Source organism: Sorex araneus, chromosome 3, assembly GCF_027595985.1.
Source record: "Sorex araneus isolate mSorAra2 chromosome 3, mSorAra2.pri, whole genome shotgun sequence".
NCBI classification, from domain to species: Eukaryota; Metazoa; Chordata; class Mammalia; order Eulipotyphla; family Soricidae; genus Sorex; species Sorex araneus.
In genome coordinates, this window is record NC_073304.1 from 152,634,640 (window position 1) to 152,751,392 (window position 116,753).

The following is a 116,753-nucleotide window of genomic DNA, read 5'->3' on the forward strand; positions in this document are numbered from 1 at the left end:
GGGACACAGCTGCACATGTGTGGATGATCAGTGCAGGGACTTGAAGGGTAAGATGCAAACCTTTTTTTTTTTTTTCATTTTGGTTTTTGGGCTACATTCTGCGGATGCTCAGGGCTTACTCCTGGCTCTGCGCTGAGGAATCACTCCTGACCGGGCTTAAGGGACCACATGGGGTACCAGGGATGGAACCCAGTTCTGCTTTGTGCAAGGCAAGTCTTGCCCACTGTACTGTCTGTCCCTCTGGCCCCTCAGACATGAAGGTTCTTCATGCAGGTCATGTGGTGGCATCCAGGAGGCCACCACACTGCATTTCACCTCTGAATCCATACACTAGAAGGTTAACATGCGACGCTGCTTTTAATTTGTGTGTAAAGTCAGGATGACAGAGTGGGAGGTAAAGCTGTTTAGTTACGGTCCCAGCACTGCTGGTGCTACAGCTCCGGCTCAGCCCTGGGGCGGGCCACTGAGAGAAGCGCGTCTAGGGAGGGTGTGTGAGATGTTACAGGGCCAAGCTGCCAACTGTGAGGCCTGTTTACAGCGCTAAGCCCTGGAGGAGGCGAGATGGGGTGTGGCTCCCCCAGCCTGATGTTGCAGCCGAGGCTCTGGGCTGACTCACGCCCCACTGGGCTCAGAGGTGGGCTGGGTGTCTTCGCCCGCGGTGGGGCTGGGCTCCCCCAGCCCGATGTCCCCATTCACCACGGCCACATTCCGCAGGTAGTGGACATTGAAGCAGTTGGTCTGCTCATCCCCGGGGTGCAGGTCACAGCAGAGGGCGGGGTCCCTCCAGAAGTTCCTCCTGGGACCACAGAGCTCCTCAATGAAGGTGGATTTCTAAGGAAGGGGGAAGAGGGGACCCAGGTGAGGGGACAGGAGGCTGTGGGGGCTCTTGGGCTCTCAGTGTCCCTGTCCCTCAGCTTCAGGCACTCTGAGCTTCCCCAGAGGCTGTGCAAACAGATGCGAATATCAGAACATGCCAGGAATGTGGAGCAGGTGAGCCCAGCACGAGCCCCCGCTGACCTAGAACCCAGAACCTCCTCTGTCCAGGCTTCCCCGTCTCCCTGGCCTGTCCTGTAGCCCGGCTGCCCCCCACACTCCTGGCAGGACTGCACTCGGCCAGGCCTCCAGACCACTGCAGGCCTGCACCCCCGGGGGCTTCCTGCCTCACCTCGTCCTCAGCACAGCAGGCCTGCTCGGCGAACGGCACCTGGCAGCAGCGGTCAGTGATGTTCTGGATCAGCCCGGGGACCTGTTTGCTGGGTGGTGAGAAGTCAGAGGTCAGGACCTCCGAGCTCGTCTAGTAGACCCCAGGAAGGCCCAAGGAAGGGCAGGAAGGCAAGAGCAGGGACACGGGACAGGACTCACTTCTTGCTGAGGACCCTCTGGTTCCCACAGAGATGGTCCATGAGGTTGGGAGTGATGTGGCTGAGGTCGACAGTCAGGATGTCCCGGTCGTAGTTGGGGTACGGGGCCCTTTGAGCAAAGCACTCATCACGGGCCGGGCTCGGTGGGAACTGGCAGCACGAGTGGTGGTGGGTCTTCACAGACTGCTCTCGGTCACAGTAGCTGTCCAGGCTGTCTTCCCACTGTGGGCCAGAGAAGGGGTGTCAGAGGGTGGGGAGCATCGTCTCCTCCTGGCCCTGGCCCAGTGCTCCTGGGGAGAGGCAGGGGGAGTCAGGGCCTGTGGAGAGTACAGGAGAATGCAGCTGTGTGAGGTGCAGAGCTGGCAGGGAGCAGTCCTAGACTGCCCAGGACCACGAGGCCAGGTGCAGGGGTAGTGGGGGGTGGGCAGACAGGACGTCGGCAGGCAGACAGGGTGGACGGCGAGCAGACAGGATGGTCGATGGGCTGCTGGCAGACAGGGTGAACGGTGAGTAGGTGTGTGTGGGTTGATGAGGTGGGGCTGGCAGGATGAGGCTCAAGCTGAACAGACCCGCTGATGGACACACGGATGGATGGACAGGACGGACGAACAGTCACAAGCAGACGAACAGGCAGACATGGGAGGAACACAGCTGGCAGGCGGCGGCGGGCACACGGCGCCCACTTACGGCCTTTCGGGCACAGGTGAGGTTGCCCCCCTGGCGGCAGCAGTGCTGGAACTCGCCCTCCAGCTGGCCCAGGGCATGCAGCCGCTGCAGCATGGGGTCGGTCGTGGGCAGGTGGCGTGGTAGCGCACGAAGGCGTCGGAAACGGCAGATGTTCTTGACATTGTCCAATGTGGGCAGCCCCGGGGGGAAAGGCAGGTCTGGGCCCGAGGAGATGCCCGGCTGCTGGCTGGGGCAGGCGCGGTGCTGGTAGTGGGGCCTGTCGGCTGCCGCCTGGAAGCAGGACAGCCGGGCCTCCCCCTGCCATTGGCAGCACCAGTAGGGCCGAGTCTTGACCGAGCTCTCGGCCTCACAGAACTGGCCCAGTGCGTACTCCCACTAGAGCAAGAGGGTGGTGTCAGATGCTGCCCGGCGCCCCTTGCCAGGTAGGTGTCCTGCACAGGCCCACAGGCCCACAGCCCCACAGCCCCACAGCCCTGGTGCCGAGAGCGCCCCCCGCTGTCAGGGACGGGCACCCACGGGCCCTTACCACAAACTCAGCGCAGTCCAGGCGGTTCATGTGGTTGTTGCAGCGGCAGCAGCGGGAATAGCCCGTCTCCAGCAGGTTGAGGGTCTCCCCCTGGCGCGTGAGGTGGGAGTAGCCGGTCTGTGGCAGGTTCCAGGGCCCATACACCACGTGCTGCCGGGTGGGCAGGCAGATCCGCTCCAAGTTCTCCCGAGAGGGCCGGCCGGGGGGGAAGCCGTCCAGTCGGTAACCCCAGCCTCCGCGGGACCGGCCTTGAGGACAGCGGGAGGGGGCACCCCAGGTCTCGGGCTGTGGATGGCCCTGGTCCATGACGGGCACTGGCCTGGCTAGAGGGGGACAGAACGGAGGAAGGGACATGTGAGGGGCCAGGTGGCCTGAAAGAGCTGGATTAGGGGTGGGTTAAGGGAAAGAGCAGAAAGTGGCTCTGGGGGCTGGAGCGACAGTGCCCAGGGGAGGGGGTTTGCCTGGCATAAGGCTGACCCAGGCTTGATCCCTGGCACCCGATAGGGTCTCCCGAACCTGCCACGAGTGATCCCTGAGCACAGAGCCAGGAGTAAGCCCTGAGCATTGCTGGGTGTGGCCCGAAAACCAAAAAGAAAAAGTAAAAAGAAGTGTGTGCCCACAGCACCAGTTGGCCGGAAGCAGAGAATATGGGGTGCCAGGAGGAAGGTTCGTCTCAGTGGCCTGGGCACTGCTGGGAGTCAGCCTGATCTCCGAGCTGGGACAGACCTGACCCACAGGCGCTGCCCTCACCCGGCCTCCCATGGTCCAACTCACCCTCTTGCTGCGGCTTCTTGGAGGGAAAGTCCATCTCCTTTTGGTCTGGGAATGGCGGCTCTTCTGTGGGTGGCACGGGGGACACATGGTTAGCAGGGGCAGGCCCACAGCCCAGAGGGACTTGGGAGAGGTGGGACAAACATCTGCTGATCAAATCAGGATTGTCCCAGGCTGAAGCAAGGGCACAAGATAAGGCACTGGCTTTGCACAGGGCTGACCAGGGTTTGATCCCAGGCACCCCAGAAGGTCCCCTGAGTGATACCTGAGTGCAGAACCTGAGCACAGCTGGGTATGAGCCAAAACAAAACCGAACCAGCATTGTCCAGAGAGCAAAAGAGCGGTGGGAGAGAGGTCATGGCCGGGGAGGCCCCGGCCCTCGGAATTAACAGTGACTGTGTGATGGGATGATACGTTTCCTCAGCCCAACCGGGGAGCAGGGGAGGGGGTGCTCTTACCCTCCTTCTGCTCCAGGGGCAGCTGCTCTTCTTGTTGGGGGGCGGCTTCCTGAGGGGCAGAAAGATTCTCTGCAAGACAGGAAGCATGGAGGCCGGGGTGAGCCGAGCCAGCAGCAGCCCCGGAGCCAAGGCGAGACCAGCCGCACCCACCTTTCCTGTCCTTGGGGAGCCGGGCGGGGGGCAGCTCCTCCTCCTGCAGTTGGGGGCCTTCCTGTGAGCGGGGCTGCACTACAGAGATGGGTGTAAGTGGGAGGCGGCCTCCCCCGCGCAGGGACGGCCTGGGGGTCCTGGGGTTGTGCAGAGGGGCTCACCTTCAGTCTGTCCCTCAAAGTGAGGCCCATCCTCATAGAATTCCGGGTCAGCCATGGAGGAGAATTGGGTCAAAGGGGGTGCAGGGGGCCCTGCATAGCCAACTAGAGGTGAGAGGGGGGATGTCAGAGTTGATGGTTCTCCGGGGGCCCCCATCCTGGACTCCCCCCATTACTCACCTTCCTGGAGGAGCTGGGGGTGCTCTGGTCCCAGCTGCTTTTCCCTGGGAGGTGGGGTGGCTGAGGGAGGAAGCCAAATCAGGGCTGGATTTGGGGATCCCTCCTGACCCAGCATGTGGGAATGGTGAGTCAGGGTGTAGAAAACAGGTGGGGTGCCAGCAGCCCTGTCTCCCCTGCCTTATGCACCCCCACACACACTGCTCTGGGGTGCCAGCACCCTTCCAATGTCTCACCTGTCTGGCTGGAGGGTCTGTGCACCCTCCCATCACTGTCCCTCCCCTCACTGCCCGCTGGCCCTTGAGTTACCCAGTGGGGGGGGGGTCCCCTTAGCCTCTGCATCCCCGGGATTGGGGCAGTCAGGCGGTAGGAAGAACAGACAGGCCATGAACATTCAGACCAGGCTGGAGGGGACATGGCCAAGCCCCGCCCTGGACAGAGGGTAGTGACAAGTTGCCCGCAGCATAGAAGAGTGTCTGGCAGAGCACAAGCCCTGGGGTCACAGCCCCACCTCCCTTCCCCGAAGTCAAGGCTTCCCAGGTGAGGCCAGCCCGGAGCCCCTCTCCCCTGCTTCAGAGGCCCACAAAGACCATCTCAGTCCAAGGTCCCAGGCAGGGCTTCCCCATCCACCAGGTCACTGCATCCCCACTTAGGGATTTCAGCACTGATGTCCAGGTGCCCCCGGAGCTGTAGAGCGGGAACCCCATGAGTCCCCAGTGACCAGCCACCTGCCACAGCTGGGGCCTTCCCGAGGGCTCCAGCCCAGACTCACCACCTTCAGAGGCCGCAGAAGCCACAGCCAAGCAGGCCACGAGCCAGGCTGCGGAGGAGGTGGGCCCCATGGCAGGAGGCTGGTTGAGGCCCAGACGGGAGACTGGGTTGAGGGTCCAGGTGGCTCCGGGGCTGCTGAGCCACTGGCCGCTCCTCCGTTCCGCCTTTTATCCGGCACCTCCCGCCCCCCCCAGCTTCCTGCGTGACTCAGGCCTGGCTCCTCCCCTGCAGCCACTCCCCCAGTCCTGGGAGAGCAGCGGGGCCTCAGGCATTCCCCACCCTGGAGATGCCCAACAGCGCGCAGGGGCCTCAGTCTCCCTTGTAGGCTGCCTTTGGAGAAGAGAACCTTTGGAGGGAGGGGGGAGGGGCAGCTCCCCTGTAGCCTTCCCTGCCACGTCCCCAAATCTAGGGGACAGAAGAGCAGAGGCAGGCAGAGAACCCCATTCAGCTGCCAACCCCCTTCCCGGTGAGAAATGAAGACACACGCCCAGTAGCTTCAAGTTTATTGTTTGTTTCCGTTTCTTTACAGCTGCATCCTGGCTCTCTCCCACAGCCCCCTGCCAGGAGCAGGCCCAGGGCTGTGGGTGCGGGGGGCAGCTGGGCTGGGAGCCTCTGCTAGCCTTTGCACTCCTGCGTGCAAAACTCAGAAGACATCCTCAGCATTGGGGACCCTGGAGGCCTGCAGCTCCAGCAGCCGCTGCACTGCCGCAGCCAGCTCCCGCTCCCCCAGCCGGCGGTTGTCACGGGTGCGGACGTTCACTGTCCGGTGGGTCTGCTCCTTCGGGCCGACCACTGTGGAGAGAGGCGTGAGGGGCAGGGCCCAAGGTCAGGGCCACCTCTCCCTCGAAAGCTAGCTTGAGCCAATGCTTCGCAGAAACTTGTTTTTGGGGGTGCCAGGGATGGAACTGAGGTTCTCACCCATGACGCAGTGCTGGGCCTCTGCCACCCCTGAGCTCCAACCTGGCCCCAGACACCTAAATCTTTTTTGTTGTTTTTGGGCCACACTAGTGGTGCGCAGGGCTTACTCCTGGTACTGCACTCCTGGCTGTGATGAGACGGGGTGCTGGGATTGAATCGAGGTGAGCCCGCCACATGCAACGCAAATTACCCCACCCACCGTACTGTCTCTCTGGGAACTTCTTTTAGGCCAATGTTCAGGGATTACTCCTGGCTCTGTGCTCAGAAATCACTCCTGGGGTGGGGAAAGTTGAGGACCATAAGGAGCGCCCGGGATCAACCTGGGTGGCTAGTGTACAAGGCCAGCACCACCCCAATGTCCTATCTCCGGCCCAAGACCTCAGTCTTTAGGAAGGACCCAGCTCAGGGAAAGGCTATGTTTAGTTGCCTCTTGCTCCCCAGTTCTGCTCATCCTGAGATAAGGAATGTTCTAGATATTCCCCTCCACACCTTATCACTTCAGGCAGAGACAAGGGGGTCAGCTAGACACAGATAAACAGACTGAAGAACAGATGGAAAAGCTCTGAGAAAGGGCTGCAGGAAAGGAAACCCCCATGCAAACACTAGGGGGTAGAGGTCAAGAAACTGACAATCAGGTCACCTGCTTTGAGCCCTTAAAATAAAACCTTTGCCAAGGCTGGGCTGAATTTTCTGTGAAGCCCTCAGGGATGGCTCAGAAGTTCCACATACATCACCCTCATTAACCCTTCCATCCCTTTCTCGCCCCTGGTTGGAGCCATAGCACAGCAGGGAGGGTGTTTGTCTTGCACGCGGCTGACCCAGGTTCCATTCCCAGCATCCCATATGGTCCCCTGAGCACCACCAGGAGTAATTCCTGAGTGCAGAGCCAGGAGTAACCCCTGTGCATCGCTGGGTGTGACCCAAAAAGCCTAAATAAATAAATAAACCCTTTCTCTCCCCTTCCCTGGACTCTTAAGGAAGTGGAGTGGGAATAAAACTGTTCTGCGGGTCAGCATGGTGAAGCGGGTGGCAACCCAGCTGACCCAGACGGTGTCCTGATTCCTGGCTCCTGCCCAGCCCAGGTATGAGCCCCAATCATCCCAAATATGCAGGTGACTTAACTGAGTGGGTGTGACAAAGAAGGCGCAGGGAGGGTGGGTGGGGTGTGGGCTCTGAGGGTCCCTGTCACTCACCAAACTGAAAATTGTACTGGGCCAGCTGGGCCCGGCGCACCCGCCGGCTGAGGGTCAGGCCCGGGTCAGCATCCAGGTCACCGACCAGCCCCGCTGCTTTCAGGCTCTGTTGGACCTGGGCCCAAGGTCAGGTGACAGGAACTGAGTGACAGAAGCTGAGACATCAGGAGTTTCCCCACTTCCCCACCTTTCCCCAAACTCTCCCCCAACCCGCTGACCTTGCCTACTCTAGCCACTGTGCTTCCCTGCCCCTCTCCACGACCAGCCACATACTCCCTCGGCACAGGTCCCCCTGGGTGCCCAGCCCCGGGGTCCACGTCTGGCCTCTACACTTCTGCACAGGGCAGAGGCTGTTCCCAGCACAAAGGCCCAGTCTGGGGGTCCCTGCTGTGCCTCCCCTGCCTCACCTCTCTGCCATATTCCTCCTGCTCGGGGCCCACAGGAATGACCGCTACCTGCAGGGGGGACAGCCAGAGAGGCCTATGGGGCAGAGAAGGAGCAACGAGGTGAGTGCTCGCGCAGAGGCCCACACTGGTGGCCAGAGGCAAGAGGGTCGGGCTGGGCTCACCATCTGCCTGCGCAGCTCTCGGCCAGCACGGCCAGCATCCTCTCCACAGAGCCCAGCACTGCGCGGTGGATGAGGACCGGATGCTCCAGTGCCCCTGTTTGCCTTTTGTGGGTAGACAGAGGGTCAAACTGGCACTGGGCTCATGTCTGGGAAGGGGCTATCCAGGGCCGGGGAAGGGCAGGGGAGTGGGATCGGAGGCTGTACCCCTTATACTGCAGGTCAAATCTCAGGGGCAGCTGGAAGTCCAGTTGGATCGTCCCGCATTGGTGAGGCCGGCCAAGGGCGTCGTGGAGGTGTACATCGATCTGGAAAGGAAGGAGGGGACCGGACATGCTGCCTCGTCAGCTGGACCTCAGCTCCTGGTCTCCACCTGGCATCCCACTCTGGGAAGCGCAGCACCTGCCCTCTGCGACGAACACTCACGCTCCACCCAGCTCACCCCGGCGTTCCTCAAGTGCAGACACAGCCCTTTCCTCCCCACATCCTTCCTGGCTGTGCCATCAGCCAATCCGGGCCCACCATCACCGCACCCACTGGCCGTGCACCAGCCAGGTGTGGTCCAACCCTCCCCAGAACAAACAAACCGGACCCTACACATGGCTGGCATCCAAACCAACTTCTGGAGCAGCCTTTCCAGAGACAGCCCGTCCTCCGCTCTCCTCCCCTGCAGGGAGTGGCTCCAGCCCCCAGTCACACAGCCTGACGCAAGGCAGCCCTGCTTCCCCCCTCCATGGTGAGCCAGGGCAGAACCGCACCATCAGGAGCCAGGGAGACAGTGCAACTGTAGGGCAACCCTGCACCACTGGGCCAGGCACTGCCGGAGGGGGCCTCGGGTCACCCGAGCACCCCCTGAGGTCGCCCCTCAATTCCTTCAACTCTGTCAGCTCTTCACTAAACTACTCCTAATGGAATATTCGCCCTCCTGTGGCCCACCACTCACCTTGGGCCCATAGAAGGCCCCATCCCCGGGGTTGAGGGTCCAGGGTTCCCTGAACTCCTCCAGGGCCTGCTGAAGGACCTGTGCAGGGAGAAGATGGCTGATCTCCTGGGGGCTACGGGGCCCACCAAGGGTCCCTCCCCAACACCCTATACTGCCCACCTGCTCTGCCTGCTCCCACAAGCCGGGGTCCCCTAGGAAATTGGCCGGCCGGGTGGACAGTGCCAGATGGAAGGAGAAGCCCAGGACAGTGTAGACGGAACGGAGAAAATCCAGACACCCTCGGATCTCTGCTTCAAGCTGCAGGGAGAGTGGGGGGCTGAGTACCAGCGTGGCTCTTGGGGGACACCCTCTTGGGGGCTGAGTGCCAGTGCAACTCTGGGGTGCCTCAGAGTTGGGGAGTACTCAGGGGAGGCCGCAGTCCTGGGGAGCACCTGCTTGGGAGCACAGAAGATGTGGGCATCATCCTGCTGGAAGCAGCGAAGCCGAGTCAGGCCCCCCAGGCCACCCGAAGCCTCTGCCCGGTGCAGGACCCCGAAGTCCGCCAGCCGCAGGGGCAGGTCCCGCCAGGATCTGGGCCGGTGGGCGAACATCAGGCTGAGGTTGGGGTGCGAGGGGTCAGGGCTGCAGGAAGGCTGCCCAGGCCTGTCACTCCAGCTCCGTAGGGTCAGACTGGGAACCAGCAGCCGGGTTCCCATGCCGTGTGGTACCCAACGGAGCAGAGTGAGTCAGTCCCGCAGTTCCCACTCCCTGCACTCCATCAGGCAGCCCCCAGCCCCCATGCCGCTATGCCGCTCACCAGTGTGCTGGGCAGTTCATGGGCTTGAGGGCCAGAGTGTCTGGGAGGGCGCCCTGCGTGCTGGGGGGCTGCAGGGCAAACATGTCCTGCTGGTAATGTTCCCAGTGTCCCGACACTTCCCAGAGCTTCGTAGAGAAGAGCATGGGGGTCTTCACCTCCGAGAAGCCACGGCGGGCATACTCAGTCTGCAAAGGGGACACAGGGATGTGCAGGGTGGCTGGGGAGGAAGTGAGGGGCCAGGTACAACCTCCTGATGCCCCCCTGGAACCACATTTTCATGCAGGTGACCAGTGCTTCGGAAGATATATTGAGGGTTCTGAGTCTCCCCTCCCCTCTGCTCCTTCTAGCCAGGCCCCAGCCCTCATACCCGGATGAAGGCCACCAGCGCATTGTACACTCTGGTCCCTCGGGGTAGAAAGAAGCAGCTGCCGGGGCTGAGCTCATGGAAGAAGAAGAGCTCCTGTTCCTGGGGGAATGGCATGGTTACCCCATGGTCACCCCAGCCCCGCCCAGCCCCGCCCAACCCCACCTGCCCCGCCTCTACCTTTCCTATGCGCCGGTGGTCCCGAAGCTGAGCCTTCTCCCTCTCTCCCTCCCAGGCCTTCAGCGCCTCGGCGGTGGGGAAGGAAATCCCTGACACTCTCTGCAGGGGCGCAGGGGCACCTGAGGACCGCCACAGAGACGCGGAGTTCTGTGCCAGAAACAGGGACTCAGGCAGGAGGCCGTGGGGGGTCCCCACTTTCAGGGCTCAGCCCAGCCTGAGTCTCTTCTGCTCCAACTGAGTTGGCCATGCCCGCCCCACCCCACAGCTCCCCTCAGAAACCAGGGCACCGTGAGCTCTGGGGAGTGTCAGTTCTCCCCCGCCCACCGCCCTGTCTCTGCAGGCAGCAGGCAGTGGCCCCCCACCTCACCCCCAGCTCTCCTCACGCTTTCTCCTGTGTTCATTTCACCGCACATGAGGACTCACAGACCCAACAGGAATAACAGCCTTTCCAGGGAAGTTCTAAATGCAGGGCTGTGAGCTGGCCCAGGGGTGACTGAGTACTGCTGGTCACTCCCTGGAACTACACGATCCCCTGAGTCCCATCAGGAGTAACCCCTGAGCTCAGAAGTGGGAGAAAGCCCTGAGTACAGCTGGGTGTGGCCTAACGCCCTGCCCACAATGTACAGAGTGACAGATTATATGAAAATATATGAGCCTTTTGGGTTTACGGGTGGTGGAGAATGGGCACTGGTGAAGGGATGGGTTATTGAACTTTGTATGGGGGAAGCATGAGCACAAAAATGTATGGATCTGTAACTGTACCCTCACGATGACTCTCTAATTAAAAATAAACTAATAAAAAAAAAAAGCAAAAAAAAAGAAAATATATGAGCCAGATTGACAGAATGTCTGAAAAATATTGAGCCAGAAATATTTCTGAGTCAGACAATTGGACAGGTTCCATTTAAAGATGGGAAATGGGGGCCGGAGCGATAGCACAGCGGGTAGGGCGTTTGCCTTGCACGCGGCCGACCCGGGTTCGATCCCCGGCATCCCATATGGTCCCCCAAGCACCGCCGGGAGTAATTCCTGAGTGCAGAGCCAGGAGTAACCCCTGAGCATCGCTGGGTGTGACCCAAAAAGCAAAAAAAAAAATAAAAAAAAAAATAAAGATGGGAAATGGGCCGGAGCGATAGCACAGCGGGTAGGGCGTTCGCCTTGCACGCGGCCGACCCGGGTTCAATCCCCGGCATCCCATATGGTCCCCCAAGCACCGCCAGGAGTAATTCCTGAGTGCAAAGCCAGGAGTAACCCCTGAGCATCGCTGGGTGTGACCCCCCCCCCAAAAAAAAAAAAAGCAAAAATAAATAAATAAATAAAGATGGGAAATGGGCATGATGGATGGAAGCCCTGGGCCTGCCTGGCCTGCCCCTCCCTCGCCCACCTTCCCCAACCCGAATGGCAGGCTGTGGGGCTGATTCTTCTGCGCCAGGTGGCTTCCAGGCTCTGACAGCACAGTGGAAGTTTCTGGAAGGTGGCAACTATCCTTTCCCTCCTTAGCTACACAGAAAGAGGAAAGGCGGGGACAGAGGGTCACCACTGACCGCAAGCAGTCTCAGACCTCCGATCTGCGCAGTGTGCCGAAGGTTAGGGCCCTGACAAAGATCAACCAGCGTCCCGCACCTGGAGGGAGAGAGGATGAGTAAGCCCCAAGTCTGAGTCCTGACAAAGATCAACCAACACGGGCCAGAGCAATAGCACGGTGGGGAGGGCACTTGCCTTGCATGCAGCTGAGCTGGTTTGATCCCTGGCATCCCATATGGTCTCCCAGTCCCCACTTACTCCTGTCCCCAAGCACTACCAGGTTTGGTGCCCAAAAGAGAAAAAATTGAGGCTGGAGCAATAGCACAGTGGGGAGTGCGTTTGCCTTGCAGGAGGTCAATCCAGATTTGATCCCCAGCACGAATAGACTCTGCCCACCAGCAGTGATTTCTGAGCACGGAGCCCAGGTGTGGCCCCAAAACCAAAACCAAACCCCCCAAAATCACCCCAGTACCTCATGGCGTGGTGTGTGTATGGCGGGGGAGGAAGGGGTGTGTATGGGGGAGGAAGGTGTGTGTGTGTGTGTGTATGTGTGTATGTGTGTTTTCCCCTCCCGATCCCTCATTCTCTCACCCATAAACTGTCGCTGTTGGGCCCGTCACCTTCTCCTCGATCAGCTGGAGCTTGAAAGGGTTATCCTGGAATAAGGAAGTGTGCAGATGAGCCTTTGGCCCACAAAGGTGTCCTGGAAGGACGCCCTGGCCCCTCCGCCTCCAGGGCTCTCAGGGGCCTGTGCCCCACACACCTTGAAGAGCTGCTGGAGTTGAGCCCGGGTGGCTTCAAGTCTCCGGAAGGGAAGGGCTGCCGCCACCAGCTCCTGGCAGATCCGCTCCAAATCCGGAAGCTCCGAGCCCCGGACTGTCCTGGAGAGACAACAACTGGTTTCCTTGCATGCTCTAAGCAGCCAACTCAAGCCACACACTGCTGCCTATGGGGCTACTCCTGGTGCAGTGCTCAAGGATCACTCCTGACAGTGCTCAGGAGACCATTTGGGGTGCTTGGGGTCAGCTGTGTGCAAGGCCCACGCCTTAACCCCGTACTATCTGGCCTCTTACACATTCTGACCCTACACTCACTTAGGGGAATCCTTTCACAACACATGGAAATCTATCACCATTTGTAACACTTTAGATTTGATTTTAAATTAGTTGATTTCTCAGCTCACAAAAAGCTGAGAAATGAATGTTAGACACCCACTGACACACACACCTGAAAGAGACCACCCGGTCTCACAGCACTCACCGCTCCGCCGCCAGGAAAAAGTCGTGATAAAAGCCGCAGTCTGTGCTCGGGCCTTGGCACAGGGCAGCCCCCAGCAGGCGCTCTGCCGCTGCTCCCAGGACATGGGCACTGGAGCGCCAGAACACCTGGACAGGACGCAAAGCTAAGCCCGTGCCCTGGGACAGACCAAGCCCAGCCTCCCAAGAGACCGCCGAGCTCATCCCCCAGGACAGAGCAAGTCCACAATCTTCTCCTTTAGCCCAGGGGCTGACTTCTGCTCAGAGCAGCTCACGAGGCTTAACTAGGAACGATAAGCACCAACTGGGTAACTGAGTCCAGGGGGAGCAGGCCAGAAAGGACCAGCAGGGAGAGGGGCCAGGGAGAGGACTCAAAGGGATGACGCATGCATTTTGCGGAGTTCGTGCCCAGGCACCTTATAGTCCTCTGAGCACCCCAGGGAGTGGCCCAGAAAGGAAACAAACAATGGGGCTGGAGCCATAGTACAGGGGGAGAGCACATGCCTTGCATGAGGCTGACCAGGGTTTGATTCCTGGCACCCTATATGGACCCCAAGCCTCACCAAGGGATCCCTTAGCGCAGGGCCTGGAGTAAGTGGGGGGCTCAAAACCAAGTCTTCTCTTCAAGAGAAAGAGCGGTGGGAAGACTAGAACAGTGAGTGGAGCTCTGTGGCACCTCAAATGATCCCCTGAGCCTGCCAAGAATGATCCCTGAGAGCAGAGTCAGGAATAAGCCCTCAGCATTGCTAGGTGTGGCTCAAAAACAAACAAAAAAAGGAAAATGGAGGCTGGAGCTATAGCATAGCGGGTAGGGCTTTGCCTTGCACGCAGTCGACGGGGGTTCAATTCCCAGCATCCCATATGGTCCCCTGAGCACTGCCAGGGGTAGTTCCTGAGTGCAGAGCCAGGAGTGACCCCTGTGCATCTCCAGGTGTCACCCAAAAAGCAAAAAGAAAAAAAAAAAAAAAAAAAGGAAAATGGTAGTTTCAGAAACCAGATCACATTAGTATCCACTAGTCCTGATGGACAAAGAGTCTCTGCACCCTCCCTACCCCCTATGTCCCCACAATGTCTTCTGTCCAGTCATTTCCGGTTAGCATGTTCTCCCCAGAGCTTAGTCACATGAATTCTGCAAAGGCTAAGAGCCTGTCCTCACTGCTGTCTATGGCCTTGCTGAGTCTGTAGAGACCACAGACGTGGTCCTCCAGTATCTGCCCTTCCTGACTTCTCAGCCTTCCAGCTCCAGCCAAGCTAGAGCAGACTGCAAGGTCCCCGCCAGTTGAGTACCATACTTTTCTTTGGGTTGGGGGCCACACGCAGCTGTGCTCAGGGCTTACTACTGGCTCTGAGCTCAGGAATGACAGCGGTGCCTAGGGGACTATAGGTGGTACGGGGGATGGAACCAGGGTGAGCTGGTGCAAGGCCAGTGTCCTCCCAGGTGTGCTATGGCTCCAGCTCCAACTTCACCCTGCACTTCTCTGCTTCATACCCTATTGTACCTGATGACACACAGGTGTGCACACATCTTTTCAAAGTCCTGTTTCTGTGTTAGGGGACAGGAGCTAAGAAGTGAAGGGCCGAGTTGAATGGACACTGTTCTCCACAGACTGACTCAGACACTCCCAACAGGGAAAGGCAGGGTTTCTTTTTGACCACATCCCTGTCAACTCTGGCTGTTTGCAGACTTTTTCAATACGCCATTCTCACTGGTGTGTGATGATACCTATTTGGACTGGCATTTCCTTGGTAACTAACAGGTGACAATGAGTAACTTTTCATATCGACTATCTAGGGACACCACTGTGTCCCCAACAAAGGAGCGTTTGTTCATCTCTCCGTTCTGGAATGGGGTTATTGGTGATTTGGTGTTGAGCTCTGAGTGCCTTGTGTATTCTAGCTACTGGCCTTCTGACAGATGGCACTGCACCCATTAGCTACAGTGCTCACACCCCTCCTGGCTGCAGTGCTGCCAGAAATCACTGTGCCTGGGGGATCACGACAGCAGGGCGGCCCAGGCTGCACCCAGCACATGAGGGATGCCAGGGATGTCCCACATGCTTCCAAGTGACGAGGCCTCAGCCTCAGGCTCCTGTCAGAAGTCTTTTATTTTTGTTTTTATTTTGAGTCACACCTGCGATTCTTAGGGGTTATTTCTGGCTCTGTGCTCAGGTATCACTTCTGATGGGAACCATATGGGGGTTGAGGACTGTACCTGGGTTGTCAAGCTCTCTACCTGCTGTTCTATCGCTCCAGATCCAGAGTTTTTTTCCTCCTATACCTTTTGGTACTCAGGGTTACTCCTGGCTCTGTGCTCAGGGAATGCTGAATCATGCAGAGCTCTCCACTGCACCATATCCCTGGCCCCCAGCCCATCTTCTTTTGCTGCTCCTATACAGCTCTTTTGACAGCTTCAGAGTAAACTACTCTTCATTTACTTTTGGTAACACCCAGCAGTGTTCCGGAGTTACTTCCAGCTCTGCTGGGATGTTACTCCTGGCAGTGCTCAGGGCATCACGCCAGGGACTGAATGTGGGAGCCTGTGCTCAGACAGCATCCAGCCTTATGCTACATTTGTTTATGGGTCACATTTGGCTCTGCACTCAGGGATCACTCCTGACTCTGCTCAGGGGACCATATGGGGTGCCAGGACTGAACCTGTGTTGGCTGTACATAAGGCAAGCGCCCTCCCCTCTGTGCTATTGCTCCAGCTGACAGTCTTCCCACAGGACAACAGGAACAAGTGTTCCAACTTTGTCTTACTTTTCCTCCACAACAGTCTATTGAGATGCAAATGCTCTTCTAGCATTGGGTCACCAATGACCCGGAGGTGATACAAGGGCTCCACTTTTCTGAATCGTAATGGATGACACCTCATCCCCCAGGATGACATACAGGATGCAAAGTGGAGAGGTCAGGCCCGTGCTGAGCTGTGGGGGCTGCGTTAGAATGTACCAGGAATGATAGCTTATGACGTGCAGGGGGGACCAAAATGATCTAGTCTCCTGTTCTTTTTTTTTGGTTTTTGGGTCACACCTGGCGATGTACAGGGGTTACTCCTGGCTCTGCACTCAGGAATTACTCCTGGCGGTGCTCAGGGGACCATATGGGATGCTGAGATTTGAACCCGGGTCGGCCGCGTGCAAGGCAAACGCCCTACCCGCTACGCCATCACTCCAGCCCCTAGTCTCCTGTTTTCAACTCACTTTTATTAGGATGCCATTTAACTGACCAAAATGAGTAAGAACTTCCACTAAGTTCCCTGCTTGGCCAGAAGCAGGTGAAGCAGTCTCACAGCTGCAAAGGGCCAAGCACCCGCCTCAGGTCAGCCACCGGCGGGCACTCCCAGCTCAGGAGACACTTACTGCTTTCCCCTCTGCGGAATCGAAGGTCAGAAACCTGAGGTGACAGTCTGTCTCCAGGGGCCGCTGCAGGTCGTAAGGCTCTCCGTCCACTTCTGCAGCCACAGCGGAGTCAGCTAGCTCCGAGCTTCGGGGATGGGCGAGAACAAGCACAGGCCCGGGTCACGCCCGGGGGCAGCGCAGGACCCAACCTTGGCGAGCGCATAACTGCCCCGGGAAAAGTGTCGCCCGGGCAACCGCACGCGGCGTTTCCTTTCCCGATGAACGCGGGGACGCGCAGCGGCTCTGAATCCCGGCCCAGCAGCGCTCCCGGGCGCCCCGCCCCGCTCGCCGCCGCGCACCTGATCCGCCGCGCCACGTGGTAGGGGGTCGTGCGCCAGGCCTCGGCGGTCACCCGCTGCCCGTCGTGCAGTGCCACCTGCAGGGTGCGCGGCTCCGTCCGCGCCAGGCCCGCGAGCCGCTCGGCCTGCGCGGCCCAGAGCGCCTCGAAAAGACCGGAGCGCTCCGCCAGCCAGTGCGGGGCGGTGGGCACGGCTGCCTGCGGGGAGAGTGCAAGGGCTCGGGGACGGCGGCCACGCTGACCCCCGGCCGCCAGGCCGCGAAACCCGCGCTTTCGGGGGCTGGCCTCGGGGCGGGGGGGGGGCACCTCACGCACCGTGTGAAGCCCGCAGGCATGTAACCTTGGAAGCCGCAGACGCCGCCACCGCGGGCACAGCCCCATGTTCCCGCAGACCAGCACGCTGAGAATAGCCGGTGCGCCGGCAGCAGCTCCTCATTGGCTACCGCCCAGCAGGACTCCGTTCCTATTGGTCGGCCCGGCTGTATCTCTAGCCTGGCACCACCTCCAAGAACTCCGAAGAGTCGGATCCCCGACTGCAATTGCTACAGTGCGAGTGGTTCCGGCTGGCGGAAACAGTAAAGTGTTACACACCTTCAGCTTGGCTGCGTGCGGCTCCGTGCGGGAGTCAGATAATGAGGCAGGAAGAATCTTTAGAGTAGAAGAAAAACAAAGCGGAAAGGGTAAATTAGGCACTTTCCTAGATTTTTCTTTTGTATTAGGGATTGTGGGCCGGGAAGGGAACTCTCCCTCAATTCTGGTTTGGAAATTGTGCAGCCCCAGTGGTAACTAATACGGAGATACCTCCAAAAACTAAAAATGGAAATTCTGGGAACTGAGCGACAGGCTAGCGGGGAGGGCGCTTGCTTTGCACGCTGCCAACCCTGGTCGATCGTCGGCATCCGACATGGTCCTCTGAGCACCGCCAGGAGTGATCCCTGAGTGTATAGCGAGAGTAAGTCCTGAGCATCGCCAGGTATGCCCCCAAAACAACACAAAACATTTAAATTCTGAGCTCTGTACAAAAACATTTTATGCTTGCTTGACTACAAAAGATTTTTTTTTTTACACTTTACTGGCCAGACTTTGGAAGCAAGCTTAGTAACTCCTACACCTGGCATTTACTATGTAATTTTGGACAGATTGCATCATTTCTTTCAAAACTTTCAATTTTTCCATCTATCTACAAAATGAGAATAACTAGTATCATCCCCGTTGTTGGGCCTATTTTAAGTAACAGGCTGCTGTGGGGACACTAACAGGCTCTTAGAAGAAGAAATGAATATAATAGCATCAGGAGCAAAGACACCTGCAAAAAAGTTCTTCTGGAGTCTTTTCATATGCATGGTGCTTCAGTGGGACCCAGAGATCTCAGAAATTTACAGGTGAGAGTGAAGGCCAGAGAAGTAAGTCCATACTGAACCCACACACATTTCGACCACACCAGAGTCTGAGAGTTCAAAGTTCCTCGTTGCTGGGGAGATGGCCCAAAGGCAGGATTCAGCAAACTGGAGGCCTGGATACAATCCCCAGACAGCATGTGTGGTCCTTGGCCAAGTATTTCTGGTACTGCCCAAAATGCAGACAAAAAGTATATTCATAATTCACTTCCATCACTGCAGAAAGTGGTACTGACCCTCAAATGTTTTATTCCCTTCTTCCTACCTGTGCTTTTTGCTGTCTTTCCTTCCTTCTTTAAGAGCTGTTTCCTCTATCCCTTCTCTCCCTAGGAACCAGCATTAGGTATATAGGTTTGGTTGCCTATGGGTCACACCCAGAGGTACTTGGGAGCTATCTCCAGCTCTGTGTCCGGTTGGGATTGCTCCTGGTGGTGCTCAGAAAGCCAGCAGTGCCAGGTCAAAGGCACGTGCTTGGCATTGTGTGCTCTCTCCAGCACCAGAATCTCATTTAGTTTACACAGTACATATCAGAACCTGGGCAGAAGGGCAGAGAGAATGGACTAAGTGCTGAACACAGCTTGTGCATGTGGGAGGCCTGGGTGTGACCCCTGCCACCACCTGGTCCCAAGTAACAGCAGAATTGACCACAGATCTGTGAGTAGCCCCCCAAACAAAACCAAAATGAAGGGGCTGGAGAGATAGTACGGGAGGTAGGGTGCTTTCCTTGCACGCATCCGACCTAGGTTCAATCCCCAGTATCCCATATGGTCTCCTGAGCCCTGCCAGGAGTGATCCCCGAGTACAGGGCCAGAAGTAGCCCAAGAAAACAAAAAGAAAAAAGAAAAGGAAAAGAAAACCTAGTTGGATTTGGAGTAAAGTGGAACAGGAATGGATTTGAGGGCAGCTCTAGGCCCCAGCACACACCTGTAGCCCAAATGGGATGGAATCAGAATGGACGAGGAAAAGCTGCTAGAGAAGCTGTTCAGTGCAGGTTTCCCCTGGGCTGGAGGGTCAGTTGGGATGCAGCAGTTGGTCACTGTCTCAGGAGCCATTCTGGACCTTGCCTCAGCTTCCTGGTGTGTCAGACATCCCAGAATACACAAGGAAACAGACAAGCTATGGAATAAGAAGATGGTGGTGGGAGGAAGATAGTGAACTTTTTTTTTTTTACTTTTGCATTTTGGGTCACACCTGGCGATGCTTAGGGGTCACTCCTCGCTCTACACTCAGGAATCACCCCAGGTGGTGCTCGGGGGACCATATGGGATGCTGGAAATCGAACTCGGGTCAGCTGTGTGCAAGGCAAACGCCCTACCCGCTGTGCTATCACTCCAGCCCCAGAGAGTGAACTTTTTTTTCTTTCCATTTAAAAAAAAATATATGGAATGACAGTGGGAAACAGTTACAAAGTTGTTCATGATTGGATTTCAGTCATACAATGTTCCAACACAGGTCCCTTCAGTAGTGCACATCTAGTGCCACCAGTGTCCCCAGTTTACTGCCTCTAAAGCAGACACTTTTCCTTTTTCTTTTTGATTTTTGGCTTTTGGGGTCACAGTCGGTGATGCACAGGAGTTACTCCTGGCTCTACACTCAGTAATTACTCCTGTAGTGCACATGGACCAGATGGGATTGGGGATCAAATCCGTCAGCTGCATACAAGGCAAAACACTCTTAGGCACAAAACGCAACAGGGTACACTTTTCTTCTCTCTCTCCGCCCCCCCTTTGCACCGTGGTTTGCAACACTGTTATCAAAAGGGGATAAGGCAATTGCCTTGAGCCCCACGACCAGGGCTAGGATCCCCAGTATCCCATATGATCCCCCAGGCTCCTGAGGAGTAATTCCTGAGTGCAGAGCCAGGAGCAACTCCTGAGCATAGCTGGGTGTGACTGAAAAAATGAAAAAAATAAAATAAAATAGCATTCAGAAAATGTGAAGCAGGCTGCAGCCTGCACCAGAAAGGATAAAGGAGTGTTATAGGCAGAAAATGGCAGGTGCTCAGGGGATTAGGAATGTACTAATCACTGTACTGACTCCACGAGTTCTTTCATCGCTCCACCTGGTGCTCTTCTCCCAGGCTGGCAGGCCCTGCGTAGGCAGAGCAGCTGCAGGACTCACCCTTAGACATGTGCTGACATCAGCGCTGGTGGCCATCACCGGGCCACAGTGCTGACCTGTGGTGACCACATCTCATGCTTCATTTGCCTGCTTCGGAAAATCTCTCTCGCTCTTCTTTTCCACAGACTACCACCAACAGCCTGTGTGCTGAGTGTGCCGGCACCACCTCAGTTAAGTTCAACAACAACCCTAGCAAGGTGTGCTTTCTTACGCTCAGTTGAAGATGAGTGAAGTCAAACTCAAAGTGTGCTGTGCTGTGCGTGCCAGGGGCGGCCGACGGCTCAGGCTGTATCATCCAGGCATTTTCTTCTCTCCCAGACACCCTCAGTGTCTTTACAGCAAGAGGCCTTAACTACAGGGCGGAAAGAACAGGAACAGTAAGTCAAGAAAAAAGGTGTCTCACCTAGTATTCTCTACCTTGGCTTAAGTTAAAAAACAAGCGTTAGGGCCAGAGTGACAGCACAGCAGGTAGGGCGCTTGCCTTGTACATGGTGACCTGGTTCAATCCTCGAACCCCATATGATTCTCAGGAGCCCTGCCAGGCGTGATCTTGGAATGCAGAGCCTGGACTAAACCCCAGCACTGCTGGGTATGGCCCAAAAACCAAAAATAAAATTTTAGGAAATTCTGTTTTACTTCATTATCAGGATACCCTAAACTAAGTAAAGCTTTGAGAAAATACTTTTTAGCCATATGCAAGTGCTCAGGGTCTATTTCCAGATGATTATCTGAATAGTTTTTGTTTGGAGCCACACCCCCAGTGCTCAGGGCTTACTCCTGGTTCTTAACTCAGAGATCACTCCTGGCTAGCTGTGAGGACCACACATGGTGCTGGGGTAACTACGGGTGGTGGTGTTCAGGCAAACGTCCTACCTGCTGTACTCTCTCTGGCCCACGAGAATGTTTCTTTTATTATTATTTTTTGCTTTTTGGGTCACACCCAGCAATGCACAGGTGTTACTCCTGGATCTGCACTCAGGAATTACTCCTGGCGGTGCTAAGGGGACCATATGGGATGCTGGGAATCGAACCTGGGTCGGCCGCGTGCAAGGCAAATGCCCTACCCGCTGTGCTATCGCTCCAGCCCCGAGAATGTTTGTTTTTTAATCTCAAGCTACATGTAAGAATCCCGTGGGCTGGAATGTGGCTTGTGCCTTGTATATAAAAGGTCCTGGGTTTGATATGTGGCATCCTCCCCCACATAAAAATATTAAAGAGAAAAACAATAAATGAGAAAGACACTCCTTCTGCTGGCAAGTAGCTTTATGGGCAAAGCGACAGATTTTGCATGTAGGCCCTTAGGTATGGTCCCAGGCACTGCATGGTTCCCTCAAGCACCAAACATTGTAACCCTGGACTTATGTCACTCCGCCCTCAGGAATCACTCCTGAAGTGCTCCGGGGACTAAATGAAATGCCGGGGATTATACCTGGGTCAGCTGCATCCACCACCCCCCTTTTTTTAAATTTAAGAAGTATTTGGGATCAGAGTGATAAATAGTACAGCAGGTAGGACATTTGCCTTCCATGCGGCTGACCAGGGTTCAATCCCTGGCATCCCATTGGTCCCTGGAGCACCACCAGGAGTAGTGTGGAGCCAGGAATAGCCCGAGCATAGCCGGTATGACCCAAAAGAAAAAAAAAACATACATGAATGTAGAGTCTCATAAGATAAAAGAAATGATGCATCTCGGGGCTGGAGCAATAGCACAGCGGGTAGGGCATTTGCCTTGCACACAGCCGACCCGGGTTCGATTCTCATCATCCCATGTGGTCCCCTGAGCACTGCCAGGAGTAATTCCTGAGTACAGAGTCAGGAGTAACCCCTGTACATCGCCAGGTGTGAACCCCCCCAAAAAATTATGCATTTCAATGAGAAAACCTGGGAAGTGGACCATTATAGAACGGAGTGATCCAATATATGTCTTTTTTATGTTTTTTTTTTTTTTTTGCTTTTTGGGTCACACCTGGCGATGCACAGGGGTTACTCCTGGCTCTGCACTCAGGAACCACCCCTGGCGGTGCTCAGGGGACCATATGGGATGCTGGGATTCGAACCCGGGTTGGCCGCGTGCAAGGCAAACGCCCTACCCGCTGTGCTATCACTCCAGCCCCTATATGTCTTTTTTAAAAACAAAAAATGCCCTCAAGGGGCTGGAGCAATAGTACAGCGGGTAGGGCGTTTGCCTTGCACGCAGCTGACCCAGGTTCGATTCCCAGCATCCCATATGGTCCCCCAAGTACTGCCAGGAGTAATTCCTGAGTGCAGAGCCAGGAGTAACCCCTGTGCATCGCTGGGTGTGACCCAAGAAGGAAAAAATTATGCCCTCAAGATCTAGGATGAGGCCAAGCTCTAATTTTGCTCCTAGAGGCCACAATGGGAGAAAGCCCAGCAAATTTGCTGTTAGATGTAGGAACACTTCCTAGCAAATGCACAGGCTAAATCAACTTTACTGTGAAAACAAAGCCTTAGGCTCACCTAAATCTTGAAGTACGCTCCCCTTCAGGAAGGATTCCAAGTCGTGAGCTGTCAAAGTAGGCTCTCCACCCAGCTCTGAGAACCTGGTGTGGTCAGGTTAGGGTCAGATGCAGGGCTATCTCAGACAAGGAAGAGGCGAAGGGACGGCAGTTGAGGCTGATGCTGAAGAGCCATGTTCTTGCAAACTACTGGGTGCCATGCATGGAGGGTGTTCACAGTGGGGCACAGGACCCAGTAGTCAAGCTTCTAAACAAAACCTTTGCTAACCTCGATTGCCCCTGCATCACTGGCTGCCCAGGTACTATGGGGTTCTCATTGTTCTCAAGGGCGCAGGAATGACTGCACAAGGCAGCTGATTTTCTGTTCACTCCAATGGGAAGACCTAAGAATGTAGGCCGCTTCGAGTTCTCTCTTCCAGGAAGAATGCAAGTAATTGTGTTTGAAATCAGGGCCACCCAGCAGCACTGGGGCAGAGGCAAAGAGCAGGAACCTGAGCTAGGGCGGGTAGGTGAGTGTCACACTCGGGGCAGCAGAGCTACCACTCATGCCTTCTCCCTGACCCCAGGACTAAGAAAATTTTTGAAAAGACTGCAGTGGAAATAAGGAAGTGAAGTGCTCTAACACTTAACTTGCTATGAACCCAACAGAGCCGGGCTGGAACGGCTTAGCCCGCACCCTCCTGACTCAAAGGCTGCAGGCTGTTCACCATCTGGGCCCCTTCCACCCACATCTCAATGTTGGGCTCTTGCCTTAAGAACAAAAGAATGGAAGAAAATACATGATGTCTACAATACTCATTTCTTCATAAATCTACTTTCTGACACCGGTCACCTCAAAAAAAATTTTTTTTGGTTTTTTTGGGTCACACCTGGCGATGCACAGGGGTTACTCCTGGCTCTGCACTCAGGAATTACTCCTGGCGGTGCTCAGGGGACCATATGGGATGCTGGGATTCGAACCTGGGTTGGCCGCGTGCAAGGCAAACGCCCTACCCACTATGCTATCACTCCAGCCCCTCAATTTTTTTTTTAAAAGTTTTATTTTTATTGTGGCAATGTTGGCTTTTTTTTTTTCTTTTTTGAATCACACCCGGCGATGCACCGGGGTTACTCCTGGCTCTGCACTCAGGAATTACTCCTGGCGGTGCTCAGGGGACCATATGGGATGCTGGGATTCGAACCTGGGTTGGCCGTGTGCAAGGCAAACGCCCTACCTGCTGTGCTATCGCTCCAGCCCCCTCACCTCAAATTTTTAACTAAGGTTTTTTCTCTTTTCACTCTCTTTGGATGGGGGCAGGGAAAAGAGGCTGTTAACTTGAGTACTTCAAGGTGGGTCTCCCTCTCCCAGGCTTGTCTACTCTGAGGTTTGTCTGTACAGTCCTGAATTATTACTCAGTCATTGTGAAGAGCAGCTGACTGAACCTGCCCTGTTACTCATAGACAAGTATGACCAACACCCCAACACCCCAAAACCTAATCAGGCATTGAGCTATTGTTTCTGCATCCCTGAGGGGGTAACTCATATAAAAGATTAGCTGAAATCACACGCTGGGGAGTCTACACACAGGAAGGCTGATGAGGAGGCTGGAAGCTGATGCTTTCTGTGGAGGCAGTGAGAAGCCAAGGCAAGACCTGGGTGGGGAAACCAAGAAGCACTGAGAGATGGTCAGATCCCAGTCAGCAGAGAACTCACTCCCACTGGGCGTGTTCAGGTGTCTGGTGACACGTGTGTGTCTCCACGTACTCTTCACGTACTCAAGGCTATTTAGAGCATTCTACTTGGCCAGTGACCTAGGCGTGGCCAACATGCAGTGACTGTCTCTTGTCCCTCTACAGTCCACATTCCTTTTATTAAATCTCACAGGAATGAGGCAGGAGACCAGGTTAGGCAGTGTCTGAAAAATCACCAATGTCCAGCGAGAAGGCAGATATGGGTAGAGAACTGCGCCAAGAGATCCCTGGCAGCGCGACCACCCCAGTTCAACTCTTATTTTCAACAGTCCTTTGCTTGCAATGGAAGCACTCTTGGGAGCCATAAGATTATAAACGCACCTGGTACAATCCGCTCCAGGAACATCAGAACATTACCCGCTGGCAGTCCTTTCAGATCTATGTTAGACAAAGCATCAAAGAGGTTCGGCTGCCTTTAGTGCGAGTGCAGGAATCAGGAGCCGGCTGGACAAGATCAATGGGAAAGTGGAAAAGGGAACCGCACAACAAAGGCAACCAGACTTTATTGAACTGGAAAACAGAAAGCAATACTAGGGACAAAGATTTAAAAGGGAAAAAAGTGAGGGGAATAACTGGAGGGGAAAATGCAAGTAGACTCCCTTGAGGACAAGACGGGTGGCCTGTGGGACCCTCCATGTGCCTCAGAGACGTGCAGGCGCAGAAGGCCTTCCCCCGACTTTGATCAAACCCCAGTATAATCAGATCTTCAGAGAGAGCAAGCCAGGCTTTCCTTTCTGATCTCTGGAGCTGGTTTTGCCTTCAGTCCTGGAGTCACAGAGGATTTTAGGCGGACAACACGGAGGGTTTCCAAATCCAGGCTTGCTCCGAGTACATCAGCTCTGCGAAGTGGTGTCTCCTATTCGCACTCACCAGAAATATCAGAGGCCCTTGGTCCAAGCCCCACATCTCAAAGAAAAATATCAAATCTTTAGAACTTGTTATTTTATTAAATGATATTAATACACATTTCAAAAGGATTTCACTGTTCATCCCCCCTGGAGCCAGGACTTACTTTGCATACTGAACACATGAGAATATATTAACCAGACAGATCTAATTTTTATCTTAACAGTTACCCCACTCATGTGAAAAAATAGGGGGGCTTAAAAAGGAGGGAAAGAGAGAGAGAGAGAGAGAGAGAAAAAAGCCGGGCTGGAGAAGTATTGTACAGCAGCTTCAAAATAGTATCAGCTGAAGCTTAATTCGGCATGAACCAATAACTCCAGGAATGAGTTTCTCTGCAATGAGGAAGCAGTACAGATTGGCATCAGCTAGACAGGTCTGCTGTACCATGAAGATCATATACAGTATCCTGGGACCAGGAATCAAAGTCCAGCCAGCAGCCCATTTTAACCTTCCTAGAACAGAACCAGATTCTGTTAACTGACAACTTTGGGGAAGGGGGGGGAGGCAGAAGGAGAGAGAATTCATATTTCTGTGCGGCAGAAACTCAAGGTTGGTTCTGATACTATGTCACTGGGGAGAGTGCCAGGGCATGCACGCCTACCACTCCTCCAGTCTTTGATGTCACAGTGAGCACTGGCATCCCGAGCACCCACTTCTCACAGCCTGCACTCGTGAATCATGTCCTTGCTAAGACACATTGTGTGATGCTTTCTTTAAAAAATAGCTTGTTTATTGTTTTAAACTCAGGTTGAAATACAAAAGTCATTGAGTGAGTTTTAAATCACAGACACGGAAAGAATAAAACCCCCTTTGTTTCATGTTATGAAGACCAGAATTCTTTTTTTGTTGTACTATATCACATATGTACATTGTCATCTGACTTACTGCAGACAGGTATCCTAGAAGTTAATAGCTGAGAGTCACACACAAATCCTCACTTCCACTCTGAACAAACACACTAAGGACTCTGTGGCTTAAAAAATAAAATCTTCCACACGCCAAAAAAAACAAAAACAAACAAAAAAACCCCAAAACCCACCCCCCAACCCCCATCCAACTCATTAAAGCTCATCCATCTTTTAAACTACACAAGTTCTTCCTTTCATGCTTTTGAGGATAATTACCCTGTCCGACACTCAGGAAGCCACTTTCCTCGTATCCCCACATTTTCTGACAAATTCAAATGGTCAGAGAGCTTTTTCAAGTAAACACTACTTTCAGCTTAAACAAAAGCAGCAGAAAGAATTCACATTCTTTTATTCTAGAGTAGAAAATATCCCACTTGATTTCTGGGGGGCAAAAATCTATCAATTTTCAGTAGAATAGAATTCTCACCGCCCTCCCTCCCACTCTCCCCTGAACAAATGTCTTCGGACTCAGCATTGCTTGATCATCTCTTTTGTTACACCATATATCCTACCTCGTTATATATAAGGTCGTGGCAACACACATTTTCATGGAGAGAATTGTAAGGCTCGACAAACTCAAAGTAGCAACATCTGGCTTAAGATCAGAAACGCATTAGGGAGATGAATCCATGAACAAGTGCAGCATTCTACCACGGAACACACGGAAAGCCGCAGAAATAACATAGAATAAACACACAGAAGCCCTCAGCTACTGAGTGCACACCTGGTTCTGGGTGCTCTTTTTCTGAAAATCCGAGTTTATTCTGAGACAGAAGTCATCTTGTTACTACCTCGCCCCCACCTCCAACTGTAGTTTCCCACTGGAGGAACCTAGAACCAGCCTGAACTTCCTAGAGTAGTAATCTAACGAGAAAAAATCAAACTTGCTAGGACACCCCAGTAAATGCAGCATGTACTGTTTATTCATCAGATGTTATTAACAGGATGCGGCTTGGGGTTCACTATCAAACAGAAAGTAGTAAAACGTTTGCTCTTCTGTGTCCCTAGGTACAGATATAAACAAAGTGCAGTGGTTTCCTTCCCAGTACTGTGGGAGAAGAAAAGCACTTTTCTTGAGTAAAATGACTACAGGCAGAACCATCATTTCCTGCTGGGAGTGGACAATGAGAAAGGTGGATGGATTTGTAGTCACCTCCAGTCTGTCCCCAGTTGGATGTAATTAACCCCTACTTATCACCAAGGTACATCTGCACATGGAGAACATTCAGAGCTGCTGAACCTCATCCTCATCCTTGAAAGATCAGGAATACAGGTAAATATAGGGCGTGGAGCGGGAGAAGAAAGATGAAAGAGGGCCACGGGCTCCCCGCTGGGCTGAGACTGTTCCTGGCTCACTGGGGAGGGCCAGCTCAAACATCTCCCAGGGAGATGGAATCCAGGGAGGGAATTTCAGTGCACCTTTGTGACAATCATCAGTTCCAATGATTTTCACCAAAGTCTAAGGGAAACAGAGAGACACTCACACAGGAAGAAGCCATCTCGTATGCGAGGGCCAGGCTGGTGGGTCAGCCACAATCGGTCCCTCCCTCTAACTACTGCTGCTGCCACTTCCAGAACCCTCAGTTCACCACAGAGGAACTTCCACACCAGCACAGACCGAGACTTCATCTCCCAGAGTCTTACCGCTGGATGGTACTTTAGAAGTGGGTGGTTGAAAAAAAAAAAAGCTGAGGAGAAAGGACTCGATTTTGACAGGACTTTAAAGTGAAACAAAACAACGCAAAACAGACCCAAGTCTCCCGCATTTTTCCCTGGCCATACCTCCTGTCCCGGCAGACATGCAGGGAAGGGACCCGCTGCTGGCAGAGAAAATGGACAGGCGGTGCCCATCCATTTACTGCTTGAGCCAAGCCCCAAAGAACACCCCAACATCGAACGCATTATTTTCTGCACTGGTGGACGTTTTATTTCAAATGTCACTCTTCCACAGATGGATAAAAGATGTCATTCTCCTCCTGCCCCAGACCCTGGCTGCGCAAAGAGGCTTTGGTTGTGTCTCTTTGCTGGCTCCCCCAACACCCCCATTTTAAACACAGAAACCACTTCAGTATGGTAGGTAAGTGCGGCAGGAGGGGGGGAGTCCCGGACGAGAGTGAAATGTAAGCTCGATGACGTTTGCGTTAGGAGGGAGGTCCTTATGTCATTAACAAAAAATAAAGACGGGAAAACAAAAGCAACAAGAAACCGAACTCCTACTTGCAATGCTCTCTAGACTGTTCAAAATGCCTTTCCCTTCATTTCTGTCAGTACCTGGGAGGGAAGAACGGGCGTTTTGGTGCAAAGAACGGCGGGCCCCTGGCAAAGGGGGGTCGGGGTCTCTTTAGACTGTGGAACGGGTCTCTGCTGACGAAAGGCTCCCGGGGCCGGAAGTCAGGCCGGGGGTTCCGCAAGATCATGCCGCTGCGGCTTAGGGTGTCTCTGTGGGCGGGGCCCAAGGGGGCACTGCTGCTGGTAGTGCCCGCACCCAAGTGCTCCAGGGAGTGGGCGGGCAGGCTCAGGGCCTCACGCACGCGGCCCAGTCCAGGGCCGTTGAGGTCCCGCTGGGTGGGGGCCCCGTGGTCCCTGGGGCCAGCAAGCACCCCAAAATGCTCAGCTAGGGCCCCCTGCAGGAGGGCACTATGGTCCTTGGGGAAGAGCGCCGCCACCGTCCCCGCCACACTGTGCTCCGCCAGAGGTGGGGCCGGGAAGGAGACGACCCCAGAGTGGTCGACAGGGGGCGGAGGGGGCGGCGGTGTGGCAAAGGGGACCCCACTGCCCCCCGCTGCACCATGGTCCCCGGGTGGGGGAGGGGGAGGCGGGGTAGGGAAGGGGACCCCGCTGTGGTCTCCGGGAGGTGGGGGAGCGGCGGCGTGCCCCAGGGCAGCCTCCTTGGTGAAGGGGTTCGCCAGGTCCACCGAGGGCATGTGAGCGGGCGCCTCCCGGGAGAAGATGCCCCCGTGGTCCTTGGGCGGGGCGGCCGCGGTGGGCGCAGGGCCCACAGACTCCCTCTGGAACGGCTCCAGGGGGGCCGGGGCCAGGTGGCGTTCGAAGGTGGAGTTGAAGCTGTTGGTGCGGAAGCTGCCCACGCTCTCCTGGAAGGGGGGTGCCCGCTCCTTGTAGGGTGTGGGCTTGAATCCGGCCAGGCCTCCTGCACCCCCACCCCCGAGAGACGCCAACTCAGAGGCACTTGAGGGGCCATTGTCAAAGGCGCTCCCTGAGGAGCCGAGGTCAAACCAGCCCCCGCGAGCCGCCTCGCGCCCGTGCCCCCTGCTGCCCTTGCCGGGCACGCGGATGGACTCCACGGTCTGGATGGGCTCCCCCGACATCCTCCGGGCCGCGGCGTTGTGGTAGCCCAGGGTCTCGATGGGGGCCCCCTTCTCCTCTGTGCTGTCGGGCAGGTCCAGGCATGACGACGACACGCGTGTCTCGATGCGGTAGTGCTCCTCGGGCGCCGGCGGCTCGGGCTGCGCCAGGCCCCCCAGGGCCCCATCTGCTGCGCAGCCCTTGCCTGGGGTCTGGCCGAAATGCTTCTCCTCCGAGGGCTTGCGGGAGGCGTTTTTGAGCATGTTTTTAAACTCAATGGCGGACGTGGTGGAAATGGTTGTGGCCAAGACCTTCTCCACGCCCGAGGCGTTCTGTGGAGAGAAAAGGGAACGGTGGGGGCTGGGGTGCGGAGAGTCGGGGTACTGCTTCTGGGGCAGGCTCAGGTGCCCAGCGGAGGGCTGTGACAAGCTACTATGGTTGGAGTCTGGGGCGAAAAACGAATCATTCTTACTCGGGGACGGTGACCGCTCGGTCCCCGTTTCAGTCCCCTGGAGGCTGAAGGCGCCAAAGAGCCCAGGCGGAGAGGTCAGAAGGTCACAGCTGTCGCTGGAGTCGAGGAGGGCCCGCACGGCTGGGGGGAAGGCCGTCTTCACCCCGAATTCCTGTGCCCTGTGGCTGTAACTGGACAGGATGGGCTGGTAGTCGGCTGCCTCCGGAAGCTTGCTGGACTTCAGGATGGACTTGGCCGGTTTCTTCTCAAGGTTCATCATGGCTGAGGGTGGAGGTCCTGAGTACTCAAAGTCTCGGTAATCCTCGTCTTCCTGGAAAGAAGTGTCTGGAAAGAACTTCTCCTGTGAGGAGTCCATCAGCGGGGCAGGTCTCTCTAGCCCGTCTGAAGGCGGCTTGTAGGGAGACTCGCCGCCCAGGCCGAAGGTGCGGAAGGGGGCTGCAGGGTTGGGACGCTCTCGGGGGAAACTCTCCTCTCGGCCGGGGGGCGGCGAGCGCGTGCTGCTGGGCGTGGAGGAGCCGGGGCTGATGAGTTTGGAAAGCAGGGACATGGTGTCCACGCTGCTGGACGTGGGCTTGTCCATCATCTCATCCTGTGTTGGGGTCCCGCTCCGCTCGTCCCGCACAGGAGTCCCATCGATGTTGTCCACGGCAGTGCTGGCGGGGCCGCGTGGGAAGTCTGCGGGGTTGTTCTCTGCGGGGGTGCTGGACCCCAAACTGCTTAGGATGGGGATGTTCAAGTTCAGGCCACTGAAGCCCGGGTTCCCTTTGAGGAAGTTGTGGATCTTCATTTCCAGGCTCGGGGACGTGGACTCCGACTCTAGCTTTGGCTTTGGGATGTCTGAAGATTGGCACACAGAGCCCGCTGGGGCTGGGGGCGCTGCAGCACTGGGCGTGGAATGGGGCCCCGTGAAGCCCAGGGAGTTGGACGGGAGCTTGAAGGGGGTGCCCAGGAGCCCCGGGCCCGGCCCAATGGAAGCCTTGCTGGCTGACGTGGAAGAGACTTCAGAAGTGGAAGAGTTGGGAGAATAGCTGAAGCTTTTGGGCATGAAGGCCTGGGTGCTGGACGGCAGGTTTCTTCCTTTGATGTTGGAGATGGTGGTGCTGGCAGGGGAAGCCAATGTGCTCTGGGGTGCGGCTTCACTGGCCGGAACAGGGTTCCCAGTCACACTCTGCAGCAGAGATGACAGGCCTGGAGAAACAAAGATTAGAGGGGTTTAAAGAGAAACTCCCTTCCTCAGTGAGAAACAAAACAACACCAGTTAGGCTAATGGGATCTTCTCTCTCATTTCAGTGGGAACCAGAGAGACAGATTTTAAACACGGCAAACCAGGCCAAACAAACAATGGCTAGATATCATAGAAAACACTGGGGCTATTTATCATCAGAAATAAAGAAAATCACCTAAAACGTTTCCAGTACAGTCAAAGAACAAGTCCAACACGGAACAATAATGGGCAACAGGAAGGGGAGATTTCCGCGTCAGAGTCACTCACCGTTCAACAAGACAAGACAAGTGAAGAAAGGAAGCAGAAATCATTTTTAAAATAACATTTTAGGCCAGTATGTTTTTTTTTTTTTTTGGCTATTTGGGTCACACCTGGCAATGCACAGGGGTTACTCCTGGCTCTGCACTCAGGAATTACTCCTGGCGGTGCTTGGGGGACCATGTGGGATGCTGGGAATCGAACCCGGGTTGGCCTCACGCAAGGCAAACGCCCTACCCGCCATATTATTGTTCCAGCCCAAAGCCAGTATTTCTTAATGGTAGCTGTGTGGAACTGATTCCCCAAGCGCACACAGACACTATGCCCGAGCCTGTGTGCGGCTATTCCCAGGAAGCTTGCAGAGGCCATGTGCAGAGTTCTCTGAATAAAGAACTCTTCTCTGTTGTGCCAGACTGGAGTTAGCTTTGGGGAAACAATTCCTCTAGCTATCACTCTTGGTTGTAAAAAGTAACAATAACTACACAAACATACACCACAAATAATCACAAAACGAGACCAGCAAGAGCACAGCCCTTATAGAATCACAGTCCCCATCCCCATCACGATTTAGCTGGCTTGACCCTGACACAATTGAACCTACTGAGAGACAACATTTTCTCACAAGCACTGAAAAATAACTGGAGAACAGAGGTAGTTCACCAAACTGCTCCTATAGAAAACTTTTAGAAAAATATTTGACAAAGAGATAATGGAATATCCCATCAATTCAATAATATTTTGGAAACTTTCTATCATTTCTGTGGTCATAAAATTTCCCTGGAATTTGTAGTTTTAAATCACACACTAAAAATGCTTCTCTGTAATGATAAAGTGAAAAAAATATTCCATGTCATTTAGCGAATATTTCCTCAAAATTTCAACTTTAATCTACATTTGTTAATAAGACTGAGATCTGGAGAACTTTTAAGGTCATCCCATTCTTGTAAGATTTTCTTTATTTTTTATTTTTATTTCTTTGCTTTTTGGATCACACTCAGCAATGCTCAAGGGTTACTCCTGGCTCTGTGCTCAGGAATTACTCCTGGCGGTGCTTACTCCTGGGGACCATATGGGATGCTGGGGACTGCCGGCCTTGTGCAAGGCAAATGCCCTACCTGCTGTACTATCGATCCGACCTCTAAGATTTTCTTTAATGAATTTATTTAGGGGACTTCAGGACCACATAGGGCAGGACTGGGGGGGCTGCTCGCACCAGCACTCAGTGGCATGTGGGTTTTTTATTGTTACCAATGTCACTGTAATACTGTTTCATTATCCTCTCAGTGAAAAACCTTTTTTTTCTGGTGCTGAGGTTCAAACCTAAGGCCCCCTACTTGTAAGCATGCATCCACAGTTATATCCCTGGCCTCCCAAATCTCTTTTCATTTCCAAATAGCTTCCTGGCTTTATAGTTTTTTCTTTCAATAGCTTGATCAAACCATTACTAGTACTGCTTTTAAAAATCATTTAAGTCCTGGTCCAAAGAGAGTACAGGTGGTAACCTGGGTTCAATCCCTGGCTGGTTCTGCATGAGATCCCCCACGCCCCACCAGGAGTGATCTCTGGGAAGGCCAGAATAGGTGTTGAGCGCCGCTGGGTGTGGCCCAAAAACCAAAGTCAAAGCCAAAGAAACAAACAAAAAATCAAAAGCAGAAAGCAAGTACACGGGTAAGCGTCTGCTTTGCATGTGTGTAGTGGGATTGCTTGGAGCACATAGACTAGAGACTAGAGACCAGCGTGGGACAATGAACTTTGTATGACCTGCACTGGGGGCTTGGGAGAGTCCTGTGCAGAGGGACTCTTGAAAGAGGGGCCTTGAAGGCAAAACCTACCAGCAAGATAAGCAGGACACATCCTGCACGTACATACTTCTCGTGCTCTAAGTAACCTTGGGAATAATTTGACTTGGTATTTTCAATGAGAACATCTTGAGACAAACACAAAATATGTCTAACTCATGAGAGCATCCTTTGACTTGGCTACGTGCCTGGGCCAAGGTATGTAAATAATATAAAACTGCTTGCTTGAGAATAAACGGGGCCTTCAGCCTCGATAGCTGCTGGTCAATGCATCATCTCTGAGTCGGTGGTCTTCATGCCGGAGCTGGACTCCGGCACATGTGGTCAATCCAGGATTAATCTCAGGCACCGTTTATGGTTCTCCAGCACTGCCAGGAGTGATCTCTGAGCAGTCATGATCCCTGAGCACAGAGCCAAATGGAGAGCCTCTGGGTGCACCCGCCCTCCTGCCCCCCCTCCACCCCCCCAACACCCCCCCCACACACTCCAACACACAACCCTACCCCCCCACCTCAACACACACACACACACACACACACACACACACACACACACACCCCGGCTCTCCTGTCCCCCCACCCCCCCACTCCAACACACAACCCTACACCCACCCACCTCAACACACACACACACAAAAAAGTCCTTAAGCACTGTATGTGACAAAGCTGTACGGTTAAAAATGTATTTGGGGCCACACCTGGCAACTCCTGGAGGCTCTTCCTGGCACAGTGCTCGAGGGTTATTCCAGCAGTTCTCAGGCACTGTGGAGTACCGGGGAGTGAACCCAGCATGGCTTCACAAGAAAAGCAAGTAAGTGTTCCAGTCCTTTAAGTCATCTCCCTGAATTTGAAATTTCAGTTATTTTAACTTGTTGATGTCTGGGACCATCCCCAGTAGTACTCATGGTCTACTTACTTCTGGGTCTGTGCTCAGGAGACATGCTGCTGGGATTGAACCTAACCTTCCACACGCAAAGCAGGCACTCAGCTCACTGAGCTGTCTCTCTGGTCGTATCATACAATCTTTTTTTTTTTTTTTTTGTAGGGGTGTCATAGGTGGTGGTACTCATGCTTTAACTCCTGGCTGTGCATTCAAGGATCACTCTTGTGGGCTAAGGGGACCACATGGGATGCAGAGGATCGAACTTGGGTTGGCCGCAAGCAAGGCAAAAAGCGGTAGCAACCGTGCTATCACTCTGGCCCCCAACCACATGGTTTTTAAAAGATATTTCAGCACATCTTTCAGACACTGTGGGGTAAGTTCTTCAAAAAGACCATCGAGTTAATACAGCTATTATTGAGATTTCTGATATAAGGTCGAACAGTTTCTCACTATAAAATGTTACTTTTCTTCAACCTTTTCCTTTCAATAAGCCAAGCCTGGGGCCAGAATGATAGTACAGTATGTAGGCTATTTGCCTTGCACACATCTGATCCACACTTAATCCCCAGCACCCCATTGATCCCCAGCGCTCCGCCAAGAGTGATCCCTGAGCACAGAGTCACCATCGGGTATGATCCGAAAACAAAACAAAAAGCCCAAATAAACCAAGCCAAACTTTGTCCCTGGGGACTCCTTTGTGCTGAAAATATATAAATAAAGGTTCTAATTCTGTCACCCTTTAGAGGTTTTGAGGAAACAGTCATTTCAGTTGCTGGATAAAGTTCTTTGGAGGATTCCATTCCTAAGTTAATGAAATGTGATAAAATATGCCATGCTACTCTTTTCTTAGATTGTTTGAATACGCCTAGTTCTGCTTGAGAGTTAGTGGATGAAGAAGTCCTGATGATACTGTTACAGCAATTTGCTGAAATGAACTTTGTCATGATGTACTTCCTGTGTATGCTCGCTGAGCACTGCACCCAGAGTTGTAAGGCCCAGACTTCTCCACTGAGAGAGTCCAGGGTAAGGTACAGGATGAAGTGCAAACACAGGGAGGCTTTTGTTCTGTTTTGGGTCCAAGGGACTGAATCCAGGGTCTCACAGACGCACATCCCTGGCTCTCACAGTGATTAATGACTGTAAGTACAATGTGCTGATAGACAAGAGACTGGTAGGCAGAAACTATACACGGCCAATCTCAAACTAGTCCTTGTGAAATGACTAGTGTGAAATGCTCTATGGCATTACTACTCATTAACGGTGGGCTGTGGTTATTTAATACTATTTAGTTCTGTGTAAAATAAAACTATTTTGGGGCCACACCAGGCTCTGCATTCAGTGATCACTCCTAGTGGTGCTCAGAGTACCATATGGGGTGCTGGGGATTGAACTGGGTCAGCTATGTACAAGGCAAGCACATTCCCTGCTGTACTACTGCTCTAGCCCCACTCTCCTATATTGTAAGATAAAGTTCACTAAAGCATGTTTGATTTACACACTAGTTTAAAGCACAAAAAAAATCAACAGTCTAGCAGGGCCAGAGAGATAGTACACAGGAACAGCATGTCACATGCACAGACGACCCTGGCTTGATCCTCGGCACCACATACAGTTCCCTGATCCCTACCAGGAAAGAGGGAAGAAAGGGAGAGGAGGAAAGGAGGGAGGAAGCTGAACTGTTTCTATTACTCCTGGAACAGGCCTTCTCGGCTTTGGCACTGTTATCATTACAGGTTTGTTGATTCTCCGCTGTTTAGGACTGTCAGATGCAGCAGTGTGCAGCCCCCATGCCCAGACTGTGTCATCGCTAAGTGTCCCCTGGTGGCTCCTCATGGGACGTGTGAAATGAGAATATCATCATACTGAGAAGACTGCTCTGGGATTTGTGGTATCTATCTTTCAGGACCACACAAGCTGCTTAAACGGAGTTGCATCTGTACCTGGGGGGTCCGAGTAAAAGCCTTCTGAAAAAACCATGAGTAGCAGACAGTTTTAGGCACAAAACAGATAATAAGTGAGCAAAGAATCAACTTTGGTAGAGATTACAGGTGGGTGAAAGCAAAACAAAAGAGATACCACTTTTCTATAAATAGAAAAATGAAGTGCCTGGACAGAAACACAAGATAACCACTTCTCACTGAGAATGTGACCCTACACGGCCCTTTCTACTGCCTCCAGCTAGGGTTTACAAGAAAATACGTGAGCATAATGACCTGCCCTGACTGCTGGGATAAATGCCCTTAAGGTGTGACGGTGTGGGGCAGAAACAGGTCGCCTTGAAAAAAAAATCTGGCTTTTCATCTTGCTCACTCCCAAACACACGGATGTGCGGCCCGTGAGGGTGCCTCTCACTCAGCCTTATTTTCTTGATACTTCAAGTCTCTTTCTGCTCTGACATCTCGGAGTTCTTTAAATGCCAGCCTGTCGGAGACAAAACAGACTCTACAGAGGAAAATGAATGACAGCACATTTCATGGCACCAGCCTCCCTGGAGACAGGGCCCTGGCCCGGGCCAGTGTCCTGCACTTGTGCTTTACCTTGCAGCGTGGGGGCTGACGGGGCCTGGGTTTTTGACAGAGCAGACAAAATGCTCTCGGGGGTGATGTCCACCTTTGAGAGGATATTCGCCAGAGGATTGTGAGATGTGGTGGCAGCAGCAGCAGCAGCAGCGGTGGTGGCTACAGCAGCGGCGGGCACGGGAGGCTTCAGGCTGGCACTGAGGTTGCTGGGGCTTGTAGGAGTTCCTGGAGCCGGTCTCGGTGCAGGACTGACCCCTGGTGGCAGAAAAATGAACTCAAGAAAATGCAACTCAAAAGGACCTTCTCGTTCACAACATGTGCCACTCTTCTGTCACTGATCTGGAAAGGGTCCCAGATCTTGATTTGTACCAAGGAAAATGGAGATGGAGATCTGTTTCTGTGTGTCCGGAACACCCCTAAAACACAACGAGCTGCCAAGTTTTCTTATCTACAACAAACAGCTACTCAAGTTTTCTTGCATGGGTGTCAGCTTGGAGAATGGTGTTCGCAAGAGACTGGAACTCACTTCCGTTTTTAGCAAAGGGCACCTATACCTCCAGAGGTGCTGGGGCAGGGATGTCGAGGCCAAGGCACTGTTTAACTTGGCCACCGCGTAAGTCTCTGGGATGGATAATTACTGAAGTCACCCTCTTCCTACATTTAGACTTTACAACACAAGTGTCAGGGCTGGGTTACAGGACTCAAGTGAGAAAGCCTTGCTGGCTTCGACCCCGTCCCCCGCACCAAAAACCAACGAGCTCAGTCATGCCTGGGCTCCCCACCATCAAAAGCAAATACCAAAAAACCACTGGGTTGATTTTTAATATAAGAAAAAATAAGAGAAAATAACTTTTAACTTTTTTAATGATCAAAAATATGGACAGGTTTTATTTCACAAAGAAAAAATAGATGCTAAAGCAAATAAAGTTTAGTCACATAACTAATAATCAAAGGAATACAATTCAAAACTATTTTCAATTTATTTATTTTTTTTGCTTTTTGTGTCACACCCGGCAATGCACAGAGGTTACTCCTGGCTCTGCACTCAGGAATTACCCCTGGCGGTGCTCAGGGGACCATATGGGGTGCTGGGAATTAAACCCGGGTCGGCCGCGTGCAAGGCAAACGCCCTACCCGCTGTGCTATCGCTCCAGCCCCCATAATAGTGAGTTTTGTTGAAATACTGAATGCAAACAAAATGAAAGTAAAGTGAAATTTATCAGTTATACAGGCAAGGGGGGGGCTAGGGGTGGTGGGGAGGGCTAGGGGTGTGGGGGGACGGGGTGGAGCTATACTGTGATTCCTGGTGGTGGAATATGTGCAATGGTGAAGGGATGGGTGTTCGAGCATTGTATAACTGAGACTTAAACCTGAAAACTTTGTAACTTTCCACATGGTGACTCAATAAAAAAATTAAAAAAAAAATAGAAAGTCTTAGAATGAGAAAGAATGGAACTTTCATATACCCGATATACAATGCATTTGGGGAAATTTTTTTTATTTTTGCTTTTTGGGTCACACCCAGCGATGCTCAGGGGTTACTCCTGGCTTTGCACTCAGGAATCACTCCTGGCGGTGCTTGGGGGACCATATGGGATGCCAGGGATCGAACCCGGGTCGGCCGCGTGCAAGGCAAACGCCCTACCTGCTGTGCTATCGCTCCGGCCCCTCGGGGAAATTATTTTAGTTGTAACGTGGAAAAGACTTTAAAAACCTACATACTGATTCTGTTGGAGAGACTAGTTTTAGAAACAGAAACTTAAGGCTGAGTTTTTTGGGTCACAGCCAACTGTGCTCAAGAGGTGCACAGTCTTGAGACTGCACCAGGCCTCCTGTCTGCAGACCACGCACACAGGCCTGACCCTCCCCCAGGCTCTAAGTATCTCCTGACAAAATGAAGTAACTGACCAGGGCTGGACTGCGCCCAGTGGCTGCTAACCGAGAGGGGTGGCGAGTGCAGCTGCTCTGCTTCCACCAACAGTCCAGCTGAAACACGAGCTGTGCAGGGGCCTCCGCAGAGCCCATATGAAGCATCACTGGGAGGAGTGGGGAGAGGCTCAAGCCCACCAGGTGCAGTACTGCTGGGAGTGGTTCTGGCTCCAGAGCATAACTGGGGAACTGCAACCCCCCAAATGACCAGGGATACAGCTCAAGCGGGGGAGTACAGGGCCTTGCACCCATGAGGTCCTAGGTTCCACCCTGGCACTACATGTCTCTGCCATCTCCAACAATGCCAGGTGTAGCCCCCATAGCATTATCAGAAAACTAAAATATATGGGGGGGGGCGCAAAAAGATAATACAGCAGGTAGGGTGTTTGCCTTGCATGTAGTTGACCTGAGTCTGGTATTAGGCGCTCCATATGGTCCCTGACCCTACCAGGAGAGACCTGTGAGCAGAGCACAGTAAACTCTTGAGTCCTGCTGGGTGTAGTCCCGAGCCAAAAACGATTAAAAACTACATATACAGGTCAGAGTGATCAGTCAATAAACTAAGCTCATGTCTTGCATGCAGGAGGCATGGACTTAATCCCTGGCACCTCACAGAGACCCCTCTGGTATTAGCACCCCAGCAATACTAGGTATGGCCCCAAAACAAAGCGAACAAATGACTGGTTTTGAAACACTACATTATGGGGCTAGAGCAATAGTACAGCGGGTAGGGTGTTTGCCTGGTATGTGGCCAACCCGGATTCGATTACCAGCATCCCATATGATCCCCTGAGCACCACCAGGAGTAATTCCTGAGTGCATGAGCCAGGAATAACCCCTGTGTGTGTGCATGGTCGGGTGTGACCAAAAAAGCAAAACAAACAAAAAACCCCCACTACATTATGTATTAGTGATGGAAAGAAATAGAATCACGAATATCTAAGCTCTCAAAACAGTCCTATATACGTATAAAGTTTTGGCAGAGACAGCATAATAATGAATATTTTATTCTCAATTTATTTTATGGACTTTAATTTTTTTGGCTTTTCTTTTTATTAGAAATTTCTTTTAAATACACAAATGATTGTTTCCATTGAAGAGTTGGAAAGGCGTTTTGTTGGAGTTCCTCTGTCCTGGGCTCACTTACCAGTACTTTTCATGACTGATGTCAGGCTGCTCAGGATGGAGCTTATCTTGGCTAGATCCACGTTAGCCAGGTTTGGCAGAGCCAGTGCCGGAGAAGGCGAGAGGAGAGAAGTGGCATTCACAGGCTTTGGGGGTGGGGCGGCTGTAGCCACGCTCACAGGCACAGGGGCACAGGAAGGGGCCTTTGAGATGCTTTCTGTTGGCTTCGCAGGCACGGAAGTAGAGACAGCTGACTTGTCCACAGGTTTCTCCTTTCTGTCCTCGACTGTGAAAAAAAGCAGAGATGGTGACATTGCACTACATTCTGGCCTGATTCTGCCAGCAAGAGGCAGTTCCTAAGATAAGGCAGTGGGCACAAAATGCACTTTGCTTTTAAAAAAAAAACCACTCATTTCATGACTTAAAAAAAACCAACCCTGAGACCCTCTGCTCCTAAAGACTGTGATCCTGAGGTCTCCTAACCCATTTTGGCACCAGAGCGGCTTCTTGCAGCCATGCATTTTGACTGTGAATTGAGCTACAACCTTGTGCCGCCCGGGGAGGGATTTTCCCTCTCTGCCCCATTTTTCTGAGCGAAAATGGCGGCAGCGGCAGCATCCATGTGGCGAGAGCCACCCTCTAAGACCCCTCAACCCAGAGGTAGGACTTTCTTTAGTGACGTAGCCTGTAGGTGGTCCTGGGAGGGGGGGCGTTACTGGCACGCCTTCCGCCCAGATATGATCCAGAGCTGAGGCGCGAGAAACAGACCCTCCGCTCCTAAAGACTGTGATCCTGAGGTCTCCTAACCCATTTTGGCACCAGAGTGGCTTCTTGCAGCCATGCATTTTGACTGTGAACTGAGCTAAAATATTAGAAACCCAGGACTCAGAGTCTTCACTCTCAGCAATGAAGAGAAATTATTAGATGATGCCTATTCAGCAGGTCTGATTGTTGGGGAAAATTTCCAAACAATAATAGTGAGTTCTATATGGAAATATGGAATGTACTCAAAGTATATGGAGAATAAAGGGAATATCATTGGCTCTGCACTCAGGAATCACTAGTAACAAGAAACGGGACCAAATGGGATGCCAGGATTGAACCTGGGTTGGCTGTGTGCAAAGCAAGTGTCTTTCTCACTGTGCTATCTCTCAGCCTGGAAAAGATGTTAGGAAAAGCGAAAGGAAGTCCAGGGTGCTTCTCTGGGAAGGGCCTCCTGAAGAAGGGTTGTCTATTCTTCAGATTTGATTTCTGGGCAACACCTGGCAGTGCCCAGCTCATTTCAGGCTCTGTGCAGTACTGAGGATCAAAAGGCTCACCAGCTGTAAGACAAGCACCCTGTGTCCTATCTCTTGGGCCCCCCCCGAACTATCTTGTTTAACTGCCAGTGACAGAGTCACTGACAGGAAGGCAAAATCCACGAAGAACAATCAGTAATGACACGAGGACATACCGATGATCTTGGCCCCATCATCTTCCATGTCGGAGAGCTCCATGTCTTCCACATCACGATTATCTGTCGCAGGTTCAGGGGAGGCCGACTTCTCACTCTCCATGGCAGGGGACCGCGACTCCTCACCTCCCATCCCCTGGAAAGGAGACTCAGAGCCAGTTGGGGAGGGGGCGTCCATGCTGGGGGAAGGGACTGGGGATTCCTCGGGATCAGGAAGGGTCGACTTCAGTTGATCCAGCTTTTTCTTTAAGTTGTTCACTCTGTTAGCGAAGGTTTTGTATGCCTGAAAGAGAAAAGGAAGAGTATTCTGCTGAGGAAAGTACCCAAGCTGCTACTGTGACCACAGTTCTTCATAATTATTAAGAGTATCAATGGGGGGCTGGAGGGATAGCACAGTGGGTAGGGTGCTTGCCTCGTGTGAGGCTGACCTGGATTCAATTCCTTTCCTGGCCTTCTAAGCAGTGCTCAGAGGACCTGGGTTGCAGTCCTGGCAAGCTCTGGCTGTCAGGCATGGCCAGCAGTGTGGGGGACTATAGAGGCTGTGAAGACAGTGCAGTGGCTGACTCGGGGCCGATCCATCCACCTAACTGCACGGTCCCCTGAGCACTGCTGGGTGTGAAAACAAATGAGTAAAAGATCAAACTGGGGGGAACTGTAGTGATAGTACAGCGGGTAGGATAAACATCTTGCATGTGGCCAACCCAGGTTCGATACCCAGCATCCCATATGGTCCCCTGAGCACCGTCAGGAGAATTCCTGAGTGCAGAGCCAGGAGTAACCCCTGAGCATCACCGGATGTGACCCCAAAAGCAAACAAAACAAAACAAAACAACAAAAAAGATTAAACTGGACAATATATATGTGGAGCGAGGCGCTGGGGGTAGGGGAGGGGCTGACAATATCTGGCTAACAGAGTCCAACGTTGTGGTGCTGCAGATCGGGAGACCAACGGAGACACTCCCAGCAGTGCTCTGGACAGTCCCGCAGCCCAGGCCGCCATCCTCATTCTCTCCTGAGCAGCTTTGAGTTCTGCAACCACTTTAGAAGGCAAACTATAGTATGCTCAGGGCTCCCAAACACAGCCAGGCAGGGACCCCTCTCTCTGCCCGCTGCAAATACATCAAAGTGGAAGGACTCCTCCCCTCACTGTTCTCTGACAGACTCAGCCAAGGGCCAAAGGACAGCACAGAGGAAAGGGGCTGGCCGGGCACACAGCTAACCTGGGCTCAATCCTCAGCATCCCATGCGGTTCCCTGAGCCTGCCAGAGTACTCCCTGAGCACAGAGTCAGGAGTAAGTCCTGAGCACCACCAGGTGTGGTCAAAAACCAAGAAGAGGACAGAAGTGGGAAGAGTAGAAGAGAGAACAGAAGAGAGTAAAGGAGGCTAAGGCATGAGCTGGCAAGCAGCCAACTCCAGCTCAATGCCCAGAGTCACCACCTGAAAGTCCCCATGCCCTGACTGGTGCCACAGGTGACCCAGGGCCCTCAAAACACCACAGCCTCAGTCTCTGGCTTTAAACCACAAGCTGGAGGGCCAACAACTGCACTGTCCCTGGGGCACGAATATAGATGTGGGCCCTGGCACAAAGGGTGTAGTCAGAAACAAAGCAAACTGCAAGAAGGAAACACAGTGCATCAATTTACAACGGTACTCCACCAACTTCCAGATCTATGACAGTATTGGGAGAGGATAAGCAGGTGAGCTAAATCCTCATCCCCAAGTCTGTCATGGGAGAAGAACCTGTGAGATTCTGAAAAAACCCCCAATACTGCCACAGATAAGAATCTGAAAAGATCCCCCAAAGTGCCAGGGATAAGGATGTGAAGATGCCCTCTCCAGGGCCAGTGGTACTGTGGTACTTCTTTCCCTGTGGTACTGCCTGCACTGATTTCCATGTATGCAGAGAACCCCCTTAGGACGGTGGTGCTGAGAGCTTGATGATAAGAGTTCTTCTTTTGCAACTTTCTACGGTTTGGAGCGGGATGGCTTCTCTCATATCTGTTGGCCGTTAAGAGAAGCTTCACAGCTTCATGACTAATTTCAAAGAGACGCCAAGCCAAGCTGATGAAACTCATGGGTACACCAGGAAACCTCTGGAGCGTTGTCAGAAGGGGGACAGCTGAGTCTACTGAGCCACCGACGCTCTGGCACCCACCCCCCACAGCCCAACTTCACAGCTTCATGACTAATCTCAGAAGAGGTACACACTGGTCTTTGGGCTGAAAACTCTAGGGCTTCCTCAGGAGGGGGTGGGTGAGAACTGTCCAAACTCTACAGTCCTGGAGTTCTGGAGCATGTGGCCACATATGCAGCCACACAACACCTCCCAATTCCACAACAGTGACAGCAGGAGAAGCACAGTAAAAGAGATAGGAAAGTAGCAATGCAGCTGACTGTCACTGTCATTGTCATCCCCTTGCTCATCGATTTGTTCGAGTGGGCACCAGTAACATCTCTCATTGAGACTTATTGTTACTGTTTTTGGCATATCCAATATGCACGGGTAGCTTGCCAACCTCTGCCATGCGGGCTCCATACTCTCAGTAGCTTGCCAGGCTCTCCAAGAGGGGCGGAGGAATCAAACATGGGTTGGCTGCGTGAAAGGCGAAAGCCTAACCGCTGTGCTATCCTCCAGCCCAATGCAGCTGACTAAGATCAATAAATAAAAACAATGACGCAAAGGCTCAGTAGCAAAGAACAGCCCAATAAGCCCTCAATGGCTCTAATAACAACACCGTGAGATAGAACCATCTTCACAAATTTTCAATTGCTGAACTAGTTTTTGCTAATTCCAACTTGCTTCCACCAATGTCTCTAGACTGTGAACTAAGCCAGAGCCCCATGCTGTCCCAGGAAGGGAAATGATGCAATTTCTAACATAAATCTCACTGGACTTAACTACCAAAGTACTAAAATGCAGAAATCCTAAACCGTGAGGTCGCTATTGTGGCCGCGAAACTTCATATCTCTTCATTCTCAGCAATGTAAAACTATCAAATGCTTCTTTGTCAGCAGGGCTGTTTTTTTTTTTTTTGAGGGGAAACTCCAACAATAATAGTGAATATTGTGTTGAAATATGGAATGTAATCAAGGTAAAGAGAAAATGAAGTGGGGGTGGGGGGCGGGGGGGTAGGAGGTATATTGGGGGTTTTGGTGGTGGAATATGGGCACTGGTGAAGGGACGGGTGTTCGAGCAGTGTATAACCAAGATAAGCCTGGAAACTAACTTTCCACATGGTGATTTAATACAAAAAAAAAATTTAAAAAAATTAAAATAGGGGCTGGAGCGATAGCACAGTGGGTAGGGCGTTTGCCTTGCACGTGGCCGACCCGGGTTTGATTCCCAGCATCCCATATGGTCCCCAGAGCACCGCCAGGAGTAATTCCTGAGTGCAAAGCCAGGAGTAACCCCTGTGCATCACCGGTTGTGACCCAAAAATAAAATAAAATAAAATAAAACTCTGGGGCCAGAGTGATAGTACAGTGGTCAGGGTGTTTGTTTTGCACACGATGACCTGGGTTCAATCCTCAGCATTCCATAAGGTCCCAGCACTGCCAGAAGTAATTTCTGAGTGCAGAGTCAGGAGTAACCCTGGGCATCGCAGCATGTGACCCCACCACCCCCGCCAAAAGGAGCCAAAATTAAAAACCCTTATACTCACAAGGCAAGACTACTTTGGGGGGGTTCTATGGATTGAACCGAGTCCCTCATACGTGCAATTCACCTCCTCTGTACCCCTAAGATTGTGTCTTAGTCTAAGTGTTATCTAAGTAGGGTAAAAATCAAGAAAGAAAAATCATTTTTAGGGGCAGAGCGAAAGCACAGCTAGTAGGGCATTTGCCTTGCACACAGTTGACCCAGGTTCAATCCCCAGCATTCCATATGGTTCCTCAAGCACCACCAGGAATAATTCCTGAGTGCAGAGCCAGGAATAACCCCTGAGCACCGCTGGGTGTGACCCAAAGAGGAAAAAAAAAAAAGGAAAAATCATTTATAGACATATGAAGGCCAATACCAAAAAAAAAAAAAGTGAGAGTTAAAGAGACTTCTTGGGGCTGGAGAGATAGCACAGCGGGTAGGGCATTTGCCTTGCACGCGGCCGACCCGGGTTCAAATCCCAGCATCCCGTATGGTCCCCTGAGCACGGCCAGGGGTGGTTCCTGAGTGCAGAGCCAGGAGTGACCCCTGTGCATTGCCGGGTGTGACCCAAAAAGCAAAAAAAAAAAAAAAAAAAAAGAGCTTCTTTTTATTTTTTATTTATTTTTTTGCTTTTTGGGTCACACCTGATGATGCACAAGGGTCACTCCTGGCTCTACACTCAGGAATTACCCCTGGCGGTGCTCAGGGGACCATACGGGATGCTGGGAATCGAACCCGGGTCGGCCGCGTGCAAGGCAAATGCCCTACCCGCTGTGCTATTGCTCCAGCCCAAGAGACTTCTTTTTAGAAAGTGGGACCACTAGAATCTGCTTCCCCTCCTGGGGGCCTGAGTGACAGTATAGTGGGGAGGGCACTAGTCTTCCATGCATCTGACAGGGGTTTGGTCCCTGGCACCAGATACAGCAACCCCTTCGCCCCCACACAGCCCCAGCAGGAGTGATCCCTGAGTGCAGAGTCCTGAGCACTGGGGGTGGTTCCAAAACAAAACAAGAAAAAATTCCCCTCTCCTCTCCCTCCCTCTCATTGCTGCAGTGGCGGAGAAGCATACATCTTGGGCTGTGACGCCTGGGTGGGGGTGGTGGTGGTGGTGGTGGTGGGTGGTGTGTGTGTGTGTGTGTGTGTGTGTGTGTGTGTGTGTGTGTATACCCCTACCCATGCCAGAGATGACATGTGTGGTTGGGTGGCACTAGGAACCTGCTGGAAGGTGTGACATTGAATGTATCCCTACCCTTGTAAGGCAAGAGCTCATGCTTCTTAGAGAACAAAAATAAAAAATGAAACTAGAATACAAAATCAGAGGCCATAGGACACAGGAGTGCAGGATCAGCCCTCTTCCGCAGAGATGGCGGGGGATCCATAATTCAGAGGCTTTTTGTTTCTGGGGCCTGAAGTTGAACCTGGCAGTGCTCAGGGGCTATTCCCAGCTCTGCATTCCAAGGACTGTGTTCTGGACTGAAGCACATGCAAGAGCCTGAGCCATGTCTCTGACTCATAGAACTCAGTGGCTTTCCAAGAATTTGGGGTATAGTTTCTGGTTGAAAAAACTGCAGAAAAATACATGACACTATGAGATAGCTACCTCGTATCATTAAAGTAGCACGGTCATAGCAATGTCCTCCCAATGTTCATTGATTTGCTCGAGAGGGCACCAGTAACGTCTCCATTGTGAGACTTGTTGTTACTATTTTTGGCATATCAAATACACCCCGGGTAGCTTGCCAGGCTCTGCCATGTGGGCGGATACTCTCGGTAGCTTGCCGGGCTCTCTGAGAGGGATGGAGGAATTGAACCTGGGTCGGCCACGTGCAAGGCAAACGCCCTACCCGCTGTGCTATCGCTCCAGAACCATATCATTAAAATTTATGATCACTGTCACTGTCATCCCATTGCTCATCAATTTGCTCGAGCAGGCACCAGTAATGTGTCTATTTTGAGACTTGTTGTTACTGTTTTTGGCATACTGAATATGCCACAGATAGCTTGCCAGACTCTGCTGTGCGGTGGGATACTCTCGGTAGCTTGCCAGGCTCTCCAAGAGGGGCAGAGGAATCGAACCCGGGTTAGCCACGTGTAAGGCAAACGCCCTACCACTGTGCTATTGCTCCAGCCCAAAATTTATGATAAAATTTCTAATAAGGGCTGAGGATGTAGTGTAGTGGCAGACCACTTTCCTCTCATGTGAGAGGAGCTGGGACTGCTCCCTGACACACAAAAGTAAAATCACCAAAAATCAAACAAATAGAACATCTATCCTCGTGCCTCCTTCTACCATCCTGTGTCAGTGGGATGGCATACTTCTGACTTCCTAAGACCTGTGGCCAGGAGACACCAGGGATTCTGATAGCCGTCGGACCTGCAGAGCCCCTGGGTGCTTACTCTGAGTTCAGGCCCTGCTGCCTAAGTATACTGGGAGTGGCCCAGCACCCCTTAAGTCTCACTCAGGAGGCCCAAAATACAATAACAAAATAATACTAAGATGGGGTGTTTAGGGCTTCAGCAGCATCCAGGCGAACATGGGCCATCTGCACGAGGGTCATCTGGGTCTTCACTGAGGCACTATCTCTGCTAACTGCAATACCAGATTACCCATTCCATCCAGAGGAACTCCGGGAAGTGGAGATGACAGGGCGCACCCTTACATAATCAGATAATGTTGACACACAGTAAGCAATTAACACACTTTAATCATTACTTACATTAGCCACCACTTTCACTTCTTTGTACTGTGCTTCATAGAAAATTCCAGCATTTTCCAGTGCTTCTGTGAGTGAGGGCCCATTTTTCACTTGCTTATCTAATCCATTCACAAATTCCTCCAGCTTAGAGCTCGCCTCTTCGAATTCTTTGGAGAACTTCTTTCCACCTGTCTTATCTAAGAAAATAACAGAGGAAGAATTAATTCCAGAATAAACGAGAAAGACGAGAAAGGTTCGGAAGAAAGTGCCTCTCTCGATGACCCATGTGCCTGCTCTTGCTCCCTGAATGCGAGTGGAGCGTCCACACAGGGCAAGGGAACCGGACCTGGCCAGAGGATCGTGGGCATGATGGTGGAGGAAAGGGCAGATAACATGCCCATCAAAATCTCTTATTTTGGTTGCTTTTGTTCTGTTTTATGGATCATACCCTGCAGTGCTCACTGCTCACTCCCAGCTCTGTGCTCAGAGGACCATATGTGAACCTGGGGGTCAAGCTGGGTCGAGAAGATGCAAGGTTAGCATTATCACTCTCCAAGGGGTTGTGGGGGTGGGGCAGGAGAGTAACTCGAAAACCTGGTGAGTGTGTGGGGTTGGAACACTATGTGCCCGGGCTCTATTACTAATAGTACTCAAAGTCATGGCATCCATATACAAATTCAAAGAAAGGAAAAGGGTCACCAAAACACAAGAATCATGAAACACCTTAGTAGAATAATCCAAGTGAACCTGAAGAATGAAAAAAAATTGTACCATGGAGAGGCTGGAGCAACAGTACAGTGGGGCGGGTGCTTGCCTTGCACGTGGCTTGCCTGGCCAGGTCCCCAAAGCACCACCAGGAGTGATCCTGGAGCATACAGTCAGGGTAAGCCCTGAGCATACCTGGGTGTGCCCTACCTCCCCCAAATTATACCACAAAGGCACCTATGACAAAAGTTGACAGCTTTCCACCGCCACAAAATTGAAGCCACACTGTCAATGAAGAAGAGTGTGGAGGGGGCTGGAGCGATAGCATAGCAGGTCGGGCGTTTACCTTGCATGTCTCCGACCTGGGTTCGATTCCCAGCATCCCATATGGTCCCTCAGGCACCGCCAGGAGTAATTCCTGAGTGCAGAGCCAGGAATAACCCCTGTGGATCGCCAGGTGTGACACCCAAAAAGAAAAAAAAAGTGTGAAAAAAAAAGAGAAAAAGAGTGTGACGAGGGGCTGGAGCAATAGTATTGTGGGTAGGGTGCTTGCCTTGGCATGGCGGACTTAGGTTCAAGCCCTAACACACCAGATGGTCTTGGGCCCCTCCGAGCACAGAGCAGGGAGCAAGCAGAGTAAGCCCAGAGCACTGCCCAGTGTTACCTCCCCCCAACCCCCGGAAAAAAAAAATACCATGATGAGGGGCTGGAACAGATAGTATAGCAGGGAGGGCGCTTGTCTTGCATGGCGGCAGACTTAGGTTTGATCCCCGGAATTCCATAGGGTTCCCTGAGCCCACCAGAAGTGATTCCTAAATGCAGAGCCAGGAGTAAGCCCTGAGCACCGCTGGGTGTGACCCAGAAACAAACCAACAAAAAAATTATACCACTGAAATCATTACCCACCAGAGTTGCCATAACTACTTCCTACAAATCAAAATTTTCATTATGAGGGAAGCCTGCTTGGTCACTTGCAAATGCCAGACCAGAGAACATGTGAGTGTCTCTGTGTAAGGATCTAGGGTCACCTTTCAAGCATTTGAGGGTCTCTGTGCTGCACACGTCCACCCGCATTGTTGACAGCTGCTTCTCCTTCAGTTCGATCTGCTCTTCAGAGCGTTTGTATAGCAACAACTCTTCAATGAGGGCCTGAGACTAAACACAGACACAGTCACGATTCATGAACATGCTAGACCAGAACACCTGCCACATTTCCTCATGACCTGGGAAAACAATCAATTCTCACATCAAAACTATTTGAGCTGTATGTAAAAAGCTGCTTTCCAGGGCCAGAGAGACGGTACAGGGGAAGGTGCTGCTTGTTCCAAATCTTAGGTCAGTCCCCTGAACACCACACCACCAGGCGTGGCCCAAAATTCTGGGTTCTTCTACTCCCATCTTTGCAAAAATACTCCTTTACCTTGGCTAGTAAACTGGTTTATGGACACAGATTTAAACCAAAAATAACAGACTCCTTATATCACCTTTAAATTTTGGGGGGGCGGGAGAGGCTAGAGTGGTAGTACAGCAGGGAAGGCACTTGTCTTGCACGTGGTCAACACATATTTAACCCTCAGCATTCCATACAGTCCATGAACCTTCCCAGCAGTGATTCCTTTTCTTTTTCTTTTTGCTTTTTCGGTCACACCTGGTGATGCACAGGGGTTACTCCTGTCTCATGCACTCAGGAATTACACCTGGTGGTGTTCGGCAGACCATATGGGGATGCTGGGAATCGAACCCGGGTCAGCCGTGTGCAAGGCAAACGCTCTACCTGCTGTACTAACGTTCCAGCCCCCCGAGGAGTGATTCCTGAGTGCAGAACAAGGAGCAAGTTCTGAGCACCACTGGGTGTGACCCGAAAACAAACAAATTTTTTTTTTTCTGTATGGGGAAACAGAAAAACAACAGGTTGTTTTCTTTCTTCCTTTTCTTTTCCTTTTTGGGTCACACCCAGCAATGCTCAGGGGTATGACTCAGGAATTACTCCTGGTGATGTTCAGGGATATTTGATGCCAGGGATCGAACCTGGGTCACCTGCATGCAAGGAAAAAACTCTACCCACTGTACTATCACTCTGGCCCTGGTTGTTTTCTTTAAATTATAATTAAAGCCTTATTATGTTAACTAAGCAAATTAACTTCAGTGGAGCTTGTGAGAAACATAAACCCCTCAATGGGGTTCAAATAGAATTTAGCTATTGAGAGAATATTCTGGAAGATTATTATCTCCCATTAGAGGAATATATAAAACTTCAAGTAATCTGATTCTAATCTGGACTCTGTGATAACAATTCAAACATATTTATGTTTAACTGATGCACATCCCAATAAAGATAAATTTCAATGGACTTGTAAAAGAAACTAAGACAAAGGGGCAAATGATGTCTAGCATATTGCAATGTTTAACATGATAAACATATACCACAACTTACTCGAAATTCAGCAACTATCTTGGACTTGAGAGCAGCTTTTGGATTAGCGGACGCTGTTGGAATTAAACAAAAAGGTCATAAGAATATACACACAGTTTACTAAGATTCAGAGAAAGCATCAGTTCTAGCTTGAGGATGCACCTGATCTGTCTATGTCAAACATACACATTTAAATCATGACAGAATTCCTTAAATAACGGAATGTGAAATTTAAATATTCCCAACCATGGTAAACATATAGTATTTAGACAGACCTACTTACCTCCAACAAATCTTTTTTTTTTTTTTTTTTTTGCTTTTTTTGGATCACACCCAGAGATGCTCAGGGATCACTCCTGGCTCTGCACTCAGGAATTACCCCTGGCCATGCTCAGGGGGCCATATGGGATGCTGGGAATCAAACTCGGGTCAAGGAAAATGCCCTACCCGCTATGCTATCACTCCAGCTCCAACAAATCTTTAAATCATAAACTCTGATTGGGAGATACTGAGATACAGACCCTCATTTTTCCTGTCTGTGAATAAGAGGCTTGCAGTACCTCAAACTAAGAGTGCTCAGGAGTAAAACACCCATTTCGTCCTGAGCACTTCTGAAGAAAGTGACTGAAAACTATCAGCTCTACTCCTACGCATTCAGCTTTGGATTTTTCTGTCAACAATTCACAGAAAAGCAGCAAAGGAAAAAAAAATTTTGTTCTTTTCTTTTTGGGTCAGGCCTATCTGCTCATGGCTTACTCCTAGCTGTGTTCAGGGATCACTCCTGACAGGCTTGGGGGGACCATGCAGGATGCTGGGAACTGAATCCAGGTCCTTCACATACAAGGCCAAGCGACCTCCCACCTGTACCATCTCTGACCCCAAAATATTCTAAGTACACTAGAACTACTGTGGTTGAACTTTTAACTGCAAGGATGTCTTTCCCTGTTCTTATGCATGCAACTTAAGACGAAAAGGACGTCCAGGGACTCCTTTAGTCACGACAGTGGCATATGCTTGCCAAAGCCAAGCCATCCTAAGTGTCCCAGTTCTCACTGGTTTTACCTTGTGCCCTACACATAACCAAGTCTCTCAATATCCCTGAGTTTGGTCCACAACAGCCTATCACATATGGTATTCAAATCCCATGATCCCATGTTTGGCAACGTGATAAACATGGCAGGAGCTCCCTTAGACAATGAGTTTCTGGCCGGGATCTTCGGGCCTTGTCTACTCTGGCAGAGGGTATCATACCTCAGACCCGAAGGGTTTCAGAGCTCCCACAGAAATGCTGCTGCTGCTCCTTGTCCTGTTTTTTCTTTTTAAAGAACTATAGGGTTTTTTGTTTTGTTTTGGGGTCATACCTGGCCACACTCAGGGCTTACTCCTGGCTCCAAACTTAAGGTTGCTCCTGGCAGGCTCAAGGGACCATAGGTGTACCAGGCATTGAACCCAGGTCAGCCGCATGCAAGGCAAGTGCCTCGCCCACTGTCCTATGGCTCGGTCCCTCTCTTCTTCAGCTCTGCTGATTAATACCACTGCTCTCACTTCATAGGACTCTGACCCCAAGAGTTAGACTGAAACTGTCAAGTGCTGTTTTCCTTCTTGAATACCTCAACTATGCTAGAATCTTCACTCACTCAAACCCTTTTCCTGCATTTCTTCTATTTATAACTAAGTTGTTGAGTTTTGGGGTTTTGTTTTCTGGTTTTCACATTTTTCTTTTTAGAAGTGAACTCCAGGATGCAGGCTTAGTGTGAGTCAGTAGGAGCCTCCCAGGCCTAGGAAACCACAGGCTTGCCCACGGTTTATGCCAGGTTCAATGTCAAATGGTCTACATTTTCTTCTGCTCCCAAGAAAGGAGGTAATTTATATTAGCTGAGATTTTGTTCCTTACTTTGTGATTTCTTCCACTGCTTATTCGGTGGTTTGTTCAGATTTTCTTTCAGCTGCTTCTGAGTTTTGAAAGTGGTACCTGGAAAACATTTCAGGTTTTGCAATCTGGCATTATGGGAAGCTGTTCTGTCTGTCTACTTCCGTGGCACAGCTGTAGCACAAAATAAGGCAATCCAAGACTGTGTGCTGTTTCTTTCCTCTTTGTTCATTTTACAAAACAAGAATACCCACCAGACCTAAGCTTTCAGCTACACTTATTTCCTATAATCAATGAAATCACTGATGTTGAGACCAGTGAAAGACTGAAAAAATACCAGCTATGAATAATGTAAGAATGGAACAGCATCTTCAAAAATGCTGTTTTTAAAGTCACTGTCTAACCAAATGATAATCATGATATAAAATATCAACAGTTTCTATTCAAGAACCTGATTACGTGCATCTAGCATGCAGAAAAATTCAGTAACTTAAAAATACCACTTATAAAATTAAAATCAAGCAAATCTGATGAATGACAATACAGACTTAAAAGAACAGCTCAGTCAGAATGGAAACACTGCCTGAAACTTTCCCAACACTTATCATCAGATGACATCATGGCTTAATATGTGTTAGTCAATAAAAACAAAATCCAATTTTCCCCAAACCAATTCAACTTAAAATTTTAATTGCAAAAAGACAGACTTATTAAAAAAAAAAAAGCCCATTTTAAGCTAATATGGTCAGATCCAAAATTTTTATTATTATTTAAAGAACCAGATATCTAATATATGCAACTTAAGACTGGACAATTCTTGAATTTTTCTTTTAGAAATGAAAAGACACTTACTCAAAGCTTCTCTTAATGCCATAATCATTTCTTCTGGGTACACATTTCTATCTTCCCAGATTTTAAAGATTCGTTCTACAGACTTAGAAACAGATGGATCCCTGAATAAAGAAAAAAGTGAGAAAGACATACAATTGTTATCTTCTATACATCAACTGACAAAAGAAATGAATAAAAAGAACTCAGCTAAGTCATCATTTATCATCCCCTTCAAACATGTCTGTGAATCCTATAACATCAGATATAGATAAAGGATTGACTAGCATCAAGTACTAATATGAACAGGAAAGAAAACTGGATTTCCAAGATTTATTAGCTAGAATGGACAGACAAGCCTCCCACTCCCTGCCCCCTACCCTCCTCCCGTTTTTGGTCCATACAGTGTTTACTCCTGGCTGTGCTCAGGAAACAGTACAGGGTGCCATGGACAGAAGCCAGGTCAACCACACAGAAAGCAAGTGCCCCACCACTGTACTTTCACTCCAGCCCTGTAAACATTATTTTTAGTGACTATATTATTGTATGACTTTCATGTACTACCTGCCCAAGGCTGGACTGAGGTTGCTTCTGGAACTCCACAGACAGAATTCATGCTGCCATTGGTTTCTGTTTTGGTTTTTGTTTGTTTTGGGTTTTTTTTTGTTTTTGGGTCCCCCCTGGCGATGCTGGGGGGACTATGGAATGCTGGGAACTGAACCTGGGTCATCCACGTGGAAGGCAAATGCCCCGCCCGCTGTGCTATCGCTCCAGCCCCCATGCTGTCATTGGTTTCTTTGAGTTAAATTCTCTCTTCTTAACAATACCTAAGTGTTTTCTACACCACCCCCCTCCACCAAAACAGAACATCAGCCACCCCCCAAAGAAATAGCTGGCTCTCATTCCCATCTGTTTGCACCCTCAGTGCAACCACTTCTGCTTAAAAACTTAAAATACACATATAGTGGCTTCTCTGTTCCTGAATGGCCATGATCCCAGAGACACACAAACCAATCTCGGAATCCAGCGGCTTCTGGCAGAAATCCCTCTGGACTTAATTATTAAAATACCAGAAATCCAAAATCATCATCACTGTATTACTGTCACTGCCATCCCATTATTCATCGATTTGCTTGAGCAGGCGCCAGTAACGTCTCCACTGTGAGACTTGTTTTTTTTTTTTGCTTTTTGGGTCACACCTGGTGATGCACAGGGGTTATTCCTGGCTCTACACTCAGGAATTACCCCTGGCGGTGCTCAGGGGACCATATGGGATGCTGGGAATCGAACCCAGGTCGGCCGCATGCAAGGCAAACGCCCTACCCGCTGTGCTATCTCTCCAGCCCCTCCACTGTGAGACTTGTTGTTAACTGTTTTTGGCATATCGAATAAACCACGGGTAGCTTGCCAGGCTGTACTGTGTGGGTAAGATACTCTTGGTAGCTTGCTGGGCTCTCCGAGAGGGGCAGAGGAATCGAACCCGGGTAGGCCACGTGCAAGGCAAACACCCTACACTCTGTGCTATCACTCCAGCCCTCTTCCTTATCAGCAATAGAAAACAAATTATCTAATGATACCTTTTCATCAGGTCTGATTGTTGGGGGAAAACTCCAAAAAATAATAGTGGGTCTTCTGTCGAAAACTGAATGTAATCAAAGTTAAGAGAGAGTAAAGTGAAAATCATCTGCCACACAGGCAGGGTAGGGGGTGGGATAGGGGGTATACTGGTGTTCTTGGTGGTGGAACATGTGCACTGGTGGAGGGATGGGTGTTTGATCATGTGACTGAGGCTTAAAACTGAAAGCTTTGTAACTGTTCTCACAGTGATTCAATTAAAAAAAAAACAACATACATATTTACTAATTGGTGGGGGGAGTGTTGAGGCTCAGCTGACCTGCTCAGGGGTCACCCCAACAGTGCCAAAGACTGACCACAGGCCTCCCAGGGGCAAGGCATTTGCTCTGCTCCCTGAGCTTTCTCTAGCGCATCCTCCTCCTCAATTTGTAACGTTTTCTCCTTTTTGTGGGGATGGGGGTAGGAGCACTTTCCAGCAGTGCTCAAGGGTACCCAGCTGCGTGGGCCTGACAGAACACAATCACCACAGCTCTGCTGGAGTGTGTGCCAGGATGACAGCAAGGCCTCGACGTTCCAGCCCTCTGGGTCACCTCCTGCCCCCATATATTCTGTACATGTGCACGTGTTTACGTGCCAGAGATCAAACTGGAAGTCTTACGTATATGTAAAACACAGGCTGAACCCCTGAGCAGCAGTCCCAGCCTCTGGGAAAGATTTTTTTTTTTTGCTTTTTGGGTCACACCAGGCAATGCACAGGGGTCACCTCTGGCTCATGCACTCTGGAATTATTCCTGGCGGTGCTCGGGGGACCATAAGGGATGCTGGGAATCGAACCCAGGTTGGCCGTATGCAAGGCAAACGCCCTACTCGCTGTGCTATTGCTCCAACCCCTGGGAAAGATTTTTTAATCTCAAAAATTTCCAAGTAGAGGCTGGAGAGATAGTACAGTGGGGAGGGCACTTGCCTTGCACACGGCTGACCCAGGTTCAGGTTCAATCCCTGGCGTAGGGTTCCTTGAGCACCACCAGGAGTAATTCCTGAGTGCAAAGCCAGGAGTAAGCCCTGAGCACAACCGGCTGCTACACAAAAACAAAACAAAACAAAACCCAAGTATTTCAAATTGAGAAAGCAAAGTTGCCCAGATCCAAAATATCAATGATTTGACACCTTCTCTTCACCTCCTCCTTCTCTGTTGAATTTTAAAGCAAATTCAAGCTGCCATATCATTTTTACCCTACTCTAAACACAGTGTCCAAGAGCAGGAGACAGAACTCGATGGTCTACCGGCAAGGCAGACACAGGTAAACCTGAACTTGATTTCTGGTACCAAATGAGAGTACTGCTGGGAGCAACCCCAAGAACACCATCAGGGGAAGCCCTGAGCACTGCCAGAGACAGCCCCAAAACCAACACACCAGACAAATCTAACCTTTTTGTAACTACTGTCAAATAAAACGAATGGCAATTCTCTATAACTCCCTGGATGTCTAAAAGTTGTTATTTAAAATTGTTTGTGGGGCCAGCTATAGCACAGTGGTAGGGGTAGGGTGCTTGCCTTGTGCATGGCTGACATGAGTTCAATCCCCAGCATTCCTTACGCGCCCCCTACCCCAAGCACCACCAGCAGTGATCTCTGAGTGTTGAGCGAGGAGTAAGCCTGGAGGTATTACTTCGAAGTATGGCCCAAAAATAAAATAAAGCTGGTTTGTTTGAACTGGAATCCAAGGAACAGAACTTACCACATGTGATTATGTGGGGCTTTTGGGGGGTGGGAGTTTTGAGCTCCACAGGGCAATGCTCACCCACTGTACTATGGCTCCAGCCCAACACACTAGCTTTACAGTTTTCTATGGAGTCATGAATCATTTTCCTCCAGCCCCTGCATCTCCTCTGGATGACAAAGTCGCTCTGCCAACTTCACACAGCATCTCCTCAGGACAATGCTTGCTTCCCCTCCTTTAGCAGCTCCAGTTTAACCAACAGAGTAAGACAGCTACTCCTCTTGCAAATGACAGCTGTTTGCTCCCTAGTATTCTAGTGTTTCCTTTCTTTTCTCTTTGTTGGGGTGCTATCCCCAATAGTACACAGGGGCCCCAGTGCAGGAACTGAACCCAGAGAGAACCCAGAGTTTTCTCTGACCTTTTTTTCAATTTTAAATAAGATCATCACTTTCATAATGACTTTATATGCTAACATGATAGATCTTTCCCCATTTTTTTTTTTTTTTTGCTTTTTGGGTCACACCCAGCGATGCTCAGGGGTTACTCCTGGCTTTGCACTCAGGAATTGCTCCTGGCAGTGCTTGGGGGACCATATGGGATGCCGGGGATCGAACCCAGGTCGGCCGCGTGCAAGGCAAACGCCCTACCCGCTGTGCTATCGCTCCGGCCCCACTTTCCCCATTTTTATACTGGATCCCTTTTGTCAGTCTGTTCTTGGGCCTCATCTTCTGGTGTTCAGGGCTGCTCCTGACAGTGCGGGGAACCATGTGCCCCTGGGAGAGAACCTGGGTCTCTGACATCTGACATGAGCTATCACCCCAGCCCTACACCGTATGAGGCTTTTTTGTTTTAGGGCCACACCCAGCTGTGCTTAGGGCTTACTCCTGACTGCACCTGGGTCACTCCTGGCAAACCCAGAGGGCCATATAGGATGCCAGGGACTGATTGACCCAGGGTCAGCTGCATGCAAGGCAAATGTCCTCACTACAATTATATAACAGAACTTTAGTTACAGTGTCCATGGTTTATTTTTCCAGAGTAAATTTAGATTAATGTTAACTTCCCAAAGAGAAATTTGGCATTTTTAATTAAAATGCTTACCTTTTAATTTTAATTAGGTAACTGGAGAATATCTCTGAACAGTTGTAATTATTAACACTTTTTTTTTTTTGTGGTTACTTTATTTTTGGTCCACACCCAGCTGTGCTCAGGGCTCTGTACTCAGGGATCACTCCTGGCGGGGCTCAGGGGACCATAGGTGGCTCTGGGGATCAAACCTGGTAGGAATGTGCAAGGTCAATGCCTTCCTTGCTCCAGTCCCACATAATTCTTTATAGAGTAAGAAATCACTCATGACTTTGTAGTCAACATTCCCAAATACAACCTACTTGTAATGGTCTCATATATTTCTTTTAAGGCTATTCTTAGCTGTTCCATGTATTTTATTTCTAGTATGACTCACCATTTCTTGCAACGCTAACCCTCAGAGTGAGCTGCTCAGATGATGATCTTAGTCTGTTTCTCTCGGTATAGCTTTCTAGGGTTTGTCTGTCCTGGAAAATAGCTTTGCTTTGTATACAAAGCCTGTAGATATGCGGAACTTTATCTAAATACACAATGTTAGTTTGTGTCAGTACAACAAAAATACTTTTCATACCTTCTTTGTTGCCTTTGCTGTTGCTATTGAGAAGTCTGGTGTCAGTGTAAATGGCCTGTGATGGGGCTAAAGTGATAGCACAGCCGGTAGGGTGTTTGCCTTGCACGCGGCCGACCTGGGTTGAATTCCCAGCATCCTATATGGTCCCCTGAGCACCACCAGGAGTAATTCCTGGGTGCATGAACCAGGAGTAATCCCTGTGCATCGCTGGGTGTGACCAAAAAAAAAAAAGGCCTGTGATCTTTCCTTATTCTTGGCTCCTTTATTATACATGTTGCTTTTGTGTGGGGGCCACAGCTGGCTGTGTTTAGGGGAGCAGATGAGGTACCAGTCAGTCACAGTGCAGGGCAAGTGCTCTATTCACTGTACTATCACTCTGAACCCTATTCAGTAGTAATTTTATTGTGGTGAAATAGAATTAAGACAAAAATTGCCATTTTAACCATTTTTATAATGCAAAGAAAATTAATTCAAAAAATACAAGGTCAGAGTAATAGGACCATAGGGAGGGCATTCATCCTGCACATGCCAACCTGTATTCAATCCCTGGCACCCACTCAGGGTCCTCCAAGCTCACCAAGAATAAGCCCTGAGTTGAGAGCCAGGAGTTAGCACTGAGCACTGCCAGATGGGGCCCAAAAGCAGAAACAAACAAATTTTAATTAAAATGCACAACCTCAATGGCACTGATTATACTCAAGATGTAGTATGTACTCCATCACCATATTTTTCCAGAGTTTTCATTAATTTAAACAGAAACCCTGTACTTATTAAGCAACAAAACCAGGACTGGAGAAACAGTACAGGAGTCAAAGAACGTGCCTTGCACCCCGCCTATTCCAGTTTGAATTCCCAGGACCACATACGGACCCTGATAACCAACAGGTGTCACTCCTGAGCACAGAGCGAGAAATAAATAGCCCCTGAGTCCCAGGCATGCCACCCCACAATAAAGAAATAAATTCCATCACCCTTGTCCTTTAAGTCCTGGTAACTTCTGATCTACTTTCAGTCTCTTGGGGTTTTCCTATTCTAAATAATGTGTATGAGTTGGACACAGAGATAGTGTAGTGGGCAGGGCAATTGCCTTGCATGCACCTAACCCAGCTCAGACCCCTGGAATCCCACATGGGATTAGAATACGAAGGTAAGTAAAAGTGCTTTTAGGAGTGATCCCTGAGCACAGTACTAGTTATATGTGCTTGGACATATGATGCCTTGGACCCATCACTGTGGTATTCCCCCCAAAAAAATCCAATTTATTTAAGTAGAATTACAGAACATTTGTCTGATATTGGCCCACCACTGTGGCTCCCCCTGCCAATAAACAATCAAACTGATGTAAGTAGAATCACAGAACATTTGTCCTGTATCTAATTTATCTGAGTATTTTTCAGTGCTTACTCATATGCATCATATGATTCCTTCATTTCTTTTAAAAACATTTTTCATCTTGACTATTTCTAAGTGTACAGTTTGTAATGTTAAGTACTGTCATGCCATTGTGCATTCTTTACAACTCTTTCCACCTTGCAAAACATTTTTATTCATTAAACCTCTCCCCAAAGACCCACAACCATTATTTCCCAATGCCCTGTGACTTGGACGTCTATAATTCTTTCATGTAAGTGAGTGGGGTTATACAATTCCTGTACTCTTGATGGACTGATTTGATTTAGCAACATTTCTTGAAGGTATATTTGTGTTGTAGAATTGTCAGAATTCTTTACTTTTTTGTGGAAGAACAGTGATCAGAGGCTATTCCCAGTCTGGTGCTCAGGAGTTGCTCCTGCAGCTCCTGGGGGACCAGGTGGTCAAGGGGATAGAGCTGGGATCTCCTGCATGCAAAATGTGCGCTCCAGCCCAATGAACTCTCTAGCCCCAACAATTATTTCTTATTTAATAAGAGTAGAGTCCTCCAATTTCTTTTTATTTGACTTGGATTTTTAAAAATTTAGAGGTGGGGGACCGGAGAAATAGTACATTGGGTAAGGTACTTGCTTTGCATGCAGCCGACTCAAGCTTGATCCCCAGCATCCTATATGGTCTCCCAAGAACCACCAGGAGTGATTCCTGACCGCAGGTCCAGGAGTAACCCCTGCATATTGCTGGATGTGGCCTGAAACCCCAAAAGGGGGCCTAACCCCTTATGACTTTGTTTAATGGCCCCAGAAATCAAATCAGGTCTTCTACATATGAGGCAAATGCTTAACAACTGAGCTACCATCAACAGCCCTACGCCCTCCAATGTCTATAGTTTAGAAATTCTCATAAAACCAAATTTTTTTAAAATAAAATAAGCGCTAAAATCTAAAAAAAGCACTTTTACTTACCTTAGTATTCTAAGGGCTCTGTTTTAGCTATTACTATTCATAAGCTCAACTACAGAATGTGCAATTACCACACAATTATAAGCTTTATTATTTAACTTTTAAGTAACCCCTGAAAAAAAAAGCCTGACCTCACAGAATGGCTAGGGTGTTAAATAGTGCCGTCCTTTATTAGCAACTCACCTTTCTACCACTGAAACAGCAAGGAATTAACAATAAACTCCAAGAACCAAACTCACAAGAGCAAAAGCAAAGATGAATGACCAGGGGTCAGAGTTCAAATAAACAGAACGGAAAGTGGGCCCTGGTGCCATAGTTCACATGGGAAATATCTTTATCAGTTTCTTATTTCTGGGATCTAAGCAAAAATGCATATTGAAGGTTCTGCATAAATGTTTACTGACTGGAAAACTAAGTAGCAGATCAATGTCGTGAGGCCATTCGCACTCCAGCTCAGGAACTGGGGACAGTTAGTACTTAGCAAAGTCTCAACTCAGGGTCTGGGAACAATCAGTAGTCCAGCAAAGTGTCAGCCCAGGGACTGGAGATATTCAGAACTCCAGCAAAGTCGCAGAGTTCAGAGACTGGGGACAGTCAGCACACCAGCAAAGTAGCAGAGCTCAGAGGCCAGAGCACAGTGGGTAGGACACCAACCTGGTTTCCATCCCTAATACTACATATGGTCTTCCCTGCCAAGAGTGATCCTGGAGCACAGAGCCAGGAGCAAATCCTAGGTACCACTGGACTTACAAAACACAAAAATAAACAATATCAACAAAAGACATTTATGCTGACACATGCCAACAAGTTATGACATATGTCATCACTGCAAGAGTACTTTTCTGGTAATGTGCTAAACACTTTTAGAAATGTGCAGATCGAAGACAGATACTCAGAGGGTGCAAAGAAATCAGGAAGACGGTCAGGGGAGGTAGCAGTAGCTCCCAGGCTGGAGTACAAATGAACCGCCAGGCACCTTGCTGGAGAAGCAAAAGCTGGGTGACAGAAGTAGCAACAAAAAGCCTTGGATCAATGACATGATAATGCAACCTGTTATGTGCCATGGTAAGAAAACAAAGCATAATGAGAAGCAAGAGGAAGAATCTGGTCATCTAGACCAGGACAAAGTTACCCAGGATGGGACGTTTCATTCTCCAGTGACAGGTTTTAGGCACACCTGGCACGCTAGGGGGTGGTGCTGGCTAAGGAGAATATTTCTGGAGAATCCCTAATCTTTCAGGAAGGTGAAGTTGATAACTGAGCAAGCCCTATATAGTGCTTCTCAGTAACTGGGAACAGTTTACTATTAGAAGGCTGATTTGTTCTTCCTTGGTCTAATTTAAAAAAAAAAAAAAATTTTTTTTTTTGGTTTTTGGGTCACAGCTAGTGGTGCTCAGGGCTTCTGGCTGTTCACTCAGAGATCACTCTGGTGGAGCTCAGGAGACCAAATGGGGTGCTGGGGACAGAACCCAAACTGGCCACATGCAAAACAAGTGTGTTACCTTCCGTATCTCTCCAGTGACTGTTTTCTTAACTTCAAAAATCATTTTAAGTTACAGTGGGTTGGTACTTGCCTTGCGCATGGCCCATTCATATTTGGTTCCTGACAATATATATGTTGCCATGAGTGATCACCTAGCCCAGAGCTAGTAATAAGCCCTGAGAACCACTGGGCATGCCACCCCTAAACATCCCCATAAAAATTAAAAATGTTTTATTAGCAGGGTCAGAGCAGTACAGTAGGCACTTGCCTTGCATGCATCGGACTCAAATGAATCCTAGCACTCCATATAGTTCCCTGAGTCTGCCAGGAGTGATCCTTTTTTTTTTTAAAAAAAAATTATTTCAGGAGTAATCCTTGAGTGACAAGAATAAGCCCTGAGCACTGCTGGGTGTGGCCCCGGAAAATTTTAATACCTAGAATGCAAAAATAATTGTTCATTTTTTCCAAGTCTTAACTCTGTATAGAAGAATCCTATCAGGGGCCAGAGAGATAAAATACAGTGGGTGGAGGTACTATCCACTAACCGCGTGGCACCATGCAGCTGACCCTGGCTCAATCCTTTAATTCCAGATGGTCCCCCGAGCACCACCAGGACTGATTCCTGAGTGCAGAGCCAGGAGTAATCCCTGAGCGCTGCTGGGTATGCACCCTCCCCAAAAAACAAAGGGAAAAAAGAGAAAAGAATCCTATCATGATGGGTCAGAGAGATGCTCAAAGGGCACATTTTGCCTGTGGCAGGCCTAGATTTAATCCTTGGCACCAAATGATTCCCTAACCCTCACCAGGAGTAGCCCCTGAGCACTGTATGAGGCATAACCATTGGGCAACACACCCCTGTCACTCCTATGTAATATCAGTATTTTGTGAGAATGACTAACTGTTCCATGTAACAGACATTCAATAGTTTTGTCTGCTGTCTGGTATTCTAGTGTGCCATAATTAACCCAATTTGGAAAACCCCTAGTTATTTTATAATCTTTTTAGTGGCAGAAATTGAATCCAGGGCCTCATACCTGGAAACCTGCATGTTTTTTGGAGAGGACGTGGAGGAACACTACCAGCAGTGCTCAAGGGCTACTCCCAACTCTGTGCTTAGGGGACATGCACTGCCAGATCAAATCAAGATTCCTGCAGCAAAGCCTGCACTCAGGCCGCTGGGCTCTCTAACCAGCCCAGAACCCAGCCCCTGTCCTGCAGCTCTGCATAGCCCCCCTTCTCTCATCCTCATTAACAGAACAATGGTGCTATGAGAACTGTCTTCTAATCTCTCCACACACATTTGTAAATGTCCCTGGGTCTGGTAAAAGTCTACAGGCGATACAGTAAGATCATACACAGAACAAATGGGGTGTTTCTGTTTGTTTTGGGGGGATCCACACCTGGTGATGCTCAGGGTAATGTTACCCTTGGCTCTACACTCAAGAATTACTCCTGGTGAGTTTGGGGTGTCAGGGACAAGATCCTGGTGGCCTGAGTGCAAAGCAAATGCCCTACTCACCGTGCTAGCTCTCTGGAGCAGAACCAATGGCTTTAAATTGAGTTGGCTTTAGGGCCCAAGAGACAGTACAGGGGCTAAGGACTGTTTGCCTTGCATGCAGCCAACTTGGGTTTGATGTCCACATGTCAAAGCACCCCCAAGCAACACCAGGGGTCACTCATGAACAAAGAACCAGAAATAGCCCCTAAGCACTCATGGGTTTGGCATAAAATATGAGAAGCCAGGGACTGTTTCTCTCACAACTCCTCATGCTAGCAAACTACAGTGTCCCACCGTGGCACAATCTTGCGTGTGAGATTCGAGGCTTCCAAAGACACCCCCTCTGGGGATGGGCACCGCCTCTGAATGTACTGTCTGGCTCCAACCTCCCTGGCCCCACTTCTGGCTTGACTTTATGAAACTGGAGGCAGTCAAGGAACTGTCCCCTCAGTGACCTGAGGGTGACCCTGAGAGGCTGGGGAGTTTGGCTGCTTTCTGGCAGTTCAGTTCTCCACTGTACCACACAGGCAGAGATCCTGGCAGTGCTCTGGCATGCCTCTGCCCCAGCAGTTCCCAGAGCATGCTCTCTGGGCCATTTCTGCCACCACACGAGCCATCCACCCTGCCTTCCTCTCAGTTTAAGTGGGGCGGGGACACGCTTCCTACTGGCCCATAACAGTTTCAAGTTCCACCATACTCTCTAGAGCATAGATACTTATGGTTGGTTTTTCAACCTACTTAGCAACTGCTTATACTAAATTTCCTCTATTTGAAAAAAAAAAAAAAAAAAAAGAACAACAGCCCCCCCATCCCCACCCTACCCTGTGAATACAACTTATCCCCCCAACCCCCGCCCTGATATATTGTACTCCCTTCATACTTTCTGTACAATAAACGTCCCCAAACTCTAAATAAATAAATAAATAAATAAATTTCCCCTATTTGAATGACTGGTGTCCACCTATCTTCTGCCAAGAAGAACACTTGCTTTGCATGAGGCTGACCCGGTTTCAATCCCTAAGCACAGAGCCGAAATAAACCTTGAGCACTGCTGCGTATAGCCCCAAAACAACCAAACCGAGACTATCTTGCAGTGCCAGGGGCATAAGACAAGAGACTGACTGAATGCAGAAACAATGAAGAGTGCACCCATTCTCCTATGCCAGGTGAGAGGCTGCCAGTTCGTCTTAGCTGCGACCCCAGAAACAGGTGACCCTTCTACAGTCAAGCACCACATTTCTTTGAATCTTTATTTTGCTATTTAAATGGCCCGCTTGCACAGTGCTGAAGTCTGGTCTAGTGTCCTGAAGCACAGATGAGTGTGCCCTAAAGAGAAGATGCAGGTGACACAGACTAGTGAGGGTTAGTTATGTGCCACAAAATCAACATTAATCAATAAGCAGCATATCATAAAACATAAGCAACAGGTCGCTGGGAATAGACACATATACAAACAAGGTGACCTATTGCTTTGCTGATGAAAATGCTGCGGCCAGGAAGCCCTGGAGACTCCAACCAAGAGCAACGATTGCTGCCTCAGCATTCATGGCACCTTTATGTGATACAATTATTATGAATAACAAGAATCAACTATCTTTCCAGCACAAAGCATTAACACGTTCTCCTTTTGTTTCTGATGCGTATTTAAAATAATTTTACTATATTAATTGGAATATAGCAACCTTGAGAAACTCACATTAATTCTTTTCTTCCCTTTCTGTCTTTTGGATGGTCTACTCCTGGCTGGTTCAGGGGATCATATGTGGTGACGGGGACTGAATATGGGTCAGTCAGTCAAGTGCAAGACAAGTGCCTCCCCACTGCACTACTCTCTGGCCCCTTAATGTCAATTAATATATCTGTATAATCTTTTAGTTTCCAATAAATATATTACATTAACTGCAATTCATAACATTATTTTCCTTTTTCAATCCTTTATCTTTCCTGGGGAGGCTGGGGGTCCACGCCCAGGGTCGCTCAGGGGCTCGTCCCAGCTAGTGCCCATCAGACATTGTTCCTTGTGAAGCATAACCCCGTCCACCCACCAGCCACTCATTTGCATCTTTTTATTGCTTATTTTCCTTTCTGTTCTGGTCAGAAATTCCATTACAAAGTTGAACCGAAAAGGGCTGTGTGAACTCCATCCTTGTTTAAGTTCCTTTCAAACGCATGCTCGCATGCTCGTCCCTCCCTTCCCTTTTTCATCACTGTAGCTTTAATGCGGAGGGATTTGGTGAAGCGGGGTGGTGCACACTTTGTTCCCAGGCTCACTAGGATGGGCCGCAGCAGTCAAGGTTTGCTTCTGCTATCAGCAAAACAGTAGACAAAACTTCTAGAAGGGCCTGAGAAATAGCACAGCGGGGAAGGAGTCAAACTGAGTATGATCCCTGAGTACAGAGTCAGGAGTAAGCCCTGAGCACTGCTGGGTGTGGCCCCAAAACAAACAAAATTAAAAAAAAAAAATCTAACAGATCTGGCAAGGGAATGTGACCTAGAACCCCCAAAACCAGCATGGCCCCATTAGCACTTTCATCTTCACAGGGGCCTGAGTTTGAACCAAAGTGCAAACTTGTATAAACAAGGTGCAAGTGTTTGCACTCTCACATGGCACAAATGGAGAAGGCAAGGGACTGGAGAGCGAGTATAAGCGATAAGGTGATGCCTTGCATGGGGTTGGTATCCTTTGATCCCCAGCGCCACTTATGGTCTCATACACCACTAGGAGTGACCCCGAGCACAGAGCCAGTACTAGCCCTAGTATGACCCAACATCCTGCCTCCTCCAACAAAGTATAGCTCAGGGGTAAAGCAGATGCCACACAAGCATGATGTCCTGGGTTTCAGCCCCGGCACTGCCAAAGGAGGAGAGAGAAGGAAAGGGAGAAGTAAGGGAAAGAAGGCGGAGTAAGTCGAGGGATGGGGGAGGGGGAGGGATTGACAAATAAAATGCTTGTCGGGTTTCCTAAGTTTCCTTCATACAAGTACTAACTTCCCTAATCGGATTCTGGTACATTCTCTAGCTTAGGACAGCTCAAAAGAATTCGCATGTGGACATCAACAGTCACTGCCTAACGCACACTCCCGTCACTGTGCAGTCAGCACTGGGCCCCTAAAAAAGCTCTTTTTCCTTTTGACTTTGTGGGTCACACTTGGTGATGCCTGGGGGGTTACTCCTGACTCTGCACTCAGGAATTACTCCTAGTGATGCTCAAGGGACCATATGGGAAGTCAGGGATCGAACTTGGGTTGGCCATGTACAAGGCAAGTGCCCCACCTGCTGTACTATTGCTCCAGGTTCACCAGAGCTCTCTTCATCTGACAGAACAGAGGCTCATGTCCGTAAAAACTCCTGTTTTCTCTCGATGTGGCAATCATCATTCTACTTCCTCTATGAATGTTACTATTTTAGATACCCTCATTACCTTGTTTATAAGTAGTTCTGCTCCTTTATCACTTCCTTCCTTCCTCCAGCCCTCCCTCCCTCCTCCATAAAGGGCTTTATGTTGCCCTTCTAGAAACTTAGTTCATCAGATCCGGAGCAATAGTACAACAGGTAGAATATTTGCCTTGCATGTGGCCAACTCGGCTCAATCCCCAGCACCACACAGGGTCCATCCCCGAGCTCCACCCCCAAAAATAAGTTCTAAGGCTTGCTGCTTCCCATCTCTACACATACTCTGAGGCTGTGGTTAGAGCAAGGCTTCATACATGGGAGAGCTGATGACAAGGATTGGAAGGAAAAAAGAAATTTGATTAGAGATGTTTGGTTTGGTTTTGGGATCACACCTGCCCAGTGCTCCAGTTCTACTCTGGCTCTGCACTCAGGAATCACTCCTGACGGCAGTGAGGCTTAAGGGACCCTATTCAGTGCCAGTGATCAAACCGGGTCTGCTGCCTGCAAGGCAAGCATCTTACCCTCTGCACTCTCTCTTGCCTTTGAGGCAGTTTTATTTATTATCAGTATCCTCATCTATAAAATGAGGACAATAATCCTTTACCCCAATTATTGTTAATAGTCCAGGAATACATTCACTCATGGATGAGGCTCTCTAAGTGTGTGGAGAGTGGCGTGAGCATGGCAGTGATTGAGTTCTGGAGGGTTTTGGTTGCCAGGGCTGGCTTGGTTGAGGTGGGGAGGGGAACTCACCCGCTCCCCTCCAGGTTGCCCTGGATGAAACAGCCTGGCACGGGGCCTGGAGGCATGTCTATGGTGTATCATATATAGCTAGTTTCTTTATAAGAATGTTATCAGTTCCAAAGTATTCCTCCTCCTGCTTTTTTTTTTTTTTTTTTTTTGCTTTTTTGGGTCACACCCAGCGATGCTCAGGGGTTACTCCTGGCTCTGCACTCAAAAATCACTCCTGGTAGTGCTTAGGGGACCATATGGGATGCCGGAGATTGAATCTGGGTTGGTCGTGTGCAAGGCAAATGCTCTACTTGCTGTACTATGGCTCCGGCCCTATTTCTTTAAAATATGTATTAATAACTAAGGGCACAGTTACAGTACAGAGGGTAGGGCACCTGCCTTGCATCTGGCCAACTGGGTTCACTGAGCCCTCCCAGAAGTGATCTATGAGTGTAGAACCAGGAGTAACCCTCAACACCACCAGTATGACCCAAAACCAAAAATCAAATTACCTTGGGGGACTGGACTTGCTGTAGCAAGTAAGGCATTTGTCTTGAACACTGCCAACCTGGGTTCACTTTCAGGCACTCCACAGGGTCCCCTAAGTCCTCCCAGGAGTGAACCCTCTGCACAGAGCTAGGGGTAAGACCCAAGCACTGCTGGTATGGCCCAGCACTGTCGTAGCACTGTCATCCCGTCTCCATTGTGAGACCTGCTGTTACTGTTTTTGGCATATCAAATACGCCACGGGGAGCTTGCCAGGCTCTGCCATGTGGGCAGGATACTCTCGGTAGCTTGCAGGGCTCTCCGAGATGGACAGAGGAATCGAACCCAGGTCAGCCTCATGCAAGGCAAACGCCCTACCCGCTGTGCTATCGCTCCAGTCCTGGTATGGCCCACAAACAAACAAAATATTAAAATATTACCTTGGGGGCCCAGGGAAATAGTTCAAAGGGCTGGAGGGCATTGTGTGAGACCCAAAGTTAGAACCCAAGCACTGTCCCAAGTACCATTATGTCTGGACACTGCCACATCCCTGGCCCAAGCACTGAACCACTGGGCCTGCATAAAGCCAAGTGGTACCAGGAATGACCCCTGAGCACTGTTACGGAGTCCCTCCAAAGAAAACCATCTTAGGGCAACAAAACTAATCCGAGTAGAAGAGTACAGGCCAAGCTTGGCCCGAGTCCCATACCAAGCACCACATTGCCCCCTTAACATTGCCAGCTTGGTCCCTATCAAAAAAAAAAGAAGGAAGGAAGGAAGGAAGGAAGGAAGGAAGGAAGGAAGGAAGGAAGGAAGGAAGGAAGGAAGGAAGGAAGGAAGGAAGGAAGGAAGGAAAGAAGAAAAGAAAGAAAGAAAGAAAGAAAGAAAGAAAGAAAGAAAGAAAGAAAGAAAGAAAGAAAGAAAGAAAGAAAGAAAGAAAGAAAGAAAGAAAGAAAGAAAGAAAGAAAGAAAGAAAGAAAGAAAGAAAGAAAGAAAAGAAAGACCTTGAGCCCAAGATGGTAGGTCAGGTTGACAGTACAGCTGGTAGGGTGTCTGCCGTGCACGCAGTCAACCTAGACCTGGTCCCCGAAGCACTGCCAAGAGTGATCCCTGAATGAAGAGCTAGGATTAACCACTGCACATCTCTGGGTATAGTCCAAAACAAAAACCAAAAGAATGTAAGTCAGTAGCTGAGCATATGGTTCACGTGTATGTGAGTCTGTGGCTCAATCCCTACTAATCAACACACACAAAATTCTTTATTTATTTATTTATTTTTTTTGCTTTTTGGGTCACACCCAGCGATGCTCAGGGGTTACTCCTGGCTTTGCACTCAAGAATTACTCCTGGCAGTGCTTGGGGGACCATATGGGATGCCGGGGATCGAACCCGGGTCGGCCACGTGCAAGGCAAACGCCCTACCCACTGTGCTATCGCTCCGACCCCACACAAAATTCTTTAATTAACTGTTACATTAAACCACATTGAGGGTGGAAGGAGGACGGGGTGGGGTGGTGGGAGGGATGCTGGGACCACTGGTGGTAGAAAAGGGGCACTGGTGGAGGGATGGGCACTCGACCATTGTATGACTGAAATGCAAGCACGCAAGTTTGTAAGTCTGTAGCTGTACTTCACGGTGATTCACTAATAAAAAATTTAAAAAAAAACCACAAACACTGAGATCTGGGAGAGGTTGGATAGACGGTTCAGTGGGGAGGGCACTTTGCCCTGCACATGCCGGAGCTGGGTTCGATCCCCTGCACCACGCTAAGTTCCCCAATGCCCACCAAGAACAAGCCCTGAGCACTTCTGGGTAAAAATCAAACAAAACCAAACGCAATATTTTGACTTGGATTATAACAAATGTACAATTTATTGGAAAATTACTGTATCTCTCTTTTCTTTTTCTTCTGGAAGGGAAGGCACACCTGGCAATGCTTACGTGTTATTCCTGGCTCTGAACTCACGAATTACACTGGGACATATTGGAAGCTGGGTTGGCCTCAGGCAAGGCAAGTATCCTACCAACTGTACTATCGTTGCAGCCCTGAAGTTATTGTATTTTTAACATGACCAAATCATTCCCTTCAAAAATCACAAAGATATATTTTGTTTTGTTTCTTGTTGCATTTAGGAATTATTCCTGGTGGTGACTCAATGGGCCAGATATGGGATGCTGGGGATTGCAGCAGGCCAGCCATAAGCAAGGTAAATGTCATACCCAGTGTACTATCTCTCTGGCCCCAAGACCCATCTTTTTAAATATTCTTTAGTAAAGGCTTTATTTATAATTAAAAAAAAAATTTTTAATTAATCAATAATTTTCTTTACAAAAGTTTTATACTCTTCCTCTCTTTCTCTTCTTCCTTTTCTTTTCTTTCTTTATTTTGTGGCCATAGCCAGAAGTGCTCAGGCCTTTCTCTTGACTCTGTGGCAGGCTCAGGGGACCACATGGTGTGCCAGGATTGTAGCCAAGCCAGTCATGTGCAAATAAAGCACCCTACCCACTATATCACTCTAGCCCAACACACTTAATTCTTGGGTTTATTTCTTTAGTGAAGCCGAGGGGTTGAGGGAGCACTTATTGCAAAAGAAGTCTCGTTCTGATCCAGTCATGCAGCAGACACGGCTGCTTTTACGATAGAATGGAAGAGCTGAGTAGGGCAACAGAGATCCTGAGGCTGCTGGCATACTAACAGATTACATTATTAGGTCATATGTGACCATATCATATTACAGGTGATTCTCTGCAAACAATATCTCTCCTAACATGTTCTTATTTACTAGACATGGGTTCTCTGGTATGGTGGCAAACAGTAATGACAAAGGACATTCGTCTCAGGATGCTTTGGCTGCTCCACTGGTTAAGTCTGGCACTGGCTCGGGTTTCTGAAGCTATCCTTCACTTACTTAAGATGGTTTCAGAGAGGGGCTGGAGAGACAGTGGGCTTAAGGCCCTCACACTTCACGTGGCACCCCATATGGCCCATTGACCCACGTTCAGAGGCAGAAGTGAGCCCTGAGGATCATCAGGTAGAACAAAAAACTCCCCATAACCCCCCTCCCCCCACCATCACCAATTTTAATATACTGAGGTGGTGATAGTACAGTGGGTAGGGTTCTTGCTTTACACACAGGCAATCTAGACCTAGCTCTTCACTCAGAGATCAGAGCTTAGGGGACCCTTGGCAGTGCTTAGGGGGACCAAACTCAGATTCAATCCACAGCATCTTATATCAGTCGGTCCCCTAAGCATCACCAGGAGTGATCCCTCAGCATGGAGCCAGAAGTAATCTCTGACTGGGTGTCGCTCAAAAATAAAAATAAAAATTTTCTTTTTTAATACAAAGGAGTAAAAATATATTCAAAATTAAAAATCTTACTGACAAACATCAGTTCTATACAAAGCAATCATCAGGATGTTCTCTTTTTTTGTTTTGCAGGGCCCACATACGGCATTGCTTGGGTGCCCGGTAGGAGTCTGGGCTGAAACCTGGGGCCCTGTGGATGAAATACACACTCCAGCCATATGAGCACACCCCTCCTTCTTCTGTTTTTTAGGCCACACTCAGTGGTGTGCAGGACTCAGCCCGAGAGATGCTAATGATGTGGAACAGCACTACCCACTTCTCCAGCTGCCCTTCTAACCCCAACTCTCCACTTCTTTTGGACCCTTCTCTGGTGTGTGCTCTTTATTTGTACTGGAGGCTGAACCCTAGGCCTTACAAGTTTGAGTTCTCTTCGGGGCCCACCAGCAGTGCTCACAGAGGGCCAGAGACCACTCCTGCTGATACTGGCCTGAGCTTTCAGTGCTCAGCCAGGGCCACCAGGGTGTAACCAATAATGTTGTGACTCAGACTGGAGACCCTGCACGTGTCTGAGGCCTGCATCTACTCAGCCCTCCAAAAATGATCATTTAAAAAATCCTTTATAGGGTAAAATGGAAGTTCACAATCCAAATGAACCCATGAACTAGAAGCTACATCTGAATCTAAGAATCACAAGGTTAAGTTTTTGGGGGTTTTGTTTTTGTTTTGGGGCCACACCCAGCAAAGCTTAGGGTGTTCTCTGACTGTATTCACATTGCAGGGGATCATTCTTTGAGAGCTTGGAGGACCATATGGGGAATTGGGGATCAAATTGAGTCAGCATGCCAAGGCAAGTAAGTGCCTTTCCTGCAATATACTATCCCTCCAGTAGAAGTGGCCAACATAAAGCGTTTCTCTACCTTTCTTTGGTACCAGGAGCTAAGCCCAAGCCTTCGAGGGTAAGTGCTCAGCTGCTGAGCCCCAGCCCTCGCCCATGACTTTTCTTATCTTTTTCTTTTTTGGGTCACACCCAGCGATACTCAGGGGTTACTCCTGGCGGTTCGTGGGGGACCATATGGGATGCCAGGGATTGAATCCAGGCTGGCTGCATGCAAGGCAAACACCCTACCCGCCGCACTACTGCTCCGGCCCCAGCTTTCCTTCTTCTAAATCACATTGCATCTGCAGACGGCACAGAGTGGGAAAGACTCAAGCTCTGGTGTCTAGGGGCGCTGGGGTGGGCTTTGGCAAACGGCTGGACTGCTCTGTAAAATAGTCTCCTCCTCCCCCAAGAGGGATAATACAATCCCTACTTTATTAAGTTTTAAGAATTAGGGGGCCAGCAGGTACTTGCAGTTGACCCAGGTTCAGTCTCTGGAACCCCATATGGTTCCAAGTTCTGCCAGGAGTGATCCTGAGTGCAAACCCAGGACTAAGCACTGAACAACACTGGCTAGGTCCCGAAACCAATATGAAAAAAAAAAAAGTTTTAAGGATTAAATGATTTTAGAGTACAATGTAGGGCACATTACTTATTCTCTGGTCAATCACAAGTTTCCAGTATATGGTAGGTTCTATTACTGTTTATGTATCTCTGACAAAAATGAAAGCATTGTGACATTTCAAATAAGGTCACTTTTTTTTTTTTTTTTGGTTTTTGGGTCACACCCGGCAATGCACAGGGGTTACTCCTGGCTCTTCACTCAGGAATTACCCCTGGCGTTGCTCAGGGGACCATATGGGATGCTGGGATTAGAACCCGGGTTGGCGCATGCAAGGCAAATGCCCTACCCGCTGTGCTATTGCTCCAGCCCCTAAGGTCACATTTTAATCTTTTGTAATACTAAAGGGGACATTGCAAGTGAAAGGCTCTTCCACTCTGACTGGTTAAGACTACCTAGTGGGTCAAAAGGTTGGGGTGCACACAGGAGGCCTATTGCAATCCCCACACCACACAGTCCCCCAATCACCACTAGGAGGGGACCCTGAGCAACAAAACAGACCAATATATCTGTGCTAGTGTCTGACCTGTGAAAGTCAGAGAGGGGTTCCTACAGTCCAGATAGCTGTTTATGTTCTGACTGTGCATGTGTGCACCAATGATAAATATGAAAAAAAAATACAAAGAAATACCATTAATCAGGGAGCAAAAATCTTCTAGCACTTTGGAAAATGTACAAAAATGCATTTTGAAGCAACAGGTCTGAGTATAAGCATTTCCTATTACTTATTTCATAGAGAAGGCAAGATTTCAGGAAGACATTAGAAAATGAAAAATGCAAAATGCACACACAAAAGAACTAATCAGAAAACAGAGCCAGAGAGTATGATCAGGAAAGTAAAAGGTCAAGTTAGAAGAGAAAGACACAAAAGCAATAATCAATAAGCTTTGAAAAGTGGAACTAAGTTTCTGAAAGAAATGTGAATATTATACTGAATAATATGGGCCAAACATTCATGAAATCTCTCTAAGCATGTACAATTGTAATAGTTCTTACTTATGGGCATAAAGGGAAACCAAAATTCTAAATTTTCTAAGTTTCTACCTCCCAGAACAGTAATATTTTACTTACTTCACCAGAGCAGCTGCTTCAGGAAGTACGTCAGCAAATGACTCACGGAATATGATTGCATTTTTCCTTTTACAGTTCTGTATGACATCATTGGCAAGGTAAAAGAGATTCAAACGATGAGGGTAGGCAGCTAGAGACAACAAAAGACAATATATAAAACCAAGTAAGTCAATTTATATTTGCTTCAACTTATTCCAAATACAATGTTCTCAAACTGTGTAAATGCAATTATGTGCATGAGGGGGTGGTTGCACAGATAAATAAATCCCAGAGCATGGGATTGAACCTAATGTCCAGAACTGTGATGGGTTTAGACTGTTTCTGTTCCAGTTACTTCTTAAGTACACTTCTACTTTGCTTCATAGATGCTTGACCTTAAAAGTTAACTCTTGGGGCTGGAGCAACAGTACAGCAGCTTGCCTTGCATGTGGCCACCTGGATTGATCTCCAACACTCCATAGGGTTGCCAAAGCCCTGCCAGAAGTAGTCCCTGAGTACAAGTCAGGAGTAAACGCTGAGAACTGCCAGGTTTGGCTCACGAACAAACTTTTAAGTTAACCCTGGAACAACTAAAATTAAAATGTTTGGGGCTAGAGCCATAGCACAGTGGGTAGGAAGTTTGCCTTGCACACGGCTAACCCAGGTTCAATTCCCAGCATCACATATGGTCCCCAGAGCACCGCCAGGAATAAATCCTGAGTGAAGAGCCAGGAGTAACCCCTGTGCATCGCCGGGTGTGACCCAAAAAGCAAAATAAATAAATAAATAGATATTTAAAAAATAAAATAAAATAAAAATGTTATCCCAAAGAATTTGGAAAGATAAAAAAATGAGCTAAATAAGCTCAACTTATTATAAGCACACCAGGGTTAGTGAAAAAAAAAAAAAGAAAGAATTTCAGAATCCAATGGGAATGTGGATGAGTCAAACTGCTTACCCTCCTCTATTAAAAATTGTCTAGTCATCAAACAGTTCCAATATCATTCATAAACCTAAGCACCCTTATCTACGGAGAGATTCTCATCTCTGGATTCAACTAAAGGTGTGGGGGTGGGGCAAAGAAATCATACCAAGGATTAAAACCACATAAACTGATCTCTTAAAACTGGTCCCAGGGCTGGAGCGATAGCACAGCTGGTAGGGCATCTGCTTGGCACACACGCCGGCCGACCCATGTTCGATTTCCAGCATCTCATATGGTCCCCTGAGCACCGCCAGGGTAAATTCCTGAGTGCAGAGCCAGGTGTGACCCCTGTGCATCACCGGGTGTGACCCAAAAAGAAAAAAAACCAAACTGGTCCCATGGTCACATGCCCTAAAGCTGCACCTTTCCTAATTGGCTCCAAGCTATTTCAGATTTTTCACCATTCAAGTCAAGGCCCACATATTTTCTTACTCTTGGAAAATAATCTTACATGCTTTTTCACAAAGAAAGCAGAAATCATGGAGCAGAGAGATAGTACAATGGGTAGGGCATATGCCTTGTACAGAGTGAGAAATAAGCCCTGTTAGGTGTGACCCCAAAACAAAACAACAGTAACAACAAAGAAGATATCATTATTTGAGTATTAAGCTCTCTTAAAAATGTATTTAAACCAATCCAGGTCAACTTGAGTAAAAATTTTGACACTAACTTAGCTCCAATGTAACACCATAATTTTTAAGACTTCTTGTACTTTTTTTTCTCTTTTGGGGCCACACCTGGGTTAGCTACATGCAAGGCAAGTGCCCTACCCACTGGACTATTGCTCCAGCTCCGTATTTTTTCTTTTTTTCCTTTTTGGGTCACACTCAGCAATGCAGAGGGGTTACTCCTGGCTCAGGAATTACTCCTGGCAGTGCTCAGGGAACCATATGGGATGCTGGGAATCGAACTGGGGTTGGCCGTGTGCAAGGCAAACACCCTACTCGCTGTGCTATTGCTCCAGCCCCAGGCTTTGTATTTTTATACTTAAAACATGTAACTTAGGGACTGAATAGTACAGCAGGGGAACCTGGGTTTGATCCTCAATACCCCAAAAGATACCCCCAAGCTACACCAGGAGTGATCCCTGACCACAGAGTCAGGAATAAGTCTTGAACATTGCCAAGACCAACCACTATGTTAATATTATCAACTTTCTCGTATCAAATCTGTGGATTTCACACTCTGTGCCACACGTTACTCTTCTTTTGTGAGCTGGACCCCACCTTCTCTTCCCATCTCTGCTTTCAAAGGTTCACATTCATGAATCATTCATTAATTCTACAGACCTTGATTTCTCTCTCAGAATCATCCTTTTCTATGATAACCCATCCTAAATAATCTTCAATGCTTTCTACTTATCCACAGGGAAAAAAACCCAAAATTTTATTGTCCGTATCAGACTCCGATGTCCTGTTGTTCTTTTGCAGCAGCAGCAATGGAATCAAGGGCTCACATGACTGCAAGCACCTTCCCACCATGAGAGCGTCCTCCTCGGGATCCCTATCCTACCTTCACTTTCCCAAGAAATCATCCAAGCCATCTCACTGCCATTTCTCTTCAAGGCAAACCCGCCCTCGCCATCACAGCGAGGAAGTGATGAAGGAAGAGGGCTCAGAGAACTGGGCGCATGCTTTGCATGCTGGAGCCCTGAGTTCGATTCCCACCCAATAATCCCCCCAGGAACAGTCCCTAAGCAATGCAGGGTACGGCCCCAAAATCAAAACCAAAAAAATATTCAGAGGTATGAAAGAAGTTGGTTGAAGTAGTTTGGAAAGTACAAACTGGTGGTGGTTGAAAAAAGTCCACTGTGAGCAATTCTCAGTCCTTCAAATAACCTGGTTCTTGTTTACCTGGGAGGGTCTGTTTTAGCCCCAGTCTCCCTTAAAGTTCTTGCTCAGTCTGCTTTTCTGAGTATCACCTGTGACACTTAAACAGCCTTTTCTTTCCTCAAGTCTCAGCGAAGGGCTTGCTTTCCTTGAGGCTTCTCACCATGTCCCAGATGCTACCTTCGTACCCTGAACTCACTCCTGCCATCCCTATCACATTATGTAGATGTCCCTGTATCTGCTCGAGTGACGTTTCCTCAAAGTTGGGATTCTGGCTGAGATTTAAATATCTGATGAAGTCAAAGAGAAAAAGCACAGTGAAAAAGTCCTGAGTAAAAGCACTGGGAAATGAGCTGTTTTGAAGAGATTTCGGCTAGAATGTACCATTTAACAAATGCATACACAGCACTTTCTGTGCAGCTGGCATTCCTTTGAAGGCGCCACCATTATAATGATACACGCTCAGAACCACCTGACTCTGGGACTGTTCACCATCCGCACCAAATCAGAAAGCAGTGATGCCGGCGGGTTGGTTCTGAGTTCACATTCTTTCTATTGCTGCTTTTATTTAACTGGTGCCACGGGTCAAACCCAAGACCTAATACACACGCAGCAGGTGTTCTGCCACAGAACCATGGCCAAGTCCATGTTCATAACTGCTATTAATATATTTGGTTTGGGGCCACACCCGGCTGTGCTAAGGGCTAACTCTCGGCTCTGTGCTCAGGAATCCCTCCAAGGGGCTTGGGAGATCACAAGTGGTGCCAGGGATCAATCTTAAAACAGCAGCATGCAATATAAACACCCTACCCACTGAGCTACTGCTCCGGTCCCAGTAAAACTATGATTTAATCCCCAGCACTTCATATGGTCCCCCACGCACAGTTCAGAGTGATCCGTAGCACAGTTGGGTGTGGTCCCAATTTTTTTAAATTACCATTTACTCTACAGTTAATAGGAAGTCACAAGAAGCTTTTATACAGAAGGGTATTTTAGGAAATGCCACAAATAATAGAAATAATTTTAAAAATCAAATACTATAGGGGGCTGGAATGATAGCACAGCGGGTAGAGCGTTTGCCTTGCACACGGCTGACCCGGGTTCGATTCCCAGCATCCCATATGGTCCCCTGAGCACCGCCAGGGGTAATTCCTGAGTGCAGAGCCAGGAGTAACCCCTGTGCATGCTGGGTGTGACCCAAAAAGAAAAAACAAATCAAATACTATAAAGAACCACGGCTGGAGCAATAGCACAGCGGGTAGGGTGTTTGCCTTGCACGCGGCTCACCTGGGTTCAATTCCTCCACCCCTCTCGGAAAGCCCGGCAAGCTACCGAGAGTATCTTGCCTGTATGGCAGAGCCTGGCAAGCTACCCGTGGCGTATTCGATATGCCAAAAACAGTAACAAGACTCACAATGGAGACGTTACTGGTGCCTGCTCGAGCAACTCAATGAACAATGGGATAACAGTGATACAGTGATAAAGAACCAGACAAATCTAGAAGAAGATAATATGCAGGCCAACCAACTCAGTCCTATGAACAAATCAGTGGTGCAAAATGGAGAATTAAGAGACTTAAGGAACATAGAAATATGATTACTAATTAGTATTCCTGGAGTGAAATAGGTTTAAGCTTCTGGCTCTAAAGGACGCTTTGTTTAATCGTCTCATCTTGAGGCCACATCTAGAAGTGCTCAGGGATCAAACCCAGACCTCCAGTATGCAAAGCATGCACTCAGCCCACAAAACTATCACTCCAGTCCCACTCTTCTTTTTGGGTTTTGAGGCCTGGCGAGCACAGGCAACCATACAGAATGCCAGGAATCAAACACCAGTGCTGCATACAAGGCAAATTGCACCCTACCTGCTGTACTATCACTCCAATAAAGATTTAATAATATATATATCAATAAGTTCTGGATAAAATTAAAATTTACTGAAAAAAATTAAGAAATCATTTATTAAGTAAAACACAGAGACCAGAGCAATAGTACAGCAGGTAGGGCACTTGCCTTACAAAAGCCTGACCTGGGTTCAATCCCTGACCCATATTGTCCCCTGCACACCACCTGGAGTAATTTCTGAGTGCAAAGCAAGGAGTAACCCCTGAGCATTGCTTAATAAACAAAAACAGTAAAAACAGAATGAGCTGTCAGATCAGAAAAAAAAATCTATAAAAGGGCCTAAAGTAAGGTAAAGTATGGAATCTGCACCCTGCCCCCATCAGCATCATTTTTTTTTTTAATAGAATCACATGAGATACAGTTACAAAGCTATTCATGATCAGACTTCAGTCATACAATGATCCAACATGGAATTTTTTTTAAACAGTATTGATCTTAATTTGATTTTGGTTTGCTCAGGAGACTGTGTGGTGTAGAAAACCAAACTAGGGTCAACTGATGACAAGGCAAGTGCCTTCATCCCTGTACCACTCTTTCGGCCCCTGAGCTTTATTTATAAATATTTTAGGTTTGGGAGGGCACAGGTACTCAGGTCTTATACTTTGCTCTATGCATTCCTGATAGTGCTCAGGGGATCACACACAGTGCCAGGATTTGAACTGGGATTGGCCAAAACAAGTGCCTGAACTTGGAGCACAGATAGATCCTCTGTGTGTGTGCGTGCGTGCGTACGTGCGTGCGTGCGTGCGTGCCTGCCTGCCTGTCTGTCTGTGTCTGTCTGTCTGTTTGTTGGGTGGTGTCAGGGATCAAACCCAGGATTGGGGTCAGAGAGATTTGATCCCCCGAGCCTGACAGGAGTGAATCCTGAGTCACAGGGAGGAGGAACCCCTGAGCATTTCTAGGTATAAACCCCAACAAAACAAACACCCAGGACCATACACCGGCAAAGCAAATGATTCCCACTGAGCCAAGTCCTGACTCCTGATCTCTATGTTGATTTTTCTTTCCTTTGCTCGCCTATATTCTGACCATGTGCCACCTCGATAATACACTTTACAGACATGCAATCATATCTGCCCCAAATGTGTGATCCCTGAACACTAATAGTCTATTCCTCTTTCAAGTCCAGACATGAGCGAGTGTCCATGGCCTCGCCAGTACCTGCCTCGGATATCGAATCTCTACACTGCACACTCACATCCTAGGCTCCTTCCAGTCTTTATTCTCAGGAGGCCACATCTCTTCCTGAATCAAAAGTAACTCTTCTCAGACACCCTTGACTCCTTCCTTTCACAGAAGCAAAGTCACACAACAGAGCACATGCGTGCTACCACTAATACCGGGTCTGATTTGCAGGACTGGCGATCTAGAAGAGGGGCAGGACAGCAAACATACCGAAATGAGTGACTGGACATGCAACAACATTCAAAATCTATCTGGGGGCCAGAGAGAGAGTTCCCTGGGCTGAGAACAGGCTCTGCATGGCAGGGGGCTGGGTTCAAGTCCCAGCTCCACGACAGCGGCCCCCAACCAGAAGCACCAGCCACTGCTGGGGCTGACCCCCAAAAGGCAATAAGTAAATACTAATTAAATGAAAGGCCTAGAAATAATTATGAAATTTGACACCTAATATCTAGATTGTGGGGTTTTGCTTTGTTGTACTTGGGCCATACCCGGCAGCTCTCAAAACTTACTCTGCGCTCAGGAATCATTCCTAATAGTGCTCAGTGAACCATAAGGGATGCTAGGGACCAAACCGAGGTCAGTCACATACAAGCCAAGTGCCCAACGTACTGTGGTATCACTCCAGCCCTAGATCTTTCTAAGTCAAATCAGGGCCTCTAGGGCAACAGCTGGTTCAATGCCAGGAAAAGAAAGTACGAGAGTTTAAAACATCTCATCCCAGAAAGTGAGAAGGAGTTCAAGGAACTGCTGTTTGGGACAGAGTTACTATGCTTGAAAAATCTAACTTGGAGGCCAGAGAGGGCCAGAGGATGGGCACCTGCACAACCTGCAGTGGCTTCTCATTCCCACCCCCAACTCCAAAATATGACCTTTCATCAAACATATGCAAAGGACAATTAAGTCAAGATAGTGGGCTGGAAAGTTAGTACAGAGGGCAGAGTGCTTGCCTTGCACATGGCCTGACCTAGGTTCCATCCCTGGTACCCCATATGGTCCCCCAATCTCCTCCAGGAGTCATCCCTAAGGGCAGAGTCAGGAGTAAGCCCTGAGAGCTGCCAGATGTGGCCCAAATACCAAAACAAAACAAAAAGTCAAGATCATGAAAAGCAAAGAAAGCCTGAAGAACAATTTTCAGGTACAGTGAAACTAGAGAAATTACAGCTAATCATCCCAAGTTCCCTGGGCCTTTAAAGATCACTACTGGAGGGCTGGAGTGATAGCACAGCGGGTTCGATTCCCAGCATCCCATATGGTCCCCTGAGCACCGCCAGGAGTGGTTCCTGAGTGCAGAGCCAGGAGTAACCCCTGAGCATTGCTGGGTGTGACCCAAAAAGCAAAAAAAAAAAAAAAAAAAATCACTACTGGACCGGGGGTGGGAGGGATACTGGGTTCACTGGTGACAGAGAATGGACACTGGTGGAGAGATGGGTACTTGAACATTGTATGAGGGAAACACAAACACGAAAATGTATAAATCTGTAACTGTACCCTCACGGTGATTCACTAATTTAAAAATAAAATATATAAAAAAAACTGATTTGAATATTAAAAAAAATCACTACTGGACCAAGTCAAAATTCAACAAGGATCCTAGGTACTTAATGGCAGTGCTGTATCAAAGTGCACTGCCCAATCAATTCTGGTGCAAATACATGTTACACAACTGTTGCAATTTGCTGAATTTTGTAACCCTAACATTCTCAAGCTCATTCAGAGGCAGCTAAGAGTGTCCTTCTATTGGGGCCACAGAGATAAGCACAGCAAGTAGGGTGTTTGCCCTGCACACAGCAGCCCTGGGTTGGATCCCCAGCATGACACAGGCTCCCCCCACCCCAGCCCTGCCAGGAGGGATCCCTGAGCACAGAGCACAGCCCCACCCCACCACCACCACCCTAAAAAACAAGTCCTGAGTCAGCAGCATTCTCTCGAGTGGTCCAGGAAGAGCGTAGCTGTGGACACTTATATGTGTGGAGTATGTCTGTGTGCATGAGGATGAGTGAAGAGACAGACTATGTCAAACCTCAACACCAGAAGAGTCTGGATGGCAGATACACACTCTTCACAATATTGTGCAATTTTAAGTTTGAAATGACTTAAAACAAGAAATAATCACATGCTTGAACTATTTTTCAGCTTCTTGGTTTTCTTGGGCCGGAGCGATAGTACAGCGGGGAAGGTGCTTGCCTTGCAACAGGGCCAACCCAGGCTCGTTCTCCAGCACCCATATGCTTCCCCAAGCACTGTCAGAAGTAATGCCTGAGTGCAGAGCCAGGAGTAACCACTTAGCATCACTGGGGTATGGGTGTAGCCTGAAAACAAACAAACAAACAAACAGAAAATGGAGGTAGGACAGGGGCTGGAAAGATAGTACAGTGGGTAAGGCATTTGCTTGGCCAACTGGCCAATCTAGGGTCAATCCCAAGCCCCCCTACGGTTTTCCCACTTTGATCCCCACTAAGGGCTATTCCTGAGCACAAAGTCAGGATTAAACCCTGAGCACTGCTGGGTGTGGGAGAAAAAAAAAAACAAAACACAAAATCAAACAAAAAACCAAGAGGTATACGATCAAATTTGGAAGCCCAGGAGAACAAGATTTCCATGTACCACACTCCCCATGACTAAATCCTGACACCAAAAGTCCCCCATCACTGCTAAGTAAAACCCTAGTGGCTCCAGACAACCACTCTGGTGGTCTCAAGCACCTCCATGGCCACACACTGCCAGGAGCGCCCCCTGAAAAATAATAAATAAATAAAAGATTAGCTGGGGTTATTATCTATAAAGTAACTTTTGGCTTTCATAGCTCATAATGAAGGTGATGCAATACATAACCTTTTTTCAAAGAATCGACATCTTCTCTTAAAAAAAGAAAGACTTTGGTGCATTGTCCACCTTGGAGATTCACCAGTATCAACCTGAGGTGTGTAATTCCTTTAATCTAGGGAGTATTCTGAAATTCAACCTGAGTGGTGTACTCTTTTTTTTTTTTTAATTGAATCACCATGTGGGAAATTACAAAGCTTTAAGGCTTTGTAAGTGCTCAAACAACCATCCTTTTCACCAGTGCACATATTCCACCACCAAAAAAAAAAAATCCCAGTATACCTCCCATCACCCCCCCCAACCCCTGGGACAAACTGATCAATTTCACTTTACTTTCTCTTTACTTTGGTTGCATTCAATATTTCAACAAAAAACTCACTATTATTATTTGGAGTTCCCCCCCCCATCAGACCTGCTGAAAAGGAAGCATTTGATAATTTGTTTTCCATTGCTGAGAATGAAGAGATATGAGGCGGCTATCGCAGCCGCGCGGTTTTGGATTTTTGTATTTTAATAACTAAGTCCAAGGAAATTTCTGCCAGAAATTGGATCATTGCGAGCTTGTACCTCTCATCTGTGGTGACGGTCGCCACGCGCCCCCCCCAAGGAAAAGGTGAGAGAGAAAAACGTTTCCCCTCCTGGGCAGGCATGGGGCCGTGGCTTAGTTCTCAGTCTAGAGACATTTCTGCAAGAAGCTGCCGGTACCAAAAGTAGTTTAGGGGCCAGAGCGATAGCACAGCGGGTAGGGCGTTTGCCTTGCACGCGGCCGACCCGGGTTCGATCCCCAGCATCCCATATGGTCCCCCAAGCACCACCAGGAGTAATTCCTGAGTGCAAAGCCAGGAGTAACCCCTGAGCATCGATGGGTGTGAACCAAAAAGCAAAAAAAAAAAAATAGTTTAGCTGGCCTCTGGGATCATGCTCATGCAGCTTCAGAGAGGCCGCACGTGTGCGGCACCAGGATCCCATCTCAGCAGAGAGCGGGGCCGGTACCGCCCCCTTCCCAAGAGCATGAGGTGTGTACTCTCTTGGCCTTATCCTATCTGGAGAAGCCGCTACAGTTTCTCCCTCTCCCTCACCTCCCTCTAAATAAAAATATTTTATATTTCACAAAAAAAAAAAAGATAAGCCTTGGGACCAGAAAGAGAGTGTAGGAGTTCAGGCACTTCTTACACACAAGGGTTGTGAGGAGGGGAGAGAGAGACAGAGACAGAGACACAGTGAGAGAGAGAAAGGGAGGGAGAGACTAATTATAATCAACTTTTACAAAGCGCCTTAACTGGGACCAGGAGTGTAAGTTCATAGGTACAGAACAAACTCTGCACGTGTGTGAGATGTTTAGGCAGAGAATATGCTCTGCATGTATGAGATGTTTAAGTATAGAACACACTCTGCACATTTAAGATGCTTAAAGGCCGAGGCCCCTGCATTCTTGTCCTCTACACACAAATTATATCATCTTGATATCTACTGTAAAAGAAGGAAAAAGAAACTAAGTGCCCCAAATTCCCTTCTGAAGAGACAGCCTTGTTGAAGCTGTGAAACAACTTACTAGTTCGGAGATAAAAGACAGGAGTCTCCAGAACTTTATGTGCTGTCCCCGATAACCAAGTCTAGTACTTAATATCACATGCTCCATAAGTAAAACACAAAAAATACTCAGTACAGAAATTACAGATCTACGAGCTGTAGGTTACTAAAGGTCACATCATTTCTGCACTTAATTTATAAGAACTCACCCATAAGTACTGTAAAGTATTCAATTGAGTTCAAATCAAAAACAAAGTTAGGCAATATTCAGGGGCAAAGACGAGTTAATTTCAGAAATAACTGGAGCCCATGGAGAAATAATGGCTAGTGGGCAGGAGCGAAAGCACAATGGGTAGGGCACCTGACTTACACAGCTGACTGATGACCTGAGTTCAGTCCCCAGCACCACATATAGTCCCTCAAGTCTCACCAGGAGTGATCCCTGAGCACTAAGGGTGTGGCCCGAAATTAACAACAACAAAATCACTGTCACTGTCACCCTGTTGCTCATCGATCTGTTCAAGCGGGCACCAGTAACATCTCTCATTGTGAGACGTATTGTTACTGTGTTTGGCATATCCAATACTCCACGGGTAGCTTGCCAGGCTCTGCCGTGCGGGCGCGATACTCTCGGTAGCTTGCCGGGCTCTCCGAGGGGCGGAGGAAAACAACAAAATACTAATGAAGAAATATAAACAATAATAGTATTCTTAAAAAAACAAGAAACAAAATAACTATCAATTCTGAATTTTCTGGAGCTTCAAAGCTTAAATTTGCTGGAGTTTCAAAACCTTCAAATGTTATATCCTGAATGATTCATTCCATAAATCATATCCTACCATTACAACATACATCAATCTAGGTATTTCTAGACCATGTTGTTCACTTTAAAAAATCATTAATCATATATATTATATATACATATACATATAATATATATTCACTGTCATCCCGTTGCTCATCGATTTGTTCGAGCGGGCACCAGTAAAGTCTCTCATTGAGAGACGTATTGTTACTGTTTTTGGCATATCCAATACACACGGGTAGCTTGCCAGGCTCTGCCTCGCGGGCTCAACACTCTCAGTAGCTTGCCGGGCTCTCCGAGAGGGGCGGAGAAATCGAACACGGGTCGGCCTCGTGAAAGGCGACCGCCCTACCGCTGCGCTATCGCTCCAGCCCATATAATACATATATATACATATATAAGCACACAAAGCTCAACCTTTAAGAACATGTTAGGGCTTGCTTAATGGCTCCAGGGTGAAATACAACAATCTTCACACACTTCCCTCTAAGGAAAATTTTCTGGATAATCTTTAGTGGATTATTCATAATAAGCAATACAGAATCAATTATTTAGATCCTGCTTTGCGGACAGAGTTTGGGGGTTGGGGTGGAAACATTTAAAAGATGGTGGTAGAGAGTTGTAATGATGGTGGGATTGATGTTGGAATATTAAAGTAATAAATTATTGTGAACAACTTTACAAATATTTTTTTCTTTTTGCGTCACACCTAGCGATGCAGAAGTTCTTCCTGGTTCTGCACTCAGGAATTACTCCTGGTGGTGCTCAGGGGACCATATGGGAAGCTGGGAATCGAACCCAGGTCAGCCATGTGCAAGGCAAACGCCTTACCTGTTGTGCTATTACTCCAGCCCTATAAAAAAATTTTTTTTTTCTTTTTGGGTCACACCCAGCGATGTACAGGGATTACTCCTGGCTTTGCACTCAGGAATTACTCCTCGCAGTGCTTGGGGGACCATACGGGATGCTGGGAATCGAACCCGGGTCGGCCGCGTGCAAGGCAAACACCCTACCCGCTGTGCTATCGCTCCAGCCCCAGTCCTATAAAATATTTTTTAAACAATTAATATCATAATTAGGGAGCTGGAGCGATAGCACAGCGGGTAGGGCGTTTGCCTTGCACGCGGCCGACCCGGGTTCGAATCCCAGCATCCCATATGGTCCCCTGAGCACCGCCAGGGGTGATTCCTGAGTGCATGAGCCAGGAGTGACCCCTGTGCATTGCCGGGTGTGACCCAAAAAAAAAAAAGCAAAAAAAAAAAAAAAATTAATATCATAATTAGTGAACCTTGTGTTTTGTTTTGGGGTCACACCCGGCGATGCTCAGAGATCACTCCCAGCAGTGCTCAGAGGACCATGGGAGAGGCCAGGGATTGACCCAGGTTGGCCCTGTGCAAGGCAAGCACCCTATTCACTATACTAAACAACCCCCCAACTGCTGAATAAATAAAGTTTTTTTTTTTTTTTAGGGTCACACCCAGCAATGCACAGGGGTTACTCCTGGTTCACGCACTCAGGAATTTCTCCTGGCTGTGCCCGGGGAACCATATGGGATACTAGGAATCGAACCTGGGTCAGCCGTGTGCAAGGCAAACGCCCTACCCGTTGTGCTATCGCTCCAGCCCCTGCTGAACAATTTTAAAGCTTATCTTTTTTTGCCTTACTTAAGTAAAAGTCAATGTACACTGAAAGAGCAACATAGAACTCAAAGTTTAAGGGTCAGTGAGCTCATACATAGGCTAAGATGTGTGCCCAGCATGCAGATGACCTCAAGTCAGCTCCCCAAGTACCACTGAGACAGTTCAGTCACACTCGGAGGACTGAAGCAAAGGGCTGAATTACACGTGGGGGCTGAGAATCATCAGAACTAGTCCTGTAACTACAAACCCCACTGGGAGGTCCACCCCACCCCACCAAATAAACTGTCTGAAAGTTTCAAAGTATAGTCTCATCATTCCTAAGGAGATGATTTAGAAGTTTCTTAAATAATTTAACATAATTTAAATATTGTTATAAACAATTACCTAGAAGCATACTAAACCAAACATCCCCTAATTCAACATGGGAGATTACTCAGTATTACCTGTAAAGAGCACTAAATAAATAAATAAATTAGAACCTAAATACCAACCAATTAGGAAGTTAGTTTAGTGAAATTTATAAGATTAATGCAATCACTAATAAAATAGAGTCCAAGTGACAGAACAGCAGGCAGAAAGAGTGCCCTGAATGCAGCCAGCCCAGATTCAAACCCCAGCATCATCTATGGTCATCCCTGAGTACTTCAGGATGTGGTTCAAAAGCCAAAAAAATGAAAAAATAAGAAACACACTTTTTTTTTTTTTTTTTTTTTGCTTTTTGGGTCACACCCAGTGATGCTCAGGGGTTACTCCTGGCTCTGCACTCAGGAATTACTCCTGGCGGTGCTTGGGGGACCATATGGGATGCCAGGGATCGAACCTGGGTCGGCCGCGTGCAAGGCAAACGCCCTACCCGCTGTGCTATCGCTCCGGCCCCAAGAAACACACTTTTAATTGCCTCTTAATGAACCAAGAATTTTTCTTGGCTGTGCCAGAATGCACTTAACCACTGAGCCACATCCCTGGCCCAACACAAACAGATTCAGTCAAAGAAGTGAATGACCTGCACAATGTCAAGTGTAAGAGACTGCAGGGAGAAAATCAGGCACAAATAAAGATATCCATGCGTGTGGGTATTACTGATTTTATTTTTGTTGTTCTTATTATTTTTATTTGGGTTTTTGGGCCAGATCCAGCAGTGTTCAGGGCTTAATCACTGTACTGTATCTCCAGCTCCTTTTTGTTGTTGTTCTGACCACACTCAGCTAAATTCGCACATACAATGAAAGTACTCTACCACTGAGTCACATCCCTAGTCTCAGAAGATTATTATTAGAATACCCATACAACCCAATCCTATCTACAAATTCAATGCAATCCCTATCAAGATGACAATCGGATTAAAAAAAATGATATATCCTGGAAATGGACAGATGGTGGGGGGAGAAGGGTGGGTAGTGTGCTTGCCTTGCACACAGCCAACCTGGGTTCAATCCCAGGCATCCCATACCCTAGCAATGATTTCTGAGTACAGAGCCAGGAGCAACCCCTGAGCATTGCCAGATAAGCAAAGATCAAAGAACCACAAAAACCCCCAAAGAGTCAAAGCAATTTCGAGAAAGAACAAAGTTGAAGATAACACACACCCCAATTCCAGATTACAGAATTAACCGGGGTCAGAGAGAGCACAGAGTGTAGGACGCTGGCTGGGGTCTAATCCCTGTATCCTGTCTAGTTCCTGGAGTCCCCCCAGGAGTGATCCCTGAGCAGAAAGCCAGCAGGAAACCATGAGCACCACTGGCTCTGGCCCACAAGCCTAATAATAAGAGTATCACTGTATCACTGTCATTCTGTTATTCGTCGATTTACTCGAGCGGGCACCAGTAACATCTCTATTCCTCTCAGCCCTTAGATTTTTAGCAGCTTCTCCTTACTCGTCTTTCCCAACAACTGGAGGCTTTTTCAGTGTCAGGGGGATGAGACCTATCGTTACTGTTTTTGGCATATAGAGTAATAAGAGTAGTAATAATAATGTAGTCTAGGAGTTTGGAGTACCTGGCATAGAATAAGACAATACCACAGTAACAATAGTTGCTTCCTTCTCATCCTGGGCCCTGGAGGATCAGAGCCAGGTAAGGCCTTGCACAAAGCCAACCCAGTGCCCTGAGCACCACCAGGAGTAATTCCTGAGTGTACCAAGGAGTAACACCTGAGCATCACCAGGTATGGCCCCAAAACAAAAATACCCCGAACAAAAAGGGAACTCAAGTCATCTGAGTAGGAGCAGGAGACATAGGACAGGGTAAAGCACTTGTGAAACCCCAGCCCTTTTCATTCCAGCATCCCAAACAGCCCCCCAGCACTGACATAACACCCTTGAGCACAACCAGGTGTGGCCCAAACACCCTCCACCCGCACCAAGAAGTCAACATGAGGAGAGAATGTCACTCGACTGAACCAAGACATGGATGACAATAGTTTCTTCCTCTTCAAGTCTGGCTCATGAACACCAGAAGGAAACTCGGGTTTTTTGTTACTGCAGTTCCAGGACTGCCTCACTCTGGTTTGTCCCCTAATCAGAGGCATTGACACATGCTATCACCTCAGCAGAAAAACATTTTTGTGAGGGGGCTGTTTGGGTCACATCCGGTGATGCACAGGGGTCACTCCTGGCTTTGCACTCAGGAATTACTCCTGGCGGCGCTCGGGGGACCATATGAGATGTTGGGGCTCGAACCTGGGTCAGTCATGCGCAAGGCAAACACCCAACCTGCTGCACTACTGCTCCAGCCACAGAAAAACATTTTTTGTAAGTGAAATGTGACAGGGCCAGCGGACTGTGGAAAGAGTACAGTGGGCTGCGCTCATGCTTTAGAGGCAGAAAGCCTGGGTTCCAGCCCCAACAACACGTGGTTCCTCAAGCACCTCTGCCGATATCAACCCCTCAACACAGAGCCAGGAGCAACAATCCTACCCCCAGTACCTCCGGGTATGACCCAAGGCAAAACAGTGGCAGGAAGGAGCTCACCAGAGATGGTTCAAAGGGCTGCTCAAGGCCCAACTTCAACACATCTCGACATCATCCCACCACCCTCCATTTCCAGCCACTGAGCACCACTGCAGTTGACTTGTCCAGTGAGTTAACTCATCTTGGTTTTGTTTTGGGGGCACATTCCTGGGTACTACTTCTCACTTTGTAACCCCAAAACAAGAATAAGATACTCAAATAAATTCTGAGTGAGGCCAGAGCAGGTAGACATAATTTAAATAATTATATATAATTATATAGAAACATATTAAATCCAAACATCCCCTAATTCTACATGGGAAATTACTCAGTATTAACAATCTTCTGTAAAGGGGGTAAAAAAAAAATTAAATCTAGGGGCTGGAGAGATAGCACAGCGGGTAGGGAGTTTGCCTTGCACGCGGCCGACCCGGGTTCGATTCCCAGCATCCCATATGGTCCCCTAAGCACCGCCAGGGGTAATTCCTGAGTGCAGAGCCAGGAGTGGCCCCTGTGCATTGCCAGGTGTGACCCAGAAAAGCCAAAAAAAAAAAAAAAAAATTAAATCTAAACGTCCACCAATTAGGATGCTGGTTGACTGAAACTCACAAGATTAATGCAGCCACTAATAAGGAGAGCCAATAATAAGGAGAGCTGGAGCAATAGTACAATGGGTAGGGTATTTGCCTTGCACATAGCCAACCAGGTATCGATCCCCAGCATCTCATATGTCTCCCCAAGCCTTGCCAGGAGTAATGCCTAAGTACTGAGCAAGGAATAAACCCTGAGCACCACTGGGTGTGGCAAAAGAAAGGAAAAAAAGACAATATGTCGTACCAGGGATTTGAACTGAGGTCAGCTGCATACAAGGCAGGTGCCATATCTCCCAAGCTACAAAGTGAAACATTTTGTCTTGTTATGAAGGGCTATTATTATTTGTTTGGTTCTGAGGTCACACCTGGAGGTGCTCAGAGCTTATTCCAGGCTCTATGCTCAGGGATCATTCCTGGTAGTGCTCGAGGGACCATATGCAGTGCCTGCCAGGATCCAAAGAGGGCCAGCTGCTTCCAAGTTCCTTATCCCTGTACTAGCTCTCCGGGAATTTCTAATAGTACTGTGACCCAAGAAATATGTATGGTGTAGATGACCCTAAATTATACCTTATATATTCAGCAGCATGGCCCCAAACCCCATTGAGCACTGCCTGGGAACACCCCTGGAAAAAAATGTTTTAAAATATGCATTTGGGGTGGGGAATATTTGGCCAGTCAGTGGGCAGTGCTCAGGGATCACGCACAGGGCCACACAGGGTGTGGAAGCTGTGGGTCAGATGCACGCAAGGCAAGTGTCCTACTCGTTGTAGGACCCCTCCCACTTTTATTTTACTTGTTTTCCCTTTTGCAGTAAATGGGGTTCCATATTCTCTTTAGAAACACACATATGGGTTTGAGGCCCTGGGTTCAATTCCCAGTGCACTGGAATGAAACAAAGACTTTGGGACCCAAGATGAGACCATTGTGAGAGATATAACACAGGATCTGCAGGCATGAGCAGCTGGCCGAGCCCATGTGGCCCCAGCACTTCGGGAGAGGTATCCACTTCTCTGAGCAGAGCAGAGGCTGTGTGTGCCTTCCTTGCAAGCATACGGTTGATAACCCAACCCCGGCTCGCCCATAAATCACCTCACATCAGCAGCTCTGCTACCCAGGAACCCCTATACTTCCCAGCCACAGAGGGATGTATGACCCCCAGTGAGACCACAGCCAGGAAACAACTGGGACACACACAAGCAAACCACAGACAGCAGCTCTCGTTGGGCACCACACTGGGCATCCCCCTGCCTGAGGAGAGGGGGGCAAAGCGGGGATGAAGGAGAGGAGCAGAAGGGGAGTGGGGAAGGATCTGCTTGGTCATCACACACACAAAAAGGGCAGTGCAAAAAAGAAACATGTCATAGAAAAAAAAAGTCTCAAGTTAAATTAAATTATCAATATCTCCTCTACCCCTACAACTTAACCCAGATTCTAGTGTTTTATTTTTTATTTTTGTTTGGTTTGTTGGGGCTTTTTCTATTTTGTTTTGTTTTAGAGTCATACCAGCAGTGCTCAGGACTTACTCCTGGAGGTACTCAAGGGACCATATGAGGTGCCAGGGATCGAACCCAGGTTAACAAGTGCGCAAGGCAAGTGAACTATTGCTGGGGCCCCTTAACTGCTCTTTTAAACTCCACAAAAGAAACACCATTATTTTACTTCTTTGGGGGCAAGGTGGTGATGGCTGAAGCTCAGGGGACCAAATGCAGTGCCACAGATTTGAACCAAGGCATCAAAAGCAAGCATCTTCACATCCCATAACTGTCATTCCTTTGCCTTTACTTATCCATTCCTTCATGCTGTTTCTTTTTTTTTTTTTAATCTTTTTTTGCTTTTTGGTTCACATCTGGCGATGCACAGGGGTTACTCCTGGCTCTTCACTCAAGAATTACTACTGGTGGTGCTCAGAGGACCATATGGGATGCTGGGAATTGAACCCGGGTCGGCCAAGTGCAAGGCAAACGCCCTACCCGCTGTGCTATCGCTCCAGGTCCCTCCTTCATGCTGTTTCTAACAGCTCCTCTTTGTCTCTGGAATTTTTCAGTTTAGCTACAAAATATACAGAAACAGCAGGCTAGAGAGATAGTTTAAGGGTTATAACATTTGTCTTGCATGTGGCTGACCCTGGTCCAATCCCCAACATGCCCTATGGTCCCCAAGCATGTCAAGAACTCCAGAACACTGCTTGGCATTGCCCCAAACTTCCCTCCCACAATTTGTAGACACAGATTTACTTTTTTTTTTTCCCACAGCCTGCTGGGGGGCAGAGGAGCATCAAAACTGAAGCCTCTCATGCCAGACAAATGCTCTCCCACTGGGCTGATTTCAGTCCCTAAATGTAGATTTCTTTTATTTAACCACCTTACATACATTCTATTTCTTATACATTTGTGTCAGTCACTTGTCAAACTTCTCATCCATAATTTCTTCCAGTGCTTTCTGTACTCTCACCTTTTACGATGGAATATGTTAGAGATGCATTACCATAACACTCTTGGTCACTAATCCCTCAACATTATATGGGGAAAAGGCTTTAGGTTTTTCAGTTCATTAGACTGAGCTTTTCCACATGTAGTCCATTTCTAGTGTTTATTTTTGGTTCTTGCTTGTTTGTATTGGGGCCACACAGAGTAGAGAACCATATGCGGTGCTGGGGACAGACCCCAGACCTCTAACAGACAAGGCAAGTGCCCTATCCGCCATATTGTCACTCTGGTCCTATTTTGGTTAGGGCATGTGATGTACACTATTATTAATGACTGAAAATTAAACGGAAACAATAATAAAGTTCTCATAGCATCTTATACTTTCTACCTGCTACATAAAACAAAATGTGAGCTAATGCTTAGCCACCTTGAAACCGGGTACCATTTCCTTTTCCTGTATTAGTTGTTTTGTTGTTTTTGGGTCACTCCCAGATATCCTAAGAGCCTACTCCTAGTTCTGTGCTCGGAGATTCAGAGATCACTCCTGGCAGTGCCAAGAGACCAGATAGGGTGCTGTGGATTGAACCCAGGTTGGCTGAGTGTAAGGTAAGTGCCTATCCACCATACTATAGCCCACACCCCACAAATCTTTTTTTTTTCTTACCTGGTCCCCCTTCAATGAAATTTTTTTTAACTGTGGCAGGGTTGGGTTGGGGGGGGGCCTTCATACAGTGTTCAGGGGTCCCAGGAGCTGCTCGACTATACTTAGTCAAGCCCAGATACTAGGATCAACAAGACAGCACAACTAGGGAACATGCCAAATTAGGAGCAAACTCAGGGCTTAGCCACAGGCCAAACATGTGCTCTAGCGCTGTGTTCAGCTCATCTAAGGAATACTGACTAACCCGATCGCCTAACTAAAATAAGGATCACTCCTGTTGGTGCTCAGGAGACCCAATGGGATGCTGGCAATCCAGGCCTATCCACTCGACCCAACAAGTTTTTCCTGTTTTTAAGGCAGATTTTAATACCTATCATTACTAGATCTGTTCCCCCTCTAACAGTGCAACTTTTACTAATGAATAATAAATTAAATTCTCTCTCTCTGCTAGTGGGAACCAAGGATACATAAAGTGAAAGAACACTGGAATCAGGTGGAAGAATGCAGGTTAAGATAAGATAAAGGTCACTACCAAAATCTGGACCTAACAAAATAATATGTTTTTCTTTCTTACTTTTTTGAACTTTTTTAGTTGAATCACAGTGAGATACACAGTTACAAAGTTTTCTGAGTTTCAGTTATATAATGTTCTAACGTCTATCCCTTCACCAGTGTACATTTCCATCACCAGTGTTCCCAGTTTCCCTCCAGCCCACTACTTCTACCCCACCCCTATCTGCCTCTGTGGCAGGCAATTTTCTTCTATCTCTCTCTCAAGAAACTTTTTTTTTGGGGGGGAGGTAGGTACGGTGCCGCCCAGCAGGTCAAGCTGTACCCGTGAGGCGAGTGCATCAGCTGCCCAGTGGTGCCTTCAGACGTCCTGATACCCCAAAATTGCCGCCGTGCCTCTGGTTGGACCCCAACGACTTGGGATCAAGTTTCCCAAGAAATTTGGGACTGGAGGATAGCACAGTGGGTAGGACGTTTGCCTTGCACACAGCCAACCCGGGTTCGAATCCCAGCATCCCACATGGTCCCCTGAGCACCGCCAGGAGTAATTCCTGAGTGAAGAGCCAGGAGTAAACCCTGTGCATCGCAAAAAAAAAAAAAGTTTCCCAAGAAATTTAAAACGGTCAAAAGTTAGGTATGGGAACCACCTCCGGCTCAGCTATACAAGCTCATTTATTGGCCTTGCTTCAGAGACCCATAGATAAATCTCGAAAAAGATCAAAAGTAGGCCATTTAAGTGCATTAATGGCCATGATTCAGAGATCACAAATGAATCTTGGAAGAGGAAGCATGCCACAGAGATGCCTCTGAACCCCAAATATTTAAAAATTTAGAATTCCAGGAGCTGGAGTGATAGCACAGCAGGTAGGGCGTCTTCCTTGCATGGGGCCAACCTGGGTTCTATTCCCAGCATCCCATATGTTCCCCTGAGCACCGCCAGGGGTAGTTCCTGAGTGCAGAGCCAAGGTGCTTGTACACATGCACTACTTCTGAAAGGCAGAAGGCCAAGTCACTGAAAAATCAGTAAGTAAGCCTCTACCTCCTAAAAATGACTTGCATACAGAACACCCCTTCTTTTCAGACTACTGTAACATAGCTACAGACTGTAGTGTTTCACACAACTGCTGAAATTCAGACAATTTCAGCAAACTTAACACCAGCATTTTTCCAAGGTCAATAAGCCTATCTTTCAGATTTTATCATAATACAGAACCACCTGAAATATATCAATGTGTCAATTTTCAAATTGTGGGAAATGTACCTGCAGCATAAATTAATCTTTAGCTTACTCTGGGAGCTGGTAAAGAAATAAGTTGTCCAAACTGCTTCAAGCCCACAGAAAACCATAACTGTAACATCTGCATTTGAGACATAAAAGAGCTGAGTGAAGAATATCACTGATTCTGCAAAATCTCATTGTTCATAAGAAGACTTGTTTAATATGCACTGTAGCACTGTCGTTCTGTTGTTCATCAATTTGCTCGAGCGGGCACCAGTAACGTCTCCATTGTGAGACTTCTTGTTACTGTTTCTGGCATATCAAATACGCCAGGCGTGCCAGGCTCTCCTGTGCAGACAGGGAAACTCTCAGTAGCTTGCTGGGCTCTCCAAGAGGAACGGAGGAATTGAACCCAGGTCGGCCGCGTGCAAGGCAAACACCCTACACGCTGTGCTATCACTCTAGCCCTATTTAGTATATATTGTATATACATTGTGTATATATATGTTTAGTATATACAATTATAAAATCAAGATATTTTAGGGGTCACAGACAGTACAGTAGGGTAAGGCACTTACTGGGTTCCATCCCCAGCATGCCAGATGGTCTCCTGAGACCACCTGAGCAAGAGCCAGTAGTAAGCTCATGCACCAGTACATCGGGTGTAGGCAAAAAACAAAAATCTTGCATTGTAGCACTGTCATCCCATTGTTCATCGATTTGCTCGAGCAGGCACCAGTAATGTCCTCATTGTGACACTTGTTGTTACTGTTTTTGGCATATCGAATATGCCACGGGGAGTTTGCCAGGCTCTGCCATGCAGGCAGGATACTCTTGGTAGCTTGCCAGGCTCTCCAAAAGGGACAGAGGAATCGAACCCACATCAGCCGTGTGCAAGGCAAACACCCTACCCGCTGTGCTATCGCTCCAAAAATCATAACTTAATACTGATGCCTGAAAGAAAAAAAGTGTCTGCCACAGAAGCAGGCTGGGAGCCGGGAGGCTTACAAGGGACACTTGTGGTGGTAAGCAGCCTCTGGAGAAGGACAGATTCCAGAACACTGCATGCCTGAAACTCAAACATGAACAACTTCATAACTCTGCAATTCATGGTGATTCAATAATAATTTTTTAATTAGTAAATGGGACAGAGGGATAGTAGGGCACTGGTATTGTATGCAGTCAACCCAGGTTCAATCCCTGGCAACCCACATGGCCCCCCGAGCACCACCAGGAATGATCCCTGAGTGCAGAGCCAGGAATAACCCCTGAGCATTGCCAGGTATAGTCCAAAAGCAAACCAAACACATAAACATACACATACAAATGTAAAAGTAGACACAAAAAAATAACCGAAACCATTATATCATATGTAGAGAGCTATCATCCCAATCCCGCCACCAGCATTCCAAGATTCCACCCACCATTATCCCGTGCCCCCCCTCCAGAGTATTTCTGACTCTCCTCTCTGACCCCAAATTTTAATCTAACTGAAAACTAGGTTGGCTCTATCTTAAAAATAAATCCGGGAGGGGCTGGAGTGATAGCACAGCAGGGAGGGCATTTGCCCTGCACGCAAACGGGCACCTGGGTTCAATTCCCAGCATCCCATATAGTCCCCCAAGCACTGCCAGGAGTAATTCCTGAGTGCAGAGCCAGGAGTAACTCCTGAGCATTGCCGGGTGTGACCCAAAAAGGAAAAAAAAATCCGGGAGACTGGAGAAATAGTACAGCGGGTAGGGAGTTTGCCTTGCATGCGGCTGACCCAATTAGATCCCTGGTATCCCCTATGATCCCTGAGCACCGCTGGGAGTAATTCCTGAGTGCAGAGCCAAGAGCAACCCCTGAGCATCACTTAGTGGACCCAAAAAGACACACACCAAAAAAAAAAAATTAAATTTTTTAAAAATCCGTAATCAAATTACTCAGTATCTCTTTCACTGGTCACAAAGTCATCCAAATCAACAGTTTACACTAGGATTATCACTACAATAGGCACTTAATTGGGGTCTCCCTCCCTCTGTCTGCCCCACACCCTAAGAGTCCCCTTAGCCCCCTGGTGATCCGTGCCTCACATACCAACACCGCCATCATCTCTGACTTCACCCACTCCTCCTCGTTCTAACCCCTCTCAGGGGGCTGGAGTGATATGATAGCACAGCAGGTAGGGCATTTGCCTTGCATGTGGCCGACCCGGGTTCGATTCCCAGCATCCCATATGGTCCCCTGAGCACCACCAGGAGTAATTCCTGAGTACATGAGCCAGTAAGAACTCCTATGCATCACCAGGTGTGACCAAAAAAAAAATAATAATAATAAAATAAAATAATAATAAAAATAATAAAATCCTATCTAACCCCTCTCAGCCACAAATTCCCTTTCAGCCACCGAAACTGCACACTCTTAAGTTCAGAACCTTCGTATCTTTTGGTTCTGTCTGCCGCCACACCACCACCAACATCAGTTTCTCTATTTTGCTCAATCCCACACCTCTCAGTTCAAATGATACCTTCTGGGAGCTCAGGTGCCTTTCTTGAACACCGCATCCAAGGTTATAAACTCCCAGCAGTCTGTATCTTTTTTTTTTTTTTTTTTTTTTTTGCTTTTTGGGTCACACCCAGCGATGCTCAGGGGTTACTCCTGGCTTTGCACTCAGGAATTGCTCCTGGCGGTGCTTGGGGGACCATATGGGATGCCGGGGATCGAACCCGGGTCGGCCGCGTGCAAGGTAAACGCCTACCCGCTGTGCTATCGTTCCAGCCCCCCAGTCTGTATCTTTTAATGCTTTATCATTTTCTACAGTACTTCTAATATTTTTACCTTCTAATCAATTTGATATTTTGTTTCTTAATTTTGCCTCCTGTCACTAGAATATAAATTCTGTGAAGGCAAAACTTTTTGTTATGTCAATTTGCTGCATCCCGAGTGCCTGGCAAAGAAAGTATCAAAAATATTTAGGGGCTGGAGAGACAGTACAGCTGGTAAGGCACTTGCCTTGAATACGTGGACACAGGTTCCACCCCCGGCATCCGCATGGTTCCCCAAGCCCGCCAGGAGTCAACAATGAGCACAAAGCCAGGAGTGAGCCCTAAGCTAAGCACTATCCCCCCCCAAAAAAATTACATATGTGTTGGAAGAATTAAATGTAAAATAGAAATTTATAAGTAAAATTCATCTTTGAACGACACTGGGCTCTTTAGCCTATCTGCATTTACATACATAAGAAAAAGCTTTATGCCCACTATCCAATGTTGCACCCCCAAACTTTTAGCCACAAAGTTTTCAGCCACTCTTTTATTCCTTATCTTTTTTGTTTTTGGTTTGGGGCCATACCAGGCGATGCTTAATACCTACTCCTGACTGCACTCTGGTGGGATCAGGGGACCATATAGGGTACTGGGGATCAAACACAGCTCAGCTGTGTGCAAGGCAAGCACCCTACCTACTGTCTTATCACTCTGATCACCTCTTTTATTCTTTAATCTAAATATGCTTCATATTCAGAATTTCTGGAAGACAAACAGCATGTTCAACCTGTCTGCCCTTTTTAAATCCATCAAAACAATACACAGCCAAGTTTGGTCTTAAAAAAGAGTAAACATCTAAACTTCAAATCCACAAAACAATAAAGTTTTGCTATGAAAACAAAAAAACAAAAAACAAGGATGCAAAATTTCATCACTCCAGTTAATAAGAAGGCCGGTGAATTACCTGTAGTCAAATAAACAAGTGATCAGATATTCTCTAGCATTGTAGGTTACGGTACAAAGAGAGGAGGCCCTGTAACACAATGGTGGTCAGCAGGGTTCAGGGAAAATCGAGTGAATCAATGAGTCTGGACAGTACAGGAGATAAGGTGCTTGTTTTGCATACAGTAAACCTGGGTTTGATTCCTAGCATCCCAGATGATCCACGAGTCCTGTCAAGTAGAAGTGATCCTGAGCACAGAGCCAGGAGTAAGCCATAAGCACAGCCCATTGTTACCCCAAAAGACCAAAACAAGACAACTTTTTCATCCATGGGGCTGGAGAGAGAGCACAGGCGCTAAGGATTTGCCTTACATGTAGCTGAACTGAACAGAAATGGGAAGACTTGGGGACGTGGGGCAGCAGGAGCTGAAAGGTCTCAGTCACACTCCCCACTCCCCACTCTGCACACTCACCTATGTCCAAGGCAGACAGCAGGACAGCAGGACCAGGTAGGGGTTGTGCACCTGCACAGCAGCACAGTGAGGGAGAACTCAGAGACTAAGATAGAGGGAGGGCTTGAAGACCCAGACAGTGACAGGTACTGAGCAAAGGAGTCCCCCCAAAGTACGTGCCTGCCTGAACTTTAGGTGGTCAGGAAACCACTGGGGTACAGTCAGAAAAAGACTCAGCAAGTGACTAGGAAAGCATTCAGTGGAGAGAGAACAGTGTAGGGAAAAGACCAGGCCATTAGACACTGGAGAAGAGATTGACAGGGATAGGACTTAGGAATTCACACACTGGACCAGGCAACATGGGACGAGTATCACAGGCAGGTAAAAACTGAGGAAGGATCCAGATCCATCTATTTGAACTGTACAATAAACTGTAACTTTTTCGCTTTTGTTTTGGGACCACATTTGGTGATACTCTTGGCTCTGCACTCAGGGATCTCTCCTGTTGGGCTTGGGAAACCATATGGGATGCCAAGGACAAAAGCTGATTCAGCTGCATGCGCCCTACCCACTGTACTACCACTCCAGCCCCTAAATTCTACCTTCATAAGCGTCTTACTTTTGTGTGCAAATGTTTCATACAATTATCAAGAACCCACCAGTGCAGGGGCTGGAGCAATAGCACAACGGACAGGGCATTTGCCTTGCATGTGGCTGACCCGGGTTCGATTCCCAGCATCCCATATGGTCCCCTGAGCACTGCCAGGAGTAATTCCTGAGTGCATGCGCCAGGAGTAACCCCTGTGCGTCATTGGGTGTGACCCCAAAAGAAAAAAGAACCCATTAGTGCAGGAATGGAATGCCAGGTATCGAACCTAGGTCAGTCGTGTGCAATCATGTGTCTGACCTGTACTACTGCTCTGGCCCCCAAACTAATGTTTTTAATGCTAAATGTTTCTCTATGTTAGGTCCAGGCTAAAGAAGACATATTAGCATAGAGGACATGGGCCAGTAAAGCAGCTGCCTAGCATGCGAGCCCTCCGTTCAATTCTGCCCGCCACTCAAACAAGGAGACAGAAACCTCACAATTATTATCTTTACTTACAGATCAGAAATTGAGGATCACTGGACAGGAAAGAGGAGCTGCAGTGCATGTTTTGTTCTGTAGCTTCAATCCCAACAACATCCCAGGCAGTGCATCAAGAGTCCCCACCACCCACCGCCAGCACCAGGTGCAGCTTCCCAAACAAAACAAAAAATTAAGAGTGGTCATAATTTAAATAATTTGTATAGCGTGGCCAAGATATTAAGTGATTAATTTGAGATCTGAAGCTCGGTCTCATTCTAAGTCTTGTTTTTCCCTGTTCTTGTTTTTTTGGTTTTTTTCCCACATCGATGACCATTTGACATTTAAAATGTAATGGAGGGGCCGGAGCGATAGCACAGCGGGTAGGGCATTTGCCTTGTACGCGGCCGACCTGGGTTCGATCCCCGGCATCCCATATGGTCCCCCAAGCACCGCCAGGAGTAATTCCTGAGTGCAAAGCCAGAAGTAACCCCTGAGCATCGCTGGCTGTGACCCAAAAAGCAAAATAAATAAATAAATAAATTAAATTAAATGTGATGGAAGGGTCATAGAGGTAACAGGGGTTAAGAAGCTTTCCTTGCATGCAACTGAACCTGGCACCAGATATGGTCTGGAACACCAAGTACCGCCAGGGAAAGCCTTAAACACCATCAGAGGATGACCTCTCAGTGTCTGTGTTGCAAACCATAAGGCACAAAAGTAGAGAGTACGGGGAATATTGTCTGCCATGGAGGTAGGGGGGAGGGTGGGACAGGGGGACATACCCGGGATATTGGTGGTGGGGAATGTGCACTGGTGGAGGGATGGGTGTTTGATCACTATGAGAATGTAACCCAAAAATGAAAGCTTGTAACTGTCTCACAGTGATTCAATAAAATAAAAAAATTTAAAAATTTTAAAAAATTAAAATAAACACCATCAGATATGGCCCAAATCACCACCACACCCAAAACAAAATGAAAAAAAGAAGGCCTTTCTTCTAAGCAGTAAAAATGAGCTTAGATGAAATGATTAGGAAGGGCAATGTCATGGATTCTTAAATGTCTATATCTGAATCCCATTGTTAATGGAATCCCACTGGAACACAGGAATGACACCCGTTTATGCCACATAAAGACCACTTTGAAAAACATGACGGTATGAGTGCTTGTCAAGCAAATTAAAAGATACATGACATGGGGGCCAGAGCGACAGCACAGAGGGTCGGTAGGGTGCCTGCCTTGCATGCACAGGGTCCAGAGGGGAAAAGGGAAGAGAAGGAGATGGAAGGGGAGAGGGAAACTGTAGACAGTTGAGAAAAATAAAAACCAGCTGAAAGAACCAGCTTAGAGTGTAGCTCCTTTAATACTTCATATGTTCGAGGTACCTGACACCAAAAACATAAATTTTCTCAGGACCAGAGGGATAGAAGAGGGAGGGGTTAAGCCTTGAATGATGCTAACCGGGTTCAATACCTAGCAACACAGATCATCCCCTAAGCACTACCAGGAGTGATCTCAAAGCACAGAGCAAGGCCCAAGGAGTAGCCCCTGAATACCGCCACTGACCCAAACCTCCCATAACTCCAGAAAGTTCCATCCATATCCCATCACCCATATCCCAACGTGGGAGTGACTCCTTCCTTTCCCACCACAGGATTTCCTCATTTCTCTCCTCTCACTTCTCTCCCATTTCCTAAATAAAACTCTCTTACGCCCCCTCCCCCAATGAAAATCTGTTTGAAAGCGCTAATACCCGTAACTGACATGCAGAGAACTCTAAATATAATTAACCAAATAAAGGATGCCAGAAGAATAGAGACAAAAAACGACACAAGGAAAACAGACAGAGAGTGGAAATATCAGGCACCTACTTCACACGTTTGTGTAAAGCCGATTCAGAAACCAAACCAAACTAAAATAATCCTGACTGGAAAGAAATAGGAAATTAAGGGCTGGGGATGTGGCTCCGCAACAGAACACAGGCCTGGCATGTGTGAGCTCCTGGACTCTACAAATTACCCTTAGCCATTTTAGAAAATTAAATTCTATTCTATTGTGGGTGGGGGTTGGGGGAAACAGGTTTTTAAAAAGCCACAAGCATGAAACTCTAAGGATCTGTATAGACTGAACTTCAGATGAAATCCTGTCGTCCTAGAGAAATCTTTTTCTTTATTTTTTTTTAACTCATAAACAGCAACAAGGCACACAAATTCAGGCACAGTATCAATAACAGAGTAAGGAAAATGTGATTCCAGTTTATCTCATTGTTGCTGACTAGTCAAAAAAGACATTTAGGGGCTGGAGTGATATAGCTCAGCGGGTAGGGCGTTTGCCTTGCACGCGGCCAACCCGGGTTCGATTCCCAGCATCCCATATGGTCTCCTGAGCTCAGCCAGGGGTAATTCCTGAGTGTAGAGCCAGGAGTGACCCCTGTGCATTACCGGGTGTGACCCAAAAAGCAAAAAAAAAAAAAAAAAACGGACATTCAATTTTCATTTGTAATCCCACAGGCAGGAATGGAGACCAACATATCCTTGCAAATGATGGAACCATACTATTAAAACAACTAAAGGAAACATGGCAAATGTTTTAACACTGGAAGTAAAACATTTGTGGAGAACATGTTCAAAGCTCACGAGTGTAGGGGCCGAAGCGATAGCACAGCAGATAGGGTGTTTGCCTTGCACGGGGACGACCCGGGTTCAATCCCCAGCATCCCATATGGTCCCCCAAGCACCGCCAGGAGTAATTCCTGAGTGCAGAGCCAGGAGTAACCCCTGAGCATCACTGGGTTGTGACCCAAAAAGAAAAAAAAAAAAAAGCTCACGAGTATAGCTTTTTATCACTGGTATTCCCAGTACATTTTAAGAATAATCTGAGATGGTAGAGTGATAGTACAGTAGTAGGTGTTTGCCTTACTAGCCAACTCAGGTTCAATCCACCCCAAAGCATTCTCGAGCCTTGCTAGGAGTGATCCCTGAGCACAGAGCCAGGTGTGACCCAAAACAGAAGCAAACAAAAACAGAATAATCTTGTGGGCTGGAGCTACCAAGAGTAAACCCTAAACACTGCAGGAGGTGGCCCCAAAACAAACAAATCTGGGTTTTGTTAAACAGCTCAGTGGGCTATATACATGCAGGAGGCCAGGGTTCGACCCCACCAGATGTGGCCCAAAAACAAGAAAAAAAATCTCATGTGGGAAACACTCTCACTGATTTAATTCAACCACTGTCAAATCCTAATTTCACTATCTGTACACTAAAGGAATTTCTGTACGTTTCTGAGCCTCAGCTTTTCCACTAGTGATAAAAATCTCCTTCTCGGAGCTTCAGAAGACGTTGATGAAACAGAAAACTGAAAATGACAGCCCAGGACTTGGGAACAGGCATACACCTGGTGAGTCTTTGTCATACTGTAGGACAATTTCGCGTCAGAAGAAGAAACTCTCTGAGCTGCAACTGACAGAGCTCACGCCGCTGTCTCGGTCCTGCAATCTTTAGAGTGTCACTCTCCCCGGCAGTGGCAACCCCCGGTGACCCGCAGCCTAGCTCTCAGCCTAGCTCTCCGCCCACAGCGCGGGGCTTTGCCCTCTGTGTTCTAAACGGAAAGCACAAGCCCAGCCCCACGGAGCCAACGGCAGGAGCGAGGAGGTGGCCGGCCCCACGCTGACAGGCCGCCGGCCCGCGGCAGCAGCCGTGCAACTCGGGTCTCCGGGATGGGCCATCTTCCGGCGGGCGCAGCCGACTCTCCCCCGGGACACGCGCGACCGCTCCCACACGAGCTGCTCTGGACCGTCGGGGCTCGCTCCGGAGCCGGAGGGCGGGGAGTTCCGACAGAGCCCCCCGAAACGCGGGGCCCAGGCAGAGGGCGAGTCTCTACCCGACAGCGCCGTGCCGGGTAGTCGGTTCGGATCCCTCTAGGAGCAAATCGGCTTCGAGAGGGGACGGGACCCGTTCCCGTGTGACGACACGGTCCGGGCCGCAGGTGGGCGCCGCGCCCGAGTCCGCGGAAGACACGAGCGTCCCGCCTCTCCCGCGGAGCCGGGGCGCCGGGCCCACGCCGAGGCCTGGGCGCGCGGGCGCGAGCGTCTCCCGGCGGCGGGGCCGCGTCCCTAACGATCACAGGCATTTCCAGCGGTCTGGGCCCAACGGCCCAAGGTCACGGCGAGCGCGCGGCCACGAGCCCCTGAGCCGGCCGGCCGGGCAGCGGCGCCGGCCTCTCCGCCCCGGGCCCCCGACCGAGCCCTCGGCAACGCGGAGGCGGCGGGAGGCCCCCCGCGCCCGGCCCGCGCCCCGCACTCACATCGCCGCAGCCACTTCATCCAGTGGTACACGATGGTGCCGTGGTGCTTCTTGTTCTCGATACACCACGACGACAGGCCCTGGATGGACTCCATGGTGTTGGTGACCGACTGGAACTTGCGATCGAGCGAGGACTCCAGCGCGCCCGCCGAGGAGGCCGACGAGGAGGCGGCCTTGCCGCTGCCCCCGCCGCCGCCGGCCGCCATCTTCCCGCTCTGCACAGGCGCCGCTGCTCGTCCGGCGGCGGCGGGAGCGGCCACGACCACTGCGAGTGCGTGAGGCCGCGGCGCGGAGGGCGGCGGGGGGTGGGACCTGCACGCGCCCGTTCCGCCCGAGGCACGGCCGGAGCAGCTGCGGGGCGCGCCGGCACGCCACAGGCGGGGTGCGGGCCCCCCAGGTTTATCACAGGTCACGGGGGGTGTGTTTGGACCAGTCAGTAACCACGGAAGAATTACGCAGAAAACGATCCTGCGAAGCCTCTCGGAACGCCCCGAAACAAATGGTTTTACACGCTTCGCTTCTCAGCGCGGAGGTACCGTCCCCGCTCCGTGCGTGCCCACCCTCCAGGAAGGGCGAGTGCTGATCGCGTAAATGGGATTAATACCCAACTGCCCCGCCAGCTGCAGCGCCTCACGCCCTGAGATCCTCTAGCACAGAAAGGCCCAAGGCTACCTAGACAGAATTTTTTTGCAACGCAATAGCAGCAGAGGGACAGCAACAGTATCGCGCACGCGCCGCCTGGCACCACCCCCTCGCTTCCGTCCGGGCCAAGAGAGCGCAGGGGGCGGGATGGCGGGACGGCACGACCAATCAGAGGCCGAGGACCAGAAACGCGCGCACAGCGCCCGCAGGCCCCCGGGACAGTGGACGCCTCCGTAGGGCGTGCGCCTGCGCGGCGGCACTGCGGAGCGGACCGTGGGCCAGCGCGCCGGGAAGGTGGAAGGAGGCGGTCCCGCTCGGAGGCGGCCTTAGGGTGCTGTCCCGTGCGCTCCGCGGCCCCGCCTCGGCTCGCCACGCCGGGCCGGGGCACTCCCGTTGCTCGGCCGCTGGCTCCCGAGGGTGCCGCCGGCGACGCGGTTGCCGGCAGCCATCTTGCCTCGTGTCCGAGTGCGTCTGCGCCGCCGCGGCCCAGCTCGCCCCGGCCGAGCCCCGGCCGGACCCTGCCTGGACCCTGCCCGGCGCCCAGGCGCTCGCCCGGGGAACAAGCAGCACGGGACGGTTGGCCCGTCTGTGTTCTAGGGAGGAAAGAAGGGCGAGATCCCGCCTCGCAGGTGCATACTGCGGGCCGTTCCCGAGAGCCTCAGGCGGCAGAGGCGCAGGCTCCAGTGGGCTCCGGACTTGTGCACCGGGGACAGTTCGCTCCTCTGGCTCCCAAGCGGACTCGGGATTTCTGAGGAAAGAAAGCTGTTTCGTCATGCTCATAGCCAGTGCTCGTCAGTCCAGCAGAAAGTTACTGCAAGTCTTGTGCCAAGTTCCCTTCTACGTGTTGGCCGAGGGCAGCTTGGAGAGAAAGGCCAATGGGGCACAGTCGCGTGCCAGGCAGCAATGAGTTCGGGAGAGATAGGCAGGGAAGGGAGAAAAGGGGGCGCGCGTGTGATTTGGAGAAATCACCAAATCCAGAAAGGCCTCTGGAAGAAGTGACACTTGGTCTGAATGTCATCCGTCAGGTATTGGGGGCAGCAGAGCATGCTGCAGAAGCCTGGACATGGGACCATTAAAGGAAGTATTTCTCCTTTGTGTCCGGAGAAAAGCAACCAGACTAAGAACCCCAGACATAGTATGGGGGTTTAAATGTTCTGGCAGGCCTGGACGCCACGGAGCGTACACACACCCCGGACACTTTCCTTGCCACCGCAGACCCCAGTTCTATCGCATGCACCACGTATTGTTTTCAAAGCCCCACCAGGAGTGACACCCTGATTAGAGTTAAGCCCCGCAGACCCCAGTTCTATCGCATGCACCACGTATTGTTTTCAAAGCCCCACCAGGAGTGACACCCTAATTAGAGTTAAGCCCTGAGGACCACACAGTATAGCCCAAGCATCACCCTTCCCACCCCAGTATAAATACGAGGTTTGAGGAGAGACGAAAGTTCATGTAAAACTTTATAGACAACTCTTGAGTGGTGAGAACTATGTGTTGGGTTGTAACTCTGGAAGAGAAGCCCTGTAAAACAACGAAGTTTGGGGGTTGGAGGGATAGCACTGCGGGTAGAGCATTTGCCTTGCATACCGCCAATCCAGGTTTGATTCCCAGCATCCCATATGGTCCCAGGAGTAATTCCTGAGTGCAGAGCCAGGAGTAACCCCTCTGTGCAAAAGAAGAAAAAAAAGACGAAGTCAAATTCCCTGGTGATCTTTAAAAAGTATTGTACTGGGGCTGGAATGATACTACTTCAGGTAAAGGTCTGGCCTTGCACTCAGCCAACCCAGCTTATAGGTTTGACCCTTGGTACCTCATATGGTCCCCTGATTCGGCCAAGGGTGGCCCCAAAACAACTTTCTGATATGTATTTCATGACAGTGACTTAAGATATGACAAACACGTCAAACACTGCTCTTTCCTGACACCTTTGTCTTGCCAAGTTGCATATCTTAAACTCAGGGCAAAGTGCTCACCAATACTCCTAATTAAAGAATAACAGTACAGGGGAGCATACACTGCTGGAGAGGGTGATGCCAAGACATTATATTCAGAAAACCCTCTAATGAACAATATTGTAAATATTGTAAATAACAATACCTCAAAAAATTAAAGATAGAAGGGCTGGAGAGCCAGTATAGCGAGTAAGGCTCTTGTCTTGCATGCAGCCAACTTGGGTTTGACCCTGAAATCCATATGGTCCCTCAAACTTTTTAGCTTTTCCTAAGCTCAGAGCCAGAAGTAAGCTCTGAGCATCTTGGGTGTGGCCCAAATATAAAAATATAAAATTAAAAATAGGTTAGAAGTTTTCCCCTTCCTTTACTATGCACCCTACTTAAATAAACCTGCTTCCCATTTTTCCTGCTCTTCCCTTTGTCCTCCCTTAAAATTTCTACTGATTTTAGCAATCTTTTTCTACAGTTCTCAGCTTTTTTTTTTCTTTTTGGGTCACATCTGGCAATGCAAAGAGGTTACTCCTGGCTCATGCACTCAGGAATCACCCCAGGCGGTGCGCAGGGGACCATATGGGATGCTGGGAATCGAACCCAGGTCGGCCGCGTGCAAGGCAAATGCCCTACCCGCTGTGCTATTGCTCCAGCCCAAGTTCTCAGCTTTTAATATTGAATGCCAGAGCCTCAGGTTTGATCCCAGACTGCATGGGAAAGATCCTGAGCACAAAGTTAGGAGTAGCCTCCCAAGCATCACTGAATACATATCACCTAAAAACAAGAGGTAGGAGCCACAGTATGGCAGGTAAAGTTCTTGCCTTGCATGTGGCCCACCTGGGTTGATCCCCAGCATCCCACATGGTCCCTGAGCACTGCCAGGAGTAATTCCTGAGTGCAGAGCTAGGAGTAACCTCTGAGCATCACAGAGTATGGCCCAAACTCAAAAAAAAATTAAAAAATTAAGTTTCCAGGGCTGGAGCGATAGCACAGCAGGTAGGGCGTTTGCCTTGCATGCGGCCCACCCAGGTTCGATTCCCAGAATCCCATATGGTCCCCTGAGCACCTCCAGGAGTAATTCCTAAGTGCATGAGCCAGGAGTAACCCCTGTGCATCACTTTGTGTGACCTAAAAAGAAAAATAAAATTAAGTTTCCTAGGTCCATACTTTACAACATGGTGTTTTCTCAAGTGTAATATTTCTACTATAATGGACAAACCAATAAAAACTAATGCATTTATTTACTTTTTTTTTCTTTTTGGGTCACACCCGGCAATGCATAGGGGTTACTCCTGGCTCTGCACTCAGGAATTACTCCTGGCGGTGCTCAGGGGACCACCGCCTGGAATGCTGGGAATCGAACCCTGGTTGGCTGCGTGCAAGGCAAACGCCCTACCTGCTGTGCTATTGCTCCAGCCCCCCTCTTTACTTTTTTTGTTTGTTTGTTTAGGGCCATACCCAACTGTAAGCCAGAACTTACTCCTGGCTCTGTGCTCAGGGATCACTCCCCATGATCCTCAGGGTACCATATAGGATGCTGAGATCCAGCCCAGGTTGACCTCATGAAAGGAAAACACCCTACCAACTACACTAACTCTCCAGCCCCCTGCGGGGCTGGAGGAATAGCACAGCAGGTAGGGCGTTTGCCTTGCTCAAGGCCAATCCAGGTTCAAATCCCAGCATTCCATACAGTACCCTGAGCGCACCACCAGGGGTGATTCCTGAGTGCAGAGCTAGGAAGGAGTAACCCCTGTGCATCGCCGGGTGTGACCCAAAAAGCAAAAAAAAAAAAAAAAAAAAAAAAAATTTCCAACCCCCTGAATGAGGGTTTTTTGTTTGTGTTTTTTTGTGTTTTTGTGGGTTTTTGTTTTTGTTTTTGTTTTTTTTTGCTTTTTGGGTCACACCCGGCAATGCTCAGGGGATACTCCTGGCTCTGCACTCAGAAATTACTCCTGGAGGTGCTGGGGAAACATATGGGATGCTGGGAATCAAACTCAGGTCGGCGCGTGCAAGGCAAACGCCTTACCTGCTGTGCTATCACTCCAGTCCCGAATGAGTTTTTTTTAAAGAAACAAAAAATGTTCAGTAAATGAAACATGTTTTGATTTGGACTATTCCTTTTTACTTTTGTTTTGTTTGGGGACCACACCCAGCAGTGTTCAGGAGTTACTTTTGACTCTACTCAGAAATTACTCCTGGCGGTGGTCTGGGAATCATATGGGGTTCCAGGGATCAAACTTGGGTTACTTCATGCAAGGCAAACTCTATGCATTGTACTTTCTCTCTGCCCTGGACTATTCGGTTTATATATATATATATATATATATATATATATATATATATATATATATATATATTATGCTTTTTGGGTCACACCCGGCGATGGACAGGGGTTACTCCTGGCTCTTCACTCAGGAATTACTCCTGGCGGTGCTCAGGAGACCATATGGGATGCTGGGAATCGAACCTGGGTGGGCCGCATGCAAGGCAAACGTCCTACCCGCTGTGCTATCGCTCCAGCCTGCAGTTTTTTTTTTTTTTTTTTGCTTTTTGGGTCACACCCGGCGATGCACAGGGGTCACTCCTGGCTCATGCACTCAGGAATCACCCCTGGCGGTGCTCAGGGGACCATATGGGATGCTGGGATTCGAACCCGGGTCGGCCGCGTGCAAGGCAAACGCCCTACCCGCTGTGCTATCACTCCAGCCCCGAGCCTGCAGTTTTAATACATATTCTATGTATTCTAATCTTGCGCCAAAGACAGTTTAATAAGTAATGATTATGGAGAACCAGAGAGATTGTACACTGGGGAAGACACTTGCTTTGTATGTGGCTGACCCTAATTTAATCCCCAGCACCACATATGGTCTCCCCAGCCCAACAGGAAAGATCTCTGAGCACAGAGCCAGGAGTGAGCCCTGAATACCACTATGTATGGCCCCAAAACCAAAATATAAATAAACCAAATAAATTTAACGTTTTTGGAACCAGAGAGAGAGTATGGCAATTAAAGAGCTAGCCTGGCATCCCACCAATTTGATTTTCTCATGCCACATATAGTCCTCCAAGCCTGCCAGAAATGATTCCTGAACACAGAGCTAGGAGCAACCCTGAGCACCACGGTGAGACCCCAAACAAATAAATTTATGATAAGGGCTGGAGTAATAGTATAGTAGGTAGGGTGTTGCCTTGCATGCAGCTGCTGTGGATTCAAGTCACAGCATACCCTGTGAGTCCCCAAGCCCTGCTAGAAATGATCCCTGAGGGCAGAGCCAGGAGTAAGTTCTGACTACCTCTTAGTCTGCCTCCCAAATAAATTATTTGTGATAATTATGCATGAAAATAGCATTTTATTCATCTACCAATTCTCATTTTTTTCTATTTGAAAGCAGTCACTTATTAACTGACCAGATTATAAAAATACGGTAGATACCTTAGTTCATCCGTCTAATCACCCAGTTGATCTGGTCTTCTCTGTGGCCAGCATCTCCACCTTCTACAAAATGGGTGGTCTTTTTCTTCATCCCACCCCAGGGAGAAGATAATTTGAAGGGCCAGAGGAAGTTGTTTGCCTCTTTGAAGCGTTTTCCAACAGTATAGATCTCATGAATCAGATCCTCCATGCAGACAATGCCATATTTACCCAGAGTTCGTGCTATCAGTGCATTATCCGTTAAAGCAATTCGCTTCCTGTGGATTTTGCCATAACCACGCTTGTAAATTAATTAATTTACTGACTTCAGGTTTGGGTACCCCCATGCAATATAGGACTCCACGATCCTCAGCATGTTAATCAAAGTCTTGTTGAGTTTAACAAAGGTACCATTGAAGATTTGGCGAAGGCGGAGAAGCTGTAGCACCTTTCGGACCTTGGGGCTCACACCATTGATATCTCTGATTCTGATGACGAAAGCCAATTTAGGTTCCGCAGGAACGTAAAAGTTGCCAGCTTTTATCGCCATCCTAGCCATTCGAATCTCTGTCCTGTACATCTGCCTATACTCCTTGTGATAATGCTTAGCTTTCTCGTAGATCAGCTTCCTCCTCGCCTTTCGAAGCATCTTCTGAGCAAACTTCTTTCTCAGGCGCTTGATCTTCAGCTCTGCGAAATTCTTTCGCTTTTTCTTTAGGGTTTCTGGCACACTAGGAAGCTTCTTTTTCTTCTCTGCGGTAGCTGCTGCTGGCTTAGCAGGGACCTTCTTTTTCTTCTCTTCTGCGCCCTCCATGGCTCCAGTCGGAAAAGCGTCATTTTTCTTATATTTGTGAAAACTCCATTTTTAGGCTTCTCAGTTTCTTCTCATTTTCCACTAAAGATGAAATTGATCACGAATATTCTCACATTTTCAACTTTGATATCTTGGATATCTTTGGATGTTTGGTTTTGTTGTTGTTCTTTGTTTTGAGGCCACACCAAGCAGTGCTCAGGGATCACTCCTGGCAGAACTCAGAGACCCTGTTCAGTACCAGAGAGTGAACACTGGTGGGCTGTGTACAAGGCAAGCTCCTTACCTACTATACTATCTTTCCAAACCCCTAGTTACCTTTGATGTTACCCTTTCATCTCATCAGAACCTATAGATTGCGATCTAGAAATCACTTATTTATTTACCCTTCTATTCCCCTTACCCATTCTCTAAACAATTGTCATTATCATTCTAATAAGCAATTTAGCAGCAGCAGCACAGTCAACTTCCTGGGTTCTCTTCAGTTTATATATTTATTTCCTAGTTCTCTGCAAATAAATTACAAATAATAATATTCAGCAAGTGCCCTGTACACTGTACTATCTCTCCAGTCCCTCAGCTCTATACTTTCTTGTGCTTTGCTGAATACCTGTACCATTGTTTGAGTTCTTTTTTTATTTATTTTTTTAAGAAGGAAATGATTTTATTATTTTTTTTTTATTGAATCACCATGTGGAACGTTACAAAGTTCTCAGGCTTATGTCTCAGTTATACAATATTCAAACACCCATCCCTTTACCAGTGCCCATAATCCACCACCAAAAACCCCAGTATACCTCCCACCCCCACCTCCCCCACCCCCAACTGCATAACTGATGAATTTTACTTCATTTTCTCTTTATCTTGATTACATTCCATATTTCAACACAAAACTCACTATTGTTGTTGGAGTTCCCCCCAAGAAAGACAGCCCTACTACCAAGGAAGCATTTGATAATTAGTTTTCCATTGCTTAGAATGAAGAGATATGTAGTCCCAGCTCCAAGTACATAACTCTTTTTTTTCTTTTCCTTTTTTTTTTCTTTTTTCTCATCCCCCTTCCTGCGCTTCATAGTATGGTGGATGCCACGCTGCATTTCTCCCTGAAAATGGGAAACAACCAGGAAAGAGGGATATTTCCTCTTCTTGGCCGGCCTGGGGCTATGGCTTAGTTCACAGTCTAGAGAAATGTCTGCTATTTTGATTACCTTCAATATTTCAACAAAAAACTCACTGTTATTGTTTGGAGTTTCCCCCCAAAGTCAGACCTACTAAAAAGGAACCATTTTACATTGCTGACAATTAAGAGATGTTAAGTTGTGCGGCCGCAGCAGCGTCCATGCGGTTTGGATTTCTGTATAAAGTCCAGGGATAATTCTGCCAGAAATTTCATAGCCCAGCTCACAGTCCCATGCATTGCTGTAAGAAGCTGCTCTGGATGCCAAAATGGGTTAGAAGGCCTCTGGAATCAAAGTCTTTAGGAGCAGAGGGTCCGTTTCTCGCTCAGCAGCTCCAGATTTATCTGGGCCAAGGGCGTGCCGGTAACACCCACTTCCCATGATTGCCTATGGGCCCCAAACTGCAAAAACCATATACCTCTGGGTTAGGAGTCTTAGACGGTGGCTCTTGTCCAGTGGATATTGCTGCCGCCGCCATTTTTCGTGCAGAAAACAAGGTGGAGAGGAAAAATCCATCCCTGGGCAGCATGGAATTGTAGCCCAGCTCACAGTCCCAGTGCATTGCTGTAAGAAGCTGCTCTGGATGCCAAAATGGGTTAGAAGACCTCTGGAATCAAAGTCTTTAGGAGCAGAGGGTCTGTTTCTCGCTCAGCAGCTCCGGATTATTGTTTGAGTTCTTTAAACATCCTCACCATGGTGTGACTAAAGTCAATTCACTGAGCTAGTTGGTGTTGCTCATGTCTTCAATGACATTGTTTTCACTCACTGAACTTGGGTTTCTCCCAAGTTTCTTTTTCTACCAAGATTTTCAACATTGGTTTTCTAGAGTTCTTGCTGTGCTGGGGGTGAGTCTTTGTAATTAGACCCTGGAAGATGCTGAGGGATTAGGCTGGGAGTTGCTTTCCTCCTTTTCTACCTGTCTTCACTGAATGACAGGAAGTGTGACTGGACAGTATGTAATTTGCTAAGTAGTCTGTGATATGGCCACATATGCGGCTGTGTGCCTCCTGAGCTGTGGGACCATTAATATGGCAGGTCAAGTGGGGAGGCTGTGGGACAAAGTTGGAAGGGAGGGTCCTGCCTCCCATTCTGAAAAAGGTCCAGTGATTGTCAGTTGGAGGCAAACCTCTCCTGGAGTGGTGGAGCAGCTATGAGTTTCTTTTTCTTTTTTTGGGGGGTCACACCCAGCTATGCACAGGGGTCTACTCCTGGCTTTGTACTCAGGAATTACTCCTGGTGGTGCTCAGGGGACCATATGGGGTGCTGGGAATTGAACACAGGTCAGTCGTGTGCAAGGCAAACACCCTACCCAGTGTGCTATATTACTCCAGCCCCTAGCCGTTTCTATTCATAATTAATATCATTCTTTTCTGCCTAAAATGTCTTTTTGAATGTAGCCACACTTAGCTGTGCTCAGGACTTATTCCTAGGTCTGCATTCAGGAATCTCTTCTGGAAGGCTTGGGGACCATATGAGATGTTGAGGATCAAACCCTGGTAGACTGCATGCAAGGCAAGCTTCCTACCTGCTGGATTATTGCTCTGACCCCATTTTCTGCCTTGAATGACATTGTTTTCATATTATTTGGGAATATTACTTTGAACACTTTGAAAACTGGAAATTGCTAAACATTGTTACTGAATTATCTTAGCCAAAAGCAATTACTTAACATCTTTTCCCAGTGATATTGCCATTATACAAGGTTGTTCTAAAATTTTTCAAGGTAAGACATACATGGAGGAAAAAAATCAGTCCGATTATTTTTTTGCTTTTAAATTTTTTAGTTGAATTTCTATGAGGCAGACCATTACAAAGATGTTTATGATTAGCTTTGAGTTAGTGATCCAACACCCAACCCTCTACTAGTATACCTTTCCCACCACCAGTGTCCCATTTCCCTCCCACCATCCCCACCATCCCCCTGCCCCCGACAGCCTGCCTCTATGGCAGGCACTTCTTTTTATTCTCTCTCCTTTTGTGCATTATGGTTTGCAATACAGGTACTGAGAGGTCACCATGTTTGCTCATGGCATTCAGTGTTGCTGGAGTAGCTTTTTTAACTGAGTGGAAGCTCTGGGTATGTGTGGAAATGACTGCTGAAGCTTCCAGAAGTACAGTGAGGTGGGGGAAAGTAGTCCATCCTGACCCTGAGAAAGTCTGGAGATTTCAGTCATAAAACCCACATACCACATTTTTAGCAGATTAATATCTTCTTGAGATCTGTGTCAAGACAATGGAGTCCAGCTGGGGGCATGGCAGTGATTTTGGATTATGGAAGCAAGTGGCTACTGGGGCATCTGCCTGGGCGGGCACCGAGCTTACATGCTCCCCTCCTACCTACCCCAGTCTGTTCAGCTTTATTCAGGTCTGAGATTAACTGTGACTTTTGATCTCTTTTGAGATTTATTTATGGTCTCTGAAGCAAGGCCAGTAGAAGAGCTTATATGGTAGCGCTGGAGTTGGTTCCAAGGGGTGACTACACGTGCTTCCAGGAATATAGGGAAATGGGGGTAGGTAGCCCATCCCAACTTGAAGAAAGCCTAGAGATTTTAGTCAAAAAATCCACACATATGAATTATCAACAGGTTCATATCTCAGTGAAGTCCGTTCTAAAATGGTGGAGTCAGGCAGGACTATAATCCAAAATGGCAGTGATTTTGGATTATAGGAGCAAGTGGCTGCTGGTTGCTCTGCTTGGATGGGCACCAGACTCACCTGCCCTGCTCCGACTTACCCTGGTCTGTTCAGCCTTGCAGTGGTCTCTGAGATTAACTGTGGCTTTTGGTCTTTCAAGATTTATTTATGGATCTCTGAAGTAGCACTGCACTGTAGCACTGTCAGTCCTGTTGATCATCAATTTGATCAAGCAGGCACCAGTAATGTCTCCATTGTGAGGTTTGTTACTATTTTTGGCATATCAAATACACTACAGCTAGCTTGCCAGGCTATGCCATGCGGGTGGGATACTCTTAGTAGCTTGCCGGGCTCTCAGAGAAGGATGGAGGAATTGAACATGGGTAGGCTGCGTGCAAGGCAAATGCCTTACCCTCTGTGCTATTGCTCCAGCCAGATCTCTGAAGGCCAATAAATGAGCTTGTACAGCTGAACAGAAGGTGTTTTGTGACTCACACACACCTCACTCACTATTGGCCGTTTAATTTCTTGGGAAATTTGATTTCTTCGGAAACCTGAGTTGTTGGGGTCCGGCCAGACACAGAGGCAATCTGGAGGTACCAGGAAGCTTGAAGGCTCCTGATGCACTTGCCCCGTGGGTACAGGTTGACCTGCTGGCAACACCACACCCGAGTCCAATTATTTGTTTCATTTTGGGGCTACACTTTTTGGTTCTAACAATTCATAATTGGGAATAAATTTTGTTCCTGGTCTTTGTGTCATACCTGACAGGACTTGGGACTACTCGCAGTATAGTCCAAACAGTTCATGGGGGTGGCTCCTGGTGGTTTTGGGGGACCTCCAGCTTGCAAAGCATGTGCACTACAACTATTCTCGATCCCGAATGTTCTTTCAAATTCCCAGATTCCTCATCTCTAAAATAAACTTTTGTAATAAGCCAAAAAACAGTACCGACACCTTCTTGGCATCGCAGGCTGCACCCCCAGCTGTGGTGCTTGCAGTGTCCAGAGCTTTATTGTCTGCCAGATTCCCACAATTGTAGAAGCACACAAATGGTGGGTGCGACACTGTTGAGACACTGAGGGACACAGCCACATCCAGTGCTCACCACTCTGACTGCAGCACCTATCTTTATTGGGGTGCCCCTTGAGATCACACTCCTTATGGCATAGCCAGAATCATTTGTGGTGCCAGGGATGAGACAACAGAGTGGACAGCATGTGAACAGCAGAGATTTGAACTCATGACTGGATGCTTGCAAAGCCAGGTACCCAAGCTTCTGTGCTACTCTAGGTCAAAAATGCATGCATTTCTTTCCAGTTTTGTTTTGGGCCACAGTCGGCAGTGCTCAGGGCTTGCTTTGGCTCTGCGCTCAGGTATCACTCCTGGCATATTTGGCAGACCATACTGGGTGCCAGGGATTGAACTCAATCAGCCACATGCGAGGCAAAACCCCTGCCTGCTGTACTATTGTTGTACTATTTCCCTTTTTAAAATTCTTCGGGTCTCACCCAGTGGTGCTCAGGACTTACTCCTGACTCTGAATTCAGGAAATACCCTGTTTGGCGGCATGCAAGGCAACTGCCTTATTCACTGTACTCTGGCCCCAGACATACGTTCCTTTGAGAAGGGCGGGGACACACACCTCTTGGAGGTGCTGAGGTCACAGCCAC

At 48.8% G+C, this 116,753-nt stretch overlaps 3 protein-coding genes and 1 pseudogene across 14 annotated transcripts; all 4 read right to left on the reverse strand.

Annotated features, from left to right (window-relative positions):
- Positions 1–351: 351 nt before the first annotated feature.
- ECM1 (extracellular matrix protein 1) lies at positions 352–5,238 on the reverse strand. 3 transcript variants are annotated; one of them, XM_055132568.1, is made up of 11 exons: positions 5,061–5,238; positions 4,292–4,351; positions 4,115–4,216; positions 3,954–4,031; positions 3,804–3,872; positions 3,349–3,411; positions 2,575–2,897; positions 2,049–2,423; positions 1,363–1,583; positions 1,166–1,253; positions 352–831 (listed from the first exon to the last, which is right to left on the reverse strand). In XM_055132568.1, the coding sequence occupies exons 1-11, from the start codon at positions 5,128–5,130 to the stop codon at positions 613–615; spliced, it is 1,668 nt and encodes a 555-aa protein (XP_054988543.1). In that variant the 5' UTR covers positions 5,131–5,238; the 3' UTR covers positions 352–612. The 3 variants fall into 3 exon arrangements, with proteins under 3 accessions (XP_054988543.1, XP_054988545.1, XP_054988544.1); XM_055132570.1 differs by lacking the exon at positions 2,049–2,423; XM_055132569.1 differs by lacking the exons at positions 4,292–4,351; positions 5,061–5,238 and having other exon boundaries at positions 3,954–4,026; positions 4,115–4,179.
- A 307-nt stretch (positions 5,239–5,545) lies between these two features.
- Positions 5,546–16,929, reverse strand: TARS2 (threonyl-tRNA synthetase 2, mitochondrial). Of its 7 annotated transcripts, none has more exons than XM_004618068.2 (18): positions 16,813–16,929; positions 16,499–16,695; positions 16,161–16,284; positions 12,803–12,927; positions 12,306–12,423; positions 12,134–12,198; positions 11,563–11,641; positions 10,019–10,165; positions 9,842–9,940; positions 9,475–9,659; positions 9,110–9,272; positions 8,838–8,975; positions 8,679–8,756; positions 7,943–8,043; positions 7,739–7,840; positions 7,578–7,650; positions 7,171–7,285; positions 5,546–5,851 (listed from the first exon to the last, which is right to left on the reverse strand). In XM_004618068.2, the coding sequence occupies exons 1-18, from the start codon at positions 16,876–16,878 to the stop codon at positions 5,703–5,705; spliced, it is 2,124 nt and encodes a 707-aa protein (XP_004618125.2). In that variant the 5' UTR covers positions 16,879–16,929; the 3' UTR covers positions 5,546–5,702. The 7 variants fall into 7 exon arrangements, 5 of the variants coding, with proteins under 5 accessions (XP_004618125.2, XP_054988534.1, XP_054988535.1 ...); XR_008629303.1 differs by having other exon boundaries at positions 5,714–5,851; positions 7,171–7,311; XR_008629304.1 differs by having other exon boundaries at positions 5,714–5,851; positions 7,578–7,625; positions 7,739–7,866.
- A 7,764-nt stretch (positions 16,930–24,693) lies between these two features.
- On the reverse strand, positions 24,694–107,165 carry RPRD2 (regulation of nuclear pre-mRNA domain containing 2). Of its 4 annotated transcripts, XM_004618067.2 has the most exons (11): positions 104,459–107,165; positions 73,912–74,041; positions 53,180–53,280; positions 52,352–52,429; positions 50,479–50,531; positions 49,073–49,199; positions 47,361–47,536; positions 41,003–41,285; positions 39,572–39,835; positions 36,514–36,750; positions 24,694–31,000 (listed from the first exon to the last, which is right to left on the reverse strand). In XM_004618067.2, exons 1-11 carry the CDS (start codon positions 104,661–104,663, stop codon positions 28,302–28,304), a joined length of 4,353 nt encoding a protein of 1,450 aa, XP_004618124.2. In that variant the 5' UTR covers positions 104,664–107,165; the 3' UTR covers positions 24,694–28,301. The 4 variants fall into 4 exon arrangements, with proteins under 4 accessions (XP_004618124.2, XP_012790358.2, XP_054988531.1 ...); XM_012934904.2 differs by lacking the exon at positions 52,352–52,429; XM_055132556.1 differs by lacking the exon at positions 73,912–74,041 and having other exon boundaries at positions 104,459–104,591.
- A 3,314-nt stretch (positions 107,166–110,479) lies between these two features.
- On the reverse strand, positions 110,480–111,271 carry LOC101550888 (60S ribosomal protein L7-like; annotated as a pseudogene).
- Positions 111,272–116,753: the final 5,482 nt, after the last annotated feature.

Bases quoted from the DNA above. Each gene is read 5' to 3' on its own strand.
- RPRD2 (XM_004618067.2), bottom strand. From the start codon at position 104,663: ATGGCGGCCGGCGGCGGCGGGGGCAGCGGCAAGGCCGCCTCCTCGTCG. The intron at 53,281-73,911 runs GTAAGTAAAATA...TTCTTTATTCAG, and splicing joins GAAGCAGCTGCTCTGGTGAA to GGATCCATCTGTTTCTAAGT. The intron at 41,286-47,360 runs GTAAGTAATGAT...TTTCTCTTTCAG, and splicing joins AAGTGAAAGTGGTGGCTAAT to GCATACAAAACCTTCGCTAA.
- TARS2 (XM_004618068.2), bottom strand. From the start codon at position 16,878: ATGGGGCTGTGCCCGCGGTGGCGGCGTCTGCGGCTTCCAAGGTTACAT. The intron at 9,273-9,474 runs GTGAGCGGCATA...CCCCAACCTCAG, and splicing joins ATGAACTGCCCAGCACACTG to CCTGATGTTCGCCCACCGGC. The intron at 8,757-8,837 runs GTGGGCAGTATA...CTCCCTGCACAG, and splicing joins TGTGGGAGCAGGCAGAGCAG to GTCCTTCAGCAGGCCCTGGA.
- ECM1 (XM_055132568.1), bottom strand. From the start codon at position 5,130: ATGGGGCCCACCTCCTCCGCAGCCTGGCTCGTGGCCTGCTTGGCTGTG. The intron at 2,898-3,348 runs GTGAGTTGGACC...GTCCCCCTCTAG, and splicing joins CAAGAAGCCGCAGCAAGAGG to CCAGGCCAGTGCCCGTCATG. The intron at 1,584-2,048 runs GTAAGTGGGCGC...TCTGGCCCACAG, and splicing joins TCACCTGTGCCCGAAAGGCC to TGGGAAGACAGCCTGGACAG.